At 37.8% G+C, this 114650-nt stretch overlaps 2 protein-coding genes across 4 annotated transcripts; one reads left to right on the top strand and one right to left on the bottom strand.

Moving 5' to 3' along the window:
- Nucleotides 1-3281: 3281 nt before the first annotated feature.
- Nucleotides 3282-59306, top strand: NUP54 (nucleoporin 54). 3 transcript variants are annotated; one of them, XR_009052597.1, is made up of 12 exons: nt 3282-3442; nt 7171-7254; nt 7344-7505; nt 14928-15154; nt 16742-16929; nt 17624-17820; nt 19810-19864; nt 20292-20385; nt 24422-24582; nt 25322-25429; nt 29789-29908; nt 30256-30270. XR_009052597.1 is itself a non-coding variant. In XM_057726640.1 (12 exons), exons 1-12 carry the CDS (start codon nt 3376-3378, stop codon nt 58165-58167), a joined length of 1440 nt encoding a protein of 479 aa, XP_057582623.1. In that variant the 5' UTR covers nt 3282-3375; the 3' UTR covers nt 58168-59306. The 3 variants fall into 3 exon arrangements, 2 of the variants coding, with proteins under 2 accessions (XP_057582623.1, XP_057582622.1); XM_057726640.1 differs by lacking the exon at nt 24422-24582 and adding an exon at nt 58141-59306 and having other exon boundaries at nt 30256-30366; XM_057726639.1 differs by lacking the exon at nt 24422-24582 and adding an exon at nt 33469-34308 and having other exon boundaries at nt 30256-30366.
- On the bottom strand, nt 36352-79902 carry ART3 (ADP-ribosyltransferase 3 (inactive)). Its single transcript, XM_057726641.1, has 12 exons — nt 79797-79902; nt 78546-78623; nt 65115-65826; nt 48331-48363; nt 47384-47416; nt 45993-46022; nt 42073-42105; nt 41436-41468; nt 40770-40802; nt 39427-39459; nt 38109-38138; nt 36352-36476 (listed from the first exon to the last, which is right to left on the bottom strand). The coding sequence occupies exons 2-12, from the start codon at nt 78612-78614 to the stop codon at nt 36352-36354; spliced, it is 1164 nt and encodes a 387-aa protein (XP_057582624.1). The 5' UTR covers nt 78615-78623; nt 79797-79902.
- Nucleotides 79903-114650: the final 34748 nt, after the last annotated feature.

Raw genomic sequence — 114650 nt, 5'->3', positions numbered from 1 at the left:
TCAGTGGTACCAATGTCCTTATGTATTAAGGATGTTTGAACCTCAGCGTATGTGCTTCCTAGGAATCCCCAATCTTGTTTTCACTGGCTTATGTCATAGGAGAAGCTCCTTGTGTGATCATAAATGTAAACTTTCAACTATGTTTCATGATGCTCTGGGAACCCGACTCCAAGCAGAGGGAAGGCTTGCCCAAGGAAGTAACATTTAACTGAGACTGAAGAATCGGTGTTAAGTAGGCAAAGCGAAGCATTTCAGACAGAGGTGACAGGATGTGCCCAGGAGCAGGAAGGAACATGTTACAAGTGTCTGAGAAAATATTTGGCTGGAATTCAGAGAAGAAAGAAGAATAGTGGGAGATGAGGCTGTAGAGAAAGGCAGCCTTATTGAGCCATGTCAAAGATTTTGGTCTATTTTAAGGCCAAAGGGAAGCCATTGAAGTGTTGTGAACTGGGTTGTTAGCCAGTGTGTGTTTTGAGGGCAGAGGGTGGAATGGGAGATACGACAGGTTTGTTTAAGAAGACTCACTCTAGCAGCAGGGTGAATAAACTGGAAGACAGCGTGGATACAGGGAGGTCAGTTAGAAGGCTGTTGTGTTAGGTGGTTCCTTTAGGGTCCCCAAGGGATCTTGTCAGGTGTCATGCACCAGCCTGCAGCGTGAATTCCACAAAGCCACATAGCATCAGTCAAGTAATGGCTTTAACGGAGGAAAAAAATTATGGAAAAAGGCAGGCACAGACCCTCCATCTTTCTGTCATCCCATGGAGAGTCAAGCTGAGGGCCAGAGCACTGTTTGGTCTCAGTGCAGAGGGCATATTCCTTCTAGTCCACCTTTTTATAAGGGGAGGGTGAAAAAGCAGTCTTGTCAATGCAGGAATACAGAAGCAACTGAACAACTGGCAATTTGGATTTGGGCTGCCCATGGAACATTACAACCTGCACTGCTGGAGTGAAGACACCAGTTACGTGGGACATAAGCTTGGGTGCAGCCCCTTCCCCTCCTCTAGAAGGGGGAGCCCGCAGCCATAGCTAGGTCATTTGCCAGGCAACCTAGAATGAACTGCCAAGGTCACAGTCTGACAGTCCTGCTCATTGCACTGCAGCGGCTACTGCAGTAGCCTAGGTAGGAGCTCGCAAACTTTTTCTTTGTAAAGAGCCACCTAGAAAATAGTTTTGGCTTTGCAAGCCTCCCTGTCACATTTTCTCAACTCTGTTCTTGTAGCATGAAAGCACTCATAGACAACACATAAGCAAATAGATGTGTCTGTGTTCCAACGAAACTGCGTTTACAGCCCACATTGGGCTCAGGGGCTGTCTGCTGATCCCTGGCCTAAGCAAGAGATTACAGTAATTTGAATCCAGGAGATGGCAGTGGAAGTGAAATATTTTAGAAATATTTAACAGATAAACCATATAGGACTTGGAGATGAAAATGGTAAAGGCAAGGGAGAGAAACATGTCAAGGAAATCATTCATTCATTCCACAGTACTGAATAAGGGCCTATCATGTGGGCAGGCACTCTGCTAGCACTAGGGACACAACCAGCAAATAAAAGTTTTCTGCCCTCATGGAGCTAACATTAAATGGGGGTTGGGGGGGGCAATAAATAGGAGGTGGTAATGCTAAGATTATTAAAGTAGCCAATGACAGGAGTGGGATGTGCTATTTGAGGAAGGGTGATCAGGGATGGCTTCATCCATTCTTTTCCATCTGAGATGGTTCTCCCCTTCCATCCAAAATTTCTGTGATTTGGCTCGGTTGGTTCTTACTCTCTCTCTCAGGCTCTCTTGAGGGCTCTCTGCTCTGGTCTTATTACGGATGCTCAGCTCTATCTTCTCACTTGATTGTCTCTCCCTGACAATCCCATTGGCTCCCAGACTTCAATGACAACCTAAACATGGGCCTCTCTATTCAACCTCATTCCCACATATCCAAGCACCAGCTGGATATCCTCAGCCAGGTTGTCCTCAAAACCAGTAAGTAAAGAAAGGAACTCATTTTTTCTCGTCTTCCTCCCAAATTCTAATGGCATCACAGTGTATCCAGGTGTACAAGCCAGAAAGCAGGGACTTTTGCTAGACTCCTCCTCTCCACACCCCATCAATCATCAAGTCCACCTGCCCCTCAGTCTCTATTCTTGCTGTCCTCATCCTTATATCAGCGATCTCACTGGGACTCCTGCAAGGACCACTATTAGCATTACCTAATTATATGAGTAGGTAACCCATTTACATTTTCAGAAACTGTAAACAGAGTTTATACTGCAAAGTCTTCCTCCACCCATATTCTTGCACCAATTCATCTTCTCAGAAGCAACCAATATTATTCATTTAAAAAATGTATCTTTCCAGGAATACTTTATACAAATATGCGTAATTACATATTCTAGCCCCCTTTTCCCCCCACCCAAATTGCAGCATACCATATAGTGTTCTAAGTTGTGTTTATATAATTTATCTTTGAGATCTTTCTTTTCAGTACATAAAGAGTTTTCCTGTTCCCACTGCATGGCTGAACAGTATTCCTTTGTATGAAGGCAACTATTTAAGCAAAACACTGTTTCCAATCATTTGTTATTATAAACAGTGCCGTAGCCGATAGCCTTGTATTCTATTAATTTTGCCAAATCACTTACAAGATAAATTCCTAGAAGTAGCATTGCTAGGTCCAAAGACAATTTTAATTTTGAGAGACACAATGGCTTTTTTGTTTTTATTTTTATTAAAGTTATAGAAGCACACAGATTTAAGAATCAAATAATTCTACAAAGTTTCTACCAAGAATTCTACAAAAGAACAAACAAAAAACCTAAACGGACTTCATTCTCAGAGGCACTTCTTTTAGCCGTCCCCTTCCTTCCTTCCCTCCTTCCTTCCTTCCTTCCTCCCTCCCTCCCTTCCTTCCCTTTCTTTTTTTCCCCCACCATTACCCCATGATTTTAAGTGACAAGCTGCTTCGTGAATTTTCAGTTTTAGTGTTATCCACTGACTCTCCACTGTGGAGGATGAGGATTTAGTTTTCTTTCCTACCCTGTCTTCATTGGACAATGGTATTCAGCCTGCTGCACATCTTTTCCAAGGGGGCCTCCCTAAAGCAGTTTTTAAGAGCTCTCAAACTGCACGATGCGGCGAGCTTCCCAGCACCTTACCTTGTTGCGCTCCATGCCACGTGAAGCCACAAGGCCCCAGAAGCTAGCCGGGCCGGGGGCGTTCCCTCTCCGCTCTCCACCCCCTACGCTTTTCGAGCGTTCCGGCTTCTTAGGCTAGGCCAGAAAGGAGGCGGAACGCCGAGATCCGGAGACGGTTTCCCGGCCGGATCGAAAAGCGGCGTGCACCGAGTGTCGCGGGAGCAGCACCTTGGTCCCCTGCTCCCGCGACATGGCCTTCAACTTTGGGGCTCCCTCGGGCACCTCGGGTACCGCTGCAGCCACCGCGGCCCCCGCGGGTGAGTGATTCCCCCGGACCTTCTCCCGGGGCGGAGGGGAGGCCTTTGGTCCGGCCCTTCGGTCCGAGACTCTTCGGCTCGGGGATCCTGCGGTCTCCCGCCGGTGCGGAGACTTCAGGGGTTTCGGGAAAGGGCGGGCTGCAGCAGAGCGGGCGGAGGCGGCTCCTGAGGAGGCCGCGCGCGGGGAGAATGGAGGCCCAAGCCGGAGCTTGCGCGCTGCGGGTGGGTCCCCGCAGGGCCCGCTCCTTCTGGCGTTCGTTTCCCGCCGCCCGGGAGTCGGACTCGGAGAGACCGGAGGCGGCTCCTCGCACCCTTTGCGGGAGACCCATCCTCCCCTGCCCTCCCAACCCACCTCAGCCCTCCCCACCTCAGCCTCCGGGACCGGCGCGAACGCTCGCCTGGTGCCCGACCGCTGGGCTCGGCGAGGATAGGGCCGGGGAGCCTCGGGCGTTGCTCCGCGGCTCCCTCGGCCCTGGCCCCTGTGGTTCTCGCTGGGGGACTACACGCTGCTGCTCCTTCCTCCTGTCCCCGCCTCCTCGGCTTTCTTAGCTCGTTTGGAGCAAAGTCAGGGTTTGTCTTTGTTCACTTCTTTGAAACCTCCTGCAGACTCTTCTAATCTTTATCTTGCTTTCTTTTTCTTCTTTCTTCTTCCCCCTCTCCCCTTTTAAAATTCTGTTTGTTTCTTTGCCTACACGCCTATCAGGATTTGGTGGGCTTGAGACTGCCAACTCCACCGCCAGTGGGTTTAATTTTGGGGGTTTCGGATTAACTGCTAATCCTGCAGTGAACTTTAATATTGGGAATTTCGGTGTTTCTACTACCTCGGCGACTCCGTTCAATTTTGGTAACAGTCTGGCAAGTGCAGGTAGATATGCGGGTCGTCTGTGTAACGAATGTCGGGAGCTGGAGTCCAAGAATATTTTGTGGTTCCAGAGTTTGGGAAAGAAAAGCGACTTGTCTAATAAGGAAAAGAAATTCATTTCCTAATGTCGAATCAAAAACATTTGTATCGAGTTTTGACTCTTAAAAGATTTGGTTTGGGGAAGTCTTGAAAGTTATAAAGTGCCGTTGTTAAATTTGCATTTAATTGAACAAATATACCTTCCAAGTGATAAGAATTTGGAATGGGTTTTTATTTTGAGTAGAATATATCTTCCAAATTACTAGATATCTCTTTCAAAGTATAAGCTCAACAGTCAGGCCCGTTTTCCTGGAATTCTTGGACTCCTGCAGTCAATTTTTTCCCCATTTTTCCTGCATCTTTCATTGGAATTTCATATGATTGTCCTTGTGTTTCCTGAGAGAAACAAGTCTTATACGAACAGCAGCAACCTGTCTTGGTTTTTAACCTGTATAATAATAATAATAATGATATAATAATAATAATGATAATGTTTCTTTGGTCAACTAAGCAGATTAGGATACATTTCTATAAGATAATGTAATTATAGAAAGAATCCCCAGTTCTTTACGGGATTTTTTGAGAAATGATCAGAGAGAGCAATTTCATTTATTTTTGGATAGCATTGACTTCTAAAGGGTAGGCTAGACATCTTTGCACTCAAAAAAGATAACTGAAGATTTTCGTATCTATATGGATTGTTTCAAGCTCATTGGAAATTCTGCAAAACAAACTATAGTGTGTGTGTGTGTATATATATCTACCTACATTTAAAATAGGGCTAAAAGTCTTGCTCCTCAGCTGCTCGTATATGAATGTATTATTCATATTCTCTTACATATGCCACTTATGCCCATGCCAATTATATGCATTTGGTAAGCGTGATTTATTCCCTAAGACTTATTTGGGAAGTCTGGCATTTTGTGCAGTCACTTGTTACTGCAATGTGAGTATGTCCTTGGCATCTGATTTGAAAACATTTTTAAGAATACTTGAAATTCCAAAGATTAAACAATCCATTATCACTAATGTATGTTTAAAGTGATCACATATCACTGTTGTTTGGTACGTTTACTTTCCCTTATTTGCTTAAAATTGGCACTGGGTAAAACAAAAAAATTGTGTTTCCGAACAAACCCACTGGTTCGTAATTCAACAACAGTGTATAAACCTGTTGGTATTTGCTTGATTTCAATGTCCATTTGGAGTTATCACTGTTAAGTTTTGAGTTGTGATAATGTAACTTTTAACTACTTTTATGTGTGTTCATTAACTTAGTCTTCAGCAATGGGCTGATTGAAATTCTTGTTTATTTTATATCCTTGCAGATCCATTATTACTAATAAACATTTTTCATATTATGGAGCATGTTAAGATACCAATATTTTTATTGTATAGCCAGTTCAGAATATATCTTAGTTTTTCTGTGAAAGTGAGAAGTAATGAAAAAGATTAGGAACAATGTTCAGTACTTTAGGTGATTTTTATCAGAATGTTTACAGTTTGCAGTACTGCAGTAGAACCTAGAAGTAAGTAGAGTATTTTGTTGTGCCTGCATGCAACATGTAATGTATTCTTAAGTAATTTTCCAAGTCAGAATCATATGATGACTATCAGTGGGTTGGGTTTTTTCCTTCTTATATCTTTTATGTTACAATATTGATGAATCGCTGTCTCTTATGCCAGAAATATACAAAATTAAAAGTTAGAATCCCCAAAAGTCTGCAGCATAATTCAGCACTAATGGTTCAAACATTTGTCTTAAAAGTCTTTTTTGGTACCACATTGGTAATCAGGTAAAAACTGACAGTAGGGGAAAAAAAAAAGCAATTTTATATTGGCTAGCATTCCATACCATTCATATGTCAAGTTAGATATGGTTAAGATTAATTTCGTCTCTAGATTTATCTAAAAATGAAATTTGTGTATCTGTCAGAGTTCCCAGACTGTGGTGCAGAGCCCTGTGATAGTTCTGCTCTCCTTGCTGACCACTGCCGTCTTGTGATTTTTTTCCCCTTATCTCTTCAAGAAACACATTCTTGTTGTATAAAAGTCAGTATATTGGTATGTTTCACTTAAAAAGTTGCTTATCCTTGATGGAGACTAAATAGAAATCTAAGCTAGAGTATAAATTAATTAACTGAAGCCAGGGTTGCAAACTGGCAACGCAGTCTGCTGATGTGATCTGTTTGTCGCACTGTTTAAAAAATATTTGAATTAGCTGCAAAAAAAATCAATTGAATTCAGGTTTAAAATTATGTAAATTTTACATAGAAAATCTAGGTTTGCTATTTCTCAGGGAAAATGGAGATATATAATACGACTAAACTACCATTCTGCTACAGTAATTTGCTGGAATTTAAGAACTGCTACCATTTAAAAAAAACTGTTCACACTTATCTGTTCCAGCAGTCAGGAAACACCTAGTCTATTTCATTCATTAACGTTATCAACCTATATCTTGTAAGCATTTGCATTTGCAGCCTTACTCTAAAAGTACAGTCATTTTAGTGTTTGTTAAACACTATGGCAATAGGTTTAACGTGTCTTCTCAGCTGTAACTTAATCACCTCTTTAGTTGGAAGGTATATATTGCATTGTGGTATTTCTGCTTTAAATACTTAGTCGTTCATTTCTTGCAACATATTGACCTCTTGATTAGTAGTACAGTTTTTTAAAAATTGATGTTAAAGTAGAGAAAGGAATAGTTAGACCAATATATTTTGTCTTTATGTGGAGTAATCGCTTATGTGGTTTGAAAAAGAAATTACTTCATGTGTATACAAAAGATTCTTCCTTTCTATTTTATTTATCCTTTTTTAATTAGGTGGGTTTAGTGGATTTGGGACAACGTCTACAACAGCAGGTTCTGCATTCAGCTTTTCTGCTCCAACTAACACAGGCACTACTGGTAAGAAGACATATCATTTGTAGAAGCGAATGAGCTACAAGTCAGATTTTTTTTTTTTAACTTAAACAATTTTAATTTCTCATTCAAAGGATTCTTTGGTAGTACTCAAAACAAAGGTTTTGGATTTGGTACTGGTTTTGGTACGACAGCTGGAACTAGTACTGGTTTAGGTACTGGTTTGGGAACTGGACTTGGATTTGGAGGATTTAATACACAGCAGCAGCAGCAGCAGCAGCAGCAGCAACAGACTAGTAAGTATAAGAGGTTTTTGTTTTCAAATATAAAACCATAACAATGTAGATAACATTATTGAATGCACTGTTCAAAACACTTTAGTGGATTTTTTTTTTTTTTTTTAGGAATTTTGTGAGTATCATATTCCACAGATTCCAAAAGCTACTTCTTATGTTTATATATGATGATGGCAGCTGGGGAAAAGACAGACCGGCATGATTATAAGGCTTCTGTATTTAGTATTATTCTGTTAAAATTTTTGTTTTTGTTGATAAAAATAACACAAATATAGAAAGCTGCACAAAAGTACAGCTTCATGAATTGTATATAAGATGAATGCCCTTGTAAGCACTGCGCATGTCAGGAGGTAAACCCTGGCCAGCCACATCAGAAGCCCTCCACATTTCCCTACTAGTCACTTCCCCATCAGAGGAAATATAGTTTTGCCTTTTATGTTGCTCACATCCTTACTTTTCTTTATGGTTTTGTCACAGGTGTGTAAGCAGCATAGTTTAGTTTCATTTGTCTTAATTCTCTGTAAGTTCTCCTTTTAGCTCTCTTTTTTTATTTTTCAATTTGTTGAGGAAATCAGATCATTTGTCCTGCAGAGGTTGTGAGTCAGGACTTTATTGATTGCATTCCTGTTGTATAGTTAACACATGCCTTTGTCCTTTGTATTTCTTCTAAATTGGGTTGAATCTGGGGGCTCATTTATGTTGATAGTTCAGTTTTTTGTTTGTTTGCAAGACTAAATAGGTAGTGTTGTATTTTTATCAAGAGGTATGTAATGTCTGATACTATTTTTTGTGATGTTAACAGCAGCCATTGGTGATCACTACCTAGATCCATTAATTCATTAGGGGTTGCAAAATGCTATTATTCCAACCGTGTGATTTCTTTTTCATTTATTTGTTGAAATACTTCTGTAAAGAGAAACTTTACCTCATCCACTGTTTGGTTGATTTTTTCCCCTTTATTCTTAGCTTTCAGAATAAAGAGTTGGTTCCCTATCGTTCTCCAAAGGTAACCAATTTTTTTTTTTAAATGTCAGCAACTCAAGAATTTAAATTACTTGATATTTTCCAGTCCATTGCAGTTTTCCATATTGATGTTTAAATTGCTCCATCTTGGGCCAGCGTAAACCTCTTGAGGTTGGTTCTCAAGTCCTTTCAGACACAAAAGTAGAATTAGTCTTAGATAGCTTCCTTACTAGCTGGTATGGCAATATGTTTCAGGGTAATCTTGTATGGATTAGTTTGTTTAATTATCACAAGAACTCTATGAAGTAGAACTCTTGTTACCTCCATTTGATAGGTAAAGAGAGCTAACTGAGAGAATTGTGACTTTTCCCTATATATCTTCCAAGATGTAGTATAGACGTAAATCAAGTTCCTCGACTTCCTTTGTAATGCACCTTTTGCTTTTCCATAGTTTGCTACCTCTTAAAATCACTTTTGTTTCATTTTTCTTAGGTAACTTGATTGATTGGCTAAAGCTCACCCTACTCAGTCATTGAAGATTAGTAACTTATTAAATATGAATTTCAAGAATTATCTAACCAATAGGATGAAGATAATAGAATTATTCTTTCTAGTGTTACAGTTATATCTTTCTTACTGTCCTCCTTCAACAAAACAAAGTTTGACGGAAATCCAAGTAGTTAAGGAGAAGAAAGGAAAAGTAAAGTTTTTTTCTTTGTTTCTTGACATAAAGTCTCTTCAATTATAAGTTATTATAGTTGTGCCTACTTTGGTTAGGAAAAATGGGAATTTGAATCTGGTGCTGTTCATTTTCAGAGTGAAAAGGGCTCATTCTGCTGAGTGTATGTTTTATGAGAGGCACTGGTTATATAAGGTATATGTACTGGGTATATAATGTTGCTCATAGTCTATAAGGAGATAGAATAACAAACATCCAATTAGACAGAATAATAAACATTCAATTATAAAAAATACATATGTGTGAAAGCACTAAAATAGACCCATACAAGGTGCTTTGGAATGTAGAGGAAGAATTGAATCTTAAGAGAGTTAGCCAGTTGGATAAAGTCAGAAAAGGGTACACTAGGCAGAGGGAATAACATTGACAAAGGCATGAATGCACGGCACAGCGTGATGAATTTGGGACCTGCTGTTGTAAGGAGTTTGAGTTTAATCTGCAAAGATGTGGACCTTTTGCCTTATTTTTAAAAACTCCTGCTTGTATGAGGCGCTTGCTGTCTGGTTACACCATCTGTGATATGTCTGATCTCCGTTATCTGCCGACTTCCTGGACAGTACTCTTGTTCATTGAACACTTTGGCAGCTGGCTCTGAGTCTTGCTTTTCTTTCCAACCTGTGCTATCAATCTGTGTTATTTTAGCATTCACATGGCTCTGTACTCAGACAGTCATACCATCTACCTTTTATTCCAAAGACCTTCTCCATTTCACTTTAGCCACAATTCTTACCTTGGACTTTGGCAACATCTGAGACTGTTCTAATTCCATAATCACTAATGTAAACATCCCACAACCCATTGATCTTTTTAGCCTGCCTTTTCAACTACTTCCAACATAGCTGTTCTTAGACCTCATTAGGATCTTTAGACCACTGACACTTTCTGCTCTTCCATCAGCTCCTTCCTGTCTTCACTATCCTTTCTGATGAGCTTAGAGTCCTTGTCCTTCCATTTCAGTCACTCTTGCCAATATGCTAAAATTCCTTGTCCTTGTATCATGGATGCCGGAAAAAACAGCCGCAAGCCTGTGTAAGCCCAACTGTCTATCTAGATACCACTTGAGAAAATCATACAGTACAAAAGATTGAATAGTATCTCTCAATTCTTAATCACCAACCCAAATTGGAGCCTCAACATTGCCTGGTAATCCTGTGAAGTTTCTATTTTCAAATTTTTCTCCCACTTTCTATAAGTTGTTTTAAGCGTTTATTCTCTTCAAATCTCAAGTTTCTCTGTTCTGACTTTTAATAGATGGCCTTGATCTCTACTTCAAAGAGAAATAGAATCCCTCATTGTAAATTCCTTCAATTGCCCACTACGGAATCTATTTATCTACCTCCCTCTGTACCCATCCTTTTCTCTTTTCACCTGTGCTCTGGATCTCATATCCTCCCACCTTCTGGGGCTCCTTATGCTGTTGATTATTCTTCCCAGCAGCCCCCACCGCAATCAGCCCCCCACCCCATTCAGCCCCCCACCGAAAACAATTTCTTCAGCTTCTCTATCCAAGGATTATTCTCATCCACATTTAAACAGTCTGAAGTTTCTTTTTTCTTAAAACAGCAACAAAAAAACAAAACTACTTTAATTTCGCATCTCACTTCAATTATCATTTGCTATCACTCTTTTCTCCCCTTCATAAACTACTTGTAATAGATATAGAAGAATGGGATCCCCTGCTGCTATCTTCTGTTACCTCTTAGCCCACACTAATCTGGTTTCTACTTTTTTTACCCAAATAGTTAAGGTCATTAATTATCCCAAATGCAGTGAACATCTACTGTTCTTTAATTGAGAAAAATTCTGACACACAAAAATAGAATAGTAAAATGACCCCATGTTCTACCAAATAGATTCAACAAAAGTCAGAATTTGCCACATTTGTTTTATTTATATCCTCCTTCCTTCCCCCCACCCCTGCCTTGAATGTTGAAGTATCAGTACTTTAAAGCAAATCAGAAACATGTCATTTCACACTTACTTTACTGCTTTACTGTGCTTCTCTCTTTAAAAACATGGAGTCATTCCAACTCACAATTAATAATTCCTTGGTATAATCCTTAATCGGATTTCCCCATATGTCTCAGTAAAGTTTTTTTCAGTTGATTTATTTGAATCATGATCTAAACAAGGTCCACACATTCACTTTCTTGTTGTGCCTCTTAAGCTTCTTTTCAGTATAGAGAATTCCCTGCTTGGGTTTTTTTTACCCCGCTCATGAATTGGTACAGAAACTGGACAAGTTGTCCTGTGAAGTATCCCCTATTCTAGATTGGTTTCCTTGTAGAATCATTTAACTTTATGCCGCATATTTCTGGTAAATGAGGTTAGCATTAGGTACTTTATTAGATTTAAGTTTGACTTTTTGGCATGAATACTTTGTAGGTGCTGTGTGCTTCCTATTGTATCATATTCAGAGGCTGTCTATTTTAGAGATGCTAAGATTGATCACTGGGTTCAAGGATGAGGGCCAATCTGTCTTGTAAAGTTCCCCATCCGTCTTTAACCTAATGGTCTCATTCATTGATGGTCATTGCCTCAATCTCTGTTATTTTAGAAATGGTGATGTTCTAATTCTGCCCTCTCCACACTGAAAGTCTTCTGTAAAAGGAGTTTTTCTTCATCCCTCCAAGACTGCTTGGTCACTCTGAAATGGAATTCGTATAGGAAGGCATGATAAATTTTTTCTTTTTAATTGACATTTTTTGTAAGAAGTTGCTGGTGGGCTGATTGCTTCCAGTGGTGTCCATGGAGTTGAGATTTTTCTGAATCTTTGTTTTTTACTTTTAAAAATTATCATTTTGAATGCATGAAATTTAATAAATTGAATGTGTTTGAGTGGTTGCATTCATTGTTTTTGATGCTCAGGTTGTCACATTTTTGGCCAGTGTGAGCCCTCAACTTCAGTGATAGTCTGGTCTTTTTTTCCCCTACCCTATTGTTTAGTACTCCATATTCCTTTTGCCAGCTTATCTTCCCCTCCTGTTTGACACAGAGATTTTGCACATGCTGTTCTTCTTTTGCCACTACCCCACGGCGTGGCAGACTACTTCCTTTAGACCTTAGCTGAAATTCTTATAGGACAGCCTTCTCTTAACCCTCCTGCCCCAAGCTTGATTAGCTCCCTCATTTAGGACTCTCAGAACCTCTACTTCGAGGCATTTATCACAACTGTTAATGTTTGTTTGGTATACTCGGTTTGTTTGAAGAACCTGTCTTCTTTACCACCGTATCCTTAGTGTTTGCCTATATGTCTGACACTTAGAAGGTACTCAGTAAATATTTGTTGAATGAATGCATGGTGAATGAATGAATGAAAGTATGCATGTATGTACATATGTATGATATATAAAACCAGGAGACACTGTATTGTCAGGAAATCTAAGGGAGAAAAGTTTTCCAAGAAAGATGTGTATTCAGTGAAAGTTGAAGATTTTCTTTGAGGGTTGAAGGAATAATCAATAGTATGAGGGCCCTGAAAAGATAGAGAGGTGTGAGCAGTCTAATTTGCTAAGGCTTTAGAAGAGTCTGTTGGATTTTGTTATTTGTGTTTCTCAAATGCCTGCCAGCTAGTGAGCTCTGGGTAGACTAATGTGGTTGGAATTCAGTGTGAAGTGTAAATTAGTATAGATGATAGTTTGTTAATCTCATTTAAAAGTTGAAGAAGGGACTTCCCTGGTGGCGCAGTGGTTAAGAATCTGCCTGCCAATACAAGGGGCACGGGTTCAATCCCCGGTCCGGGAAGATCCCACATGCCGTGGAGCAGCTAAGCCCGTGTGCCACAACCACTGAGCCTGAGCTTTAGACCCCACAGGCCGTGACTATTGAACCCTTGAGCTGCAACTACTGAAGCCCACGTGCCTAGAGCCTGTGCTCCAAAACAAGAGAAGCCCCCACAATGAGAATCCCGCGCACCCCAATGAAGAGTAGCCCCCGCTCGCCACAACTAGAGAAAGCCCATGTGCAGCAACAAAGACCCAACACCGCCAATAAATAAATGAATAAATAAATTTATATTAAAAAAAAGTTGAAGAAGGTAAAGCCTAGGAATTTCTTGTTGGAGGCTATAAAGTGAGCTTATAGTAAATCAAGATTCAGGTCTTCTGGCTTCTAGTCTACTTCTTTTACCATTTTCATAAATGCCCATTTGGGAATTAATAATTCTCACGTGGAGGGTAACAGCAGCCCTTCTCTGGCCTTGTAGAAGCCCCCTTGACCTTGTGGTACTTGCAATCTTTAAAGCTGAAAGACAACTTAAATATCATCTAATATAGTAGTCCTAAAACTCAGGTTATTTTAGTATTCATGATTTTTCTTTTATCTACATACCATTTGTATTATTGTTAAAAAATTTTCTTTAAATCAGTTTATTTTTAAACATTAAACATTTTTATTTTGAAAGAAAAACCCAAGCTACTGCTATAAATGGAAAACCAGTATCACTTGCTATAAGGAAACAATAATTGAACTTAAGTCCACAGAAAATATAATAGTGTTAATAAATTCTAGCTAGATACCTATATTTTAAGCTCCTAGTCTTAGATTTGTTCTCCCCTTTGTTAAAAAGTGAGATAAGTGATGACACGAGGCATTAAAGGCATACCAGCACCAAACTGAGGCTTTAAAAATATATATCTAATCAGATAATTAAAAGGGAAGTTTTTGTTATATAATTTAGTTCATTTAGTGACTCAGCTGTTGCTTGACAGCTATAATTTCATGTACCAAGGTTATTTACTAAACTAGCACTTTGGAAATACTGATCTAACAACTCAGCCCTTCTTTCTATTGGAGAAATTGTAACACAGAGTTAAGTGACTTGTCCAGAGTTACACAGCCAGCTAAAGCTTTGGCTTAGTATTTGTCCATTTGTTGTTCTTTTTCACTGTATATTTCTTTGCACTGAGAAAAGGAAATTGTTTATTAAGCTGATATTGACATAACATTGATATAATGATTCTTTTTACTTATTTTGTATCCTCTAATTTGTATATATTATACAAATATAACAATAGTAAAGATAGTTTGAAAAAACAGTTCTGCAACTTCATAGACTTTACCCTTTTTTTTTTTTTGGTGTGGGTCTGATATTAATATGGATCTAATTTGTGTTGAACAGAATTAATTGTATTAAGATGATATTAGAAATGCAAGTTTAAAAAAAAAAAAAAGAAATGCAAGTTTAACATTATAAGGATTGTCCTAGCATATTACTTTCCTGTTACTGTCATAACAAAGCATCACAAACTTAGTGACTTAAAACATACTACCTTACAGTTCTGGAGATCAGATTCAGAAATACGTTTCACTGAGCTAAAATCAGGGTGTTGATAGGACTGCGTTACTTCTGGAGGCTCTACGGAAGAATCCATTCTCTTGCCTTGTCCAGCTTCTAGAGTCTCCATTTCTTAGCTTATAGCTCCTTCCTCCATCTTCTAAAGCCAGCAGCATAGCATCTTCAGATCTCACTATGACTGACTTCCCTCTTTCCTTTTAAAAACCCTTATATTTTGTTGAACCCGCTCTGGTAATCCAGGATAATCTCAGCTTAATTAATTTAATCACATCTGCACATAACTTGCTGTGCAAGTTATATTTATAGGTTCTGGGGATTAGAATGTGCATCTCTTGGGGTGGGGGATATTATTCTACTTACCATATCTAGGATCTGAATTGATTGATTCTTTTCCTGGAAAACTAATTTTGGATTACATTTTTAGCATTAGGTGGTCTCTTCAATCAGCCTACACAAGCTCCTGCCCAGTCCAACCAACTGATAAATACTGCAAGTGCTCTTTCTGCTCCAACACTACTGGGAGATGAGAGAGATGCTATTTTGGCAAAATGGAATCAACTACAGGCCTTTTGGGGAACAGGAAAAGGATATTTCAACAGTAACATTCCACCAGTGGAATTCACACAAGAAAATCCTTTTTGCCGATTTAAGGTATTAATACTGCTTTTGATCTTCACTTGAAGATGTATGAGAGAATGTGCTATTTGGATTAAAATAATACTAAGAAAACCATTGCTTGGTTTTTTAGTACTCCTTGAACATGATACAATAACACTTTTGTTTTAAAAGTACAGGAACTATAAAATTGAAGTGATTTCTTACATATGTGTGATTGAGATGACAAGAATATGACTGAAGGAAGGTATGACTAGAATGTAATTTATAACAGGAAAAAATGTTAACAGAGGGGAAATGGTCTGCTTGGCACCTGTAAAAGGGAGACATAAAATTAGAATTTAGTAGTTTTCATCTAACATTGTCCTAGAAAATACACCCTAACCAGCAGATAGGAGTAACTCTTCTGCTTGGCATGTATACTGTTGTCACTATTATAGCTGGATGCCAAAGCCAGAACTACAACAATATACTAAATTTTTGCTCTGATTCCATGCCTATCAAACAACTTTCTGGTTTGAATTTAACTTCTCAGAGATTCTGCTCATCAGCCAGTGAGAGTATTTAGGTCAACTTGATGATGTATTTTTCATAAAAAAATAATGTATTTCAATCCAGTTTATATATTAGCCTCTTTTAAGTTTCATGGGCCAATGTCAGTCTCTTAAACCTAATCACTGTGTACATAAGCTGGTGTTTGGAGTTGCAAGGCTGAGGATCAGACCCTTGAACATGGTTAAACAACAAAAAGTAACTGATCTGTCTTGTTAGAGAATATCTCTTTATCTCATCACTCTACAAAAAGAAAGTATACCTTTTGAGTGTATATAGTTGAAATTTTAATACTTTTGTATAGTGACTAAGAGGTATATAGTAGACATAGGTTGAATATAACAATTTAATGTTTTTCTTTTTTTAATTGCTGTATTAACATACATAAGGTAAAATACATGAGTGAATTTATATTCTTTTTTAAAAATTGCATTATAAGTGGTGACAAAAGAGAAAAAAGGCTTCTGTCTAAGAGTAATTCTTTAGAAAGGTGTAGTTTGTCATATTTAATATTATGTGAAAAACTAACCTGTTTCATAAAGTTTTGTATTACATGAAACTATAAAATAATGTAGATGTTCTTTATAGCATTTATAAGTTGACAGTGTTATTATGGTACTTTAAAAGTATTTAGCAAATCATTTCTTTATATATCTTTATATAAACGTTGCTTAAGATTCCATGGGTCAAGATATAAAGTAAATTACATTTTGGTCCATGACTTTTGCAGTCATTTTTACGGCATGCAGAGTTATTTTGACAGTGTTTGGAAACACCCAACAATGGTGGATATCAAAGTTTTTCAGAGGAGAAAGCTGTTTAGTTACTCTGTGGAAGAGGAAATTTTAATTTCACTCTCTAAGTTTATGTTCTTCTTGGGTAAGAAAGCTTCTCTTTATAATTTTGTGACCTCCTAGGGCACAGAGTTGTGGAAAGAATCATTACATATTCCCTTCATTACTAGACACTAAGCTATTTTCCCTGTTTTAGCCGATGTTAAACTGTTAATATTAAACACCTGATTTGAGACCTGTACGTGTTTTTGATATTGTTTGTTTTGTCATTCCACAGGCAGTAGGTTATAGTTGTATGCCCAATAATAAAGATGAAGATGGGCTAGTGGTTTTAGTTTTCAACAAAAAAGAAACAGATATTCGAAGCCAGCAACAGCAGTTGGTAGAATCATTGCATAAAGTTTTGGGAGGAAACCAGACCCTTACTGTAAATGTAGAGGGTATTAAAACATTGCCAGATGATCAGTAAGTATACATTAAATATACTGTATATTTCTGTGTGCCTTGATCCAAAGAGAGTGATCAACAGTGTTTTTGTTGCTAAAGCACAAATTAAGTCTCAAAGCAGAGTGTTTCTCAGCTAGTGATTCTTCAGTATTTGTAGAAACATTTGTTTAAAAGCTTTTTTCTTAATCTTGGATTTTCTTAACTCAATGGATGCTAATAATTTCTTAGATTTTTCATTCAGAAACAGGAGGAAATGTTAATCATGGCTGTGTGCAAATTAGGGACCAGAAAGACGTTATTGGAAAGTTTTAAGTGATTACTGTTCATGTTCACTCATGGATGAACATGATTAACTTCCCTTGTCCTATGTATAATTATCATACTTAGTGGCAAGACATTTGCTTTAGGATATTTTGGGTTAGAAGAATTATTGTTACTAGTGAGATACCAGATTTTACTTTTTGGTCTAAATTGCGATGAAGCGATCCATAAGCTTCAACAGAATCTCCAAAGTACTTCTTCATTCTGGGGGGGGGAAATAACATTTACTTACTTTGCAGCTAAGCATACCTTATACATATTTTATTTGCCTATCTCATTGTAACTATATTTCTGAATTCAGCTAGCACCCTTCTGAAATCACATGCTGCGTTGATACTTTTGACTGTGAGTTATGTGCTCTGTATTTTATAACTTGGTTATCTTTCCCCAGGACAGAAGTTGTCATTTATGTTGTTGAGCGTTCTCCAAATGGTACTTCAAGAAGAGTTCCAGCTACAACACTATATGCCCATTTTGAACAAACCAATATAAAAACACAATTGCAGCAACTTGGTGTAACCCTTTCTATGACTAGAACAGAACTTTCTCCTGCACAGATCAAACAGCTTTTACAGAATCCTCCTGCTGGTATGTTTCCAGAGTCATGGAGTTGAGGAAATGAAAAATTTGGAAGTGTATGCTTCCTCTCTATTTTGGGAGGTGTTGCTTGGTTATTAATGTTAATAAAACCAGTGTCAGCTTATCACATCTGCTTATTTGGGACATAGTTTTGAATGTTGTTATTGTACTCATTCATTCATTTAGTTCTTTTCTATTATATAGCTAATATGTTTGTTAGAAATTTAGGCAATGATGAACTAAAGAAAGACAGTCCATAATCCATCTATGCAAAGATAATATAATCTTAATATTTTATTTTTGTCTAGCTTATCTCTTATTTTAACTGAGTATTCAAGTAAAACCTGAATGTGTTCTCACCATAAAAGTTTCTGGATGGTACAACTCGATTGACTGTGTGATAGATCTTTACCTCTCTTCCACAGAACTAACTACTGTCGATAATTTATTGAACTTTATTAATCCTTTATCTGTGATTTTAATGTAAGCATATGTATACAAAGTCCTTGAAAAAAAGGATTCTGCACTATACATTTACTGCAGCCTGCCTTTTTACTTATAGTATTTCTTAGTACTTTCCATGTCAATACATAAAGATAAATATTCTTTTTAAAAACTGCATGGAATACTGTGGATATACCTTACTGCATTTAACCTCTAGGTTGTTTCTACCTTTTACTATTATAAACTATGCAACAATTAACATCCTTGTGAATATGTCTTAGAACACATGTATTTTTTTAGAATAGATCTCTGGTAGTGAAATTTTTGAGCCAAGATTATGTGTACAGTTAGCCCTCTGTATCTGGGAGTTCCACATCTGCGGGTTCTGCATCGGCACATTCAACTAATCGCAGCTGCAAAATAGGAGAAAAAAATTTTTTAGGAAGTTCCAAAAAGCAAGAATTGCTGCACCTTGGCAGCTATTTACAAAGCATTACATTGTATTAGGTATTATAAGTAACCTATAAATGATTTAAAGTGTATGACAGGATGGGTGTAGGTTATATGCAAATACTGCACTATTTTTTACAAGGGACTTGAGTATCCCCAGGGAGCAGGGTGGGTCCTGAACCCCATCCTCTGTGGATACCAGAAGGATGACTCTACTTTATATATTGTAGGATACTGCCAAATTGCTCTCCACGGGAAGTTCTACCATTTACATTCATAACAGGAATGTGTTACTTTTCCTAATATTTTTAATTTTTACAGTATTTTCTTATTCTCTATTTTTGCTAACGATGTAGGTTATCAGTCTTTAATTTTGCCACTTTGATGGCAAAAAATTAATATTTATTTTTATTTGCATTTCCCTGATTACTACTAAAGTTGACCAGCTTTTTGTATGTTTACTAGTCATGTGTTCATAATTATTGTAAATTACCTTTTCATGTCATTTGCCCATTTTCTATTAAATTTTTTGTCTGATTTAGAAGAGCTCTTCCTGTATTCTGGCAATTAATCTGTTATCCTATGGGTTATAGGTATTTGCTTTTTTAAAAAAATAAATTTATTTATTTATTGGCTGTGTTGGGTCTTCGTTGCTGCACGCAGGCAAGGAGGGAGCTACTCTGTGTTGCATTGTGCCAGCTTCTCACTGCAATGGCTCCTCTTGTAGAGCATGGGCTTTAGGCACTCGGGCTTCAGTAGTTGCAGCATGGGGGCTCAGTAGTTGTGGTGCACGGGCTTAATTGCTCCTCGGCATGTGGTATCTTCCTGGGCCAGGGATTGAACCTGTGTTCCCTGCATTAGCAGACAAATTCTTAACCACTGTGCCACCAGGGAAGTCCTGATATTTGCTTTCAAGTAACTTTTTATTTTATTTTATTTTTTTTGCCATATCAATTTGTTGTTCTTGTGGTGGTCATATTTGACAGTCATTTTTCATTACAGCTTCTAGGTTTTGTGTCTTACTTTAGGAAGGCCTTTCCCATACAAATACTATAAAAATGGAAAATAGTTCCTTTTAGAAAAAATATTTCTTCTTTGTTGTAGGTGTTGATCCAATTATCTGGGAACAAGCCAAAGTGGATAACCCTGATTCTGAAAAGTAAGTGTATCTTCATCTTGTTTTCATATAAGAACTAATATTTACTACCAGAGAAGCAAACAAATGCAAGCTGTTAACCATAATTCTTACATTTGAGGTGAGTTTATTTTTCTTTTCATTGTTTTTTAAAGAATGTTGATTATGGTAAGGCAGCATAGTGTGGTGAAAACATTAAAATCTGAGAACTAGTGCCCTGATTATGTATTTGCATTTAATAATGTAGTTTTTGACCAAACTGTATTTCCTCATTCATAAAATGAGGAGGTTAGATGAAATCTCTGTGGTGTAACATCGATTTCATAGTCAGATCTGCGTTTGAACCCTAGAAATTTAATGTGAAATTACATGAGTATTATTATGAAAACCTTACCTTATATTTTGTAATAATAGACTTAGGTCTGAAAATTGACCACTTGTGTTTCTTCAGGTTAATTCCTGTACCAATGGTGGGTTTCAAAGAACTTCTTCGAAGACTGAAGGTTCAAGATCAGATGACTAAACAGCATCAGACCAGATTAGATGTAAGACTCTAGCTTCATTCTCTGGCCCTAGGAGTAGTATAGGGGTTCCAGACCTTTCTTTTTACCATGTGTTTTAGTTACTATTTTGTCTTAGGGGAAACAATATAATACTGCAAATTAACAATTATACTTTTATATAACTTCATTATAGAGCCTCCAAAATCATGTAAATCTGACTTGATGTATTTTAACAATGAATTTAGAATTGTTGGCTTTAACAGATTAATTAGACTGTTGAATGCATATTATTTTATTAAACACTTTTTTTAATGGGGCCTTATGAAAATGAAGGCTACAATTATGATTATGTTGTCATAGTGTATTATAATTTAAATTATTGAAGCTTAAATCTACTTAATATTTTATAAAGTAGACTTGTAATCAAATGCCTAAAGGTTCTTAGAGGTCACCTCCAAGTTCTCTGATACAGAAATCTTAATTAGATATTCATTCAGACTTTGAGTAATGAAAAGCTTACTGTTTTATGAAGCAACTCATTTCATTGTCAGCTCTAATTGATACAAATTCTCTTCCTTACATTGACCCAGAGTCTGCCTCACCATAATTTACACCTGTTTTCTCTGGCATGTTTTGTAGGTAATCACTAGTCACTATGTTCCTATGATAGCCCTACAGATCATTGAACATCATAATCATTCTTCCTTTTTAGTAGTATTTTCTCTGGAAAAAAATTCCACCATGGTTTTTTTTTTTTTTTTTAATTTTATTTATTTATTATTTTTTGGGGGGTACACCAAGTTCAATCATCTGTTTTTATACACATATCCCCGTATTCCCTCCCTCCCTTGACTCCCCCCACCACCTTCCCTCGAGTCCCCCCCATCCACCATGGTTTTTTAATGTGACATGATATCCAAGCCTTATTATTGTAGGCTGGATACACTGAATTTATTGGCATCACTTTTTTAAAAATTATTTATTTATTTATTTATTTTATTGGCTGTGTTGGGTCTTTTTTGCTGTGCGCAAGCTTTTGAGTTGTGGTGAGTGGGGCTACTCTTTGTTGTGGTGCACAGGCTCCTCATTGCCATGGCTTCTCTTGTTGCAGAGCATGGGCTCTAGGCGCGTGGGCTTTAGTAGTTGCAGCACATGGGCTCAATAGTTGTGGCTTAGGGCTCTAAAGCACGGGCTCAATAGTTGTGGCGCATGGGCTTAGTTGCTCCGCGGCATGTGGGATCTTCCTAGAGCAGGGATCGAACCCGTGTCCCCTGCATTGGCAGGCAGATTCTCAGCCACTGCGCCACCTAGGAAGTCCCTGGCATCACTTTTAAAATGAGTCGTCCATAGTACTGTAAATGGGGTGTGATCAAAGTTCTTCAAAGTAAGGCTAAAGAAGCTATTATCTCTATTTTTGTCAGTCTTGCTAGAGGTTTGTCAATTTTATCAATCTTTTCAAAGAAAAGTTTTCTGTTTGCAGTTTCATAAATTTTTGCTCTTAACAATTTGCTTTATTCTGCTTGCTTCGGATTTTTCTCTTATTTTTCTAGTTTCTTAAGGTAGAAGCTTAGGTTATTGAGACTTTTCTAATAAAGGCATTTGATGCTATCGGTTGCCTTGTAAGTGCTGCTTTAGCTGAATCCCCAAAATTTTGATAATGTTCTATTTGTCATCTTTGATTCATGAAAAGTATTTTCTAATATCCCTTGAGGGTTCTATTTGACTACTGGATTTTTTTGACTAATGCATTATTTAGAAGTATGTTTCATTTTTCAAGTGTTTGGAGATTTTTCTGTTACTCTGTCATCATCTAGTCGAATTCTGTTATGGTCAGAGAACTTTATACGATTTCAATTCTTTTAACTTTGTAAAGGTTTTTAACTCACATACCTGTGAAAAGAATGTGGATTCTGCTATTCTTGGAGTTTTCTGTTAAGTGTCAGTAAGATCCATTTGATAGGCTGTTCGGTTCTTCTGTATGCTTGTTGATTTTTCTATCTGCTAGTTCTATTGTAAGAGGAGACTTGAAGTCTCCAGCTACACTTATGGGTTTGTCTTTTTCTCCTTTCATGTATTTTGAAGGTTTGCAGTTAAGTACATATGTATCTAGGATTGTTACATTTTCTTGGCGTATCTACCTTTTATTATTCCATAATGTTCCTCTTTATCCCTGGCAATCGTCTTTGCTCAGAAGTCTGCTTTCTCTGATATTAACATAAGGCCACTCTAGCTTTCTTTTGATTAGTGTTTGTGTGGTATATCTTTTTCCATCCTTTTACTTTTAACCTACCTTTATCATATTTGAAGTAAGTTTTTTGTAGACAGCATAAAATTTAGATTTAGGCCTATAATTTTATTGTTAACTGTTGGCTCTGTTCTTCCTCCTTCTATTTCCTCTTTTTTGCTTTTCTGGGTTATTTGGACATTTTTCAGTATTCTGTTTTTAATTTCTTGTCATTTCATCTGTTTTTTTAGTGGTTGCTCGAGAGCAGTAGTTCTCATTGGGAGTGGTGGTGGTGGTGATTTTGTCCCCCAGGGCACATTTGGCAGTATCTGGAGACTTGTTCGGGTGTTAGAAAGTGGGGGGGGGGGGGGTGCATCTAGTGGGTAGAAGCCAGGATTCTGATAAGTATCCTACAGTATACAGAATAGTAGCACTGCAACGAAGAATTATCTGGCCCAAATTAATAGTGTTAAAAGTGAGACACTCTTCTCTAGATGCTATAATGTATTTCCTTACAGTAGAGCTAATAGGCTTTTCTTGGAGGTATCAGCATGATGCCCACTTCCAGGTTTTGGGCTGTGTTGAAACCAAACTAGGGGCTACCTGAGAAGAAAATAATGGTAAACTCACCACTAGTTCAGTGGTACTTCAAGTTCATGTCTTCTTCCTCTTGCTGCTTTTCAGAGTCCTCAGGTAGTTGCCCATGCATTCCGTTCGTTATGCAGCTGTCTTCAACAGAAGAGGTAGAATGGCATGTACCTAGTCCATCTTGTGCAGAATCAAAATTATTTATATGTTTTGCCAGTTTGTCTACTGGGCTTCATATCTTTTCTTTTTGAATTTCAGGAGTTCATCATTTATTATAGATTCTAACCGCTAGTCTATTTATAACATTTTAAATATCTCCTACTTTTTTCATCTGTCTGCTAACTCTGTCTTTAGTGTCCATAGTTGAATAGAAAACCTTTATTTTGTTGTTCCTGTTGATTAACAATGTTGTGTTAATTTCTACTATACATCAAAGTGATTCTGTTATACATACTCATACATTCTTTTTCATTATGGTGTATCACAGGATATTGAATATAGTTCCCTATGTAGGATCTTATTTTTGAAAATCTTAATTTTAATATAATGATATCCACTGTCTTTTGTTTCTTTTGTTTTGCTTTGTTTTGGCCTTGTGTTTTCTTTTTTGGAAATTTGTTTAAGAAATCATTCCTCACCCAAGGTCTTAAGAGTCTCCAACCTTTTTTTTTTTCCCCAATTATTTTAGAATTTAACCTTTCACATTTGAGTCATCTGTTCTCATGGAGTTCACTTTATATATACTAAGTGATATGAACCCAACTTTCTCTAAATAGTGGGTCAATTTTTCCAATGTCATTCACAAAAAACTGCTATTTTCCTCAATGATTTATCAAAGCATTTATAAAACCAAGTTCCTGTATATATGTGATATAGTCTGTTTTCAAATCAGTTTCACACTTTTTTTTACTTGTACAGCTTTGTAGTGTATCTTGAAGATATGCGGTAGAGTGAATCTCCAGTCTTCATGCTTTTCAAATTAAGATCTTTATAGATCTTCATTCTCCTATAACAGTTTTAGAATGAGTTTGTCAAAATGCTAGAATTTTATGTGGAACTGCATTAAATATATAATTTGTAGATAATTGAATCAAATTATTCCATCATGAACATGTTTCTTTACTCATTGAGGTCCTTGTGTCCTTTGTAATAGTTTTAAAACAAACTCTTTAAAAATCATAGGCATTTTTTTTATTCGTTAATGCCTAGACAGTTTTAGTGTTTGTCAATAAATACTGTGAATGGTAACATTTCTGTTTTTCGCAGTATTGCTGGTATAGAAGAAGAATTACTCTTGTTGTCCAGAAGCCCTCCCAACTTTTCAAAACTTGGATGGGGAGGAGGGTGCCTGGGGTACATAATAGAAAATATGGTCACCTGATTTTGTCCCTTCAACATGGCCTGGCATTGGAAAGTTTCCTTAAAAGGTGATGTGTAGGTAGACATGCTAAAATATGTCTCTTGTAATCTTCTTACCCTCTTACTTATAACATTTCAACATGATCCAGTATCATAGAATGATTAATTATGATAGGAACAGTAATGGGGTTAATTTTGATTGGGGAGTTACAGCAAAATAGGATTTTAACTCGCTCTGTAATGTTAAGACTTTCATAAGGTAGAGCAAATTTCAGGCCAGGCAAAGAGCAAATCAAAGGTCCAGAGACATAAAAATGTGTTCAGTTGTGTAATTAATATCCTTTCTTTTCCCATCCACTCTGAGCACATCCCTTCATAGTATTCTGTTACACTTAATACTGGACTATATACTATATTTTCTGCAAGTAGTTAGATTTAATTGTTTATTAAAGCCCCTCCTGCATGTCACTTTATAGACCTTAATGTTTTCCATTCATGGCCTGGTTGTTGGCTCTGTTCCACAGCATTACTTCAAATTCCTTAATTATTTCTGAAGTATATATTTTATTTTTTTTATACACTTTGCCTCATCTCTAAATTTCCTGGAGCTCTAAAGAAATTTTTGAATGGTACTTTTTAATTTTTAGATTTACAAAGGGGAAGAAATATAAAAGGAGATTTGAAGGGAGTAAGTTTATATTTTCAGAGATGACTCTTAGGCTCATCTTTTGCATATAGGTAAACCTGATAAATAATTGTGATACCTATATTTGATTTACCTTAAAAAATTTTCTTTTAAAAAAACAGATCATTTCTGAAGATATTGGTGAATTACAAAAGAATCAAACTACAACTATGGCCAAAATTGCACAATACAAGAGGAAGCTCATGGACCTTTCCCATAGAACTTTACAGGTAGTAATTTGGATTTTTTTCCCCAGCATTTATAAGACTATATATGTGATGGAAGTACTAATTATGAATTTTTGCAATAGAAGAAAACAGACTAAAAGGAAATAATAAAACTCTGAAACTGAAAGTACCAAAATTTCTCATTAACACTTAGAAGTTGGAGGAGAGGTCCAACGTCTCTTCTCGAAGAGAGCAAGTGGAAATATTCTAAAATTAGCATTTTATTGGGGGTGGGGGGAGCAGTGGAAAAATAAGTCATCTTGGTGCAAGAAAAGTATGCATCAGATCATTATTCTGTGGTCTTCATAAAAACAGAAAAATACAGTTTTGATTTTGAGTGCTAGAAAAGGGAGTGTAACTGTTAATGAAAGAAAAGCAATAGAACTTTCAAATTAACAAGAGGAAGTAAAAGAATGAATAGCAACAAAAATTGAAATGATCTTGAAAACGAACATTACATAGCAGAATCAAATGGGATACAGCAAAAGCTGTACTCAGGAAAATTTATTAGCCTTAAAAAAACTTCATTTTTTAAAAAGTACAAATACAAAAAATAAAGAACTTAGTGATCTTAAGTTAGAAAAATACTAACAAGATAAGCCAAAAGAAACCAATAAGAGAGAGATAGTGAAATGACTGAAACAAAAAAATTAATCGTAGTAGAGAGATTAAATTGAAAACCTGTTTCTTTGAAAAGACCATTAAGGTACTTCCCTGGTGGTCCAGTGGCTAACACTCTGCACTCCCAATGCAGGGGGCCCAGGTTCAATCCCTGGTCAGGGAACTAGATCCCACATGCCACAACTGCAAGTTTGTATGCCACAACTAAAGATGCTGCAACTAAAGAAATCCCTCCTGCCGAAGCTAAGACCTAGTGCAGCCAAATAAATAAATTAAAACAAACAAACAAAAACCATTAAAATGGCTGAACATGAGTCTGGAGAAGGAAAAGAAGACTCATCTTAAGAGCCTGAAGAAGGAAAAATTAGAAGTGAGAAAGGAGACATTACCACAGATACATACAAGAGAATAAGAAAATACTGCAGTGGAATTCAGGGCAATAAATTGAGAAGTTAGAGAAAATGGATGATTTTCTAGCAAAATGGGAATTATTAAAATTGATCTACAGAGAAAAATCTTAAATAGACAAATACCATAGAAGCAATTGGGAAAGTATTAAAGATCAGCCGTGGAAAAAGCACCAAGGTCAGTCAGATAGCTTCATTGCTAAATTTTGTTTAACCATTAAAGAGCTAAACCCAAAGTTACTTTATTTCAGACAAAAAGAAAAATATAGCTTTTTTTTTTGAAGTTTCATTGAGAGATAATTCACTTACCATACAACTCACCTATTTAATATAATTCAGTGATTTTTAGTATATTCACAATTTTGTACAACCATAACCACAATCACTTTTAGAACATTTTCATCACTCTCAAAAGGAACTCCATATCCATCAGCAGCAACTCCCCATTTCATCCCAACACCGCACCCCTCCCCCCCCGCCCTAAACTTTGTTTCTATGGATTTGCCTATTTTGGATACTTCATATAAATGGAATCATATGATATGTGATTTTTTTCACTGGCTTTCGTTCACACATTTTCACGGTTCACACATTTTCACGGTTCATGTTGTAGCTTGTAACAGCACTTCGTTCCTTTTTATTGCTAAATAATATTTCGTTGTATTATTCTTAGTCATTGTATAACTATACCACATTTTAATTTATCTGTTCATCAACTGATAAACATTTTGGTTATTTCCACTTCTTGGCTGTTATAAATAATATTTAATACTATTGCTGTTAACCTTTGTGTACAAGTGTTTGTGTGGATGTATGCTTTGTTTCTCTTAAATATGTAAACCTAGGGTGAGAATTGCTTGATCATGTGGTAACTCCATGTTCAACTTTTGGAGAACTACCAAACTGTTTTTCAGAGCAGTGGCAGCATTTTATGTCTCTGTGTTCAGTACCCCAAAATAAAAATTTATAAACATTAATTCTAGTAGAGATGCAAATTATGCTAAGCGAAAGAAGCCTGACTGAAAGGCTACATATGATATAATTCCATTTCTATGATTCATGCAAAAGGCACAACTAGAGGTGGGTAACAGATCAGTAGTTGCTAGGAGCAGGAGGTAAAGGGAAAGGAGACTACACGAGGCAGGAGGGAACTCTTGGGGGTGATGGGAATGATCTATATCTTGATTGTGGTGATGGTAACTTGTGTTTTTCCAAATACATAGAACTATACACCTTAAAAGGGTGAATTTTGCTGTATGTGGATTATACCTCAATAAATCTGACCAAAGAAAACAAATGCAGAAATTCTAAGTGAAATATAAGAGAGTCCAGCTATTTATCAAATTCTAAAGGAATACACTTTGCCTAATTTATCATAATTATCATAATTTATTATAGTAACACATGGAAGGAAAATATATAAGTTTTCATAAATATAATGAGCAAGGTAGTTAACTAAACGTTGAAAAGAGATTATCTCTTTTTGCTGATGACATGATTATGTATCTAGAAAATCCAAGGAAATAAACTATAGAATTAAGGTGTTAAGATGGCTCAATATGAGGTAAATGTACAAAAAATCAGTGTTTCTTTATACTGTTAATGGAAATAGGAAAATGTTTCACTATTATGAAAAAACTGTAAAATACTTAGGAATAAATTTGAGGGAAGTACACAATCTGAATTAAAGTTTTCACAAGCCATTTTTTTAGATGAGAAGACTATCTCCTTTATAAAATTTAAAAATGAATTACACCTTTAAAAAACTGATTAAAATCTTTCAGTTTGTAAATAAAGATGACTTTTTAGAATTAATTTATTGGCTGCATTGGGTCTTTGTTGCTGCACGGGTTTTCTCTAGTTGCGGCGAGCAGGGGCTACTCTTCGTTGTGGTATGTGGGCTTCTCATTGCAGTGATTTCTCTTGTGGAGCTCGGGCTCTTGGCACATGGGCTCAATAGTTGTGTCTCACGGGCTCTTGAGTGTAGGCTCAGTAGTTGTGGCACACAGGCCTAGTTGCTCTGTGGCATGTGGGATCTTCCTGGACCAGGGATCGAACCCGTGTGCCCTGCATTGGCAGGCAGATTCTCAACCACTGCGCCACCAGGGAAGTCCCAAAGATAACTGTTTTAAGAATAGCTTCTGGGGGAACAAAAACGATAGTGAAGGGGACTGGCTTTCTCAAATTTTAGAACGTATTTTAAAGCTCTTGTAATCAAATCAATATGGGATTGGCACAGGATTGGACATAAAAGATCCATAGAAAAGAACAGAGAATCCAGAAATAGATGCACACATATCTTAATATGAGAGAGGTGGTATTTCAATTCAGTGGTTTTATTTAATAAGTAATGCTTAGAATAATTGGCTATTCATCTGAAAAATAAAATTAGACTACTATATCACACCATACACAAAAATATTAGAAAATTTTGTATAGTAAAAGATAACAGAAGCCATTTGTCAAGTGATTTCAGAAAAACTTGGATTTGTAAACAGTACTGATGTTAGTTGCAGTGTTAACATTTATATTATACAAAGAGATCCTATAATTTGATCTAAAAAACCCCAACTGAAATACAGACGAAGAATGCATAAAGGCAGTTCACAGAAGAGCAGATGCAAAGTAGTTCTTAACCATTAAAAGATGGTCCTTTAACATTCAAGGGGGGAATTCCCTGGTGGTCCAGTGGTTATGATTCTGTGCTTCCATGGCAGGATGCCCAGGTTCAATCCCACAAGCCAAGTGGTGCGGCCAAAAAAAAACAAAAAGCATTCAAGGGAATACCGACTTTTTTAAAAAAATTTGTGCGATGTCTTTAATACTCATTAGATTGCAAAAAATTTAAAAGTCATCACCTTTTGCTGACAGGAATGTGCAGAAAAGGGTACTCTTATATGTGGCTTATGAATATAAGTTGTTAGGATCTTTGGAAAAGTAGTCTAGCATCTTCTAAAGACTGACACACAGACACACTTTTAAACCTGGCAGTCTCATTCTTGGGAGTCTATACCAGTAAATAGAGCTATATATACAAAAATGTTTATTACAGCATTGTTTACAGTGTCAACTAGAAATAAAATATATGCCACTCAATACGAGAATACTCAATACAAGAAATTATTGGTTAATAATGCATGAAAATTAAGTAGTCATTAAAAGTAACAAATGTAACTTGCCTAATTAAAATGGGCAAACAGTTCAAATCTTGAACTGTTAATGATTCTGTTGTTAGTGTATTCAGCTAATTTCTTTCAACAGTTGATGTGTAATAAAATTACTTACATAACTGAAAAGATGATTCTATTGTTTTTGGTGGGTTTTCTTTGTATAGGTCCTAATTAAACAGGAAATTCAGAGGAAGAGTGGGTATGCCATCCAAGCTGATGAAGAGCAGTTGCGAGTTCAGCTAGATACAATTCAGTGTGAACTAAATGCCCCTACTCAGTTTAAGGTAAGCACTTACAAGACCATAAAGTGAGAATTTGTTTCAGGTGGATCTGCAAAGAAATGTTACTTGGTCTTCAAAAAGAGGAATTTGGGCGGGGGGGGGGAGGGGCGGAGAGGAATTTTGTATACGTGTTTTTATTAAATATTTGTTGTCTTTAATCAAAACTTCCTTTCTAAACTAGACTCTTAATCATGATGTTTTGGGGTTGTATTAATGTTTCAAATAATGTACAGAGGGAGAACCAAGACACCTTTAATTAGACTAGTACCTGTCATTTTAAAATAAAACATTCTCTTTTAGAAATGGTTGCTGTTTTGAGTGGTTGTAATTCAACTCAGTATTATCTTTAGGGCCGACTAAATGAACTAATGTCCCAAATCAGGATGCAGAATCATTTTGGAGCAGTCAAATCTGAAGAAAGATACTACATAGATGCAGATCTGTTACGAGAAATCAAGCAGGTAAGTGTTACACTAGAGTGCACTTTTAAAAAGGTGAATTCGCCACTTCACATCCATTAGGATGGCTATCATCCAAAAACAAAACAAAACAAAATAATAAATAGAAAGTAACAAGTGTTTAGAGGATGTGAAGAAAATGGAAACCTCTTGCATTGCTAGAGGCAATGTAAAATGGCGCATGCAGCCACTGTGAAAAATGGTTCCTCAAAATATTACACGTAGAATTACAATATAGTCCAGCAGTTCTGTTTCTGGGTACATGCCTAAAAGAAAGTAAGGACTTGGGCTTCCTAGGTGGCACAGTGGTTAAGAATCCGCCTGCCAATGCAGGGGACATAGGTTCAATCCTTGCTCCAGGAAGATCCCACACGCCACAGAGCAACTAAGCCCGTATGCCACAAAAAAAAAAAAAAAAGCAGGGAGTCAAACAGTTATTTGTATACCCATGTTCAGAGAAGCATTATTCACTGTAGCCAAAGTGGAAGCAATCCAAGTGTCCACAGATGGATGAATAAACAAAATATGGTATATATACACTATGGAATGAATTAACCTTAAAAAGGAAGGAAATTCTCTCTCACACACACACTACAACATGGATGAACTTTGAAGACATTATGTGAAATGAGCCAGTTTAAAAGGACAAAAGTTGTAGGATTCCACTTATATGGGGTACCTAGAGTAGTCCATTTCATAGAGAGTAGAATGGTAATTGCCAGGGGCTGAGGGGAGGAGGAATGGGGTTAGTGCTTAATAGGTACAGAATTTCAGTTTGAGATGAAAAAGTTCTATAGATAGATGGTAGTGATTGTTGCACAACATGATTTAGTCAGTGCTACTGAACTATACACTTAAAAATGGTTAAAATGAACATTTTTGTATGTATATTTTTCGACCAAAAAAAAAGTTAATCATTCTCTCCCTGTTCCCCCAAAAAGATGAATTCAGAGGTAATACAGACACCAAAGTACCCTAGAACCTGCTACTTAAAGTACAGGTAGCAGCAGCACCTGGGAAGTGATTGGAATTGCAGAATCTCAGTCCTTACTTCAGACCTCCTTGATCATAGAGTGATTCATGTGCACATTAAAGTTTGAGAAGTAACTGCTCTATATCCTATCTTCCCAACTTATATGATGCCACATATAAATTATAAATATATACAGTTATTGATCCTGTCAGCCCTCAGGGGACCTGGGTGGAGGTTGGGGTAGCCAAAACCTCCAACCACTTGTCTAAGGCTCACTTTCTATGAAAAAGTTGGGAAGTGCTTCTCTAGCTTATTTTCATAGGTGTAAACAGAGATTGGTTTAATAAGGTCTGTCCATCAACTGTGTCTGAAAAAATATATTAAGATGGTAAACTTTGTGGAACATTTTAGGTAGGACTAATTGTCATGGCAGGTTGGTATGACCCTGAGGATTTTAGGTAGTTATAAATGTCATCAACAAATCTGATTTTATTATGTGCTTTAGAATGGATATTGTTGTTTTATGCAACTGAAAACTAGTTTGGCTCCTAGGTTCTCGAAAAGTATACATACATTTGATTATATTCATGTTTACAATAAAATTGACTGAGAAAGATTCCAGCATATTGGAATAAGCAACCATATGAAAGAGTTTTATGTGTGCAGTAAAATTAGGAATAATATAAACCCCTACCTAAAACGGTGAAAAGTAGTATATTGTTTTGGGATTGTATCATGGCTCATCACCTGTATCTCAGTTTCTTTATCTGTAGAGAAGAGGTAATAATGGTACCCCCAAAGTGTGTGCTCAAAGAGATTTTAAGTGAGTTAATACCAATGAAGCTCTTCAAGCTGCCTTAACACCTGGGAAGGACACTTTAAAATGTTAGCAATTGTAGTTATCACCATTATCGTCACAGTTTATACTTTTTGTACTTCAAAACATGGAAATCCTCAGTTTTCAGAATGATTATTTATTTATTATTTTAGGGGGGGTTCACCAAGTTCAATCATCTGTTTTTATACACATATCCCCGTATTCCCTCCCTCCCTTGACTCCCCCCCCCCCCCCCATCCCAGTCCTCTAAGGCATCTTCCATCTTCGAGTTGAACTCCCTTTGTTATATAACAACTTCCCACTGGCTATTTTACAGTTGGTAGCATATATATGTCTGTGCTACTCTCTTGCTTCGTCTCAGCTTCCCCTTCACCCCCCGCCCCCTCCCAAACCTTGAGTTTTCCAGTCCATTCTCTGCACCTGCGTCCTTGTTCTTGTCACTGAGTTCATCAGTACCATTTTTAGATTCCGTATATGTGAGTTAGCATACAATATTTGTCTTTCTGACTTCACTCTGTATGACAGACTCTAGGTCTGTCCACCTCATTACATATAGCTCCATCTCATCCCTTTTTATAGCTGAGTAATATTCCATTGTATATATATGCCACATCTTCTTTATCTGTTCATTTGTTGTTGGGCATTTAGGTTGCTTCCATGTCCTGGCTATTGTAAATAGTGCTGCAATAAACATTATGGTACAAGTTTCTTTTGGGATTATGGTTTTCTTTGGGTATATGCCCAGTAGTGGGATGACTGGATCATATGGTAGTTCTATTTGTAGTTTTTTAAGGAACCTCCAAACTGTTTTCCATAGTGGCTGTACCAACTTACATTCCCACCAACAGTGCAGGAGAGTTCCCTTTTCTCCACACCCTCTCCAACATTTGTTGTTTCCAGACTTTGTGATGATGGCCATTCTGATCGGTGTGAGGTGATACCTCATTAGAATGATTATTTTGCTAGTCATCTGTATTTGAGTACCTTCTTGCATTGTTTTAATATACCTTTGTTTTTTTATCAAAGGTTGATAAAAGGAATCTTTAAAAATCTACATCTTTTGTAAAATTTGTTAGATATTATTCATTGACATTTGATTTTATTGTTTTTTACAGTAGTATTTTACTGTGTATAAGTGTTAGCAAGAGATATAGTACAAATGTTTAAATATGCATATAATGAGAGCAGCCACTAACTGCTGTGTTGCTAGTTAAAATAGTGAAAAATAGCCTTTTTTCTGAGTAGTGTGCAGTTTAATAGCGAAATACATTGATATTTTTAAAATTCCTTCTAGCATTTGAAACAACAACAGGAAGGCCTTAGCCACTTGATTAGCATCATAAAAGATGACTTAGAAGATATAAAGTTGGTAGAACATGGATTGAATGAAACCATCCACATCAGAGGTGGTGTCTTCAGTTGACAGTTCACAAACTTGAAAGCTTTGTGAAATATATCTTCTTGTTACATCAGGCCTTCCTAAGAAGGAAACTGACCACATGGAGGGGGGAAGAAGGGAAACAGTCCTCTCTTCTGACTTGGTTTTTGAGAAGGTTACTGACAAATTATTATTCATCAAATCTGAAATAATTGTCACTTCACTGTTCTTCAGATAGCCTTTGAAAGATTTGCATCTAAAAGCTGTAATTACTTTAAAACAGTACATAATTACCAAAAATATTTACTATTGTACATTTTTACAACAGCATTCTTAAAAATAATCAGTGTTTAATGATTACTCTCCATTGAGCCTGTACTCTGTTTTCCATAGCAAGTGAATATGAAATGTCTACTTTGCACATAACAAAATAAACTATAATTACTTGGCTGTCAGAGATTTGTACTTCAGAATGTAAATGTATGTCAGTTTTTATATTTGTGAATTCATCTGTGGGAGGAGTAAAGAAAAATCCAAGAGTATTTAATGATTGTGGTTTTCTTTTCATTCTATAAAGATATGAAAATATATTTTTATATTATTTTACTTATTTGGAATTTACAGAACCCACCTAAGCAATTAGGATATAACAAAAACCATTTTATCATTTTTGCAACTTTTTTGTTTTTTAAACCTATTTCTAAAAAAGATGAAAACTTATAAATAAATTCTTGATTATAGTTACTTTTTATATAATTCTGTCTGGTGCTTTGTTTCTTTGGCTCTGGGAGAGTGACTGTTCATGTCCACACAAATATTAAATCATAATCACAACTCAAGAATTTCAGTTTTAACCTGGTTTTAAGTCTGACTTTACTCTCCTAAAGAAAGTATATCAATACTGATATATTTTGACTAGGGAACAGCAAATAAAAATTATTCTTATATCATCCAGGATAAAGAATTCTCTAATACATCAATAGTATCTGAAAACACTGAAAAATCTGAATTAAACATGATAATGTGCAATAGTGATTCTTGAACAACTAGATAATTTTAAACAATTCTTCTGACTGCAAACTGTGCACCTGGGCTGTATCATGTTGGCTCCTCTTGGACTGCTTTAACTCTGCGTTTCTGCATAATGCTTTGGCTTATGATGAGAGGTGTTATCAGAAACAGCCCCATGAACCTTGCCACTGTGTTTATTTTGAGGATGGCAAGGAGTGTGAGGCACTGTGTATCCAGAGGCCTCCCCCAGATCCCACTCAAGGAATCTGTCCAGATGAGGAAAAGACTAGCTAGCCAGCAGCTGAGTAGGAGACACAAACAAGGTTCATGGGGCTGTTTCTTATAACACCTCTCCTCTTTCTCATCCGTGTAGCTCAATATGGACGGTGCCTGCCCCTCTGCACACCCTCTTACTGTAGGAAGAGCTGGTGATCTAATAGATGAGAACTGTTACTCCCTGAGCCACGGTCTCTGTTGGACAGATGGCTGATCACGCATACCATGCTCACTCCTCTAGTCTTTCATTTATCGTGCTCTCATAATTGTTATGTTTCTAATTTCACAAGCCCTAGACAGGGCTTGGGGTCTGCCTTTCAGAGACAGGCTCAGTTAGCCTCCTAAGTTTTGACCCTGCTGGTGACTGCATATGTAAGGCACGGCCTGTGGGCCTTGTTCACGTAGCTGGTTAGATAACTGGACTTGGTCTGCACCTGAGTTGTGTTCCAAGCAACTGACATCCAAGTTTAGATTTGGATGGAAATGAGAAGGAAAGACCAACTTTGGCCTCTGGACTAAGTTGTGTTCTCCAGCACAATTTATAGAAGTTCTACGAACTGGCTAAGGTTCTTCTGGATAGTCCACTCAAAATTCTGAACATGAAGAGAGGTAAATGGTAGAATTAAAGCACACTGAACCCTAACACCTAGTTTAAATTTCATGTAGTTTTTCTGTATCTCTGAAAGTGGCCTTAAGTTCTTTTTTCAAACATTGGCAGTGTAGACAAGTGTCAGTTACCAAAACCCATGCTTAAATCACTGTTCAACCACAATACCTTGGGGAAAAGAGTACTGTATGGTACTCATTTTCCTTGCTTATTGAGCCCACATACTCATTCAGTACTGTCTGCCTTCCTGGGTTAACATGAGATTCAAGTTAGGAACTATATATGTGAAATACTTGCTAAACTGTGTTCATAGAAATATAAAGTGTTCATATATAGAAGGAAAATGAGATTAAAAGAATACACTATTTGGGCTTCCTAGGTGGCACAGTAGCTAAGAATCCGCCTACCAATGCAGAGGTCACGGGTTCGATCCCAGCTCCAGGAAGATCCCACATGCCACGGAGCAACTAAGCCCGTGTGCCAAAAAAAAAAAAAAAAGAATACACTATTTGAAGTCAAAGTTTGATCTTTTAAAGATGAGTAAATACCTTTAAAATTCTAATTCAGGAATTAAATTCATGTTAACCACAGGCATTACTGATATTTTAATATCTAGCAATTCTACTGAAATTATATCTAATAATTCTAAAGTCTTTTATTGAATTAAATCAAAAATATACAATTTTTTTTGTAATCATAAGATTAATACAGAAGTAAGTGAAAAATGAATTCTATGACATCTGAGTCAACTACCTGAATTTGCTAAGTGAATAACAAATATGCAATTCTCGTTTTATCAACTGACTTCGGCCAAAAAGTGAAAAATAAAACGTCATTCCTTTTGATGACTTATGTGGGATGCCTGTAGCATATTTCAAGTAATAAAGAATGTATCAGAGTACAGATCAACAAAGGTTTATAGCAGAAGCACTGATTAAAATGATGAATGTCCCAAACGGTGGAAGGAGCATTTTGCCAGAAGATGCAGAGGGATGGGTTTTGGGACCTGGAGCTGGAGCTGGAGCTGGAGCTGTTAATGAGAACACACAGTCATCGACACGTCATCTTTAGTATCAAGTTTCTTCCACCTACACCACATGTCCTGAATACATGAACAGACATTCAAGTTGTTAGAAACTTACATGAAGTCCTTCTAACCGGGACAACTTTAAAATAAATACACTTCATTACAGATTTGGGGCTATATTTTCATATATATCATCAGGGTGTGCTGATCTGGGTTTTATCTAGGATCCCACGGGCTTTTTAGTATCTTAGGTAGACAAGGTAATTTTTTGTTAAGTTCTCTAGAATTTCTTGGTAATCTTTGTACAAGGGAAGACATTCACCAATCAGCTAAATTTTCATTTTCTTTATATGCAAGATAAAGTTTAATTCTGTGTCCTTTCTATTTCAAGTAAGATAGTTATTTCATATGCATATTCTACCAATATATAGTGGAATATAGCTGCATTTTTTTTTAAACACTAACCCCTGCAAGCTGATAAAAAGTTTTTTTCCCCTCTATGCATAAAATACTACTCTGGAGAAAACTGCTTCCCTTTCATCTGAACTAGTGGAGAGAGTCCAGCCATCTAGGATGGTCTGTTTCACACTGCCCTTAACACAGATATCTGACTTCTGACTGTGTTTTGGTTTAGACTGTACAAGGGAAGACTGACCAGAAATATCCAAATGGGATCACATTTCATAAGTGAAACCAAGAGAAATAGCTCGTAAATGTTATAAAAACCTTCAACTCATAAATTTACTTGCCATAATTATGAACATGCAGTTATAGGTATACAGATGGGGAAAACGGACAGGCAGATGCACTCATGCATAGTTTGTTACTACAGAGCAGTGGTTCTCAAAGGGGCTGTTGTGCCCCCTAAGAGGCAGTTTGGAAATTTGTCAGGGTATTTTTCTGATTGTCACAGCAGTGGGGTGGAAGTAGAAGGCTACTATCCTGCAATGCTCTGGACAGTTTTGCACAATGAAAATATCGACCTACTTCCACATAAATTTCAAATGCATTGCTAGACATACATATACGTTCATGCTTAAACCCAGAACCTAAGTTTTACATATAAGCAAAATATTTTTGGATAGTTTTAATAAACAGTAGTTCCTATTTAGTGCCCATGGTATTTCTTCACTTGCATTTTCTTATATTTGTATAGAATAGCTTCCAGTCCTCTCTTAAATCCAAATTTATTTGCGTAAATACAATCATCTGACTACTTCATTATGTCTTCTAGAATAATCTAGGCATTTACATATTGAAATGCATATAGTTTTGCTATATGGTTAGGACATCATATTGACTTTTTTTATGGGTGCAAGTGGGACTTCTCTATGAATCTTATTTCAGGATACCTTTATAAAATATTTGTTCTAAAAAGAATTGGGTTGATAGGGTTGAGAACCATTGCTCGAAAAAATACAGTTTATATACATAGTTGAAAATGAGTCCTTAAGAAGCAAAGTCAAGTTGCCCCCACCATTTGCACACATAAGCATTTGGATATGACATTATAGTCTGTTATGATCCTTTAAACTCTTGAGATTTTGTTCCTTTTATTGAGAAAAAATAAATTTCTCGTTTTTCTATATTGCAGAAACAGACATTTATCAACTAAGGAAATGAGATATTTCTTACTAGGATTGTCGATATCTTGACTTTTGTCTTCTAAAATATAAGCAGATTTCGAGTTAATTGCATTGTACACATATTTATTCCAAAGAGAAAAATCTGATTAAATGATTAAGCAAACTTGCTTACCTCTGGGTACAGGACTGAAGGGCAGGGCATTAGGGTTAGAGGTATAAGTGGGATTGGGGGCAGGGCTTAGTGTTTACTCATTTGTATGCTTTGAAATTTTTTACCATGTATGTGTGTTTTCCCATTAAAAGAAAGGTTAAAATTTTGTTTACAGAAAAGTCTTTTTTCTACATATTTAACTCAGATTCCCAAGCAAAACCATAACACCTATCATTTATTGAATGCTTACTGTGTCAAGCATTGATCAAATGCTTTGTGCACATTATCACCTTTACTTCTTACAGTCCTAGTAGGTAGCAGAGTTATCCATATTATACAGATGTTCCCCAAACTTGCATAAAATCACAGAGGTAATCAGTGGTAGCAATGCCTGCTTTCAAAGCCTCTGCTCTTACTTACTATGCTATTCTAACTCCAAGTGTGTTAGCATTGAAATACTACAATACTGCCATATTTTGACGGCTCTGAAGCCAAATGCCAATTCTACAAGCCTAGATTAGAGGTGTATTTTCTATAACTACATCTAGCTAGAAGACAAGTGTCATGTGACAAAAAATGAACAAAAACTGGGTCTTGACTGTCTCACTCTAGCCTTCTACCGGTTCCTTAACTTCCTATATTTCATGTTTTCACCTCTGAAATATTGGTAACAACATTCCTCTTACTGGATTATATGAGATCCTATGTAAATGTTTTGACACCGCTTTTTTAAAAACCTGTACTACACACAGCTTTCTAGGAGAGGGCACAATACAAAACAGTCCCAGCAAAAGTGAGTAGCCTCTTTGTTGGAGGACATGGAGAGAAGTAAGGAGCACAGTACGGATGGTCCCACACTGTACAGTTTGCACACCTCTTTGATGACGCTATTCCTGTGACTACAGATCCTCTCACAGTAGCCTGTGCATCCTGGGAAGCCTCCTGTCCCCTTCTGGAATAGACAGGTGCAGCTGGAAGTCAACTGTCCCAGCTTCAGGTCAACTGTGTTTTTCTCTGCCTGACCCACGGAGCCATAAAAGCAGTCTGCTGCACACACTGAAGGGAGTTCTCAACACTTCCCCCTCTGGCTTACAGACTGGAATGTCAGAAGCTGTACCGCTCAAGTGTCCTCCCCCCATACCGCTTAAGATGGAGCTAACTGAGTGATTATGGAAAGAACCCCATGGTGCCTCCACCCCAGTAAAGAATTTATTACCAGGTTTTCCATCCGGTTGTAACATTTTTATTCCTAAAAGAGAAAAAGATTTTTAGATAATAATAAACGCAGCTACCATTTACTACTACTTTAAACCACCATTCATTCTGTCAGTACTTTATCTCATTAGGACTTTAATCAGTCCTGCAAGACAGAAATTTTCTTCGTTTTACAGATGTAGAAGCAGAGGTGCAGAAAAGTGAAATAACTTACACAAAGTTATCCGGAGGAAAATGGCAGAGGAGAGACTTCATGAAGTTGGATCTGTCTGTCTACACAGACCATGTTCATCCCCCACACCCTGCTCAGCAGCTGCCTTTCAGACAACCAGTGTGCCTAGTAAGGTCCCAGTGAGCGTACTATGCAAACTCAGGTCCAGCGAGCTGAAGAGATGTAGACACACAGTGTGTCATCAGTGTCATTAGAGGTTCACTTCAAAGTTGTGGCCAAATAAGTCCAATAGTTCAAATCTGGGTGAATATAAAAGTGTTGCTGGAACCTCTCTCTGGGTCTATCAGTGCTTTAAGTCCTGAACTGTGAATGGCTGTTTCTGTACACAGCACACAGTATCCAAAGGCAGCAACGTTAGGCAAAGCTCAGTACTGTGTGGATGGATGTCTTTTAGCAGATGCCAAAAATCTAATTTCCTTAACAGATGATCATTCTATAATAACAAAACCTACCAAAATTATTTTCAAAACACTACATGAACTCAGAAGAAAGGATTTAAGCGCTGGATAGGGGCTTGCATCCTGAGATTTCGTGTTTTTATAGTCCTTACAGATATCCCCATAAGGTAACATGATGTGTTAGCCACCTTTGAAAGATGACAATTCTGAGGCATAGAGAAGTATTATTACTGCCCATAGCTCTCTGGTTAAAAAAAAAAAAAAAAAAAGTGGACATTATCTTTTAACTTCTCCTTGTCTCAGGAAAAAAATTAAGTTTGAGGGCCTTTTAATTTTTTTCCTCCCCTATAAGCAGAAGTTCTGAGGCCCTTTTGACTTGACAGGAGTCACACTGTTCAGTTTCTCTGGCCATAGAAACCTAAGGCCCCTCAAAGGCCCTGCCCTCAGCAGCAGCCTCACACTTTTAAAATACCTGCTTTCATGGTTACATCTTAAAGGCAGCTTAAATGTGCCATGATAAACATACTGGAAAAACACTTGAGGAACCACAAGTTTTAAGAAATAGGTACTTGGTCATAAGGTAAGAGACCTGGGTCCTTCACTCACGTGATCTTGTGCAAAGTACTTAGCCTACCCTGCATATCTAATGGTGGCAATTTTATCTATACTCCCCAAATTAGCAGCTTCCTCTCCAGCATGCCTAACATTGCTTACCAGGTAGTGAAAAAGGTTCTGGAATTTTCATTCCTAAATAAGAAAGAAATTTTCAGTGACTTGCAGTTTGTTCCACTGAGTACAATTTCCAAACTCCTTGTCTCATGAACTCAAGTGATACAAGCACTAAAGGTCCCACACACTGCACTGTAGTTTCTGGCTTTTTACTTAAAAGTTCTGGCTACATGAACCATCACTGTGCAAATCCATGCCAAACTCAGAGAAGCCTTCTGCCAGGGTGCCTCACTAAGTCTGCCTCTATGCCAAGAGAGTACTATGCTTAGTTACCTGGAGATCCTAGATGCTGAGATGTTATTAGCCAAAGCTAACAGTCAGCTTTTGCACGAAGCTGAAATTTCTACTGAGTACCGTTAGCTGCAGAATCTAAGGCTGGACCGCATGCATCCAGGTCTCAGCAGCCTTGCCTTCAGCCATGCTCCCTGTTAACAGAGCTAACTTTCCTGCTCCAGGAACACATGAAACACTAGGGCGGAAAGGCACGTTTTACTCTCTTCCCCAGCTAAATCTTTGTAGAGTGACTGTAAGGCAGGTCGCTGTAAGGCAAATATTAATGAATAATAGTCTCACGACAATTTTCTCTTTAACACATGGGGGAATCCTTCTTTTCTCACACTTGAGCCAACGGAGTAAACAAAGCTGTCTTACCAGGTATTTGGGTGGCTTCCTGGCTCTTCATATCTGAAGACAGAAATGAATATTGGTTAGCGTTAACTATCTTGTACAGCTAATTCTCCCTTTGGCCTATACCACCCCCATCTCCAACCTGCCACCCCCTCCCCCCCCCCAAAGAGGGAAAAGAAAACAGTAACAACAAAAACATCTTTCAATTGCTCTTCATTCTCTAACTGGACAAAGCCCAGATTCCTTATGGTGGACTTCAAGAAATTCATCATCTGGCCAACCTTATCTTCACGAGGCAGTCCTAGTACGTCGGTTTTTTAAATGAAATAGTTCTGGGTCTAAGACTCTGCTTGGTTTAGTTCTATTGTCATTATAGTTATTAGCTCTGTAATTGGGCAGGCTTTAAACCCTCTGACCATTTCCTTACACAAAAGAAATACCTTGTGGATTTGTAGTAAGTGATGATTAAAGGTGATACATTATAAACGTGCTTATTATGTTACTGCATGGAACATAATAAGCTCTCAATAACTAGAGTCCCTCTGTTTTGACCTAACTTATTCCTCACTCTCTATGTCCAGTAAAGTCCTTCGTTCTAGAAGTCCTCATGCCTCCTTCTCCCTTGTAGCTAGTCTCCAAGAGTAAGTAAAAGATCACCTACCAGGTAAGACAGTGGAATCCTGGCCTTTCATTCCTAAAGATGAGAATAGGAACTATTTAGTGATAAATGTTGTAAGCTTGAAAATTTAACTTTCTATTTATATTTACAGTGGAAAACTAAAAGCTTTGAGAGATGACCCACTCTCAAAGCTTTTAGTTTTGGGTAGAAGGAAGGAGATTTAACCCACAGGTGCCTCACTTACAGTGAGAACTATGGCTAGTGACCCAGGAGCTCTCCTAGATTAAGCAAAACATCTCTTGTTGATTTTTTTTAGACTCTGATCTACATTTGTCATGATTTATTTTTTAAAAATAAAACTTCTTGATTATATAAGCAATGTAACTACAGATACTTTGGAAAAATATAGGAAATTATTAAAAATTACTCATAATCCCAGATACCAGAGCTATTCATTCTTAACATTTTGGTATATTTCCTTTCTGTCTCTTTGCTATATATATATATATGCTCCTATACATTTTTTATTACTTTCCCCAGTTGTACTGAGATATAATTGACATAAAACACTGTATAAGTTTATGGTATACAGCATAATGACTTGAGTTACATATATTGTGACATGATTACCACAATAAGTTCAGTTAACATCCAGCATCTCATATAGATACCAAAAAAAAAAAAAGTTTTTTTCCCCTGGTGATGAGAATTCTTAGGATCTATTCTCTTAACTTTCAAATACACCATATGGCTGTTAACTATAGTCATGTGGTACATTACATCCCCTGTACTTATTTATTTTATAACTAGAAGTATCTTTTGACATTTTAAAATAAATTTGATATTATACTCCATAAGCTGTTTTTATTCTATTTTTTAAAAAGTTTTATTGGAGTACAGTTGATTTACAATGTGTTAGTTTCAGGTGTACAGCAAGTCAATCTGTTATACATATACATATATCCACTCTTTTAGATTCTTTTCTCATATAGGCCATTACAGAGTATTGAGTAGAGTTTGTTTTTTGTGTTTTTTTTTTCCCTAGGGAATTATTTTTTATTTTTTATTTTTTTTAATTATTTTTTTGGGGGTACACCAGGTTCAATCATCTGTTTTTATACACATATCCCCGTATTCCCTCCCTTCCTTGACTCCCCCCTCCTCGAGTACCCCCCCACCCTCCCCGCCCCAGTCCTCTAAGGCATCTTCCATCTTCGAGTTGGACTCCCTTTGTTATACAACAACTTCCCACTGACTATTTTACAGTTGGTAGTATATATATGTCTGTGCTACTCTCTCGCTTCATCTCAGCTTCCCCTTCACCCCCCGCCCCCTCCCATTCCTCGAGTTCTCCAGTCCATTCTCTGTATCTGCTTCCTTGTTCTTGTCACTGAGTTCATCAATACCATTTTTAGATTCCGTATATGTGAGTTAGCATACAATATTTGTCCTTCTCTTTCTGACTTACTTCACTCTGTATGACAGATTGTAGTTCTATCCACCTCATTACATATAGCTCCATCTCATCCCTTTTTATAGCTGAGTAATATTCCATTGTATATATATGCCACATCTTCTGTATCCATTCATTTGTGGATGGGCATTTCGGTTGCTTCCATGTCCTGGCCATTGTAAATAGTGCTGCAATAAACATTATGGTACAAGTTTCTTTTGGGATTATGGTTTTCTTTGGGTATATGCCCAGGAGTGGGATTACTGGATCATATGGTAGTTCTATTTGTAGTTTTTTAAGGAACCTCCAAATTGTTTTCCATAGTGGCTGTACCAACTTACATTCCCACCAACAGTGCAGGAGAGTTCCCTTTTCTCCACACCCTCTCCAACATTTGTTGTTTCCAGATTTTGTGATGATGGCCATTCTGATCGGTGTGAGGTGATACCTCATTGTGGCTTTGACTTGCATTTCTCTGATGATGAGTGATGTTGAGCATCTTTTCATGTGTTTGTTGGCCATCTGTATGTCTTCTTTGGAGAAATGTCTATTTAGGTCTTCTGCCCATTTGTGGATTGGGTTAGTTGCTTTTTTGGTATTAAGCTTCGTGAGCTGCTTGTATATTTTGGAGGTTAATCCTTTGTCCGTTGTTTCATAGGCAATTATTTTTTCCCATTCTGAGGGGTGCCTTTTAGTCTTGTTTATGGTTTCTTTCACTGTGCAAAAGCTTTTAAGTTTCATGAGGTCCCATTTGTTTATTCTTGATTTTATTTCCATGATTCTAGGAAGTGGGTCAAAAAGGATCTTGCTTTGATGTATATCATAGAGTGTTCTGCCTATGTTTTCCTCTAGGAGTTTTATAGTGTCTGGCCTTACATGTAGGTCTTTCATCCATTTGGAGTTTATTTTTGTGTATGGTGTTAGGAAGTGTTCTAATTTCATTCTTTTACATGTTGCTGTCCAATTTTCCCAGCACCACTTATTGAAGAGGCTGTCTTTTTTCCATTGTATACTCGTGCCTCCTTTGTCAAAGATAAGGTGCCCATATGTGTTTGGGCTTACTTCTGAGTTCTCTATTCTATTCCATTGATCTTCCTTTCTATTTTTGTGCCAGTACCATACTGTCTTGATCACTATGGCCTTGTAGTATAGTTTGAAGTCAGGAAGCCTGATTCCACCAACTCCATTTTTCCTTCTTAAGATTGCTTTGGCTATTCGGGGTCTTTTGTGTTTCCATACAAATCGTAAGATTTCTTGCTCTAGTTCTGTGAAAAATGCCATTGGTAATTTGATCAGGATTGCATTGAATCTGTAAATTGCTTTGGGTAGTACAGTCATTTTCACTATGTTGATTCTTCCAATCCAGGAACATGGTATGTCCCTCCATCTGTTTGTGTCGTCTTTGATTTCTTTCATCAATGTCTTAAAGTTTTCTGCATACAGATCTTTTGCCTCCTTAGGTAGGTTTATTCCTAGGTATTTTATTCTTTTTGTTGCAATGGTGAATGGGAGAGTTTCCTTCATTTCTCCTTCTGCTCTTCCGTTGTTAGTGTATAGGAATGCAAGAGATTTCTGTGCATTAATTTTGTATCCTGCTACTTTACTAAACTCATCAATTAGTGCTAGCAGTTTTCTGGTAGAGTCTTTAGTAGAGTTTGTTTTTAATCCTATTTTTTTTGTTACTGTATTGTAAGTACTTTCTCATATCTTTATATATTTTTCAAAGACATGGTTTTTACATTGGTTAGTGTTTCATACTGTGAATATAATTTATTTAACAATACCCAACTGTTGTATACCAAGGTTATTTATAAATTTTGGCTACCATAACACTGAGTAAACATTTCTATACATATTTTGTACACATTTTTATGTTTATTCCTTAGGACAAATATCTAAGTGTTACAGCTAGGTTAAAAGGTATGCACATTTTAAAGGCTATTGATATGACTGAAACTGTCCTTCAGAAAAGTTCCAACTTATAATCTCACTAGTAATTTATGAGAGTGTTTCTGTCCCAGCACTCTTGAATAATATCAGTTTTAAGAAAGACAAAACAATTTGGGAATGAACCATACTTTGGAATATACTAAATAATCAAATGGATATAGCTAATAGCATTTAGGAAAAAATGCCATTTTTTATGCCCCAATGAACACCCTAGGTTACAAGAGTTTGTGGGATAGTCACACCTTCCTCCATCCATGTAACAGCTAGCCTAAAGTAGAGAATATTAGGTTTTCTAGAACTAGTTCCTTATGTCATGTCTCTAACTGCTCCACTGGGATGACCTATGGATTGTTAGACAGGAGACAGAGAGAGCTGCTGTGTCATCCTTACAAAGAAGGATATCCGAAACTCAGGAGGGTCTCTGATATACCAAACTACTAAGCTAATGTGGGTTCAGCCTTCTTCCCACTTTTCCTTACCAAGCCATGCCCACCTGCTCCCACCCCTAAGAAAGCTGTCTTGCAAATGTAAAGCCCCAGAGTTTATGAAAATATCTTACCAGGGTCTTCAAGCTTCTGGCTTTTCTCACCTAAGTTACAAAAAGAAACTTACCAGTTTTAATGATAGAACAAAGCAATTGGGAGTTACCATAGTTACAGCAGGACTATTTTCAGGTAATATGACCATAAAGATCCACTTGATGTATCCAGTAAACTAATGCTACTCAACTTTAAGTGTCAGCCACAGTCCAAATGCACCTTGGGTAATTGGGCTGGAACAGTTCTCTGGACCCTCCTACTAAAAGAAACTGTTACATATAGCAGGTCTCGTAGCAATCTCCACAAGCTAGAAAAATGTCTGTCTTGAAGAGTTAGCTGAAGTCCCTGTGAAGTGACCAGTAAAACCTGCAGCTGCTCTGCCAATAAGAAGTGTTACTAAGGGCTTCCTAGGTGGCACAGTGGTTAAGAATCCGCCTGCCAATGCAGGGGACATGGGTTCAATTGCTGCTCCAGGAAGATCCCACATGCTGCGGAGCAACTAAACTGATGTGCCACAACTACTGAGCCTGCGCTTTAGAGCCCGTGAGCCACAACTATTGAGCCCATGTGCTGCAACTACTGAAGCCCACAGGCCTAGAGCCAGTGCTCCGCAACAAGAGAAGCCACAGAAACAAGGAGCCCGCGCACCACGACGAAGAGTAGCCCCCACTCACCGCAACTAAAAAGAAAGCTGGCACACAGCAAAAAAGACCCAACACAGCCAATAAAATAAATTAATTAATTAATTTAAAAAAAAAGTGTTACTAAGCAACTCCTCAGGGGCATGAAATAGTTCACACAAGGACAGCAAATATCTTCCAAACATCAAGTAAACTGCATACTTAAGGAAAGGCCAGATACTTTTCTCTCTCCAATAAAGAAAAACTTATTGTAGCTACATGGGCCAAACACATAATAAGGAACTTAAATGCAAAAAAGTGATTTGGGCCATATCACCACAAATGGAAACTTGGGGTGGGGGGGGGAAGAGCATCTAATCACCCAGATGTTTTAGTCAAATGATACCAAACATCAGCTTATCTGAGAAATGCAAATGACCAACTTTTTCTACTTTCACCTGGATGTCTGGTGTCATACAGGCTAATCTCAATGACTGAATACATAAGAGACCACAGACCTGTCAAGAGTGCCTAGCTTTTCAGGTCCAACTAACCTTATTCCCCAGAATGTTTCCATATTGTTCAGATCTCCATAGAGCCAACTCTCTCATTTGCAGGGAGGTAAATTTCCCCAGAATAGGTTCTATTTTTTTCCCCTGCATATCTGCCAGGTTACTCCTTCATATGTGCAAAGCACTCTTTTTCTTCAGCTAAGAATTGAATTTGCTGAACAGGAAAGAGCTATTAAATATCCATGTATGGATAATTTTTAAAAATTAGAGCATACTTACCAGGGTTGTAGACATAGATGGGCTGAAAATATTCTGAAATACAAATATGTTTTCATTACATAGAACTATACTCAGATGTGAATGTCACGTTCAGTCTATCTTTAAATACTTATTAATAATAAAGATTTGAGTTGGCTTACATTCAAGTTACATACAAAATATGGCAATATGAGAAATATAAAATTTCAGTCTCAAAAACAAATGGATACAGATTAATTTTAATTACTTTAATAAGAATTCACAGAAAAACTAGCCAGGAAGACAGCTAGAAATGGACCCTTATTTTCAAACTTTTTACATGAAGAAATCTTCAAAAGGATCCACCCAAAGCATGCATCAGCCCAAGGCATTTTCTGTCAACTTTGGTTCAAATCTGTTGAGTCTAATTTGATCACATTGTTCCTGAATACTCTTAGAATTCCTATTTACCCTCCCAAATCTTTTCCATGGTCCTCTAAGAAAGACTATTTTTGTTACATTCTCCTATTTTTCCCTGAGGAAGTGGAAAAAGACCACATTACCATTCTGTTCCCCCCAGTCTTTCCCCTTGAGCCATATTCACACTATTCCTTCATCAGTCTCCCAAAAGTTACTTCTCAAGATGTCAAAACAAAGGAATACAAGTCTAACTCTGTGCACAGGAGTCATGTAGGGGTATTCAGGAGTCCTTAAATTCCTGTAATGACAGGTTAGGGTCACAGTGGCATGATCCCTGCATGCCCAAGGCAAATGCAATGTTTGAAATAGCTGATGGCAAGGCTGGGATAGGGTTAGGATGGACTCCTGTACCGTTCCCCTGTAAAGGTAGTAGCAGTAGCACAACTCAGCCTTGAGAAATCAATGGCTAACTGTATGACAATATTGTGGGATGGCTCTGACCTATTCCTGTGAGAAATAACACTGAGAAAGTTCCCATTACAAAGATAATACTTTACAGCATATCTTACCCATGTTCTCAACACAATTTTCAGTTTTTAGTCCTGAAACATAAAGATTAAGTTTTATTAGTTAGACACAATCTACCCTAGTAAAGATTTCAAATTGGTCTGTGCCTACTGGTAATCTAATCTGTCAGCTCCTAGTCTATCAGACTCATAATTTAGTGGAAAGCAAATAGCATTTTTGTATTCACTGTACAATCACCAAAGAGCAGTAAATCTAGATAAAACATCTAACTTTTCTGGAATTCAGTTTCCTTATTTGTATCTTTTAATTGGGAGATTGCTTCAAATGACCTCCAGAGTCCCATCTAAAGTTAACACTTTATGATTATATGATTAGTCTGAAAACATCAGGAGAAAATTCATCTGTTTAATCAATTCTCTCTTCAGATACTAAATGTCCTCCTCAACAGTTAACCTATCCCTTTACTATGACAATTCCTATTCACTGGAGAAAAACAATCTCAACCAGATCTTCAAGATCCTTGAATATATGAACAAATATCCTTTACATTCATATAGAGAAATAAAGTTGGTCTGTCCCAGAATGTTGATCTGTATATAAGGAAATCCAGAATATTTGGAGAACAGGAACATGACATCTAATGGTACACCTTTATAAGGCCCTAGATCTTCTTGCTTGTGATGCCCCAGAAAAAGTCATCAATGAGTGCCACAGTAACTCCTCTGAGACTTGGCATAAAGGGGAATCTGCTAGCCTGCCCAACAAAGCCAAGAAGTTCAGCGAGAGGGTGTTTAGATTTGATGCCAGCAATGAGCCATGGAAGGCTTCCCAGAATACCACATGAAGGCCTAGATGTCGTTATGTTCTCTTCTCTCCTTCCAACCTGGTTAACTTATCTGGAAGTTCAGCTACCTGAGGATAAACCTCTCCATCTAAGATGGGAGGGTCCATGAGAGACCTGGCTTCACTATGAGATGTGTTCATCTATAATTTGCTCTCAAATCCTGCTCCATTTGTGGAGTTTAAACCAAGAATCCAGGTGACTTGGTCCAGTTTCTACTGGTCTAGAAAATGATACAAATCTGTAAGAATTTGGATCGTATCCTGAGGCTAACCTCACGTGTTTGGCTATACAAGGAATTTTAAAAACAGTTCTAGAGACTATTAGAAAATGTTGCCTCAGCAGAAGATGAATGGATAAAAACCTCACCCAGAAGCCTTAGTTGAGGGTAAGGTGAAGGTGAGGGGAGTTGTGGATGAGAAAGCAACAGACATAATAAAGAGACAGCCCGGGGACAAGACACTGGGGAATTTAAAAAGCCTCTATCTTTTGTCTGTAGAACAAATTAGAGCATGTTTCTCAAAGTGCAGTCTTCTAATCACATACTTCAGGATTACCTGGGCACTTATTAAAATTGCAAATTCCAGGACTCTAGCCAGGACTACTGATACAGAATCTCTAGGAGCGATGCCTTATAATCTGCATTTTAAACAAGCACTCCAAGTGATTTTTATGCATAAAAATTTTGAGAGCCTCATCAGTAGTAGTAGATAGGTGTCTCTCAATGTTTAACACAGATCCACTTGTATGAGACTGCAGTTCTCCTCCTTATTTGACTCTAGGTTTAATCTGCCATCAGGGTTTTCAGCAGCAGAAATCAATCAAACATTTTGGGTTTCTAAAGAAGTAGCAGGGTTGGGGGTAAGATCAAGATGGTGGAGGAGGACATGGAGCTCACCTCATCCCAATAAACACATCAAAAATACATCTACGTGTGGAACAATTTCCACAGAAAACCAACTGGAAGCTGTCTGAAGAACTCTTATACAACCAAAGCTGCGAAAAAGATTCCCAAAAGTAGAACGAAAGACAAAAGAAAAAAAAGGCATCAGGATGGGACTGGCGCCCCTGGGAAGGATCTGTGAAGGAGGGGAGAGTCTGCAAGGGCAGGCCCTCACTCTATGAAGGCTCTCTGTCTGTTGGGAGGTCTGCTGGGACAGAGAGAGGAGCTACAGGGGCTTGGACTCCGATTATGAGGAGGAACCACATGCTGGCTTGCTAGCAATCAGCGTGGAGAGAGACTGGTGCTGATGGCTTCCACCTTGCCGCACTTTCCAGCCTGAAAGTCATGCTGGGTAAGGCTGCTAGTACGTGCAATGGCTAGGCACTGAAACTCAGGGAGACGGACCCTGGGAGAGGACTCTGTTTAGCTGTGCAGAGAAAGCCAGAGGGCCTGGGCTATGGCAGGGCTTGGCTCCAGCAGTGGACTTTGTTGGTTTGCACAGCAGGTGGCAGGCAGCATCAGAGAATCATGTGTTGGGCAAACAGCCCCTGGGGAGGAGTACTCAGCTGTTCCCTTCCAGGCAGAAGTGTTCCAGCTCTGCCCACCTCACACAGCAGCTTGGAGCCGAATTTGGGGCAGACAGGTCCTGAGAGAGCCCTACCACAGAGACAACCCCAGTCCCAGGTGGCAATACAACCACCTTGATTCTTGCAGCCACAATGCCCCAGCCCCCAGCACCACCCTAGCCCTAGGAAAGAAAGGGATGGGACCTTGGGCTGCTTCTGGGCAGAACTGTGGGTGCCTGCATGGGCAGTGGACAGGTTTGCTATGGCTACATGGGCCTCACTTGATTCAGTGCCCACCTCCTTGGGGACAAACCACACACCTAAGGGCAATGGAGCCTTATCGAACCAACCTCCAGGGCTTCTACTGGGGAGCAGATACCACCCCCCTACAAAGCTGTGACAACCATGGAACAAAGAGGAGGCCCTGTCCAAATCCAGTGCAGGCTCTGGTCACCACAACACCAATCATACTCCCTATAAAGGGGATAACACTCTGAGGAAAGATGTGGCTGGCATCCATAACAAATGCAGCCCTTACACCAAAATTATTGGACTCATACAGTCTATTCAGAGGTGCTCCCACATAAAAAACAGCCCTTCAAGACCACAGGAGATAACTGTTTATCCTAAATTTATAAAGACAGATAAATTTCAGTAAAATTTAAAAAGCACAGGAACTACTCCCACTTAAAAGAACAAGATAAATCCTCTGAAAGGACAAACAATGAAACAGACCTCTACACTCCACTGACCCTGAGTTCAAAAAGGAGGTAGTAAAAATGCTAAAGGAATTAAGAACAATTACTGATAGAAATGCAGAATCACTGTAACAAGGAACTAGAAACTATAAAGAGGAACCAATTGAAAACAACTCAATTACCAAGATAAAAACCAATCTAGAAGCAATGAATAGAAGACTAAATAATGCAGAAGAATGAATAAGTGATCTAGAAGAAAGAATAATGGAAATCACCCAATCAGAACAAAAGACAGAAAGCCAAAAAAAAAAAAAAAAGCAAGCAATATACAAGATTGATGGGATGACATAAAACGTGCCAACCTACACATAACAAGGGTTTCAGAAGGAGAAGAGAAAGAAGGGTATTAAAAAATGTATCTGAGGGAACTCCCTGGTGGTCCATTGGTTAAGACTTAATGCTTTCACTGCCATAGGCCTTGGTTCAATCCTTGGTCAGGGAACTAAGGTCCTGCAAGCTGCATGGCGCAGCCTAAAAAAAAGAAGTATTTGAAGAAATTATGGCTGAAAACTTTCCAAACCTAAAGAAGGAAACAGATATCTATGTACAAGAAGCACAGAGGGTCCCAAATAAGATGAACCTAAACAGACCAACACCAAGACATATTATAATTAAAATGAAAAAAGTTTAAGATAAAGAGAGGAATCTAAAAGCAGCAAAAGAGAACCCAGTGACAGGGCAAGAATAAAGATGCAGACGCAGAGAATGGACTGGGGTTGGGGGCGGGGGGAGGGGGGCAAAGGGGAAGCTGGGACAAAGTGAGAAAGCAGCATAGACATATATATACTACCAACTGTAAAATAGATAGCTAGTGGGAAGGTGCTGTATAACAAAGGGTGATCAACTCGATGATGGGTAATGCCTTAGAGGACCAGGACAGGGAGGGTGGGAGGGAGTTACGGGAGGGAGGGGATATATGAATAAATACAGCTGATTCACTTTGGTGTACCTCAAAAGCTGGTGCAAGAGTGTAAAGCAATTATATTCCACTAAAGAGCTTAAAAAAAAAAGAGAGAGAAACAGTCAGTTACAAAGGAACCCCCATAAGGTTATTAGCTAATTTCTCTGCAGAAACTTTACAGGCTAGAAGGGAGTGGCATGACATATTCAAAGTCATGAAAGGGAAAAATCTGCAACCTAGGATACTCTACCCAGCAAGACTATCCTTTAGACTAGAAAAAGAGATAAAGACTTTCTCAGACAAGCAAAAACTAAAAGAATACAGCAATACTAAATCTAACCTAAAAGAAATATTGAAAGGTCTTCTCTAAATAGAAAAGAATCAAGAATCTATAAGATATGTGAGCCAGGAGAGAAATATGTAGGATAAATTTGGAAATTATCTTAGCATTTGAATGATGAGCAATGCTTGTATAGCTTTAACATATCTGCAAATAAAAATGCAAACTCAATTATGTGATAAGGAATTAACTCAGGATAGCAGAGACACATACCCTGTTTTTAGTAATTATTTTGGAAAGTATGATTTCAGTTTTGTTTCTCACAGGTTTTTATAATATACTACTTTCATACTCAATTACCTTTCAATTAAAATTCTATATTGCAAAAAAAAAAAAGAATCTATAAGAAAGGGAAAATTACAATAGGAAAGGCAAATATATAAAAGGATTGAAGATCACCTAAATAAGTCAGTACACAGATTAAAAAACAATAAAAAAAATTTTGTAAAAGTGATTATAACAATTAACAACAAAAAGATAAACACTAAGATGTAAAACAGGACATCAAAATCACAAAATATGGGGGAGGGGAGTAAAAAAATGTAGATCTTTTAGAATGTGTTTGAACTTATATGACTACCAGTCTAAAGCAAGTAGATATAGTTATGGGTTAAAATACTTGGAAACCAGGGTAACCACAAGTCAAAAACATACAACAGATTCACCAAAAACAAAAAGAAAGCAATTCAAGCATAATACAAAAGACAATCAAAACACAAAAAGAAAAACAAAAACAAAAACAAAGAAGAAGGAGAAGGAGGAGAAGGAGAAATGAACAAGGAAGAACTACAAAATCACGTGGAAAGCAAGGTTTAAAACGGCAATAAATATATACTTGTCAATAATTACTTTAAAAATGTCAATGGACTAAATGCTCCAACCAAAAGACACAATGCAGATTGGAAAAAAAAAATAAAAAAGAACCTACAGTATGCTGCTTACAAGAGACTTACTTTAGGGCAAAAGACATACATAGATTGAAAGTGAGGGGATGGAAAAAGGTATTTAACACAAATGAAAACAACAAGAAAGTGGGGGTAGCAATATTCATACCAGACAACATAGAATTTAAAACAAAGTCCATAAAGAAAGACAAAGAAGGACACTATATAATGATAAAGGCATCAATACAAGAAGAGCATATTATACTCGGTAACATATTCACTCAGTACAGAAGCACCTAGATATATAAAACAAATATTAGCAGACATAAAAGGAGTAACTGACAGGAAGACAATAATAGTAAGAGACTTTAACACAGTACTGACATCAATAGACAGATATTCCAGATGAAATCAATAAGGCAACAAAGATTCTAAATGACACAATAGACCAGTTGGACTTAACTTATATCTATAGGACATTACATCCACAAAAACCAGAATACACATTCTTTTCAAGGGTGCACTGGAACATTCTCTTGGATAGACCACATACTAGGACACAAAACAAGCCTCAACAATTTTAAGAGGATAGAAATTATTTCAATCATCTTTTTTGACCACAACAGTATGAAACTAGAAATCAACCACAAAAAGAAAAACAGATAAAAAATGATCACATGGAGACTAAATAACATGCTACTAAAAAAAACCCAATGGGTTAATGATGAACTCAAAGAGGAAATAAGAGAATACTCTGAAACAAATGACAATGAAAACACAACCCTACAAAATCTATGGAATGCAGAAAAAACAGTTCTAAGAGGTCATAGCAATACAGGCCTTCCTTAAGAAACAAGAGAAGTCTCAAATAAACAGCCTAACCTATCACCTAAAAGAATTAGAAAAAGACCAAACAAAACCCAAAGTCAAAGGAAATAATAAAGATCAGAGAGGAAATAAATAAAAACAGAGATAAAAAACAACAGAAAAGATCAATAAAACCAAGAGGTGGTTTTTAAAAAAGATAAATAAAATCGACAAACCTCTAGCCAGGCTCACCAAGAAGAAAAGAAAGAGGACCCAAATAAACAAAATAAGAAATGAAAGGAGAAATAATAACCAATAGTGCAGAAATACAAAAAATCAGAGAATACTATGAACAGTTATATGTCAACACATTGGACAACCTAGAAGAAATGGACAAGTTTCTAGAAACATGTGGCCTGCTAAAATTGAGTCAAAACTAAACAGATAATTTGAACAAATCAATCATTAGAAGTGAAATAAAATCCATAATTTAAAAACTCCCTGCAAAAAAAGTCTGGGAATGGACGGCTTCACTGGGGCATTCTACCAAACATGGAAAGAAGAACTTATACCTATCCTTCTCAAACTATTCCAAAAGACTGAATAGGAGGGAACGCTCCCAAATTCATATGAAGCCACCATCACCCTGATACCAAAACCGGACAAAGACACTACAAAAAATGAAAATTACAGGCCAATATCTTTGATGAATATAGATTCAAAAATCCTCAACAAAATATTAGCAAACCTAATCTAACAATACATAAAAAGGGTCATGCAGCATGTTTAAGTTGGATTCATTCCAGGGTCACAAGGATGGTTCAACATAAGTAAATCAATCAATGTGATACACCACATCAAAAAAAGAAAAGACAAAACCACATGACCATCTCCATAGATGCAGAGAAAGCATTTGACAAAATTCAACATTCATTCGTGATAAAAACTCTCACCAAAGTGGGTATAGAGGGAACATAGCTCAACACAATAAAAACTATTTACAGCAAACCCACAGCCAACATCATACTCAACAGTGAAAAGCTGAAAGCCTTCCTGCTAAATTCAGGTATAAGACAAGGATGCCCACTCTCACCACTTCTATTCAACATAGTATTAGAAATCCTAGCATAGCAATCAGACAAGAAAAAAGGTATTCAAATTTGAAGGGAACATGTAAAACGGTCACTATTTGCAGATGACATAGAGAACCCTAAAGACTCCACACAAAAACTATTAGAACTAATAAATGAATTCAGCAAGGTAGGAGGATATAAGATTGATATTCAGAAATCTGTTGCATTTCTTTATACTAACAATGAAATACCAGAAAGCAAAAAAAAAAAATCCTGTTTAAAATCACATCCAAAAAAAAAAAAAAAAAACCCACAAAAAACCTAGGAAAAAAACTTTTAACCAAGGAGATGAAAGACCTATATGTTGAAAACTATAAAACACCAATAAAGGAAACTGAAGATGATTCAAAGAAATGGAAAGGTATCCCATGCCCCTGAATTAGAAGAATTAATATGATTAAAATGGCCATACTACCCTAAGCAATCTACAGATTTAATGTAATCCCTATCAAAATATCCATTCCATTTTCGCAATACTAGAACTAATAATCCTTAAACTTATATGGACCCATGAAAGACCCAGAATTGCCAAAGCAATCCTGAGGAAAAAGAACAAAGCTGAAGGCATAACCCTCCCAAGACTTTAGACAATACTACAAAGCTACAGTAATTAGAAGAGCATGAAATTGGCACAAAAACAAATAGATCAATGGAACAGAATAGAAAGCCCAGAAATAAACCAACATGCCTACAGTCAATTACTGTACAACAAAGGAGGCAAGAACATACAATGGAGAAAAGACAGTCTCTTCAATAAGTGGTGCTGGGAAGGCTGGACAGCTACATAAAAATCAATGAAATTAGAACACTCCCCTATACCATATACAAAAATAAACTCAAATGGTTTAAAGACCTAAATATAAGACATAATACTATAAAACTCCTAGAAGAGAACATAGGCAAAAAATTCTTTGACATAAACTGTAGCAGTATTTTCTTAGCTCAGTCTCCCAAGGCAAAAAAAAATGAAAGCAAAAATAAACAAATGGGACCTAATCAAACATAAAGGCTTTTGCACAGCAAAGGAAATGATCAACAAAATGAAAAGACAACCTATGAAATGCAACTGACAAGGAGTTAATATCCAAAATATACAAACAACTCATAAAACTCAACAGCAAAAACCAAACAATCCAAATAAAAAATGGAAAGAAGACTTGAATAGACATTTTTCCAAAGAAGACATACAGATGGCCAACAGGCATATGAAAAGATGCTCAACATAATAATTATTAGAAAAGGCAAATCAAAACCACAATGAGGTATCACCTCAAACCTGTCAGAATGTCTATGATCAAAAAGTCTGCAAATAATAAATGCTAGAGAGAGTGTAGAGAAAAGGAAACCCTCCTGCACTGTTGGCACGGATGTAAACCAGTGCAGACACAATGGAAAACAGTATGGAGGTTCCTTAAGAAACTAAAAATAGAGCTACCATATGATCCAGCAATCCTACCCTGGGCATATATCCAGAAAAGATGAAAACTCTAATTCATAAAGATACATGCAACTCAATATTCATAGCAGCACTACTTAAAATAGCCAAGACATGGAAACAACCTAAGTGTCCATCAATAGATGACTGGCTTAAGAAGATGTGGTTTATATATCTATATACCCCCCACACACACACAGAAACACACACACACACACACACACACACACACTGGAATACTACTCAGCCATAAAAAAGAATGAAATATTGTCATTTGCAGCAAGATGGATGGACCCAGGGAATATCATAATAAGTGAAGTAAGTCAAACAAGAGAAATACAAATATTATATAATTCTCTTATATGTAGAATCTAAAAAATAATACAAATGAATCTACATACAAAACAAAAAGACTCACAGACATAGAAAACGAGCTTATGGTTACCAAAGGGGAAAGGGAGGAGGAGGTAGGGATAAATTAGGAATATGTGATCAACAGATACAAACTACTATATATAAAATAGATAAGCAATAAGGATTTACTGTATATCACTGGGAATTATATTAAGAATGTCCCATATAACATATAATGGAAAATAATCTGAAAAAATATATATATATATAACTGAAACACTTTGCTGTACACCTGAACCTAACACAATATTTTAAATCAACTATACTTTAATAAAAAAAAAAGTAGGAGTAAGAGATTAATCGAGAAATAAATGGGAGAAGACACAAATATACATAGGGATTGAAAAAGGGAATATAACCATGGATTCAGAAGCTGTAAAAAGACATGAGATTACTATGACTGGCTTTATGCCAATAAATTTGAAATATGAGACAAATGGACAATTCCTAAAAAAATGTAGCTTATCAAAAATAACTCCAGAATAAATAGAAAACTCAAATGGCATTATAACTATTAACCAGTTTAACCTTTTCTACAAAGAAAAATACCAGGATAGTTTGGTTTTTACAGAATACTAAAGAGAAAGGAGCTACATTAGAGAACCCCAGGGATCTTCAAAGGGTTTCCAGTACTCAGCAAAGTAATGATCGGTTTACTTGTGTAAGGAAACTACCTAAGGCCAGGGAAAGAACTCAGAGGAAGAAGAATAGTGACTATTCCTACCAGCCACACTGGAAAACCTTATAAGTTGTCATTTTAGCAGGGAAGAAGCCTTAGAAGCAGTTCAAACAACAGTAACTAACTCCTAGGATTTCTTATCTCCTTCAGATCTCAAGAAATTACAGATGTCTGTGACCAAACTCATAGCTGACTGGAATTTCTGGCAACAAGATTACAGCAGTATTTGTTGGCCACTGGGCTTTTGGACATAAGGATTCCTCCCTTTGTAGAGCCTGCTACTGCTAGCCTGTTACTGCAGTTTCCAAACAGTGGTAAAGGTGTCACTGCACGCTCTAGCAAATTCACAGGGGTACCAAGGGATATTTTAAAATTTCAAGACAAACACAGCCATACTTCATATCTTTCAGACACTGCATGAACTACTAGCTCTAGGTAGAATACAGCTTCAAAGTTATATTACGTTATATTCTGTTTGATAACATCATATATTTGCAAACCTGGGTTTTTAGCAATTGTTGTGATAAAAAGCAAATATATGTGAAAAATCAACGTGGATCAGGAAATAAGGTGGTATCTAATCTGATACCAAGGTTTGAGAAGCTGTGCAGTCAGTGTCCAAAAGGCACATACATCCCATTAGCAAGTCACTGTGGTTAAGGATGAAATAACAGTACTTAAATTTTTTATATACAAGGGTGAGTTAAAAATTATCTGCATTCTGGCTGTAGAATTCATAGAAATTTTAATATAACCAGAGTGCGGATAATTTTTGACTCACTCTCATGTATTACTTCTTAAAACTGCTTCTGAGATATTAGGACATAAATACTGAGTTGTTAGAGTTTACTTAATAAATGGAATTTTTAGATACTTATTTTCACCTAGGGATGCTGTGAAAAAAAATATGCCAATAGTAAGGACGCCATAAACCAAGAAAGTTTGAGAACCTCTGCATTAGACAGTACAAAGCCTTACCTACTACTTTATCCAAACTGCTGGCTCAATGGGGGCCTTATTTATAAGACATCACACCTGAAAAGACAGCTGCCATGTTGTGAGACAGTCTATGGAGAGGCCTATATAGTCAGGAACAAGGGAGGCCTCCAGCCAACAGCCCATGAGAAACTAAGGCATTAGTCAACAACCCACGAGGAACTGAATCCTGCCATCAACCATGAGTGAGCTAGGAAGTACATCTTCCCCAGTGAAGTATTATGATGATTGCAGCCTTGTGAGAGATCCCGAGTCAAAAGATCCAGCTACACCGAACCCATATTCCTGACCCACAGCAACTCTGAGACAATAAATGTTGTTTTTAGCCACTAAATTTTGGAGTAATTTGTTATGCAGTGATGGATAACTAATACAAGTGTGAGGGTCAGTTTTATGTACCAACTTGTCTAGGATACACTCCCTAGTTATTCAATCAAACATTAAGCTGTTGCCTTGAAGGTATTTTGTAGATGGGATTAAAATCTATAATCAGTTAACTTTATGTAAAGCAGATTATCCAAGATAATCTGGTGGGCCTGATACATTCAGTTGAAACGCCTTAAGTGCTTAGGCTTCCCAAAAGAAGAAATTCTGTCTTTGGACACAGCTTCAGCTCATACCCAAGGGTTCCAGTCTGCCTTTCCTACAGCCTGACCTATGGATTTCAGACTTGTCTTGCTAGCTCATACAATCACGTAAGCCATTTCCTTACAACTGATTGTGTTTCTCTGGTTGGAAACCTCGACTGATAAAATCAGCATGAGCAAGTCTGGTGGGTGAAAGTCTGGAAGGGGTTGGTAATGAACAGTTCTCCCTTTTCCTATAAATATGGAATAAACAGTCTGAACAGCCTTCCAAATGTTTTACACACTGATTCATAATGTGAATTTCTCAAGGTGATGGATATGTGATATGTCACTTCCTATCTGGTCTATCTATACAGAATCTTATTGACTCCCCAATCCCAGACAACAGCACAGAAACTTCGCTATTCCCAGGAAAGGTGAAAAAAAGAGTGTCTATCAGAACCAATGAAGGTACTTATATTTGCTAGAGGTGGATTTATAAAAAATAAATCTGGATAGCTCTATAGGTTCATCTTCTTTCCCCCTTAGCATAGTTGGCTCAACACTCTGCGTAAGCTGAACAAAACAGACTAACACCAACCACTGGAGTTCAAGGGCTCTTCCTTTCTAACAAGGTTACTCTTCCAGTCAGAGAATGTTGATATTCCCTGCCCTCATGACTCTATGAATACACAGAGTATATTTACATATATACAGTCTTGTCCTTCTCTATAGAAACACTGTCCAAAATGCTAGATGATCTATGACCAGCCTGTGCAGTAAAATCATAAGACTTCAGGGGATAATTCTCTACTATTTCTCTGCTTATAAGTTTTCTTCCAATAAATCATATCATATCTACACTGTAAGGTGCATGAAATCTCAAAGCTATGGCTTCCTACCAGGTATTTATAATTCATCTACAGTCCTCCCAATCTAAGTGCAATTTTCAAGTGGGTTCATTTTAAACGATGAGGAATGTGGCCTGATTACACAGCTGACATTCTACTTTTATCAAGTTTTCTAGAAAAACAGTACGAAAGAAGGTTAACCTGTGGTAATTTTCCCATAAGAATGGATCAAGGGTTTTGCTACCATTTACTCACTCCCATAATCTTGGATTAATATGAGTATCTTTGACCACAGGAATTATTCTCTCCACTTCCTAACCAACTGAACTATTTTTTTCAGCTAACTAGTTTTTGTAAGGCTCACATACATTTTTTATCTTGGAAATCATAAGCAAGCTTAAAGTAACAGCACAGGACTGTGTTAACACACTAAACAGTGTATAGTTTTTTAATCACTTTTAGAAATGCCTCCTTTTTCCATCCAGAGTTACAGTCAGTCACAATGGAAAAAGGTTCTGATTATATTCTCCTGGCTTGAGCTTTTAACATCCCTGGTTATTATCCTTCATAGTATTTCAAACAGCCTAGTTTTTTTTTTTTTTTAATTTTTTTGAAGGGTACACCAGGTTCAATCATCTGTTTTTATACACATATCCCCGTATTCCCTCCCTTCCTTGACTCCCCCCGTTGAGTCCCCCCCACCCTCCCTGCCCCAGTCCTCTAAGGCATCTTCCATCCTCGAGTTGGACTCCCTTTGTTATACAACAACTTCCCACTGACTATTTTACAGTTGGTAGTATATATATGTCTGTGCTACTCTCTCGCTTCATCTGTTTCCCCTTCACCCCCCGCCCCCTCCCATACCTCGAGTTCTCCAGTCCATTCTTTGTATCTGCATCCTTATTCTTGTCATTGAGTTCATCAGTACCATTTTTAGATTCTGTATATGTGAGTTAGCATACAATATTTGTCCTTCTCTTTCTGACTTACTTCACTCTGTATGACAGATTGTAGTTCTATCCACCTCATTACATATAGCTCCATCTCATCCCTTTTTATAGCTGAGTAATATTCCATTGTATATATATGCCACATCTTCTGTATCCATTCATTTGTTGATGGGCATTTAGGTTGCTTCCATGTCCTGGCTATTGTAAATAGTGCTCAAACAGCCTAGTTTTAATGATCGCTTTTGGGTATTTTTGACCCTGAGTTCCCATTAGCTATCTCCAGATGGCAGCAGAGGACAATGGTTAGATTCCAGTTTAGAGGTAAAGCAACAAAGTGCAGTGGCCTGACTTTGTCAGAGCTCTCCAAACAAACAGTACACATGAGCCTCCACAAAGGTTTTCCCTTGTGGCTGGTTTGAACATTAACCTGCTGTACAGCCTCTGCTTGACTTTCTGGGCAGGCCCACAGAAGTTTGCCCATTCTCCTCCCCCTTCCTCACACTTCCCCACGTAGGTTAGAGCCCTGGCTCATTCTGAACCAACCCCATGGCTCCACCCCTTTTGTTTATCATGATCCTACTCACAAACATGAACCCTCTGGGCTCCAAGGCCCACCTCTGTTGGTCAGCCAGACACCAGTGGCGGATCTGGCCTACTGCAGCTACCGCAGCCAGGGTTTCTGTACAGCCAATGCCTCCACAAACGGCATCTGGCTGAATGCATCAGCAGCACCAAAAGTGGCATCATTTTGTCAGCCCAGCTGCAACTGGGTTTCTGGCTATAACGTGCTAGTAAAATTGAACCGGTCCTGGGGTCAAGAACGGGGGTTCTGATTTGTAGTGTTTGCTGATGCCCATGGTGTAGCTCTCACCCATGGCCAATTTCAAGCCACTTGCTGTATGCGGAACTGGAAAGAGACACATATGCTCGGAGTCAGCTCCCATGAGCTGGTAAGAGCCAGCTCCAACTACCTTGGTTTTTGGTCAGGTCCAATGTATGGTTGGGTGAGGGAAATGAACACTTCCTCTTTTAACATAAATTTGCTCAGTCTTCATCTGCCTCCCCAAGGAAAACAGTTGGTCTCACTCTCAACTCAGGGCCAGGACTAAGGTAAGGCAAATGATGTGTCCAGGGTGCAAAATTTAAGGAGGCACTTACTCTTAAGGTCATGCAGGTGCAGGCTGTGCAAGTATACCACTCTAAACATGAAAACGTCCTTAAATTTTGTGCCCCAGGGACAAAATCTCATCAGCACTTCTCGACCTGTTCTTTTTTTTTAATCTCATAATGCACTGGCACATTTGAGTCAAGGTCTAAAAGTCTATCCCACTTCCAAGGCCCTACTTCAATACTCACTCTGCTTGACCAGCAGCCATGGTTTTGGGTTCAGCTAGACAATCACACTCATAAGACCCCATAAGGCATCCCCTCATCAGTTTACTCAGTTTTGCAGAAGAATGCAAGGCAGGGAACAGAGGATACTGTTTGCAGGGTAGCATGAAATATATACCTTCAATGCAAGTCCTCACAGCTGTCCAGGGCTGTCCTTCAGTCCCCAGAATGACATCTCAGATACAAGAAAACAAGATTACACAGGTGGGTGCAGGAACCATCCTAGCTTAGTTGCCTCATGCCACATGTAGAAGACAACATCTCTTCTATCAATGAGTCCATGAGTATACTCCAGGACTCAGCAAGAAGAATACCTCAGTATGTCACACCACCTTCAGGAACGCCCAAAGCTATGGCTTCCCTCCAGGTATTTATACTTCATTCGCAACCTCCCAGCTTAGATGCACTCTAAGGATCAAGTGTTATGTTTACCATTAGGCAGTGCTGCATGGATACACAGTTGTCATTCCACCTTAAGTAGATTACAGAGAAACAGTGCTAGAAGATCAACTAGAGGCCATTTTCATAAGAGGAAGGAGAAAGGGTTTTGTTAACCCTTTACTCATATACACCAAGGCACAATATCATAAAATTTCAGAATGCTGGGGATAAAGAAAATATCCTAAAACCTCCCAGGGGGAAAAATAGGTCTCATTCAAAGTTTCAGTAATCAGAATGGCTTCACACTTTTTAAAAGCAGCATGCGACGCTAAAAGACAATGGAAGAACATCTCCAACATTCCAAGGAAAATAATTTTGAAAACAAAAATACAAATCTACAAACTATTATTCAAGGCCTTAAAAGGTAGATTTTTCAGGTATAAAAAGTCTTACAAAATTTGCCTCAATGTCTCTTTTCTCAGAAACCTGAAGAATCCCTACCCCTTCCAAACTAAGGAATGATTCAAGAAAGAGGAGGAAATCCGAGATATCCGGGATTCCTCACAGAGGAGAAGCAAAAGAAAGTCTCAGAAGAGTAGTAAGGAGAGATTTCACAGTATTTTCATAAAGCAGGATGATGGAATCTAGAAGGAGTATATCCAGGAAAAAAAAAAGAGAGAGTATCTGATACGCCTAAATGTATTAAGAGATTTATATTTCTAAGGTTTCAGGAGGTGAATTATTGATGGAATATAAAAACTAAGGAAACAGAAAATCATACAATTAATAACTCGGATGTAAAAGTAGTACTTAAAAAGGTACCAGTCTTTACTATACTAGGAGAATGGGAAGTGGAAATGCACAAATATTGAGGAGGGTGGTGGTTACCAGATACTTTTAATTCCCTTCTCCCCTGCCTCCCTACATGATAGAGGCTGGAAAAGCTAATTACCCTTTTTTTAAAGATTTCTTGTAGTTACAGATGACCAAGTAGCAGTTCCAGTCAATGATATGCAATCAGAAGTCTACTCGGAGTTTCTGGGAAAGTTTTTACTCTCCTGATTAAACAGGCAGATTTGGCTGTCATCCTCCTTTCCTTTCTTTTTGTCTTGAACATGGATTGATGCCTATAGCTGCCAACAGTCACAGTGAAAACATGAATCAACAAACCAACATGCTAAAATTGGTGGACAACAAACAAAGTCTGAGTTACTGATGATGTAGCTGAGCCCCTGTACCAACTCTGGACAGCCCACCTGTAGACTTCGTATTAAATGAGAGTCACCAGGCAGGTTTTCTGTTACAGCTGAATACAATAAAGAATTCCTAAGTAATTCAAGGTATATTAGATCTAAATACTGATTCTCTATCAGTACTGGGAAGTCAATAAATAATGTCTAAAATTTTTTAAATCAAGAAAAAACATGCTGAAGCATGTTATTTACTTAGAAGCTTGTAGTAAGTATCCAAAAAAAAAAAAAAAAGCTACAAATAACAACAAAATGCCACTGAGGAGAGGGAATTGGGGACAGGAAGGGGTGGGGCAGAGGGTTGCTATTTTTCACTGCAAGCCTTATAAGAAGGGTTTTGAACCAGGAACTTCTTTGTTATGGAGGCTGTCCTGTGTATTGTTTAGCAGCGCTCTTGGCCTATACCACTAGATGCTAGTAGCAACTAGAGATAGTTGTGACAATTAAAAACGTTTCCTGATACAGTCAACTGACCCTACTGGGAAAAACTGTCCCTGGTTGAGAACCATTACATTAGTATTTTATTTTTTTTAACTTTCAATAATACTGTAAATGTATTATTTTGATAGTTAAATTATGAAAAAAGAAACTAACAGTATTAAAAGAGCTAGATGAGAGACCACTAAATGTCTTTTCTCCTTTTAAAACCTCCCAATTTTCTTCCTGACCTCTCCCTGTGCCTAACAGTCCTACTACTTCCCTCCCAGACAAGCACAAAGACAGAACAGGGCCACTTACCACCTAGAAACGCACACTCATAATGGCTGCAGGTCTTGTTGGTGCTTTGAAGGATAAGGTTATTGCCAGCCCCATCCTGTGACACATGAAAAACCTCATTCAAAGGTATCAAAATAATTCTTTCACTTTCTTTATCAAAAAATTTTTCAACAGCAATTCCAAAACACGTGTTGATGGTTAACAGAACGTCTTGGTCATTAGCAGCTTGGGGTTTGACTGAATATGCCAAAGTGAAATGGCCAAATCGGACTTGGTTTAGTTCTCCAAATGTAAATGAAGTAGTCTGCCTTACACTATACACCACGTTTTTGTAACTGTTCTCACAAGATCTTCTCAACAACTGCAGAGCTTTTGTCAGGTAAAAATGAAAAGCTTTGAACTGGAAGCCATAGATGTAATCTTTTCGAGACTGGCCAGCCATTTTCACAGCTTCACTGAACAGACGGTAAAAGGAAGTTTGCTCTTGAGCTTCAGAAATATATGCCATCAGGGCTATTCCATGGTTATCCTTAAAACTCACAGGGAGGAAAAACTGAGTCTTCCGAGCTTCCCACTTGGCTTTTGCATTTTCCCAGACATCTTCCAAGAGCCGGAAGCTTGCTTTTTCCTCCTTGAGCAGTTGAGGAACATATTTGATTTCCATCCTGTCAGTGCATTTCAGGTATTCGTCATCAAATGCATTATCTGCCATATCTAACATTTCAGCTTTTACCTTCAAAGGAAAAGGAAATTAACACTCCTGAAATAAAGATATTTGGTGTATATCATTTTCTCTCAATTTACTGTATCCATCCTCTCATGCCCTGCCAACAATCTCTCCCTTGCTTTCAACGAACTTTGGATATGTTTTTATGTAGGAAGTATATTCCACTGCTAGTGATAACTTTTCTCATCTGTGACATATCTGAATTAAAGAGTAAATGACAATCCCTACAATTCATTCATCTAACCCTGTGGTACAGAGGATAGAACAATGAGTGTGAAACTGAAGAAATGGGAGGCAGACCTGGCTTTGAACAATATTCTTAGCTAGATTTCCTCAACCACTAAGACTGCTGAGTGAACTTGAAATATCTTGTGTGAAATACTTCACACGATGGATAAGTATATAAAGGCAAATATTATCCATTATTCTTTGAGGAACCCTCCCCACCTGCTCACCCCCTCCCACCCCCACCTCCGCCTTGCCTGTGTGGTTTGGCTAGGACTGATTCTGCATCTTCAGCCCCTATGATAAGCAATGATGTGGGCTTAAAAATCAGAGCACTCCTAGAAAAACAAAAGGCTTTCTTTCCCTATAACCATAAACTCTAAGGATAATATTGGCTTGGGGCAGCCAATAGTTACCCTTTTAGTCCCATGGAGAATCCTATCTACAAATAAAGCTAACAAAGAAAGGTTTGCTGAGCTGAGAGGTGAAGAGAGAGAGAGATGAGGAGGCCCTGATAACATTAGTTAAGGTCTGAGTCTAGCTTTATCTGAAAACTTCAGCTGTAAGAATCAGTAAATTCCCTATTTACCTGAGATAGTTTGAATTGTCTTTCTGTATAAGTAACTGGGAAAGGACTAAGCATCTTTAAATGATACACATAAGAAGCAGGGCAGTGTAGTGTAACTAACACTAGCTTTGAACAGATAGATCTGGGTTCAAATTCCATTTGTTACTACCTAGGTACTAATTACTTATGGAAAAGTTACTTGACAGTCTGAGCTTTAATTTTTTCATTTAAAAAATGAGGCTAGGGCTTCCTAGGTGGCACAATGGTTAAGAATCCGCCTGCCAATGCAGGGGACATGGGTTCGATCCCTGTTCCAGGAAGATCCCACATGCCATGGAGCAACTAAGCCCGTGTGCCACAACTATTGAGCCTGCACTTTAGAGCCCGCGAGCCACAACTATTGACCCCATGTGCTGCCACTACTGAAGCCCATGCACCTAGAGCCCATGCTCCGCAACAAGAGAAGCCACAGCAATGAGGAGCCCGCACACCACAACGAAGAGTAGCCCCTACTCACCGCAACAAAAGAAAGCCTGTGCACAGCAAAAAAAGACCCAACACAGCCAATAAAATAAACTTAAAAAAATAAATAAAAATTAAAAATGAGGATAAAGTGAGAAAATAATATCTTAATTGCAGGATTGTTATGAGGATTAAATGATATAATGAATATATGCAAAGTCCTTACCCCCATACCTGGCACGTAACAAGCCTTCAACAAGCTGTGGTTATTTTTATCATGTCATAACAGGAATATATGTATAGTCATCCCTCAGCACCCATGGGAGATTGGTTCCAGGAGCCCCCACAGACACCAAAATCCACAAATGTTCAAGCTCTTTATAAAAATGGCATAGTTCAGGCTTCCCTGGCAGTCCAGTGGTTTAGACTCCATGCTTCCACTGAATGGGGCACTAGTTTGAACCCTGGTCAGGGAACTAAGATCCCACATGCCACGTAGTGCAGCCAAAAGAAAAAAAAAAAGGGCACAGTACAGTGCATACAGTGGGCCCTCTGTGTCTGCGGAGTCAGGCATCTATGGGTATGGGAGGTAGACTGTATTATATCCTAAGTTCCTCAAGGGCAGGATACGTATCATATTTATCTTTTGAATTCCAAGAATCTAGCATAGCAACTGGAAAAATATTCTAGTGAACTAAATAAGAACCTTGTGCTCTGGCCTATGGATCAAAACACAGGATGAGCAAATCTGCCCAGAGACATCATCTAAGAGTTTCTACAAATAAAAGGATAATGCCCTCCATATCACTGTCTCTTTCCACTACTCTATACTTGTATGGTACACTGACTACATAAGTTGCAACCTCAGTTGGAAACCTAATAGAAACACTTAGCCAGGATCTGTTAAAAGTGCAGGTTCCATGTGAATGATTCTTAAAGTGTGTGAGTGTGTGTGTGGGAAGGAAGAGAGGATGCAGAAAACCAAGTTAAGAAAGCAAAATATAACTTGATTCCATATCCCACACTATCTCCTTCCCACTACCTCTCTTCTCCCCTCATAGTCAAACTTCTTCAAAGCGATGTCTATCTCTGCCATCCTCACTTCATTTCCACTCATATCTCAACCCTCTTCAATCCGATTTCCCACCCCCATTCCTCCATCCAAACAGGGCAGAACATTTCTTCTTAGGCTCCTTTGCAGATCCATCAAATTCTAACTGGCCATTAAATGCTGGAGCTACTTATTTCCCAACTCTCAATTCTACTCTTTGTCAATTATATAAGACCTAAAGTTTAAATTATCATCTAAATACCTCTGACCTGTCCTGTAAGTGCAAGATGTGTATATCAACTGCCTACTTAATAACTCCTCTTGAATTGTTCAAAGACCCTTCAAACAAAACAATCTAAGACCAAACTTATAATCTTACTGCCCACAACTACCACCAACCTAGTGAAATTTTCTTAGATTTCTCCTTCTCAGTCACCTTCTGTGGCCACTTCATCATTAAGGCCTAACAAAACTTACCTGGAGTGCTTTCTGTATGTGAAGTACTAAGTGTTCATATATATTAACTCACTTAATCTTCATGGTAACCCTGTGAGGTAGGTAGGTACTATTATCAGTTCCTTTTTAAAGGATGAGGAAACTAAGGCACAGAGAGATTAACTTGTTTGGAATTGAGATTTGAACCCAGGTGATCTGGTTCCAGAGTCCATTCTCTTACCCAAAATATTGTGTTTCTGACAATGCAAACCGCTGACATTTATGTAGCACTTTTTTAAAAAAGAGTTTAGAGAGAAAAAGATGGCGGCGAAGTAGAGAGACGTGGAGTGCATCCCTCTCCACAGATGCATTGGGAATGCACGGAAGGACGCAGTCATTCCCACAGAGAACCAGCTGAACACCAGCAGACGGCCTCGGACACCAGAAAGGGCTGCGGGGAGCCCGACATAGCCGGTAGGGAGGCATCTACGAGGGCTCAAAGAGGGTGAAGCGGCGGAGCTGTGGCAGACGGGAGGGAGTGAGAAATATACGGAGGGTCCGCAGCGCAGCTCAGCGTTCCCGGACCGAGACATCGATCCGCGGCTGAACGGAGGGTCCAGGAGCGGGAGCGTGGGAACCGGAGAGCTGGTTCAGGGGGAGAAACATTGTTGCCGGTAAGGTGACGGACCGAGAGGACAGGAGAGAGGAGGTCCGCGGAGAGGAGTGCCGGTCCCTGAGAGCTGCCCGGCCATGATGGCGGCTGGAGGCTGCAGGCTCCCGGGCGGGGGGGAGGAGCCGCGCGCATAGCCTCTCCCTCTCTTTCGCCGGCGCCTCTGCAACAGGCAGTGGAGAGACGCCCTGCGGGCCACCTAAGGCACTCAGGGATAACAAGCACCCTCAGGCGCTCGGGCGGGGCTAGATTAAAACTCCTTGCAACGCCAGCAGCAGGGAGGCTGCCAAGAGAAAAAAAAAAAAAAACCAGCATCAAAAAGAAAAAACCCCGAGAGAGGCCCAACTCTAAGACTTTCTGTGTACGCCTGAGCCACCAGCGCCCTCTGCAACAGGCACCTCCAAGCCCGACTGAAACAACAGTGCGCCACTGCTCACTCACTCCCAGGAGAAGGAGCCACTATTGTAACCTCTCCCTCCCCACACACCGAGGCTTACAGACAAACAATAAAGGAACCTCTGCTGGTCACAGAATAACGCAAAAAAAAAAAAAAAAAAAAACCCAAGGCAAGGAGAAGGACACTTACAGCTGAGACGCTAAGGAAACAGAAATAGTAGTATGAATACCTATTGAACTGGTCCATTCTGGGATCAGTTCTGGATTTTTTTTCTTTTTTTCTTTCTCTCTCTTTTTTTTTTTTTTTTTTTTGATTTATTAAATACGATCTTAGCCCTAAGGGATCTACAAGTTTTACAACATAATTTTTTAAGGATATTTTTTATTCTTTTTTTTTTTTTTTTTTTTTGCCTTTTTATATACTTCTATATCTAGCTAAGTTTTTGGTAGTACGGACAAAATATCTTTCATACTTTCCTTTCATCCCTTTCTTTTATACACTTCTATTCCTTTCTTTTTCTTTGCATATTTCCAACCACATTACGCTCTTCTGTTCCCCTTTCTTCCAGCCATTTTAAGTGTATTTTATCTTAACATACTTATAAGCAACACTATCGGTCTGCTCAGACTCCTTGCTCTATTCTCCAGATGGTGCACTGCCTTGGTATTAATATTAGGCTTTTGTCTTTATCTTAGTTCTTAGTACAGTTGTCTAATTACATTCTGAGAATCTCCATTCTCTCTGGTGGTACTCCAGCTCATTTCTATATTTGATCCTAGCTTACAAAATCTCCCTGGATTGATGTTTGTATGTGTAGGGTGTTATTTGTTGTTTGTTTGCTTTTGCTTTTGTCTCTGATTTGTTCTGTTTCAGTTGTCAATTTCTGCTGGGTTTCTCTTTGAATATCTGATAGCACACTGGGGTTCTGTCAGGTCTTTCTAGAGCCTTATGTCCTAACGGATTCAATAATTGTGTGTCTTATACATGTATGTGTTTCCTAGACTGAATATTCGTTTAATCCAATACTTGGACATTAGTCTGAGGCTTGGACAGTCTTCTATAAACACCTCTATCACCAGGACAAGCAACCCCAAAAGCTTGGACAACCATGAGGAAACAAAGAAACCCCACGCAGGCAAAGGAGCAGGAAAAAAACCCACAAGACCAAATAAATGAGGAGGAAATAGGAAAAATGCCTGAAAAAGAATTTAGAGTAATGATAGTAAAAATGATACAAAATCTCGATAACAAAATAGAGAAAGTACAAGAAACAGTTCATAAGAACTCAGAAAAACAAACAGCAATGGATAACAAAATAACTGAAATTAAAAATACTCTAGATGCTATAACCAGCAGAATGACTGAGGCAGAAGAACGAATAAGTGAGTTGGAAGATAGAATGGGAGAAATAAACGCCACAGAGCAGGAAAAAGAAAAAAAAATAAAAAGACTAGAAGACAGCCTCAGAGACCTCAGTGATAACCTTAAACATACCAACATTCGAATTATAGGCATCCCAGAAGAAGAAGAAAACAAGAAAGGGTCTGAGAAAATATTTGAAGAGGTTCTAGTGGAAAACTTCCCCAACATGGGAAAGGAAATAATTCACCAAGTCCAAGAAGCACAGAGAGTCCCATACAGAATAAACCCAAGGAGAAATACACCAAGACACATATTAATCAAACGAACGACAATTCAACACAAAGAAAAAATATTAAAAGCAGCAAGAGAAAAGCAACAAACAACATATAAGGGAAAACCCATCAGGATAACAGCTGACCTTTCTACAGAAACTCTGCAGGCCAGAAGGGAATGGCAGGATATACTGAAAGTCCTGAAACAGAGAAACCTACAGCCAAGAATACTCTACCCAGCAAAAATCTCATTCAGATTTGAGGGAGAAATCAAAAGCTTTCCAGACAAGCAAAAGTTCAGAGAATTCAGCACCACCAAACCAGCCTTACAACAAGTGCTAAAGGAACTTCTCTAAGTAGGAAACACAAGAAAAGGAAAACACCTACAAATACAAACCCAAAACAATTAAGAAAATGGTAATTGGAACACACATGTCAATAATCACTTTAAATGTAAATGGATTAAATGCTCCAACCAAAAGACACAGACTGGCTGAATGGATACAAAAACAAGACCCTTCTATATGCTGCCTACAAGAAACCCACTTCAGACCAAGGGATACATATAGACTGAAAGTAAAGGGATGGAAAAAGATATTCCATGCAAATGGAAGTCAAAAGAAAGCTGGAGTAGCAATACTCATATCAGACAAATTAGACCTTAAAGTAAAGACTATTAAAAGAGACAAGGAAGGGCACTACATAATGATCAAGGGATCCATCCCAGAAAAACATATCACAATGGTAAATATCTATGCCCCCAATATAGGAGCACCTCAATACATAAGGCAAATGCTAACAGCTATAAAAGGGGACATCGACAGTAACACAATAATAGTGGGAGACTTGAACACCCCACTTACATCAATGGACAGATCATCCAAACAGAAAATAAATAAAGACACACAAGCTTTAAATGACACATTAGACCATCTCAACTTAATTGATATTTATAGGACATTCCATCCAAAAACGACAGACTACACTTTCTTCTCAAGTGCACACGGAACATTTTCCAGGATAGATCACATCTTGGGTCACAAATCAAACCTCAGCAAATTCAAGAAAATTGAAATCATATCAAGCATCTTCTCAGACCACAACGCCATGAGACTAGATATCAATTACAGGAAAAAAACTGCAAAAAATACAAACACATGGAGGCTAAACAATTCACTCTTAAACAACCAAGGAATCACTACAGAAATCAAAGAGGAAATCAAAAAATATCTAGAAACAAATGACAACGAAAACACAACAACCCAAAACCTATGGGACGCAGCAAAAGCAGTTCTAAGAGGGAAGTTTATAGCAATACAGTCCTACCTTAAGAAACAAGAAAATGATCGAATAAACAACCTAACCTTACACCTCAAACAACTAGAGAAAGAAGAACAAAGAAACCCCAAAGTGAGCAGAAGGAAAGAAATCATAAAGATCAGAGCAGAAATAAATGAAAAAGAAAGGAAAGAAACCATAAGAAAAATAAATGAAACTAAAAGCTGGTTCTTTGAGAAGATTAACAAAATTGATAAACCATTAGCCAGACTCATCAAGAAAAAAAGGGAGAAGATGCAAATCAACAGAATTAGAAATGAAAAAGGAGAAGTCACAACGGACACCTCAGAAATACAAAACATCATGAGAGACTACTACAAGCAACTATATGCCAATCAATTGGATAACCTGGAAGAAATGGATACATTCTTAGAAAAATACAATCTTCCAAGACTGAACCAGGAAGAAATAGAAACTATGAACAGACCAATCACAAGTACAGAAATTGAGGCAGTGATTAAAAATCTCCCAACACACAAAAGCCCAGGACCAGATGGATTCACAGGCGAATTCTATCAAACATGTCGAGAAGAGTTAACACCTATCCTTCTCAAACTCTTCCAAAATATTGCAGAAGGCGGAGCACTCCCAAACTCATTCTACGAGGCTACCATCACCCTGATACCAAAACCAGGCAAAGATGTCACAAAAAAAGAAAACTACAGACCAATATCACTGATGAATAGAGATGCAAAAATCCTCAACAAAATACTAGCTAACAGACTCCAACAGCACATTAAAAAAATCATACACCACGATCAAGTGGGGTTTATCCCTGGGATGCAAGGATTCTTCAATATACGCAAATCAATCAACGTGATACATCATATCAACAAATTGAAGGATAAAAACCATATGATCATTTCAATAGATGCAGAAAAAGCTTTTGACAAAGTTCAACATCCATTTATGATAAAAGCTCTCCAGAAAATGGGCATAGAAGGAAATTACCTCAACATAATAAAAGCCATATATGACAAACCAAAAGCCAACATTGTTCTCAATGGAGAAAAACTGGAAGAATTCCCTCTAAGAACAGGAACAAGACAAGGGTGTCCACTCTCACCATTATTATTCAACATAGTTTTGGAAGTGTTAGCCACAGCAATCAGAGAAGAAAAAGAAATTAAAGGAATCCAAATTGGAAAAGAAGAAGTAAAATTGTCACTCTTTGCAGATGACATGATATTATATATAGAAAACCCTAAAGACTCTACCAGAAAACTGCTAGCACTAATTGATGAGTTTAGTAAAGTAGCAGGATACAAAATTAATGCACAGAAATCTCTTGCATTCCTATACACTAACAACGGAAGAGCAGAAAGAGAAATTAAGGAAACTCTCCCATTCACCATTGCAACAAAAAGAATAAAATACCTAGGAATAAACCTGCCTAAGGAGGCAAAAGATCTGTATGCAGAAAACTTTAAGACATTGATGAAAGAAATCAAAGATGACACAAACAGATGGAGGGACATACCGTGTTCCTGGATTGGAAGAATCAACATCGTGAAAATGACTGTACTACCCAAAGCAATTTACAGATTCAATGCAATCCCGATCAAATTACCAATGGCATTTTTCACAGAACTAGAGCAAGAAATCTTACGATTTGTATGGAAACACAAAAGACCCCGAATAGCCAAAGCAATCTTGAGAAGGAAAAATGGAGTTGGTGGAATCAGGCTTCCTGACTTCAAACTATACTACAAGGCCATAGTGATCAAGACAGTATGGTACTGGCACAAAAACAGAAAGGAAGATCAATGGAATAGAATAGAGAACTCAGAAGTAAGCCCAAACACATACGGGCACCTTATCTTTGACAAAGGAGGCACGAGTATACAGTGGAAAAAAGACAGCCTCTTCAATAAGTGGTGCTGGGAAAATTGGACAGCAACATGTAAAAGAATGAAATTAGAACACTTCCTAACACCATACACAAAAATAAACTCCAAATGGATGAAAGACCTACATGTAAGGCCAGACACTATAAAACTCCTAGAGGAAAATATAGGCAGAACACTCTTTGACATACATCAAAGCAACATCCTTTTTGACCCACCTCCTAGAATCATGGAAATAAAATCAAGAATAAACGAATGGGACCTCATGAAACTTAAAAGCTTTTGCACAGCAAAAGAAACCATAAACAAGACTAAAAGGCAACCCTCAGAATGGGAAAAAATAATTGCCTATGAAACAATGGACAAAGGATTAACCTCCAAAATATACAAGCAGCTCATGCAGCTTCATACCAAAAAAGCAAATAACCCAATCCACAAATGGGCAGAAGACCTAAATAGACATTTCTCCAAAGAAGACATACAGATGGCCAACAAACACAGGAAAAGATGCTCAACATCACTAATCATCAGAGAAATGCAAGTCAAAGCCACAATGAGGTATCACCTCACACCGATCAGAATGGCCATCATCACAAAGTCTGGAAACAACAAATGTTGGAGAGGGTGTGGAGAAAAGGGAACCCTCCTGCACTGTTGGTGGGACTGTAAGTTGGTACAGCCACTATGGAAAACAATTTGGAGGTTCCTTAAAAAACTACAAATAGAACTACCATATGATCCAGTAATCCCACTCCTGGGCATATACCCAAAGAAAATCATAATCCCAAAAGAAACTTGTACCATAATGTTTATTGCAGCACTCTTTACAATAGCCAGGACATGGAAGCAACCGAAATGCCCATCAACAAATGAATGGATACAGAAGATGTGGCATATATATACAATGGAATATTACTCAGCTATAAAAAGGGATGAGATGGAGCTATATGTAATGAGGTGGATAGAACTACAATCTGTCATACATAGTGAAGTAAGTCAGAAAGAGAAGGACAAATATTGTATGCTAACTCACATATACGGAATCTAAAAATGGTACTGATGAACTCAGTGACAAGAACAAGGAAGCAGATACAGAGAATGGACTGGAGAACTCGAGGTATGGTAGGGGGCGGGGGGTGAAGGGGAAGCTGAGACGAAGCGAGAGAGTAGCACAGACATATATATACTACCAACTGTAAAATAGTCAGTGGGAAGTTGTTGTATAACAAAGGGAGTCCAACTCGAGGATGGAAGATGCCTTAGAGGACTGGGGCAGGGAGGGTGGGGGGTTCTCGAGGGGGGGGGGCGTCAAGGAAGGGAGGGAATATGGGGATATGTGTATAAAAACTGTTGATTGAACCTGGTGTACCCCCCAAAAAAAAATAATTAAAAAAAAATGTGAAAATGGTAAAAAAAAAAAAAAAAAAAGAGTTTAAAAAAGAGTTTAATTTTGTCCTCATAACAACCCTTATGAAAGGTTGGGCAGACAATTCACAAGACCATTTTACAATTGTAGGAATTATGCTGGCATCAGAAACTGCCTTGATTACCAGCCACAGAATATTCTGCTGGGGAAGTCACTGAGACCCCTGAACTCCTGGGTCTGTAGGTCAGTTTCCTGAAGTGGGAATTTGAGCTTCATGAGATCAAATCATTGCCATTTCCTAGCCAAGAAATGCACTTTCCTCTGCAGCACAGAATGTACCAGAGTGCATCTTGGGCGCCAATGCCTAATTTATCTTCAGGATCAACATATTACAAGACATCATACCCTGAAACCACCTCCCACATTCCTCACATCATATCAAGAGCTGATCCAATATGATCCTGTCTTTTTCCCTGTGCTTCTAACCAGTCTCCGCACGTCTAATTTTAGACATCAAGTCTTTCTGGCCCAAGGCCACAGTTGATTGTGTGTTCTGTACAGTGAGTACCTTGAGCAGTGAAAACAGCCCACAAATGCCACCACGATTCAGGGAAAACTGAATGGACAGTAAGGAACAGATACAAAGGCTAGGTGAACACACCAATTATATTTTCTTCCTTGAGTTATCCATTGAAACAAAAGCCTATATGGATGAAATTCAATTACCAAAATTATTACAAAAATGCAAAAATGACCTAAATGGTTAAAAAAAAGAAACTGGTTAAACAACTTATGAAACATTAATAAAAACAAACACATCAAAATTATGCTGCAGAAGAATATTAAAAAGACAAATCAAAACCACAGTGAGATACTACCTCACACCCATTAGGATGGCTATAAAGATAAGGGAAAAAAAAGAAAATCGCAATTGTCAGCAAGGATGTAGAGAAATTGAACCCTCATACACCGTTGTATAAGTAATGTAAAATGCTATGGCCACTGTGAAAAACAGTTTGGCAGTTTCTCAAAATGTTAAACATAGAGTCACCATATGACCCAGCAATTCTACTCCTGGGTGTATACCCAAGAGAACTGAAAACATATGTTCACACAAACAAAAACCTGTACATGAAAGTTTGTGGCATGACTATTCACTCATAAGAACCATAAAGTGGGGCCAACCCAAATGTCCATCAATTAATGAATGGATTAAAAAAAGTGGTATAACTATGCAATGGAATATTATTAAACTATAAAAAAGAAGGATGTACTAATATACACTGCAACACGGACGAACCTTGAAAATGTTATGCTAAGTAAAAGAAGCCACACAATAGGCCAGATATTATACAATTTCATTCGAATAAAATGTCCAGAACATGCAAATCCTTAGAGACAAAGTGCATCCCAGGGGATGCAGGGAAGAGGGAATCGGGATTGACTGCTAATAGCTACAGGGTTTTTTTTTTTGGGGGGGGGGGTGATAGCAATGTCCTATAATGAGACAGAGGTGATGGCTGCACAACATAATGAATATATGAAAATCACTGAACTGTACACTTTAAAATGGTATTTTTTTAAAGCTCTTTATTGGAATATAATTGCTTTACACTCTTGTACCAGTTATTGAGATACACCAAAATGAACCAGCTGTATTTACACATATATCCCCATATCACCTCCCTCCCGCGACTCCCTCCCACCCTCCCTGTCCTGGCCCTCTAAAGCACCACCCATCATCGAGTTGATCTCCCTTTGTTATACAGCACCTTCCCACTAGCTAACTATTTTACATTTGGTAGTGTATATATGTTTATGCTACTTTCTCACTTCATCCCAGCTTCCCCTTCGCCCCCCGCCCCCCAGCCCCATGTCCTCAAGTCCATTCTCTACATCTGCATCTTTTAAAATGGTATATTTTTATATGTGTATTATACTTCAATTTTTTAAAAAGTCACACTGCAGACCAGGTAACAGAATATACAATGATTCTATAAACAATATATTAGAATACTAAATTTAAAAATGGATAACATTTTAAGGATTTAGAAAATTTTAAAGAAGGTATTCAAATCAGTGGACAAATATTCAGTAGTGATGTGGTAGCTAACAATGTGGGGGGGAAAATCAAGTGAGATACCTGGCTCATATTTTACATAAAAATATGTTACAGAAAGTTTAGAGATTCAATTGTAAAAAATAAAATCATAAAATTTCTATCAGAAAAAAAAAGAATACTGAATATGGGAAAATAGCCACTACACAGTTAAATGGGAAACATAGACAAATATTGCAGTGTCATCTTATCTGAAGAAAAATACATATTTTTAGAATATCTGATGCCATGGACAGACATCTGTAGCACAGTACCAACTTAAAAAGTAAGGTTAAAAAAATACTATGTATAGTGAATCCATTTTTGTAAATTACAAATATAAACATATAGAAAAAAGCTGAGAAGAATATACACCAACAGATTGAGTCTTTCCCTCTGGGTGGAGAATTATGGATATGATGATCTTTACTTTCCTCTTTTTGCTTAATTTTAACTTTTAAATTTTCTACAGTTAACATGTATCACTGTGTAAAAAATAAGATCTACTTGTAAAAAACAAATTTACCTATCCTATCTGTTCTCATTCTGTCATCAACCCACACAAATGCCTCAGGCAACCTTATATCAAGAGTTCCCATTCCAATGACCACATGCTTCCCATTCCTAACATTACCTGGAAGATGTCCATTAGAATCATAGGTGCCAGCAGCATGGTGACCATTTCAAAATATCCTGCCTTCATTTTTCTCTTCTAAATTAAAATGAAAAAATTCCAACTTAGTAGACTTAAAAAAAAGGTTTAGGGAAGTAGAACAGGATGACACACTATACATATTTTTTCATTCTGGGTAAGAGTGGGTATCATAATAGTTAGGAAGTGATTATTAATAAATTTCCAATGGCTGGAAAGGGTCATTAGATTTTGTCTGATGATCTAACACCCTCATTCTACAGATGAAGAAACAAAAGCTCAGAGAACTTCAGTAATTTGTTCAAGATTAAATCTGTCCATTTCCATTCTCTTTTAGACATGTTGTCTCTCCCACCATAGTCACTGGTAGTCATTTTTTCTTCCTGTCTCTAAATCTCCCCTCAGCATACATAGGAAATCACAAACTAAAAAACAACCATTTCAAATTGGTCTCCTAGCTCCCAGTCTCCAAGAATTCTCCAGGAGTTAGTATCCATGCACATCATCCGTTCTTTGATCCTCTTTACAAACCAAGTCATGCTCATCTGGCTAGGATGGAGGCCAGTAGTGGTAAAAACCAGAACGTTATCTGAGGCGGTCTGCTTCTCCCAAATATTCACATTTAAGAGAAGCCAAAGATAAAACAAGCATCTTGCATAACTTTCTGAAGGCAGGAATGAGAATAAGAAGGAAGTAGGTAGGAAGCAATTCTAGTAAGATTATACAACTCTGTTGGCTGAATGCCCAATATTCATCCCAATGTTCATGAGACAGAAACAGGTAAACAGGAGGGTAAGAGGCTGTCAAGGGCTGAAGCTGTCCCACAGCCATTACCTGATTCAATTAAAGACTGGTTTATAGTTCCTTCCACATACCTACAACAAAGTTGACATGACTGGAACTGAACTGAAATCTCTTTTTTTATCCTACCAATCACCATATTCTGGCATCTGAAAATGGGAATGAACAGCACAGGGGAAAGAAGACAGTCTTCCCTTCGGCCCTAGATTCCCATCTTTATTCAGGAGCAGTTTCTTTCACTAAAGATATTAAAAGGTAGTACAAAAATGCTACTTTTGTGTTAAGCTTTCCTTTATAAAAAAAAGATTTGGAAAAAAAATACTTGACAGATAACTGTCACAAGGCAGTATGTACCAAGCAAGCTCTGAATCAGGATTTTCTTGAAAATTCTTCACTTCCGTAGTCTGAATGTAAATAAGTCAAAATGTTTACCTGGCTTTTCTGCCTGTGGAGGTTTAAGTGATGCTAGGTCTCAAACTGTTTCCCCACTCTCTCAGTTGTGGTGAGCGTGTCTTCAGGATAGGAGTTTGTTGACACTGAGAGCTGAGAAGGGAATGCTTTTCTTTTTATAAACACCCCCAGCAGTAGCTTGGCAGTGGCACATTACCTCATTTGTGTTCTGCTATTTATATCTGACCCCCACACTATCCCTTGGAATCACTACTGTCAACACATGAAATCTCCAAGAGGCTTGTAAAGCCACAGCAATTCCCTCTAACCACATAGCATGTTCAGTTCTGAGCCCTCAGTTCTGGGCTTCTCCGAGTGATCACTTCCCATTCCTAACCCTTTGACCCTTTGACTCTGAGGTGTCAGACTAAAGCAAGGATTTTACTCTTGCTAGATGGTTCACATAACTCAGGGGACTTGCTGTGTTAATCACCTGCAATAGTAATGGCTATCACCATTCACTCAATCGGCTTACTGTATTTTAGGTACTGTGCCAGGTGCTGGGATACACAAGTAAGTAAAACAAAGCTGAAAAGTACTCAAACTAAGAAAAGAAATGAATATGCATACTTAACCAGAATACACGTTAAGACTCTTAAGTATAGGCAAAATCTAGTGAGAAAACTAAGAAGGGAAGGATTTGGTAATATCTGCAACTATAGCTTCATTTGAACAAAGTACACTTAGTAAATACACTGACTGCAATGCTGAAGAATACTTAAGGGTTCGCTGACAATGGATAAAAAATCGTGAAATGTCCTAGGAAATTCACACATATATACATCAAAATTAATTAACAGAGTGTATTAGATAGTAGCACTATTCATAAAAGCCCCCGACTGCAAACCATCCAAATGCTTACAAATATCAGAATGGATAAATTGTGGTGTATTAATACCATATAATTTTGTATAGTATTGAAAATTAATAAACTCTATGTATGTGCATAAATCCCACAAATTTTGAACCTATGAATGGATACAAACATGTATACACTGAATGATTTAATTAACAGAGTACAAAATCAGGCAAAACACATTTATGGGATCAGATGTCAGAACAGTAGTTGAATGGGAGGTAGTAACTGGAAGAGGCACAAAGGGAGCATCTGGGATGCTAATTAGGTTCTGTTTTTGGTTCTGGGTCTTGATTACACTGATGTATTACTTACAAAAATTCACAAAATTATTATATACTTAAATGTATTTTCCTCTCTGTGTGTGTACATACATATTTACTCAATGAAACACTTTAAACTGTCATGAAGTGAGCCTACTTTTATAAAACCCATCTCTACTCCTCAGACTCTTCCAGACCTCTAGCCTCTACCTACTTCACTGGCTAAGCAATTTAAGATTAAATACACGGAATAGGCTCTCAGTAATTGTATCATTTTAAAAACTAGAGTTTGGTTAGAAAGGAAAAAGTTTGCCCATGTTTTCAGGCTTTATGCTCACATGACCTGCATTTTAGGCCCAGGCATGTGGGCCTACAGGGAATGCAGTAGTGGGATTTTCCTATATTTGCCTCCCTGAAGCCTACCAGATTCATCAATAAATCACACAAAAGACTGAGTCTACCACAAAGAACATAACGAACAGTGCATGAAGTTCAAGACAAGTTTGACTTTATTTATTCCCAATACGCTTTTGTTCCATTCCTGTTTTCTTTCAGGAAAACATAATGACTTGATATTTGTATACACTGTGAAATGATCACCACAATTAAGTCTAATTAACACCCATCACCATACATAGTTACAAAAAATTTTTGTGTGATGAGAACTTTTAAGATTTAGTCTCTTAGCAAACTTTCAAATGTGCAATATAGTATTATGAGTGATAGTTGCCAATTAAATCCCCATGAATTACTTATTTTATAACCACCAATCTGTTCTCTGTATCTATGACCTTGGTTTTTGTTTTTAGATTTCACGTAGAAGTGAGATCATACATTATCTGTTTTTCTCCATCTGACTTATTTCACTTGGCATAATGCCCTCAAGATCCATCCATGTTGTTGCAAATGACATTATTTCATTCTTTATGGCTGAGTAGTATTCCACTGTATATATGTACCACATCTTCTTTATCTATTCATCTGTTAATGGACATTTAGTTGCTTCCATACCTTGGTTACTGTAAATAATGCGACAAAGAACATGGAGGTGCAGAAATCTTTTCAACTGAGTGTTTTCATTTTCTTTGGGTAAATACCCAGAAGTGAAATTGCTGGATCATATAGAAGTTCTGTTTTTAATTTTTTGAGGAACCCCCATACTGTTTTTCATAATGACTGCACCAATTTATATTCCTACCAATAGTGCACAAAGGTTTCCTTCTTCACATTCTAACATTCGTTATTTCTTGTCTTTCTGATAATAGCCATTCTAACAGGTGTGAAATGTTTTTTTAAATTTTCAAAAATTTTTTTTTACTTGGCTGCACCACAGAGCATGTGTGATCTCAGTTCTTCAATCAGGGATCAAATTCATGCCCCCTACTGTGGAAGCAAAGAGTCCTAACCAATGGACCTCAAGGGAAGTCTTTCTCATTGTGGTTTTGATTTGCCTTTCCCTGATGATTAGCAATGTTGATCTTTCCATGTGTCTGCTGGCCATCTGTATATCTTATTTGAAAAAATATCTATTCAGGTCTTCTGCCCATTTTTATACCGATTTTTTTTTCCTATTGAGTTGTATGAATTCTTTATATATTTTGGATATTAACCCTGTATCATATATATGATTTGCAAATACTATCTCCCATGCAGGTTGTATTTTCATTTTTAGATTGTTTCCTTTGCTGTGCAGAAACAAAAAAATCACTGCCAAGACCAATGTTAAAGAGCTTACCATTTATGTTTCCTCTAGGAGTTTTATGGTTCAGGTCTTATTGGGTTGGTCAGAAAGTTCACTCAGATTTTCCCATAAGATGTTACAGAAAAACCCAAACATTATGGCCAACCCAACACATTCAAGTTTTTAGTATATTTTGAGTTAATTCTTGTGTATAATATAAAATAGTGCTCCAATTTCATTCTTTTGCATGTGGCTGTTCAGTTTTCCCAACACCAATTACTGAAGAGACTGTCCTTTCCCCATTGTATATCAGCTCCTTTGTCAAAAGTTAATTAACCACACATGCATGGGTTTATTTCTGGGCTTGCCATTCTATTTCACTGATCTATATGTCTGTTTTATGCCAATACCATACTGTTTTGATTACTATAGCTTTATAATATAGTTTGAAACCATGGGTTACAATGCCTTCAGCTTTGCTCTTCTTTCTCAACATTGTTTGGGGGTTTTCGTGGCTCCGTAGAAGTTTTAGGATTTTTTGGGTCCTATTTCTGTGAAAAATGCCATTGGAATTTTGAAAGGGATTGCATTGATCCTGTGGATTGTTTTGGGTAGTACAGACATTTTAACAATATGGATTCTTCCAGTCCATGAATGTGGAATATCCTTCTATTCACCTGAGTCTTCTTCACCTTCTTTCACCAATGTCTACAGTTTCCAGTATACATGTCTCTCACCTCCTTGGTTAAATTTATTCACAGATATTTTATTATTTTTGGTGCAATTATAAAAGAAGTCATTTTGTTTATTTCTTTCTGATAGCTCATTATCAGTGTATAGAAACGCAACAGATTTCTGTGTTTATTTTGTATCCTGCAACTTCACTGAATTTATTAGTTCTGGTTTTTGGAGGAGTCTTCAGGGCTTTCTGCATATAATATCATCTGCAAATAGTGACAGTTTTACTTCTTCCTTTCCAATCTGGATGCCTTAATTTCTTTCTCTTGCTGGATTGCCCTAGCTAGGACTTCTGATACTATGTTGAATAAAAGTGACAAGAGTAGCCATCCTTGTATTGTATCTGATTTTAGAGAAAAAGCATTCAGCTTTTCACCACTGAGCATGTTAGCTGAGGGCTCACAGGAGATAGCCTTTTCTATGCTGAAGTACATTCCCTCTATATTGACTTTGCTGAGAATTTTTTATCAAAAATGGTTGTTAAATTTTGTCAAGTGCTTTTTTTGCATCTGTTGAGATGATCACATGATTTTTATCCTTCATTCTGTTAATCTGGAGTATCTCATTGATTGATTTGTGAATACTGAACCATCCTTGCATCCCTAGAATAAATCCCAATTGATCGTGGTATATAATCCTTTTAATGTATCATTGAACTCAGTTTGCTAATATTTTGTTAAGAATTTTTGCATCTATGTTCCTCAGAGATATTGACCTGTAGTTTTCCTTTTTTGTAGTGTCTTTGTGTGGTTGTGGTATCAGGGTAATGCTGGCCATAAAATGAGTTATGAGCTTGGAACTGTTCCCTCCTCTTCTATTTCTTGGAAAAGCTTGAGAAGGACTGGTGTTAATTCTTTTTTAATGTTTAGTAGAATTTGCCAGTGAAGCCATCTGGACTTTTATTTGGGGAAGTTTTCAATTACTGATTCAATCTGCTTACTAATAATTAGTCTGTTCAGATTTTCTGTTTCTTCCTGATTCACTCCTGGAAGGTTGTTTGTTTCTAGGAATTTATCCACTTCTAGGTTGCTCAATTTGTTGGCATATACTTTATATGCAGTAGCCTCTTATGATTCTTTATATTTCTATGGTATCATCTGTAATGTCTTCTCTTTCATTTCTGATTTTGAGTCCTCTCTTTTTTTAGTGAGTCTAGCTAAAGGTTTGTCGATTTTGTTTATTTAAAAACAACAGTTCTTGGTTTCACTGATCTTCTCTATTGTCTTTGTTTCTTTTCATTTCTTTCTGATATGATCTTTGTTATTTCTTTCCTTCTACTAACTTCAGGCTTTATTTATTCTTCTCTTTCTAGTTCCTTGAGGTACAAAGTTAGGTTGTTTGAGATTTTTCTTGTTTCTTGCAGTAGGCATTTATCACTCTAAACTTTATAAGAACTGCCTTTACTGAAGCCTACAAATTTTGGTATGTTTTATTTCCATTTTTGTTTGTCTCAAGGTATTTTTTTATTTTGCTTTCAATTTTTTCTTTGACTTACTGACTGTACAGGGGCATGCTATTTAATCTTCACATATTTATGAATTTTCCAGTTTTCTTCTTACAATTGATTTCTACTTTCATGCCACTGTGACTGGAAAAGGTGCTTGATATGATTTCAATTTTATTAAATTGAAAGTTGGCCTAATGTATGATCTATCCTAGAGAATGTCCCGTGTGTATTTGAGAAGAAAATGTATTCTATTGCTTTTGGATGGAATATCCTGAATATTTCTGTTAACTCCATCTGATCTGTTGTATCATTTAAGGCCAATGTTGCCTTATTTATTATCTGTCTGGATGATCTATCCATTGATGTAAGTGGGGTAAAAGTCCCCTACTATTATTGTACTGCTGTCTATTTCTCCCTTTAAGTCTGTTAATATTTGCTTTATATATTTAGGTGCTCCTATATTGGGTGCATAAACATTTACAACTGTTTCATCCTTTTGTCGGACTGACTCCTTTATCACTATACAATCCCCTTCTTTGTCTCTTATTACAGTCTTTGTTTCAAACTATATTTTGTCTGATGTAAGTGTTACTGAGTGCAAGTCCATCTGCACAATGCACAGTGAGGCCAAACAATACCAGAAGGTCAGATATATAGGGGCTCCAGATGGGAGCAGTGCTGGGTCCTGGGCCAGGGCTCTGCTGCAAGCCTTGCAGGCAGCTAGATATAAGCCACAGCTTCGTGCACCACATCCGACAGAGCCAGTCTGCCCAGTGCCGCCCTGCCCAACGCCACTGCTGCTGCCCCCAGCTTGGCCTGGCCCAGCAGTCCCTGACTCCTGCTGGCTCCCTGCTGGGATGACTATGATAGGAAGGTGAAGCAGGCAGCTGGGAAGAAGGCAAGTAGGTGGTACATGACTGCACCCACTCAGCCATGAGAGCCTGACCTGCAGGTGTACCTGTCGCTATTATAGGAGTGGGGCAAGCACACAGCCGTTAGCGTGTGACCGTTAGCACACAGAAGTTAGAGGTCTCACTCCACCAATAGTCAGATGAGGAGCGATCCTGCGACAAAAGGTGAGGTGAGAGGACAATCGCAGCCTTCTCTTGGGGCCCTGAAGGTCTGCTGGCCTCAGGGCCAGCAGGTGAGCTGGGGGGTGGGGGGGCGGGTATCGAGGGGCTGAGGGCTGTGTCCTGCAGAGCTCCAGAGTCCTTGCCACAGCTGCCCACTGTGACTTCAGGCCTTGAGGCAGCGGCAAACCTCTTCCCCAACCCCACCCTTGCAACCAAATGGCAGCAACAGTCTCCGTGGATCCATGGAGGCCTCATCAACTGGAGCATATGGACACTGCCATTAAAATAACAGTAGTCTCCATGGGTCGCAGGCTATGGAGGCCTCAGATCCTTTTCAGTTTAAGTGAAAAGGCTAAAGGCTGACTGGGTTCTGGGTGCCTTGTTTCCTCCGTGATGACAGCTTGGCACGGCCTGGGGACCTGGCCCTGAGGGTGCCACCAGCTGAGGTCTGCTTCTTCAGCCATGTCTGGGCACTGGTGGGAGGACCCAGGCTAGGTGCTGGATGAATGCTCCTGAGCAGGGTGATTCACCCAGGTAGGGACCCCTTTCTCTTAGCCAGGACCTGGACCTTGGAGGGTGAAAGTTGAGCCTTGAGACCTTGCCCTTTCTTGTCAGAACAGAGAATAACATTTGCTTCAGTGGAGGTTTACAGGAACATTATGACCTGACCATGATCTGAGCTCAAGAACAAAGGATCTCACACCAAGATGTCCGCAACAACTAACCAAACACCTCCCTCACCTTCCCTATAAAAGGGCTTTGCTGAAAGTTTTGGGGGAGTTTGGGGTTTTTTAAGGCATGAGCCACCTATCTCCTTGCATGGCCCTGCAATAAAACTTTCTCTGCTCCAAACTCTGATGTTTCGGTATTGTTTGGCCTTACTGTGCATCAGGCACATGGACTTGCATTTGGTAACGTAAGTATAGCTACCCCAGCTTTCTTTTGCTTTCTATTTGCATGGAATATCTTTTTCAATCCCTTCATTTTCAGTATGCGTGTGTCCTTAAACTTGAAGTTAGTCTTTTGCAGGCAGCATATAGATGGGCCTTGTTTTTGTGTTCACTCAACCACTCAATCTTTTGATTGGAAAATTTAGGTCATTTTACATTTAAAGTTATTATTGAGGGCTTCCCTGGTTGCACAGCAGTTAAGAATCCGCCTGACAATGCAGGGGACACGGGTTCGATCCCTGCTCCAGGAAGATCCCACATGCCACAGAGCAACTAAGCCTGTGTGCCACAATTACTGAGCCTGCACTCTAGAGCCTGCAAGCCACAACTATTGAGCCCATGTGCCACAACTACTGAAGCCTGTGTGCCTAGAGCCCATGCTCCACAACAAGAGAAGACACCACAATGAGAAGCCAGTGCACTGCAACAAAGAGTAGCCCCCACTCTCTGCAACTAGAGAAAGCCTGCATGCAGCTATGACCCAACACAGCCAATAAATAAATAAATAAATTTATTTTTTTTTTAAGTTCAAAAAAATAATAAAGTGATCATTGAAAAGTATGTTCTTATTCCCATTTTGTTAACTATTTTCTGGCTGTTTTGTAGTTCCTCTGTTCCTTTCTTCTTCTCTTGGTCTCTTCCTTGTGGTTGATGATTTTCTTTAGCGGTATTTTATATTCTTTTCTGATTTTCTTTTGTGTATCTAATACAGGTTTTTGCTTTGTGGTTATCATGGAGCTTACACATAATGACTTGTAACAGTCTACTTTAAGTCAATAAAAACAACTTGTTTTTGTGAAACAATTATATCATCTTTTATATTAGACTTTTTTTTTTAGGTTTTTAAGCTCTTCATTGGAACATAATTGCTTTACACTGTTGTGCTAGTTTCTGCTGTACAACAAAGTGAATCAGCAATATTTATACATACATCCCCATATCCCCTCTCTCCCACAACTCCTTCCTACCTTCCCTATCCCTTCCCTGTAAGTCATCACCCATCATCAAGTTGATCTCCCTATGTTACGCAGCAACTTCCCACTAGCTATTTATTTTACATTTGGTAGTGTATATATGTCAATGTTACTCTCTCACTTAGTCCTGGCTTCCCCTTCGCCCCCACCCCCATGTCCTCAAGTCCATTCTCTACATCTGCATCTTTATTCTTGCCCTGTCACTGGGTTCATCAGTACCATTTTTTAAAATTCCATATATATGAGTTAGCATACGGTATTTATTTTACTCTTTCTGGCTTACTTCGCTCTGTATGATAGACTCTAGGTCCATCCACCTCACTACAAATAACTCAATTTCAGTCCTTTTTATGGCTGCATAATATTCCATTGTATATATGTATCACATCTTCTTTATCCATTCATCTGTTGATGGGCATTTAGGTTGCTTCCATGTCCTGGCTATTGAAATAGAGTTGCAGTGATCATTGTGGTACATGTTTCTTTTTGGATTATGATTTTCTCTGGGTTTATGCCCAGGAGTGGGATTGCTGGGCCATACAGTAGTTCTGTTTTTAGTTTTTTAAGGAACCTCCAAACTGTTTTCCATAGTGGCTGTACCAATTTACATTTCCACCAACAGTGCAAGAGGGTTCCCTTTTCTCCACACCCTCTCCAGCATTTATTGTTTCTAGATTTTCTGATGATGACCATTCTGACCAGTATGAGGTGATACCTCACTGTGGCTCTGACTTGCATTTCTCTAATGATTAGTGATGTGGAGCATCTTTTCACGTGTTTGTTAGCCATCTGCATGTCTTCTTTGGAGAAATGTCTATTTAGGTCTTCTGCCCATTTGTGGATTGGGTTATTTGCTTTTTTGGTATTAAGCTGCACAAGCTGCTTGTATATTTTGGAGATTAATCCTTTGTCCATTGCTTCATTGGAAAATATTTTCTCCCACTCCGAGAGTTGTCTCCTTGTCTTGTTTATGGTTTCTTTTGCTGTGCAAAAGCTTTTAAGTTTCATTAGGTCCCATATGTTTATTTTTTATTTCCATTACTCTAGAAGGTGAGTCAAAAAGGATCTTGCTTTGATGTATGTCATAGAGTGTTCTGCTGATGTTTTCCTCTAAGAGTTTTATAGTGTCTGGCCTTACATTTAGGTCTTTAATCCATTTTGAGTTTATTTTTGTGTATGGTGTTAGGAAGTGTTCTAATTTCACTCTTTTACATGTTGCTGTCCAATTTTCCCAGCACCACTTACTGAAGAGGCTGTCTTTTTTCCATTGTATATTCTTGCCTCCTTTGTCAAAGATAAGGAGCTCATATGTGTGCGGGCTTACCTCTAGGCTCTCCATTCTGTTCCATTGATCTATATTTCTGTTTTTGTACTACCTTGATCACTGTGGCCTTGTAGTATAGTTTGAAGTCAGGGAGCCTGATTCCTCCAGCTCTGCCTTTCCTTCTCAAGATTGCTTTGGCTATTCATGTCTTTTGCATTTCCATACAAGTCACGAAATTTCTTGTTTTAGTTCTGTGAAAAATGCCATTGGTAACTTGATAGGGATTGTGCTGAATTTGTAAATTGCTTTGGGTAGTATAGTCATTTTCACAATGTTGATTCTTCCAATCCAAGAACATGGTATGTCCCTCCATCTGTTTGTATTGTCTTTGATTTCTTTCATGAGTGTCTTATAGTTTTATGCATACAGGTCTTTTGCCTCCTTAGGCAGGTTTATTCCTAGGTATTTTATTCTTTTTGTTGCAATGGTGAATGGGAGTGTTTCCTTAATTTCTCTTTCTGCTCTTTCATTGTTATTGTATAGGAATGCCACATCTATTGAGATTATCATATGGTTTTTATCCTTCAATTTGTTGATATGATGTATCACATCGATTGATTTGTGTATATTGAAGAATCCTTGCATCCCAGGGATAAACCCCACTTGATCATGGTGTATGATTTTTTTAATGTGCTGTTGGATTCTGTTAGCTAGTATTTTGTTGAGGATTTTTGCATCTATATTCATCAGTGATATTGGCCTGTAATTTTCTTTTTTTGTGACATCTTTGCCTGGTTTTGGTATCAGGGTGACGGTGGCCTCATAGAATGAATTTGGGAGTGTTCCTCCTTCCACTATGTTTTGGAAGAGCTTGAGAAGGATAAGTGTTAACTCTTCTCTAAATGTTGGATAGAATTCACCTGTGAAGCCATCTGACTCTGGGCTTTTGTTGGGAATTTTTCAATCACAGTCTCAATTTCAGTACTTGTGATTGGTCTGTTCATATTTTCTATTTCTTCCTGGTTCAGTCTTGGAAGATTGTACTTTTCTAAGAATTTATCCATATCTTCCAGGTTATCCAATTTATTGGCATATAGTTGCTTGTAGTAGTCTCTCATGATCTTTTGTATTTCTGAAGTGTCAGTTGTTATGTCTCCTTTTTCACTTCTAATTCTGTTGATTTGAGTCTTCTCCCTTTTTTTTCCTGATGAGTGTAGCTAATGGTTTATCAATTTTATCTTCTCAAAGAACTAGCTTTTAGTTCTATTTATCTTTGCTATCGTTTCCTTCATTTCGTTTTCGTTTATTTCTGATCTGATCTTTACGATTTCTTTCCTTCTGCTCACTTTGGGGTTTTTTTTGTTCTTTCTCTAATTGTTTTAGGTGTAAGATTAGGTTGTTTATTTGAGATTTTTCTTGTTTCTTGAGGTAGGATTGTATTGCTATAAGCTTCCCTCTTAGGACTGCTTTTCCTGCATCCCATAGGTTTTGGGTCATTGTGCTTTCATTGTCATTTGTTTCTAGATTTTTTTGATTTCCTCTTTGATTTCTTCAGTGATTTCTTGGTTGTTTAATAGTGTATTGTTTATCCTCCATGTGTTTGTATTTTTTACAGTTTTTTTTCCTGTAACTGATATCTAGTCTCATGGCATTGTGGTTGGAGAAGACACTTGATACAATTTCAATTTTCTTGACTTTACTGAGGCTTGATTTGTGACCCAAGATGTGATCTGGAGAATGTTCCATGTGCATTTGAGAAGAAAGTGTATAATTCTGTAGTTTTTGGATAGAATGTCCTATAAGTATCAGTTGAGATGGTCTAATGTGTCATTTAAAGCTTGTATGTCCTTATTTATTTTCTGTCTGGATGATCTGTCCATTGATGTAAGTGGAGTGCTAAAGTCTCCTACTATTATTGTTTTACTGTCTATTCCCCCTGTTATGGCTGTTAGTATTTGCCTGATATATTGAGGTGCTCCTATGCTGGGTGCATAGATATTTACAATTGTTATATCTTCCTCTTGGATTGCTCCCTTGATTATTATGTAGTGTTCCTCCTTGTCTCTTGTAATAGTCTTTACTCTAAAGTCTAATTTGTCTGATATGAGTATTGCTACTCCAGCTTTCTTTTGATTTCCATTTGCATGGAATATCTTCTTCCATCCCATTACTTTCAGTGTGTATGTATCCCTAGGCCTGAAGTGGGTTTCTTGTAGGCAGCATATATAAGGGTCTTGTTTTTGTATCCATTCAGCCAGTCTGTGTCTTTTGGTTGGAGCATTTAACCTATTTACATTTAAGGTTATTATTGACATGTATGTTCCTATTACCATTTTCTTAATTGTTTTGGGTTTGTTTTTTTAGGTCTTTTCCTTCTCTGTGTTTACTGCCTAGAGAAGTTTCTTTAGCAATTGTTGTAAGGCTGGTTTGGTGGTGCTGAATTCTCTTCACTTTTGCTTGTCTGGAAAGCTTTTGATTTCTCCATTGGATCTGAATGAGATTTTTGCTGGATCGAGTATTCTTGGCTGTAGGTTTTTCTCTTTCAAGACTTTCAGTATATCCTGCCACTCCCTTCTGCCCTGCAGAGATTCTGCAGAGAGATCAGCTGTTATCCTTATGGGTTTTCCCTTATATGTTATTTGTTGCTTTTCTCTTGCTGCTTTTAATATTTTTCTTTGTGTTTAATTGTCATTAGTTTGATTAATATGTGCCTCGGTGTGTTTCTCCTTGGGTTTATTCTGTATGGGACTCTCTGCGCTTCTTGGACTTGATTAACTATTTCCTTTCCCATGTTGGGGAAGTTTTCCACTATAACCTCTTCAAAAATTTTCTCAGACCCTTTCTTCTTTCCTACTTCTTCTGGGACGCCTATGAGTCGAATGTTGGTGCACTTAATGTTGTCACCGAGGTCTCTGAGACTGTCTTCCATTCTTTGTATTCTTTTTTTCTTTTTCCTGCTCTGCGGCAGTTATTTCTCCCATTCTATCTTCCAACTCACTTACTTGTTCTTCTGCCTCAGTTATTCTGCTGTTTATACCATCTAGAGTATTTTTAATTTCAGTTATTGTGTTGTTCATTGCTGTCTGTTTGCTCTTCAGTTCTTCTAAGTCCTTATTAAATGTTTCTTGCATTTTCTCTGTGTAAGAGACAAACCTTATCATTCAACCCTGCCCTAGGCCTAGCACTCTTGGTTGTTTCTTAACACCTTTGTGATTATCCAAGCAAGCTATTTTATATTTAATAGCTCCCAGTAGCTGAGTGCGTGCCAAGACCAGTTAGTACTCCAAAGGGAAGGATCTAACTTGGTATCTAGTTCAGGCTGATTAGAAGCCAGACCCTTCGGCAGCAGCTTTTAAAAATATAAATAAACAGTTTTGTCAGACCACAAGTGCAAGCCCTGCTGGCACCCAGAGCCAAGTGTTCTGGAGGTACCCCCTGGGCAGCAGTCATAAAAATCATGGCTCCAGATGAGTGTGTAAGCTCCTCTCTGGGAGATACCAGTAAGCTGTGGCAAGGTAGAGGGAGGGCAAAAAGATGGCATTCCCCAGCCTACATTCCCTGAGAACACCTCTATAGCCTCTGAACATGTTTCATACCTGAGGCCTGTCTCTAAGGCCAAAGCTCCAGGACTAGCAAGTAGGCCTCTTCCATGGAAAGACTAGGGGAGTGTTTTAGCCCACTGTCTGTGCAGTGCCCTGGGGGTGGCAGCCTTCCAAGAACTGTCTAATTGTTACAATCCTGTGGGACCCAGAAACGTCATGTGCCCTAGCCACCAGAGTCAGACAATCAAGAGATATTCCCTGGATAGCATCTGCAAAAACCAGGGCACCAGATGCAAAAACTGGGACGCCTGACACTTACGAGAGCTCCCTTTCCAGAGATGGTGACACTCTGGTGTACAGCAGAAGGGGAAAATAGGGCCTGCCCTCCACAGTCTCAGGAAAAGTTTATAGTCAGCCCTTAAATTTAATTAGAAGCCTGTCCCTCAGGTTGAAGCAATAATGATACACTAATAGGCCTTTTTCACAGGATTGAGCTCCTGAGTCTGTTACCTCCTGCTGTGCCCCGAGAACGGTTACTGTTTAAAAACTCTTTCTCTTTGGTTATAGTCCCGTGGGGCCCATGAGCTTAAACCTGGCTGGCCACCAGAGCCAAGTGATGTCGAGCTGTCCCCTGGCAGCATCTGCAAAAATCAGGGCACCAGAGAAGGGTATAAGCTCCTTTCTGGAAGATACCAGCAAGCTGGAACAAGGCAGAGGGAGAGTGCAAAGATGGAGTCCACCTGCCTCCATACCCTGAAGGCCCCTCTGTGGGTCTCTAGATGTGTGCCAAACCAGAAGTCTGTTCCTCAGGCCAAAGCTCCTGGACAAGCAAATAGGTCTCTTTCTCAGAAAGACTAGAAGTGTGTTTCAGTCTGCTCTCCGTGCAGTGCCCTAGGAATGGCAGTCTGCCAAGAACTGAATCTCCAATTGTTAGAGTCCCATGAAACCCAGGAACTCAAGTCCTCTTGGCCTTCAGAGCCAGGTGATCCCCCAGGTGGCAGCTGCAAAAACTGGGTCACCAGATATGAAAACCAGGGCACCAGATGTGTATAGAAGCTCCTCTCTGAGAAATACTGGTGCTCTGGAGTGCAGCTGAGGAAGAGCACAAAGATAGCACCCGCTGGCTAGAGTCAGGCAGAGGGGGAGTATAAAAATGGTACCTGCCAAAAGAAGAAAAAATAAATAAATTTTTTAAAAGTCAGGGGAGATGGCACCCACTGGTTTTAGTAAGACAGAAAGAAGTTGTGAAAAATGGTGCTCACAAACTGGGGCATAAAGATGACACCTTTGTAAGGGGGAAATTAAAAAGAAGAAAAGATGGCACCTGTGGGCTTTAGCAAGGAATAGGAGGGCATGATGACAGTGCTCACTAGCCTCTGTCCATGAAAATATTCCAGCAGGTCCCTGCCCCTCAGACCAATTGCTTTAAATTTAGCAAGTGAGTCCTTTACACATAAGCCTGGGCACTTTTCAAAGGCTGCTTCTGTGCTGCACCTTAGAGCAGGTGAGTCTGCACACAGGCCCTTTAAGAACTGTATGTTGGTTTGTCACAGCACCACAGGTCTCATGAAGGTGAGCTCTGTTAGCCTTTAAACCCAGGTGTATTGAGGGCTTGTTTCTCAGGTGACTGTCTTTAAAGTTGGGGTGCCCAATGTGCAGTAAGAACCCTTTATTCATCTGGGCAAAGCTCCAAGTTTTGAGCTACCTTCCAATTGTGGGTCGCAGCATCAGAGGTGGAGTTTATGACAAAATTGTGCCTCAGCCTTTCCTACCCACTTAAATGTGGCTTCCTTCTCATTTGTCTAATATGAAGGATTGCTCCACCTGTTTTTAGTTTTGTCCCAGAGGAAACTGTTTCACATACAGCTGTAGATTTAAGCATGCCCATGGGAGGAGGTGGGTTTAGGATCTTCTTATGTTACCATCTTGAACTGAAACCTCCAGTTTTTAACTCTTGATTTCATTCATCCATCCTCTCATTCAACAAATATTTGAGTCCTCACAACATTCTAGGAACTGTTTTAGGTACTGGAGGTATATCAGTGAACAAAACATATAAACACCTTGCCCTTGTCAAATTCATGTTCTTGTGGGAGGGGGCAGTCAAATAACAACTAAAATAAATAAGTAAATTATATAAGTATGTTAGAATATAGTAAGGTTACACTTTTTAAAAAGTAATACAAGAGAGACTGGGAGTGCATGGAGAGTTTGCCATTTAAATTGGGTGGTTGGGGGAACCCCTGAAAACGTATATATGAGCAAAGACTTGAAGGAGATGAGGGAGATCAGCCATGAAGACTGTGGTGGAGAGTGGTCAGGCAGAAGGAATACAAGAAGCTGATATGGCTGGAACAGAAGAGTTGTAAGTAAAGGAAGAGTTGTAGGAGATAAGGTCAGCAAGGTAAGGGTGGTGGTAGGAAGATAATATGTCTTTATAGGCTGTATTTTAAGAATCTTGGATTTTACTCTAAGAGAGAGGGAGCAAATCACAAGGTTTGAATGGAAGTATGAAAAGATTTGACTTACTTTTTAAGATGATGACCCTGGATGTTATGCTGAGAATAGTCTATAGGGTGAAAGTCAACCAGTTTACAGGTTATTATGATAATGCAAGCAGAGATTATGGTGGCTTGAACCAAGATGGCTGCAATAAAGATGGAGAGGTTGTGACTGAGTTCTTAGTATAATGCTTTGAAATCCATCCATGTTGTTGCATGCATCAATAGTTCTAAAACTAACAAGTGACGGTTTCACAATTCTGCGAATATACCAAAGACCACTGAATTATATACTTTACTTATCTATTTTATTTATTTTTTTGGCCGCACCACACAGCTTGCAGAATGTTAGTTCCCCTACCAGGGATTGAACCCAGACCTTCGACAGTGAGACCGTGGAGTCCTAACCACTGGACCGCCAGGGAATTCCCTGAATCATATACTTTAAATATATGAATTACATAGTATCTGAATTAAATCTCAGTAAAGCTATTTTTAAAAAGAGGAATGAACTACTGATATATAGAACAGGGATGAATCTCAAAAGCATTATACTAATAAGTCAGTTACAAAAAGCTAGATACTATATGATAATATTGGATTGGCCAAAAAGTTCGTGCGGGTTTTTCCACAACACCATATGGAAAAACCTGAACGAACTTTTTGGCCAACCCAATATTTAAATAACAATCTAGAAAAGACAAAGATGTAGTGACATAAGGCAGATTAGTGACTCCCAGGGCCTCGGATGGAGGGAAGAGACTGACTACAAACTTTTTGGGGTGATGAAATGTTTTATATCATGACTGCACTGGTGATCACATGATGATATACATTTGTTAAGAGTTACAGAACTGTACACTTAAAACTGATGTATTTTATTTATATAAATCATATGTAAATACTGTTGCTTTTTAAAAATAACAATAAGAACAACCCTGTCCACATACTCCCTGGAATGTTTTCATGTACCTCCAGACTTACATGTATCCCAATTTAAAGAAAACTATTGGAAATCACCTGTAATGCTGCAACAGCCAAAGGAAGAGGCTTGAAAGAGAGCTAGGAAATCCAAAGGAGCTCAGGGTTATGATCAGATAATGCAAAGCACATGTATCATAGAGACTGGAGGCCAAGGCAAGATATTACAGCAAAGAATGTAAATTACCACCATCCAAAGACCAGCAGGATCAGACACCTCAGTGAATGCCAGGGACCACTAGAGGTCAGCACCAGAACAAGTTCTCTCTTCCACAATGGCAAGACTTAGCTTGCTCTTGGGAAAGACAAATGAGAAGGAGAGAAAAGAATTCTGAATTTAACTAAATTTTTACTTAAAGAAGACTGCTTCAACTCAGAAGTAACTAAATTTTTAATTGGTAAGTTTAATGTTCTACCATTAGTGGACATAAGAGTTTGTGAATTACATTTATTTCCAATATAGACAAATTGAGTTTCCTTTTTGCACATGGTTTCCCATCTACACTGTGGCACTCTGCTACTGGGGAAAACTGTACTCTGTTCTCTGCTGGTTCTAGCTGTTGGTATGGTCTCCAGCAATGGTGACATTTAATTGCTGGTTTAATGACTTAGTATTTTCTGTAGACTGTTGGGAGCCCTATTGGTCAATCCCCCCATCAGTAAATCCCCCCATTACAGCCTCCCAGCATTGGGGATTCTAAACAACAATTTCTATGTCCTCTCACCTACATTAGGTGGTCCTCCCACAAACTCTAGATGAGCTTCCTTGGCCTTGCTGGGCATCCTCTTACAGAAGATTATAGCTGGTTTGTGCCCCAGTTACCTTCACAGGCCCAAAGGGAAACCTAGAAATTTCATCATAATAACCTTGATTTTGTAGAAACCTGGAGAGAAGAAACCTTTGTCTGCTCCAACTCATTCTGTTACTTTGCTATTTCCAACTTACTGCTTGGGTGATCTCATGTCATACGTGATGCTTTTTGAAGAGACCTTGAAAACGGCCCAGTGTGCCCAAGGAGAGGCAAAAGAAAACAATCACTACTGTGCTAGGAGTCCCTGAAATTTAGGTTGTTTCTAAACTCCTACACCAGCCCTTTCCAGAGTTTTAGTCACAGGAGCCAGGACACAGGAGTCTAATTTTCCCTCTTCTCCTTTTCTTTCTGTTTTACTCTTCTATTCCCAATTCCTGTTAGGGGCATTTCCTACATCCTATTTCCCCCTCCCTTATCCTATGAACCTCCTTGTTCTTTCTGGCATTTTCTACCTTTTCCTTCCCTTGGACTACTAATGACTTAATCTTAAAGGTGTTTGGCGAACAGACAGAATTTATAAAGGGAATGAAAACATATTTATTTAGTAGTTTCAAAATAATCCAGAATACCACCCCTATAACATTCAATATACAATGATTAAAATATATTATTATATTTGCAGACATATTTCTGTTGGTAAACTTTAAATCTCTAGGCTTTAATTCTCAATTTTTTTTACTACTACAATGAGAGACATTCTTATCAAGGACAATGGATCTCTACGGCAATGATTTCAAAGTGTTTATGTGTATGAGTGCAATGGGTTATATTAGAGTGCGAGAGAGAGTGTTTTTTTGCCTTCAAAAATTTTCACATTCATTATGACACATATCAATTTATCTTCAAATCTCCTAGAATTTCCTTAGTATATGTCTTTTACACTATGAGTGCTTCAAAAATGTTTATGAAACAACGAAAGAAAGGGAGGGGGAGAGAGAAGAAAGAAAGTCAGTAGCCTTACTAAGCTTAATAAGATTTCCAGGATGAACATTAGCAGGAACAGTATCAGCGTCTTTAGACACTAAGGGAAACAATTTAGTTTTTTCAACTAAATCTAATGTGCCCACTTCTTTGGGGAAGAAACTTTACTCATAGGGACTTTCCAGTAAAAGTGTTAAGATGTCCTGGTTTTGGTCACCTGGACTTACAATTTAGGCTTCAATGAACACTCAGATGAACTATGACTTGAAACCATATACTTCAGCAGTCTTGTACTATTTATTGATACCTGTTACACACAGAGACACACTCAGTCTCAAGTTCACATACAACACTATGTTCCAGGCCACAGAGTTCAATGTCAGTGCTCTACTATTTACAAATTAAGTTTATTTTCTTCACCACTGTGATAGGAGCACATGCAAGTGGGAAACACTAACCTATCCAGTGAGTATGTTCCTACATACTGGAAGGAAGCTAAAGCCAAGTGAATTGTAACTGTTCTTAGCTAACCTATTATGGTCTTACAAATCTCTTTTGCAGTGCTAGATTTCACCCTAGGGATTTTTTTTTTACTACATTGAAATCTACACGCAGCCTTTATTTGATTATTTCAATCAGATAATTTAGTTGGTTATCAAGAAATCTAGACCAAGTTCATGAAGTCATTAGCAATTCTCTTTTTTTGTGGAGTAAAGCTCCAGAGTCCAACCCACAATCACCATGGAAACAGAGTAACTGAGACTACTGTGGCATAATTTTTTAAAAAACTATTTAGAGAATAATTTTATTGAGCACCAAAAATGTAACAGACAGACATCACTCAACCAAGTATGAAAGAACCCATGGTAACTGTTGAGGATTTGGTTTCTCATATCATTTATTTCGATAGTAAACCACCTCTGAGGAAAAGAAATAAGGGTGTATGATAATTCCCTCTTGCATTCTATCCTTTCAGAAGACTTCTAAAACTTGCAAACCAAGATTCTGGGACAGTGGACTGTAAATAGAACTTCTGGCTAAGAACAATGTTGACACTAAAGTAGAAAAGCAAAAACTGAAATATGCCATGAGTAAACTTAGATTCCCTTGTGCTCATGAAGTACTTTATAAGAGTGAGAAAAGGTATCAATAATCTAGAAAACAACACTTAAAAGATACTCACTAGAAAAAGTTGATGCAAGGACACAGCATACAAGAGTCAACTACATCACAACTCTTCTCCAGGCAAGGGTCCATTCCTGAGTGAATGACTGATTACAAAGGCAACTCCAGAGACTATATTTTTGTGGGATTCTCTGTATCCGTATGATTCAGCAAAGGTAGTTGTTCATTTATTCATTTACTCGGCTACTTACTCAAAAAAGAAAAAAGAAAAGAAAAAAGGAAAGGAAAGGAAAAGAAAGGAAAGAAAACCACTTGAGGTATATCCTATGCGCCAGACTATAGAGTTCAGTGTCAATATTCTAATATTTGTAAACTAACTTATCTCTGCCATTGTAATAGAAACACTTGTAACTGGGAAGCACTGAGTTATCTGTTGAGTGTTCTCCTAGGTGCTGGATGGAAACTAAGGCCAAGTGAATGTGACACCTCTTTACCTCACTCTGCCTCTGAATAGGGTAACCTGAACCTTAACTACACACAAAGTTTACACAGATAAGCAACTGAAATATTTATTGAGTACTATGTGTTAAATAAGGTGAGGGCTACTAAAAATTTTAAGAGAGTCCTTGGCCTCAAGATACAGTCTGGTGATGGTAACAGATTTAAGATGAAGAAGTTTAGGATCATAATATCACTAGGAAGGAAGTCTTGATAAGAACAATTCCTTTTTTTTTTTTTAAGAACTTTTATTGAGACATAATTGACATACAATAAACTGCATATAGTTAAAGTGTACAATTTGATATTTTTCCTTATTAGTAATGTATATATGGCAATCCCAATCTCCCAATTCATCCCACCCCAACCTCCCCCACCCCCACCCCTACTTCCTCCCCTTGGTGTCCATATGTTTTTTCTCTACATCTGGGTCTCTATTTCTGCCTTGCAAACCAGTTCAACTGTACCATTTTTCTAGATTCTATATACATGCATTAATATATGCTATTTGTTTCTCTTTTTCTGACTTACTTCACTTTGTATGACAATCTCTAGGTCCATCCATGCCTCTAGAAATGTCCCAATTTCATTTCTTTTTATGGCTGAGTAATATTCCATTGTATATATGTACCACATCTTCTTTATCCATTCATCTGTTGATGGACATTTAGGTTGCTTCCATGTCCTAGCTATTGCAAATAGTGCTGCAATGAATGTTGGGATGCATGTATCTTTTTGAATTATGGTTTTCTCTGGGTATGTGCCCAGCAGTGGGATTGTTGGGTCATATGGTAATTCCACTTTTAGTTTTTCAAGGAACCTCCATACTGTTCTCCATAGTGGCTGTATCAATTTGCATTCCTACCAACAGTGCAAGAAGGTTCCCTTTTCTCCACACTCTCTCCAGCAATTACTGTTTGTAGATTTTCTGATGATGCCCACTCTTACTGGTGTGAGGTGATGCCTCATTGTAGTTTTGAGTTGCATTTCTCTAATATTTAATGGTGTTAAGAAGATTTTTTTTTTTTTTTAATTTATTTATTTATTTATTTATTGGCACACGGGCTTAGTTGCTCCGCGGCATGTGGGATCTTCCTGGAGCAGGGATCGAACTCATGTCCTCCGCATTGGCAGGCAGACTCCCAACCACTGCGCCACCTAGGAAGCCCTAATGGTGTTAAGAAGATTTTCACGTGCCTCTTGGCCATCTGTATGTCCTCTCTGGAGAAATGCCTATTTAGGTCTTCTGCCCATTTTTTGATTGGGTTGTTTGTTCTTTTGATATTTGCTATATGAACTGTTTATATATTTTGGAGATTAATCCTTTGTCTGTTGATTCATTTGCAAATATTTTCTCCCATTCTGAGGGTTGTCTTTTAGTCTTGTTTATGGTTTCCTCTGCTGTGCAAAAAAGTTTTTAAATTTCATTAGGTCCCACTTGTTTATTTTTGTTTTTATTTCCATTACTCTAGGAGGTGGGTCAAAAAAGATCTTGCTGTGATTTATGTCAAAGAGTGTTCTTCCTATGTTTTCCTCTAAGAGTTTTGTAGTGTCTGGTCTTACATTTTGAGTTTATTTTTGATCCATTTTGAGTTTATTTTCATGTATGGTGTTAGGGAGTGTTCTAATTTCCCAGCACCACTTATTGAAGAGGCTGTCTTTTTTCCATTGTATATCCTTGCCTCCTCCGTCATAGATTAGCTCACCATAGTTCATCTCTAGGCTTTCTATCCCGTCCCACTGACCTGTGTTTCTATTTCTGTGCCACTACCATATTGTCTTAGCTTTGTAGTATAGTCTGAAATCAGGGAGTCTGATTCCTCCAGCTCTGTATTTTTCCCTCAAGATTGCTTTGGCTATTTGGGATCTTTTGTGTCTCCGTATAAATTTTAGGATTTTTTTGTTCTAGTTCTGTAAAAAATGCCATTAGTAATTTGACAGGGATTGCACTGAATCTGTTGGTTAGTATAGACATTTTCACAATGTTGATTCTTCCAATCCATGAACATGGTATATCTCTCCACCTGTTTGTGTTGTCTTTGATTTCTTTTATTAGTGTCTTAAAGTTTTCTGAGTACAGGTCTTTTAGCTCCTTAGGTTTATTCCTAGGTATTTTACTCTTTTTGTTGCAATGGTGAACAGGCTTGTTTCCTTAATTTTTCTTTCTGATCTTTCGTTGTTAAAGTATAGGAATGCAAGAGACTTCTGTGTGTTAATTTTGTATCCTGCAACTTTACTAAATTCATTGATTAGCTCAAGTAGTTTTCTGGTGGCATGATTAGGAATTTCTACATATAGTATCATGTCATCTGCAAACAGTGACAGTTTTAAATCTTCTTTTCCAATTTGGATTCCTTTTATTTATTTTTCTTCTCTCATTGCTGTGGCAAGGACTTACAAAACCACGCTGAACAGTAGTGGTGAGAGTAGACATCTTTGTCTTGTTCCTGATCTTAGAGTGAATGCTTTCAGCCTTTCACCACTGAGAATGATGTTTGCTCTGGGTTTGTTGTATATGCCCTTTATTATGTTGAGGTAGGTTCCCTCTATGCCCACTTTCTGGAGACTTTTTATCATAAATGGGTGTTGAATTTTGTCAAAAGCTTTTTCTGCATCTATTGAGATGGTCATATGTTTTTTATTCTTCAATTTGTTAAAATGGTGTATCACACTGATTTCCATATACTGAAGAATCCTTGCATCCCTGGAATAAATCCTACTTGATCATGGTGTATGATCCTTTTAATGTGTTGTTGAATTCTGTTTGCTGGTATCTTGTTGAGGATTTTTGCATCCAAATTCATCAGTGAGATTGGTCTGTAATTTTCTTTTTTTGTAGTATCTTTGGTTTTGGTATCAGGGTGATAGTTGCCTCATAGAATTAGTTTTGGAGTGTTCCCTCCTCTGCAATTTTTTGGAAGAGTTTGAAAAGGATGCGTGTTAGCTCTTCTTTAAATGTTTGATAGTATTTACCTGTGAAGCCATGTGGTCCTGGATTTTTGTTTGTTGGAAGATTTTTAATCAGTTTCAACTTCATTACTTGCAATCAGTCTGTTCATATTTTCTATTTCTTCCTGATTCAGTCTTGGAAGGTTACACTTTTCTAAGAATTTGTCCATTTCTTTCAGGTTGTCCATTTTTTTGGCATACAGGTGCTTGTAGTAGTCTCTTATGATGCTTTTTATTTCTGCGGTGTCCATTGTAACTTCTCCTGTTTCATTTCTCATTTTATTTATTCATTTATTTTTGGCTGTGTTGGGTCTTCATTGCTGTGTGTGGGCTTTCTCTAGTTGTGGCAAGCAGGGCCTACTCTTTGTTGCGGTGTGTGGGCTTCTCACTGTGGTGGCTCCTCTTGTTGCTGAGCACAGGCTCTAGGTATGTGGGCTTTTATTATTTTTTTTGTCCATGCAGCATGTGGGATCTTAGTTCCCTGACCACGGATCGAACCTGCGTCCCCCTCAGTAGAAGTGCAGAATCTCAACCACTGTACTGCCAGGGAATTCCCTGTATTATTTTTTAGATTCCACATGTAAGTGATATTATATAGAATTTGTCTTTGTCTGACTGACTTCACTTAGTATGATATTCTCTAGGTCATCCATGTTGCTACAAATGGCAATATTTCATGCTTTTTTATGGCTGACTAATACTCCATTGCATACCTTCTTTATCCATTCATCTGTTGATGGACACTTATGCTCCTTCCATGTCTTGGCTATTGTAAATAGTGCTGCTATGAACATTGGGGTGCGTGTATCTTTTTGAATTAGAATTTTCATCTTTTTCTGGGTATGTGCTCAGGAGGGGGATTGTTGGATCATATGGTAGCTCTAAAAGAAAATCACTCTTCTTGAAACTTCTGCTTAGTCTCCTTTTTAATTTCCATCTTGAACCTTGTCTCCAGCTGCACCTAAATACCAGTGTTTTCCAGGGCACAATCCCGTGCATTATTCAAGTCTAGCACACCACTTGGCTAATATGGAAGCAGAATAATGCCCACCCTCCGGATGCCATGCTTTAATCTTTTGAACCTGTGAATATGGCAAAATTCCTTGCAACTGGAGTTAAGGTTATGGACCTTAAAATATATATATATATACATATATTAAGTGGAACCAGTGTAATCACATGGGTGCTAAACAGTAAAAGAGGAAGACAGAACAGTCAGAGAGATACAGCAAAAAAAGATGTAGGGGAGACTCATGTGTGAGAGGGACTCCACCTGCTCTTGTTGGCTTTGAAGATGGAGGAAGGGGGCCACAAACTTAGGAATATGGTGTCCTTTAGAAACTGGGAATAGCTCTCAGCTGACTGCCAACAAGGAAATAGGGATTTCGGTCCTACATCTACAAGGAGCAGAAATCTGCCAACAACCTGAATGAGAAAAGAAATGGATTCTCCCCTAGAGCCTCTAGAAAGGCTTTCATATGTAAGAAAGCTATCAGACCTGGGACTTCCTAGGTGGTGCAGTGTTTAAGAATCTGCCTGCCAATGCAGGGGACACAGGTTCAAGCCCTGCCCCAGGAAGATCCCACATGCCTCAGAGGAACTAAGCCTGTGAGCCATAACTACTGAGCCTGCGCCCTAGAACCCATGAACCACAACTATTGAGCCCATGTGCTGCAACTACTGAAGTCCACGCGCCTAGAGTCTGTGCTCCGCAACGAGAGAAGCCACCATGACAAGCCCATGCACCACAATGAAGAGTAGCCCCCGCTCTCAGCAACTAGAGAAAGCCCGTGTGCAGCAACAAAGACACAACACAGCCAATAAAAAAATAATAAATCCAATAAATAAATAAATAAATTTATTAAAAAAAGATGTTAATTATAAAAAAAAAAAAAAAAACAAGCTACCAGACCTATTTATGTAATCATTAACTTATCTCCATAAGGGACTACCCTTTTTAGTTTTGCTTCCCTTTTTTTAAAAGCTAAGATTTTCTGTTTCAGAAGAGGGTAAGCTCAAATCGAAAAGCTTCAGGTTATCTTCAGTTTTCTTTTAAGTTTGAATGATGTTCCAACAGTGGTTGCTTCATGGGGGTTTCCAGCTTTGAGAAAAAAGTTAATAACTAAACTCTTGATTACAACATTAGCCATGCCTAGGGACAGAATTTTTCTCTATTCTTCATGTTATATTAAATGCTCACCTTTTTAATAGTGTTCTTATGCATTTAAAATAATGTACACGGTTGAAACTAAAAATTATTCTTTTTTTCCCCTACTTATTTAGGAATGCATAACTTCCACAGGATTTTCTGATCAGTAAATCAGATCCTGTTTACCCTTATTTTGTATCCTCAATCCACAAGGTCCCATGCAATTTTGGTCATCTTACAGCTGATTAATGAATGAAAATAGCGTACTTTCCATCTGATTTAAAAGCTTTTCTTCTTTCTAAATCTATGTTAATTAATCAATTTTGTATTGTATGGAGAAAAAAATGCAGATGAAAATATAGCTATTGCTTCAGCTGTTCTTAAAATTTTTTAATCAAAAAACGTCTTAATAAGTCCCGTGTCTCCCATCCCAAGGAGAAGGACTGAAGAAAATGGGAGGTTCCCACTTCTTGGGGAAGAGAGAGGTCGAGTGCTGTCCCGAATCAGGGATCCTTTCCCCAGGTTTAAAAGATATATGAGCACCTACATAACATGGACCCTTTACCTTTCTGACCTCATCGTCTACTATACTTTTCCACTCACTCAGTGTCAGCCTGACACAATTATCTTTCTTCAGACATAGCAGGAAGGCTCCCTGTTCTAGCTCAATGTTGTCCAAAAGAAATATAAAGTAAGCCACATATGCAGTTTAAGATTTTCTAGCAGCAAGGGGGACTTCTCTGGTGATCCAGTGGTTAATACTCTGTGCTTCCAATGCCAGGGCATGGGTTCGATTCCTGGTCAGGAAACTAAGATCCCAAATGCCTGTGCCACGTGGCAAAAAAAAAAAAGGGGGGGGGATTATATAAATAAATAATATACAATTTTGTAGCAGCACCATTAAAAAAGATTAAAAGAAGCAAGTGAAATTAATTTTATTAATGTATTATTTACCCCAATATAGCTAAATAGGAAGTTTTACTTTTTTTCTCCTACTTTATATTTGAAATCTGTATTTCACTCTGACAGGACACTTTGCTTGGACACTGAATTTTCATCATAGATACTTGATCTGTATTTAGATTTTATAAAGTTTACAGCTGAAGCATAGAATCACATATCCGAGTTATTCTAAACACGCTTAAATTTTTCCAAATAAATCCAGTATCAGCTTTTAAGTTTAAATTAAATAAACTGAAACACAGTAAAAAAAATTTAATTCCTTAGTCACCAAGTTACATTTCAAGTGTTCAGTACGCATAGTTGTTACTGGACAGTGCAGTTCTAACTACTCTCGCTCTGCAAAGAATGCTTTCCTATAGATTACTGGTTTGTTAGTTCACTTACCTCCTTAAGTTTATTTTCCCCAAATCTCACCTTCTCAGTGAGGCCTACCAACCATTCTAACTAATACTACAACCTGCCTTAACTCCCCACACTCCATACTTCTAATCTGCCATACTCCACTCTACTTCATCTCTCTTCACTGTATAATTGCTAATTTATTATTTTCATTGTCAGTTGCTTCCCTCCCTTTCCCTGCTACTTGCTAGCTGGGCGCTTCCTGAAGGCAGAGATCTTTGTTTTATCCACTGATATATCCCAACACCTAGAATAGTGCTTGGCCTACAGCAGGTACTCAATAAACATTTAGATCAAGTTTATTAAATGAATGAATCATTATAAAAACTTGTTGAAATTACTAATAAATATGTACTAAGTTCTAGATATAATTTAGAGTTAAAAAGCATTGTTCACTAAATTTTTCTTAAATATATCTCAAATGCATTCTCTGTACCTTATATTGTTTTAATTTGGGAGTAGTGGGAAGAGAAATGAGGAGTACAAAAGAAGCTTATAATCTAGTTAGGAAGGCTAGATTCACAAAAAAGAGAAAATACGAAAAATGCTGCATTCTGTTGCAAATATTAGAGAATTGATCTAAAATATGGTGGCTCTAGTTGTGCTGTGCTGCATATATTCCTTTGAGAATTTCTCAATATATATTTAAGTATTTATGTGTTTATCATTTGGCAAGACTTGGGGGAAACAGTAAATAGAGAAACTAAAAGTATTATAAAACCTACACCTGAAAACTAGATAGCAAAATGACAAAGAGAGAATAATTTCAGTTCTAAAAATTGAATTTAGCAAAGATAATCTTTGAAATAACTGGAACAACTAGCCATAGACATACAAAAGAATGTATCTAGTCTCAGACTTCACGCCCTTCACAAAAATTAACTCAAAATGTATCACAGACCTAAATATGAAATGCAGAACTACAAAACTAGAAGATAACAAAATGAAAAACCTAGATAGTCTTGGGTATAGTGATGATTTTTTAGCTATAACACTACAGGGCATGATCCATGAAACAAATACTTGTTAAGTTGGACTTTGCTAAAATTAAAAAGTTCTGCTCTGTGAAGGATAATGAGAAGATAAGCCACGTCTAGACTGAGAGAAAATATTTGCAAAGACACATCTGATAAAGGACTGTTATCCAAAATATACAAAGAACTCTTAAAATTCAACAAGAAAACAAAAAACCTGATTAAAAATGGGCCAAAGACCTTTAATAGACATCTCACCAAAGAAGATATACAAGTGGCAATAAAGCATATGAAAAGATGCTCCACATCATGTATCATCAGGAAATGCAAATGAACACAGCTATAAAATATCATTAGACATGCGTAAGAACAGCCAAATCCGGAACACTGATGACAACAAATGCTGGTGCAAAAATGTGGAGCAACAGAAACTCTCATTAATTGCTGATGGGAATGCAAAATTATACAACCATTTCAAAAGACAGTTTGGGGGGATTCTTACAAAACTAAATACACAATTTTATGGTCCATCAGTCATGCTCCTTGGTATTTACCCAAAGGAACTGAAAACTCAGGTCCACACAGAAACCTGCACATGGTTATTTATTGCAGCTTTAACCATAACTGCCAGAACTGGGAAGCAACCAAGATGTTCTTCAGTAGGTGAATGGATAAATAAACTGGGGTACATCCAGACAATGGAATGTTCCCCCTAAAAAGAAATGAGTTATCAAGCTTTGAAAAGGCATGGGGAAAGATTAAAATTAGACTTCAAGAACAAGCACAGAATAGATTTTAAGCAATAAAACTGGAAATAGAAATACATTAGAAATATGATGGAGGCATTATTTCTCCTAACAGCAACATCAAAGCTACTGGGAAACTCAAGGAAAAATTTTAAAAAATTGTAATGACCCAAATAAGAAACAGACCAAAATGGGGCACGGTTTCAATTTATGGGGAGTATTGGGGAGTATATTCCACTAGAAAAGATTTTTCACTTGATCTTAACACCAGAATGCTTTACTTTGAGTGTGATAGTGATCGTGACATTGAAACAAAACAGCAGAGATGGAAATACAGTCCTAGGTGTTTCTTGGGTTTATCCTCAAGAAATTTACATGGTTGCAATGTTATAAACAATACTTTTGGGTTTTGTTGTGTTTTTTTTAATTGAAGCAGTTGATTTACAATATTAGTTTCAGGTGTACAACATAGTGATTCAATATTTTTGTAGATTATACTCCATTTAAAGTCATTAGAAAATAATGGCTTACCTCCCTGTGCTGTGCAGTATATCTTTGTTGCTTGTCTATTTTACACATAGCAGTTTGTATCTCTTAATCTCATACCCCTATCTTGCCTCTACCTTCTTCCCTCCCCCCACTGGTAACCACTAGTTTATTCTCTGTATCTGTGAATCTGTTTCTGTTATATACATTTGTTTATATTTTAGATTCCACTATAAGTGATAACATAGAGTATTTGTCTTTATCTATGTGGCTTATTTCACTAAGGATAATAATCTGTGGGTCCATCCACATTGTTGCAAATGGCAGAATTTCATTCTTTTTTATGGCTGAGTAATATTCCATTGTCTGTGTATACCATATCTTCTTTATCCATCCATCTGTTCATGGGCACTTGGGTTGTTCATATCTTGGCTGTTGTAAATAATGCTGCTCTGAACATTGCGGTGCATTTATCTTTTCAAATTAGCGTTTTTGTTTTCTTTGGATATAGACCTAGGAGTGGAATTGCTGGATCACATGGTAGTTCTACTTTTAGTTTTTTGAAGACCCTCTGTATATTTTTCCACAGCAGCTGCACCAACTTACATTCCCATCTACAGTTACAAGGATTCTCTTTTATGTACATCCTCATCAACATGTGTTATATGTAGCCCTTTGGATAAGTGTGAGGAGATATCTCCTCATGGTTTTGAATTTCTCTGATAATTAGTGATGTTGAGCATCTTTTCATGTATCTGTTGGCCATCTGTATGTCTTCTTTGGAGAAATGTCTATTCAGGTCTCCTACCAATTTTTAAAAAAATATTTGGTTGCACTGGGTTTTAGTTGTGGCAGGTGGGCTCCTCAGTTGTGGCAAGCAGGTTCCTTAGTTGCGGCAGGCAGGCTTCTTAGCTGTGGCATGCATGAGGGATCTAGTTCCCTGACCAAGGATTGAACCCAGGCCCCCTGCATTGGGAGCACAAAGTCTTATCCATTGTGCCACCAGGGAAGTCCCTCCTGTCCATTTTTTAATTGAGCTGTTTATGTTTTTGATACTGTTCTATGAGCTAGTTTTGTATTTTGGATATTAACTCCTTATCAGTCATATCATTTGCCAATATTTTCTTCCATTTGGTAGAATGTTTTTTCTTTTGTTGATGGTTTTCTTTGCTGTGCAAAAGTTTTTGTTTAATTAGGTACTGTTTATTTTTGCTTTTATTTCTTTTGCCTTAGAAGACAGATCCAAAAAAAATATTGCTGCAATTTATGTCAGACTGTTTTGCCTATGTTTTCTTCCTAGCTTTATGGTTTCCTGTCATATATTGAAGTCTTTAATCCATTTTGAGGTTTTTTTTAAAAATATAGTATGAGGAAATGTTCTAATCTCACTCTTTTACATGTATCTGCCCAGTTTTTCCAGCACCACTCATTGGAGAGTCTTTTCTCCATTGTATATTCTTGACTCCTTTGTTGTAGATTAATTGACTATAAGTGCATGGGTTTATTTCTGGGCTCTCTCTTCTGTTCCACTGATCTATGTGTGTTTTTTTGCCAGTACCATGCTGTTTTTACTACTGTAGCTTTGTAGTACAGTCTGAGATCAGGGAGGGTGATACCACCAGCTTTGTTCTTTTTTTCTCAAGACTGTTTTCACAATTAGGGGTCTTTGGAGGTTCCATATAAATTTTGGGATTATTTGTTGTAGTTCTGTGAAAAATGCCATGGGTATTTTGATAGGGATTGCATTAAATCTGCAGATTGCCTTGGTTAGGATAGACATTTTAATAATAGTAATATTTCTAATCCAAGAACATAGAATATCTCTCCATTTCTTTGTATCATTTTCAAATTCCTTCATCAGTGTTTTATACTTTTCATAGTACAGGTCTTTCACCTCCTTGGTTAAGTTTATTCCTAGGTATCTTATTCTCTTTGATGCAGTTGTAAATGGGATTGTTTTCTTGAATTCTCTTTCTGTTGATTCATTGTTAGTGTATAGAAAAGCAACAGATTTCTGTGTATTAATCTTGTATCTTGCAACTTACTGAATTCATTTATTTTAATGGTTTTTTTGGTAGATACTTTGGGTTTTCTATATGTAGTATCATGTCATCTGCAGATCTGAAGATTACTTCTCCCCTTCCAATTTGGATGCCTTTTATTTCGTTTCTTTGTTTGTTTGTCTGCTGTGGCTAGGACTTCTGATACTGTGTTAAATGGAAGTGGCAAGAGTGAGCTTGTTCCTGATTTTAGAGGAAAGGCTTTCAGCTTTTCATCATTGAGTATGATGTTAGCAGTCAGTCATAAATGATGTTTATTATGTTGAAGTATGTTCCCTCTATATCAATTTTGATAAGAGTTTTTATCATAAATGGGTGTTGAATTTTGTCAAATGGTTTTTTCTATGTTGAGATGATCATGTGATTTTTATCCTTCCTTTGGTTAATGTGGTGTATCACATTGATTGATTTGCAAATATTCAACTACCTTTGCATCCCTGAAATAAATTGTTCTTCAGAATGGTGTATGTTCCTTTTTATATATTGTTGAATTTCCCTTGCTAATATTTTGTTGAGGAGTTTTACACCTATATTCATTAGTGATATTGGCCTATAATTTTCTTTTTTTGTTGTGTCTTTGTCTAGTTTTGGTATAAGGGTAATGGTAGCTTCATAGAATGAATTTGGGAGTGTTCCTTTCTCTTTAATTTTTTGAAATAAGTTTGAGAAGGACAGGTATTAACTCTCCTTTATGTGTTCAGTAGAATTCCGCAGTGAAGTCATCCAGTCCTGGATTTTTGTTTGCTGGGATTTTTTAAGTTATAAATTCATTTTCACTACTAGTGATCAGTCTGTTCAGCTTGTCTATTTCTTTTTAATCAGTCTTGGCAGACTGTATGTTTCTAGAAATTTGTTGATTTTTTCTAGGTTGTCAGTTTGTTGGCATATAACTGTTCATAGTATTCTCTATGAATTTTTTGTATCTCTCAGGCTTTCTATAGTTGTGGTGAGCAGGGGCTACTCTTTGTTGTGGTGCATGGATTTCTCATTACAGTGGCTTCTCTTGTTGTGGAGCATGGGCTCTAGGTGCACAGGCTTCAGTAGTTGTGGCTTGTGGGCTCTAGAGCGCAGGCACGGTAGTTGTGGTGCGCGGGCTTAGCTGCTCCATGGCATGTGGGATCTTCCTGGACCAGGGGTTGAACCCATGTCCCCTACACTGGCAGGTGGATTCTTAACCACTGTGCCACCAGGGAAGTCCTCCAATTTCTTCTTAACGTGGCCAAAGCTTTATCCACTTTATCTTTTCCAAAAACCAACTCTAGGTTTCATTGATCTTTCTTTTATTTCTTTTTGTCTCTATTTTATTTATATCCTCTCTGATCATTACTATTTCCTTCCTTCTGCTGAATTTGGATTTTGTTATTCTTTTTCAAGTTCTTTTATATGGTAGGTTAGTTTTGTTTGTTTTTTTTTTTGAGATTTTTTCTTGTTTTTCTGAGATAAGCCTGTATTGCTGAAAACTTCCCTCTTAGAACTGCTTTTACTGCATCCCACAGATTTTGGAAAGTTGTGTTTTCATTTTCATTTGTCTCAAGGTATTTTCTGATTTCTTCTTAGATTTGTTTGACAGATTGGTCTTTTAGCAGAATCTTATTTAGTCTCCATGTGTTTGTGCTTTTCCCATTTTTCTTCCTGTAACTGATTTCTAGTTATACTGTTGTCATCAGGGAAAATGCTTGATATAATTTCTATCCTATTAAATTTGTTGAGACTTATTTTGTGGTCTAGCATGAGATCTATACTGGAGAACGTTCCATGTGCACTTGAAAACAACATGTATTCTGATGTTTAATCCAACTGCTGTATTGTGTCATTTAAGAATACTGTTGCCTTATTGATTTTCTGCCTGAGTGATCTGTCCATTGATGTAAGTGCGCTGTTAAAGTTCCCTACTGTTATTGTATTATTGTCAGTTTCTCCATTTATGTCTGTTAATATTTGCTTTATATATTCAGCTGTTTCTGTATTGGGTTAATAATATATTGGGTTGGTCAAAAAAATCTTTGGTTTTTAAGTAAAAATAAAAGACGCCTTTTTCATTTTCATCAAGAACTTTATTGAACGACGTATTCACCCTTTTGTTCCACTACCTTCTGCCATTTTCAGGCAACTTCATAATTTCCTCTTCCCAAAACTGTTTTCTTTTTGAGCAAAGAACTGTTCCAGGTGCCTTTTACAGCTTTCCAGGGAATTGAATTTTTTTCCATTAAAAGAATTTTGTAAAGACCAGAAAAAATGCAAATCCAAAGTGCAGTGTCTGGTGAATGTGGCAGATGAATCAGAACTTCTCAGCCAAGCTGTAACAGTTTTTGCCTTGTCATCAAAGAAACATGCAGTCTTGCATTATCCTGATGGAAGAGTATGCATTTTCTGTTGACTAATTTTGGACACGTTTTGTTGAGTGCTGCTTTCAGTTGGTCTAACTGGGAGCAGTACTTGTTGGAATTAATCATTTGGTTTCCCAAAAGGAGCTCATAATAGAGGACTCCCTTCCAATCCCACAATATACACATCACCACCTTCTCTGGATGAAGACCAGCCTTTGGTGTGGTTGGTGGTGGTTCATTTCACTTGCCCCACAGTGTCATCTGTTCCACATTGTTGTACAGTAGCCACTTTTCATAACATGTCACAATTTGTTTTAAAAATGGAACGTTTTCATTATGTTAAAGTAGAGAATCACATGCGGAAATATGGTCAAGAAGGTTTTTTTCTGCTTAATTTATGTGGAACCCAAACGTCAAAGTGATTCACATAACCAAACTGGTGAAAATGATTTTCAGGGTTTGATTTGGATATTTTGAGTATGTCAGTTGTCTCCTGCATGGTATAATGTTGATCTCAATTAATGTCTTGATTTGATCTCTATCAACTTCAACTGGTCTACCCAACTGTGGAGCACATCCAGTGAGAACTCTCCAGCATGAAACTTCGCAAATCACTTCTGACATGTTCAATCAATCACAGCACCTTCTCCATACACTGCACAAATCTTTTTGTGTGTTTCAGTTGAGTTTTCACCTGTCTTGAAATAATAAAGCATAATACGCCAAAAACGCTGCTTTTTTCTTCCATCCTCAAAATTAAAATGGCTATACAAAAATTCACCAATTTTGATCAGTCTTTTTTTTAATGCATGCTGATGTGACAGCTTTCACATACAGTCTAACAAAATTGTTTCTAATGAAGTTAAAAACAACTAAGTGCTACTAGAGCCATCTTACAGAAAAAAGCAAATGAACCTTTTGGCCAACCCAATATGATGAGTGTAATATCCTCTTCTTGTGTTGACCCTTTTATTGTTATATAATGACCTTCTTTGACTTTTGTTATAGACATTTATAGTCTATTTAGTTACAGACTTTTAGAGTCTATTTTGTCTGACCTGAGTATTGCTACCCCACTTTCTTATCATTTCAATTTGAATGAAATATCTTTTCCCATCCCCTCATCTTAAGTCTCTGTGTGTCTTTAGCTCTGAAGTGAGTCTATTGTAGGAAGCACAAAGATGGGTTTATTTTTAATTTTAGAATAGACCTATAGGGACTTCCTAGGTGGTGCAGTGGGTAAGAATTCGCCTGCCAATGCAGGGGACACGGGTTCAATCCCTGCCCCAGGAAGATCCTGCCAAAAAAAAAAAAAAAAGAATAGACCTATAATCAAAATATGGAGGGCTTCCTAGGTGGCGCAGCGGTTAAGAATCCACCTTCCCATGCAGAGGTCACAGGTTCGATCCCAGCTCCAGGAAGATCCCACATGCCACGGAGCAAGTAAGCCCGTGTGCCAAAAAAAAAAAAAAAAATATATGGATGATTTTATTACAGCTGTGGAACAGAAAGTAAACGTAATTAAATTTTAACGCTGTAAAAGAAGAATTACTGACAGAAATTGGAAGGTAGAAGGCAGTAAAGAGATGAAGGGAGGGCAGTAAAGAGATGAAGGAAGGGTAGGAGTGCTAATGTCCTCCCATTACAAAACGGGTTCCAAAAAGAGAATGTTGAAAGCCGATTGTTTTAAATATACTAAAACTACTGTTATAATTATCAATATTGGGAGGAAAAAGGGAGTTGGAATAGTGTAAAATCTTTGTCTATAATAGTAAGATGTAGGTAGATTTATTTTCAAGTGGATACACTAGTAGTATAGAAATGGTGTAAGCAAATGGTCATATAAACAGAAGAACTTGAAATATAAGTGATTACTTCTGGGAAAAAATGGAACACGGGCTGTTGTTTATCATTATACACCCTCTGAAATATTTGATGTTTAAGCTATATGTAAGTATTACTTGTATAAAATTTAACTTAAAAAGTTAACTTTATGAGGCCTTGGATAATAGACACTTCAAAAGTGATGTATTCAGAAGAAAGGACTGTTATAAGGCAATATCCTTTGGAGGAAAATGAAATTATACATTTGTAAGAAAGAAATTCTTGACTCTCTCCTGAGAGAGCACCGGAATCACAACTAACTGCTGAACAGTC

The sequence above is a fragment of the Hippopotamus amphibius genome, chromosome 3 (genome assembly GCF_030028045.1).
Source record: "Hippopotamus amphibius kiboko isolate mHipAmp2 chromosome 3, mHipAmp2.hap2, whole genome shotgun sequence".
Taxonomy (NCBI): domain Eukaryota; kingdom Metazoa; phylum Chordata; class Mammalia; order Artiodactyla; family Hippopotamidae; genus Hippopotamus; species Hippopotamus amphibius.
The sequence above is the reverse complement of the archived record's forward strand: the minus strand, read 5'-3'. Positions and strand labels throughout refer to the sequence as shown.

Bases quoted from the DNA above. Each gene is read 5' to 3' on its own strand.
- NUP54 (XM_057726639.1), top strand. From the start codon at position 3,376: ATGGCCTTCAACTTTGGGGCTCCCTCGGGCACCTCGGGTACCGCTGCA. The intron at 17,821-19,809 runs GTATGTTTCCAG...TCTTTGTTGTAG, and splicing joins TTTACAGAATCCTCCTGCTG to GTGTTGATCCAATTATCTGG. The intron at 30,367-33,468 runs GTAAGTGTTACA...AATTCCTTCTAG, and splicing joins TGTTACGAGAAATCAAGCAG to CATTTGAAACAACAACAGGA.
- ART3 (XM_057726641.1), bottom strand. From the start codon at position 78,614: ATGAAGGCAGGATATTTTGAAATGGTCACCATGCTGCTGGCACCTATG. The intron at 65,827-78,545 runs GTAATGTTAGGA...TTTCCTTTGAAG, and splicing joins TTCTAATGGACATCTTCCAG to GTAAAAGCTGAAATGTTAGA. The intron at 47,417-48,330 runs GTAAGATATGCT...TTTGTATTTCAG, and splicing joins AAATTGTGTTGAGAACATGG to AATATTTTCAGCCCATCTAT.